General features: G+C 38.4%; 1 protein-coding gene and 1 pseudogene across 3 annotated transcripts; one reads left to right on the top strand and one right to left on the bottom strand.

The window, feature by feature from the left end:
* Positions 1-24,004: 24,004 nt before the first annotated feature.
* On the top strand, positions 24,005-69,031 carry LOC109082869 (cytosolic phospholipase A2 gamma-like). Of its 3 annotated transcripts, XM_042723300.1 has the most exons (15): positions 24,006-24,126; positions 24,235-24,260; positions 24,446-24,560; positions 24,667-24,809; positions 24,891-25,092; positions 52,731-52,833; positions 52,915-53,055; positions 54,259-54,324; positions 54,419-54,478; positions 54,791-54,916; positions 55,219-55,362; positions 55,625-55,702; positions 55,770-55,924; positions 67,861-68,026; positions 68,579-69,031. In XM_042723300.1, exons 2-15 carry the CDS (start codon positions 24,235-24,237, stop codon positions 68,743-68,745), a joined length of 1,692 nt encoding a protein of 563 aa, XP_042579234.1. In that variant the 5' UTR covers positions 24,006-24,126; the 3' UTR covers positions 68,746-69,031. The 3 variants fall into 3 exon arrangements, with proteins under 3 accessions (XP_042579236.1, XP_042579234.1, XP_042579235.1); XM_042723302.1 differs by lacking the exons at positions 67,861-68,026; positions 68,579-69,031 and adding an exon at positions 56,063-56,351 and having other exon boundaries at positions 24,005-24,126; XM_042723301.1 differs by lacking the exon at positions 54,419-54,478.
* A 23,223-nt stretch (positions 69,032-92,254) lies between these two features.
* On the bottom strand, positions 92,255-106,572 carry LOC109049286 (annotated as a pseudogene).
* Between the last annotated feature and the right edge of the window lie 34,645 nt (positions 106,573-141,217).

Raw genomic sequence — 141,217 nt, 5'->3', positions numbered from 1 at the left:
GGTTCAGTTGCATTGACCTTATAACTTCACTTTTTGAGTATAATTGCGGTGAAACTACAAACATGAGAGATTGAAACTAGTTGTGTGCCTCCAAAGTTTGCTACTGTTGTACTTTAAGTATACTTAAGGGAGTATACTTTATATGCTAGAGAAGTGGGCCTATTTTAGTCCCAAAGGAGTATTGAAACAGTACACTTACAAGTATACTACTAGAAGACTGATATTTGTATAATAATGTGTGTTTGGAGAATGGACAAAACCACCTGGGGGGGGGGGGCTTGAATAGATTCTATCAAAAAGGAAACTATGAAGCCAGGTCAAACATTCATCCACCAATAACCCCATCTTATCCCATTTAATTAGAAGTCCCTCTTTTTCAAATCATGTCATAGGCTTTCTCCACATCTGAAAAATACTCCTAATAAATCTTCCTTATTGACCAATATCAGATATATATCAGATATCAGACTCCAGACATAGAACCGCATCCATAGTGTTTCGACCTTTCCGAAACCCACTCGTGCTCTCCGCCATGCTTATCTCGTTGTAAATAATGCTCACATTCGGTTCTGTGGCTGCGGTTCTGTAACTGCTGCTCTCTCTTCTTCTACCACCTAACTGTATTTAAGCTTAGCATAAGAGAACCATATTGTCCCCTAATGATGGGTATAGAATAACACCCTAAGTAACATTTAACTGTTACATCAGGACCAATCTAAAAGCAACTCTGAGTGAGGAAAAGACAAAAACTTTCATCTTAGTGAAGAGGCATGCCTGAAACCCATTGCTAGGAATGACACAGTCTTTTGAAGTCTGTGATTGGTTGGTTATTCAATAAGGAAATTAAAGAGCACTTAGATTAGGGTCTATTTTAAGCCTTCACTTTGAAAGTGCAGGCGTATTTTTTTTTTTTTCTGTTTTTACCGTACTCTCTCTCTCTCTCTCTCTCTCTCTCTCTCTCTCTCTCTCTCTCTCTCTCTCACTCACTCACATTATATGTATATATATTCTTTATTTTTTACTTACTATGCTGTTAATTTCATACTTAATGTTTTTTATAGGCTTAAGAATAAGAAAAATGCTCCGCTCTTTCCAATTACACTGACTGCTTGCATGTCTATTTAAGTGGGGTTTGAATGTTGATTTGATCGTAGCAAACATGGAGTCAAATACAAGAAGGATGAGAAAGCCCAGCTGGATAGAGGAACAGTGTTTACTGTTACCTCAGTTAGTTGAAGAACACAAGGGCATCCTTAAAGGAAAATTTGGGCCGGGTGTCACAGTACGGGGCAAAAAGCAGACGAGGGAGCTTATAGCGCAAAATATTAAAGCTTCATTCCCCCTGGTTATGCGCACCAGTGAAGACTGTGAGAAACGCTGGTACCTGATGCAATCAAAAGCCAGATATTTTCGATATTTTCGTTGTGTTGTGGTATGTTTTATTTGTGTAGTAGTGTAGTAGAGTAGTAAGATACTGCAGCACATTTGTTTTTCTCTGAATTTGAAGTGCACACACATTAATTGTACCTTATCACTGTTACCTGTTATAATTTAGCTGTGGCCCCTGGTCAGGATGGAGGTAAGGTGTGAGGAGCCATGGTTTACAGGGATAACCACTGTCCCCTAACAAGTGGCAATTTGCTGGAACATGACGTTCTTCAAACAGATGTCTCATGCCACTCTCCGCCAGTATCCTGGCATCATGTGCTGCACCTGGCCATTTTGCAAACAATGTCCAAAATCCTATAATCAGCACTGAAAACAACTTGAACGTTTATGCTATGGTACCATCCTCGTCTTCTGATGGTGCAATAATTCGGACGTGGGTTCCATCAATTGCTCAGACAACACCAGGATAGCCTGCTATTTGCAAATGCCGTTTTTTGAGCCTGCAAGGTGGGAATGTCCAGTGGAAATGCAATGAACTGCGCAACAATAAGAGGATCTGAAAGTGCTGTAATTGTCTGTGCTTATAGAAGGTTCTGACAGACCTGAATCATCACTGCTGCATAGTTGCATTTTCCCAGTTGCCAAATATCTTAATGTCGTGATTACTTTCATTTCTGTGTTGGAGGTGTTAGTTTTACTCTAATAAGATCGGTCACAAACATAATTCCTGCACGATCTAATCTGTAGCGTCTAATTAATTCACTGTCATCCATTGTCTGCAACACATTTCTTCTCCCTCTTATTCTTTAGGCCATTTTCTCCTCTGTTAAAGTAAGTCTTAAGCCTCTTAAAAGTCCTTGTCCGTACTCCTAAGAATTTTGGACCTTAAGACCTCTTTTAAGGGTAAGATTTGCACCCGGGCGCCGCAGCATAAATGGCTTGCCCACTGCTCCGGGTGTGTGTTCACGGTGTGTGTGTGTGCCTTTTGGATGGGTTAAATGCAGAGCATGAATTCTTAGTATGGGGACACCATACTTGGCTGTATGTCACGTCACTTATTTTTAAGAATTTTCTTAGAATTTTGTTACTAGAAAGGAGCAACTCTTAGAAACTAAAATTTTCATGAATATAGGCCCAGATCTGTATATTTTCCTCAAAACAATTGGGTCTCCCCAATGTTCTAGACATGATTATGGCCTTGTTTGGTATAAATAAAAAACGTTAGTTAAAAAGAATCACCAGTGCAAAAACTGATACAGAGAAAGGGGCCAGTTTTTACTATTCAATAAAGGAAAACATTTATTTAGTTGTGAAAGGTGCATGATATTCTATGGTTCGCTAGACTTTTCCATGAACATGTATTTTTTTTTCAGTGTACAAATATCAACAACACTGCAATAAAGCTGCATAGTTTTTGTAGCAATATTTACAGTCTAAATATTTAGGCCTGGTTGTATGACATACCTAACTACATACATATTCAGCCAAAATTAGTTAAACTCTTGATTCCACGAATACACAATGTAGTCAAATCTTAAGGGGATCTAATAAATATTAGATTGTGCAATTTTTTTTCCAGGCAGTGTATTATCATCATTGCTGGGATCAGAGCAGGATTAATCAATTCAAGTCAATTATTTTATAGTCTTTACTAGTGTGTGCAGGTCATTAGTATTGGCCAAGTTTAAATATAATTAAAGCTCATTACTGAAAAATACTGGATTCATTATACTGTTGTCACTTATAATATAAATAAAAAGATATGAAGACTTTCAATTGTTGTTCTAAAAGCTTTAGAATATACTCTCTTGTAAAATCCTGAGATTCCCCAGAACAACAGAGAAGCATTTTTTCTTTTGGATCAGCAAGAAGATGCTCTTTTATAGCACTCTGGATCTCATTATGAGGCGTGGAGATGATTAACATGGACTTCAGAGAAAAGAAAAATTAAAGTTCTTTGTAAGGGAGGGTGGAGTTAGGTCAAATTGAAAGTTCAATCCAGAGAGAGAGGAACAGAGAAAAAGGAAGATAAAGTGAAAGTTGTGACATTTGTCAAGTATGGTAACCCATACTCGAAATTGGTGCTCTGCATTTAACCCATCCAAGTGCACACACACAGCAGTGAGAAGTGAACACACACCCAGAGCAGTGGGCAGCTATATATCCAGCGCCCGGGGAGCAACTGGGGGTTCAGTGCCTTGCACTTCAGCCATGGGTATTGAGGGTGGAAGAGAGCGCTGTTTATTCACTCCCCACCACCTACAACTCCTGCCAACACCGGGACTCGAACCTGCAACCTTTGGGTTACAAGTCCAAGTCTCTAACCATTAGGCCACAGTTGACCCCTGTGTTAAGTCAAATTCAAAGTTCATGTTCTGGGATTGGGGAATATATGAAATGGGGGATATGTATCTGTTTAGCCAAAGAATGCTGCTTATTTTACATGTCTGTTTTAATGTTGAATTATCCAAAGATTCTTAAGACACCAAGCACGACAACTATAAAGATAACAATAAAGATATAGTTCTAATAATCGTTCTCAATATTAGAGGCGTCATACTGTATTATGCAATTTATATTTTTTCCTTTTCTTTAGTGTGTTATGTAGCTATTCGTGCATGTATAAGATCCGCAGCGTTACAAAGCTCAAGTCTCGCACAAAAGGATTTATTTCTATCTAAAAGAGAAGGCTGATCCAGACCGGGCTGAAACACCTCGTTCAAACACGCCCCCACATCTCTACATCACGATGTGGAAATATTTGCATAATGCCGCCCAAAAGTTCATACAAAGAAAGAAATGTGGTTTTTCAGCAACCACGATAGTGTTGATGCAGCCATGTCAGGGAGATGCTGTGTGTTTCTATGCCAAGCAAAAGCACTTTATTTGGCCTTCCCAAAGTAGAGCAATGAGGAATCATTGTGAAGATTTATTTACAATAGAACAGCACAACCCAGTTGTTCAAATTTGTGCAACGCATTTTATGGACAACAGTTTTGTGAACCTAGGAAATAGCCTACAAGACTGGCTGTGCAAAGGCTATTTAAAAAATAAATGAAATAAAAGGGTAAATTCCGACTTTGCTATGACAATCTGGCGCTTATTTTTAATCAGCTACTGTAAGTATGTTTTCTTAATAGTTTAAGTATTTGCTATTGACAGTTCAAATGCAGAGTTTTGCCAGTGTAGAGTATTGCGTTGTGTGTGTGTGTGTGTGTGTGTGTGTGTGTGTGTGTGTGTTTGTGAGAAAGAGAGAGACAGGGTCACATCACAGTGGAGTCAGCTTTCTTAATCGTGGCTTGTGTACTGCAAATACATATGAGCATCATCACTGTGTCTGTCACGCGACTCTGTTTTCCCCTTTCAGGTTTGAACTGGAGGTAAAACTAAGGACATTATTTTACTGTCTTTACATTTACTTTGAAAGATGAAGCCTCACGATTATGGAAAGGGGCATTACATTTCCGATGTGTGCTTGCGGTGTTCGGGCCAATCACAATGCACTGGGTCAGTTGGCCAATCAGAGCAGACTGCGCTTTGGTCGGAAGGAGGGGCTTTGTAGAAAACGACGCGTTTGAGATAGGCGGGCATAGAGGACCTACAATAATGTACAGTATTTGAAAAATAATGTGTTTTTTGAACATTAAAGCATGTCAACATATTCTGTTACACCAAATACACAAAATAATGAATAAAATAGCATCATATGACCCTTTTTAAGAATAGCAGAGTTCACACCACATCTATAACGTTAAAGGCAAAGAGAAACGATATCGTTGGAATCACTGTTGGAATGATTTTTCAGCTGATGAACGATAAAAACATTGACAGCCAATCAGAATCAATCCTGCTGTGACGAACTCGAGAGGCAGACATGCGCGTGCTTAGAGCAAACAGACGATATCGTTGGCTAGTGTGGATGCTAATATCGTTATCTTTATAGTTATCTTTACACAGAGAAGGTGGATCACGTCAGGATTACACTTTAAAATCACTTTCAGTTTCAGCTGCCGTTTATGGTGGCTTTTCCATCAGTAACACACTCGTTTTCAATTGTTGTTTGCTGTGTAACATTGGAGACAGCTTGTCCAAAAAGGCTTCAGAGTAATCTATTACTGTTTGGCTTTCTCTAATATAATAAGCGGCTGTATGTGAGACGAGAGCTAAAGGTCCCGGACCTCCCATCGCTGAAACCCCAGAAATTCCCTCATCATAAGCAACAAAGTGCAGATGTACGTAAGATGTAAGTTAGAGATTAATTTATCATACCGTGTATGGACAGCTTCACTGATTATAAGAAGAGTTATGAGTGCTTAAACACTAGCTAGACTGAATGCTCATTTAGTGTGGTCTTTCACTGGATGATTCCGTATAATAAAATGAATTAGAATACTCCAAAAATTCAAGACATGGAGTCAAAAATTTATATGTATTTATAATTTCACATACTCACACGAAGAGTGCCATTTTTTCCCTGCAAAAACGTAAATTGTTATATTGATTACAACAGTTCAAGAAGTTGCAAAGAAGTTATATTAAAAACTTACGCTTTTAGAATATTGCCGATTTTTTGCATTTCGCGCAAAATTTTACGGATCTGACTGTTTCTTGATCTGGAAAAAAGTCAATGCTGTGCCAATGTCTGGCAAAGGATGTTTATTAAACTTCTGACTAACTCACAGTCTGTAAGTACATTTGCACTATTTAAAGGATTTGCTCCCACTGATGATTAAAACGTGAGTTTTTGAGCAGTAGTGTAGTTTTGCTATTTGTCCTTTCTCAGATCACAAATGCAGACATGGTTTTATGTTTACGCAGCGCAATACGCAACGCAATGCAATGCAACGTGTAAAAAGACAGTATAAGTCATTATAATCAATAATTATGTGCCCACTGGATGCCACAAATGCTTTGTTTATAATGGGCTTTATTGGTTTTGTCTTGTCGAACCGGGACACAAGGCATCACAGTATGTTAAGGGGCGTAAAATTTCTGTCACACGCTTGAGGTATTTGGCCAATCACAATGCACTGGATAGCTGGCCAATCAGAGCACACCTCGATGAGCTTCGTAAAAATCAGGGGATTTATGTTTCTGTAATAATGTTGATTTTTTTGGAAAATAATGTGTTTTTGAACCTTAAACCGCATAAACACATTGCATTACACCAAATACACAAAATAATGTTCTTTTTAGCAACGTCATTTGACCCCTTTAAATCATTACAAATAATAATAATGGTGAATTGTTTCATGTATTGTGTGATCTTTTTTAGTAAGACAGGCTTTACAAAGTCAAACACAAATCAATCTTCTACTCCATCAGAAATAACAGAGCCACAGACAAACGAAAGCATTGAGCGATGCAGGTGATGCAATCCAGAGTTCAGTTTGACCCTGAAGAACGCTAGTGAGATCAGTTCAAAACACTGTTACAAAAACCTCCTTTTGGGAAACAGGAATCCTTTTGCTAGTCAATGTCTGTTACAGTATACGACATAAATATAGGGGTGCAGATACAGTAAAATTCAGCATTGAAAACTGTAAAATATGAATAATCGAATAGAATAAATCTTATTGTCCACCGGGGTGGAAACTTTGGAGCAAGACATAGCAACATACAGAACAAATAAACATACAGACAATAATATAAATAGAAAAGTTTACTTTAATCTTTTATCTTAGAGTAGATGAAAAGCACTAGAAGAGAAAAGTTCAAAAACCAAACAGAATATACAGTAAACACATTGGAATATACCATCAGTTTCTGTAAATAAATAAATAAATAAATAAATTCATTCATTCATTCATTCATTCAATCATTCATTCAGTATCCTCTGCCAAATTGCATTACAGTATTGTTAGCATCCTTATTTGTTATAGCAGTTTCTTAGTCTTCTGACAAAATACTTTTCTGCTTCCCCTATACAGTCATATCTTAGTTCTGCAAAAATAGAATACATGTAAAGATGTACTCTATTGGCTACAAATAAATTCAACAGTAATGAGTTTGAGGGTGTACCATGTGCTACAGTATTTGAGTAACATGCTCAAATATAGTGCTTTGTATTTACAGTTTTTTACAATCGTTATGACAATTTTTTCAATCCTTTTAACAATTTTCCTAAACTCTTAACACAGTTAGCACAACATTCGTCTATGTAGACTATACAATTAACACATTTCTTGTTGCTTTGACACAAAATGCATACAGTTAACACAAATTTAAAATGCTTGAACTTCTTTTACACACAAGCTCAACCAAGACCAAAACGATGTAATTTTACTGCCAAATTTTCAAATGCTTTCACACTGTATGTCAGATCAGATAACATCATTTTCTAAAACTAACTTATAGACTAAAGTCAAAATGAATGGCTGTTCATATTGTGAATCGAAACACAAATATGTCTCCTGTATTTTATGCCATTGCTAATGAGCTGATTGAAATTATGCAAATACAAATTATGCAAATTAAATTTTATTCCCATCTAGAAAACACACTCAGGTGTTGACATTCTTTCAATTGCATGACCATATGATATACAGTAAAATAGGACTTCTTTGGGCTGATCTTTTGTGGAAAAGTATTATTCTTAAATTCTGGAATAGTACTTACTAATTACAGTTAAAAAAATTAAATAAAAAACTTGCTACGTGTACTGTGTTACAGTTTTTTATGATCGCTATGACAATTTTTTCAATACTTTTAACAATTTTCCTAAACTGTTTTTATTTTTAGCAGGACATAACTACAAAAATGATTTAAAATTATGGGATTTCTTGTTGCTCTGACACAAAATGCATAGAGTTGACACAAATTTAAAATGCTTGAACTTCTTTTAGACACAAGCTCAACCAAGACCAAAACAATGTAATTTTACTGGCAAATCTTCGAATGCTTTCATACTGTATGTCAGAACAGATAACATCATGTTCTAATTTATGTTTCACATATTGTGAATTGAAGGACAAATATGTCCCTGTATTTTATATTATTCCATAGCTAATGATAAACAGCTGATTGCAAATATATAAGCTGATTCCCATCTAGGAAACATACTCAGGTGTTGAGGTTCTTTCAATCGCATGATCATACGCTATACAGTAAAAGAGGACCTCTTTGGGTTGATCTTGTGTGGAAAAAAGCACTCCTGCATAAATGTGAGATTTTAGAAGATCTGTAAAAAAAAGACTGGTAATACAGAAAAGGGACAGGTGGGAGACCACTTGTCAATATGTGATCACTCCATTCCCAGTGCAGTCAGAGCCTGGTTTGACACCCATTCGAGAGTGATGTTTCTTTTCCTTGCCTTTACTCCTCTTTCCTCAACCCCATTGAGGAGGTTCACTGAGCCCTGAGATGGAAGGTTTTTCACCATCGTTTCTCCAGATGTCCCTCCAGGATGCAGTGGATGCTGAATGCCAAGACATCACAGCTAAACAATACAAGGAAGGAAAAGGCATACCAAAAGATTCTTCCCAAGATGCCTTGCCAGAGAAGATATCAGGTGTGATGTGTATGAGAACATGTGACCAAACGCAGAAGACCAGGCAGATTAGATCACATTTATTTATTTTTTATTCTTCCGTGGCTTTTTCTGTTCTGTATATTTTGTATTTTCACATAATAAATGACTGCTATATTGTACATTTTTTTTTTGCCATTGTTGTTGTTTTTTTTCTAATGTCCTGTTGCAAATAAAGCCTTTACTGCAGCAATTCTGTCTCTTTCTTTGTTCCCCCCATAAACGGTTCATTCTATAAAGCTACTCTGAGATGGGTCATTCAATTTTTGTATTGAATTTCTGCAGCAAAATCAGCAAAATACATGTATTTACTAATCCCAAAAAGAAAAAGAAACTGTAGTGTAAAACACAATCTATGATCAATGCAACATACTGTCTATTGTATAAGGTCAGACCTGACACTTAAAATAATGCAGTTTCTGTAATTCCATTTGATGTTAGTGTTTTTATGACATTGTGTTATGACTGACTAAATGTTCCAGTTGAAGGAGAATATGTGTTAGTGTTTTGGAATAATGATTTGATTTTGAGACATGTTTGCAGTGTTTTGGTAGATGTAGTGTATTGTGTTAGGGTATTATTGTAATTTGAAAATGTGTGTTGAAGTTTAGTTTACAATGTGTGATTTTGAGCATGAAATTAACTGTTTTGTCAGTTGTGTGTTGTAGGTGTGTTGGTGCATTAAGAGTTTAGAAAAATTGTTAGAAGTATTGAAAAACAATGTCATAACTATCGTAAAAAACTGTAAGCTAACTGAGACTTGTTATAGCACTTGCTCTTTTGTTGATTTTGATTGCTTCCATTGTCCTCATTTGTAAATCACTTTGGATAAAAGCATCTGCTAAATGTCTAAATGTAAATGTAATGAAAAGTGCACTCCTACATAAATGTGAGACTTTTGAAGATCTGCACCAAAGACTATATATGTGATCACATGGAACAATGTGGCATGCCACCATTCCCAGTGGAGTCAGAGAATGATGTCTCTTTTTTCCCTTGCTCTTACTCCCCTTTCCTCAACCCCATTGAGGAGTTTTACTGAGCCTGGAGATGGAAGGTTTTTGACCATCGTCCCTCCAGATGTCCTTCCAGGATGCAATGGATGCTGCGTGCCAAGACATCACAGCTAAACAATCCCAGGAAGGATAAGGCACACCAAAAGAATCTTCCCAAGATGCCTTGCCAGAGAAGATATCAGGTGTGATGTGGATGAGAACATGTGGCCAAATGCAGAAGACCAGGCAGATTAGATTACATTTATTTTTTTATTTTTCTTCTGTGGCTTTTTCTGTGTGTATTTTGTATTTTCACATAATAAATGACAGCTTGTACTTTTTTTTCTTGCATTCTTGTTTTCTTTTTTGATTTTTTCCTAATGTCCTGTTGCAAATAAAGCCTTTACTGCAACAATTCTGTCTCTGTCTTTTTTTTCCCCCATAAAACCATTTATTCTAAAATGTTATATATTGTATTGAATTTCTGCAGCAAAACAACAACAACAAAAACCCTGCATTTACTAAACCCCAAAAGAAAAATAAACTGTAGTGTAACACACAATCTATGATCAAAGGAATACACCGTACACCTAACATAATGCAGCTTCTGTAAATCCATTTGATGTTAGTATTTTTATGACATTGTGTTATGACTGACTATGTTCCTATTGGAAGAGAGCATGTGTTTTGGAATAATAATTTGATTTTGAGACATGTTTGCAGTGTTTTGGTAGATGTTAATGTATTATTGTAATTTGAAAATTAGTGTTGAAGTTTAGTTTGCAATGTGTGATTTGAGCATGATATTAATTGTTTTGTCAATTGTGTGTTGTAGGTGTGTTGGTGCGTTAAGAGTTTAGGAAAATTGTTAGAAGAATTGAAAAAAATGTCATAGCGATTGTAAAAGACTGTAAATAAAAATAGGAAAGTATGCTTTCAGTGTACTTTTTATGTACTTCTCAGAAATATGTTTTATGCACTTCTTAGAAATATAGTTAAAATTACATTTAAGTATATTTGATTTATACTTTGAAAAAGTCTAAATTTATTTGGGCTGTAGTCTACTTGTGCTCCGAGAATGTTTTCATTGTTATAGGGTAGGAGGCGCTATTACAAATCTTCTGTACAGTCCAAAACATGGAAACAGCAAAAAAGAAACCGAAACAACAGATGCTTTCACATGTAATCTAACATGATCATCAGACATAAAACAGCATCAAAACTGTGTAATGTTATGGAATTGACCCATGAAGAGGTAATGACTGTCAAGCTTTTGGACTCCATCTACATTTTGATTATCATTCTGAATCCAATTCATAGTCTTTTTCCAGCTTTTTGTTAAAAAAATTGTTTCTTCAATTTTTATTTATGAAACTTATCCACATTTAAGTGTTTATAAAAAAGAATGCAAGCTAGAATAAAATGTTTTTGTTTACAAGCAGATACCCTGTTCTTTCTTTGTATGTTTTGTAAGTACAGATATTCATATAACAAAATACTAAATAGGGACATAGTAGTATACTTAAAGTATGATGGAAAGTTCGCTTAAAGAACTTATGAGTATACTTGCGGTATAAAACTACTAAACTAGAAGTTTACTGAGACTATACTTAAAAGTGTACTAAAAATGCTGCAAATATCTAATTAGTAAACTATCAGTATACCTGTAAGTTCACTTTTAGTTTAGTTACAGTACAATCTAGAGGTAAACTAGTTGTGTACTCAAAGTTTACTACTGTTATACTGTAATTTTTATTATTAGTTTTTTTTTTTATAGTATAAATTGGGGTAATTTAGTCCCAAGAAGTATTAAAGTAGTACACTTACAAGTATACTACTAATACACTATACATTATTTCTTATTGGTTATTCACGGTTACGTGGGCACAGGTGATCATTTCTGTTTTATTTATTATTTCCTTTATCGGATTGTTTGTTAGGTTGGAAGGGGTGAGGAGCAGGAGCCAAGTTTCTGTTGACCGTATTGCATTAGTCAAATCATGTTTTCATATGCTTTAATAAAATTCGAAAGCAAGTTAAGATCGTCAGTCTTCCTTTGATGAGATAATGACAGAGTGAGAACGAGTCACGAGCCCACTACCTAGCCTCTATGTGGCGATTGGATGCCGCTAATAACAATGAATGGTTTAATTTTATTTTGTCATATTAATATGACAAATAATGATTTCATTAATATGTTTTTAACATACTGAAAAAAACCCCACAAATGTCAGAGCATGTCAAAACTTCTCCAGGGCCCCAAAACCTCATACCCCAGAGGGTTAATCATTAAATTAACTTTTTTTTATTATTATAATTATTTATTTTATTATTTATTTTTTCTTATTTATTCTTTTTTTTTTTTTTTTTTTTTTTTTTTTTTTTTTTTTTGCAAAACCTGATCCATGTGGCAGTATCAGAGGTTGGTCCTGTTTGCATTTACAGTTTTTTTCAATTGCTAACAAGCGTTTACCAATACTTAAAGTACTTTTTCTAAACTCTTAACACAGCAACACAACTACATCACACAATTAGCCAAATAGTTAATTTTCTGGCCAAAACCGCATTTTGTTAAATAAATACAAACTCTACATTTCAAAATGCTGAATACCTTTTTCTACATATACTAACTCTATCAAAACACAGTGAACACAATTCAAAATCGAGTCATTCAGACAAAACATTAGCACTACTTTTCTATCCAATAGGATCATATAGTCAATCATAGAACATTGACTGTCAAAATACTAACAGTTGATGTCTTTATAAAAACTGCATTACTTTCTTCTACATGTTTGACATACATGTTTCAGTTCTACCTGCATAGACAATATAAAAATTGTTCATTGTTCAAAAATTCCATTTTTTTTTGTAATTTAGTTACCTTCAACTGAAACCCATTTTACATTTTTAAGTGTTGAATGTGTTCATTCTTGGCAACATACTGTCTAAAACTGAATGAGTCATTACTTTATAGAATGTACAATAGAAAAAAATAGCGTCATCTATGTAGAAATTCAACTGGAACCTTGATTGAAGTTGCTCTGCAGTGGCTGGGGGTTGGATGTGGATGGTGCCCCATGGTAGCTGATGCCAGTTATCAACAAAAATTACAACATACATGGCCTTTGGTTACTATGCAAGCTTGTTTCCATCACAGGATAAAAAAGTAAAAACAGTAATTGTGAACTTTTTATCTCACAATTTGGACTTCTATTCTTGGAATTGTGAGTTTATATCTTGCAATTCAGACTTTATCAGAATTGTGAGATAAATTCACAACTGCAAGAAATAAAAGTCAGAACTGTGAGATGAAAAAAAAGTCACAATTACCCTTTACCCTTTATATTCCATGGCAGAAATAAGCTTTCATAGGTTCCACATGTGTAAGAGGGAAAAACAAACAAACAAACAAACAAACAAACAAACATAAAAATGCACAGTCCAGCACACATTCTTACCCCCTCCCTTACCTCTTCTTCTCCCTTACATATCTTCTTCTGATCTAACTATTCCTCTCCCTCTCCCAAGCATTTTTTTCTCTCTGATTCATTGTGTTGTTCTGCACCCACAAAACCAAATCAAAGAGGTCTTTTTTACTCTATGCTGATGTAATTGAAAGAGCATCAACAGCCGTCTATTCCTCCAACTGAGACTGGAATCAGCTATTTCTAAATATTTTAGTGATCTGTTACTTAAAAATGCTCATCAGTTATTACAATATTTTATATAGAGATATTTTTCAATACTTCTGAGTTGCTGTTGTTGCAGAAGTAGAGGCATTACGCTATATTTAAAGTTTGGAACATTATGTCTTCATTTCTGTCATGCTGTGTTTAAGCATTTGTAAAAAAGATAAGAAAGATCTATGATTTTTGTATGGGGTAAGCTTGTGTGAAAATAAAATTTAAGCATTTTAGAAACGTGTTAATTTACTGAATATTGTGTGAAAACAACATGAATTGTGTTAAACGTACGGTCACAACAGACCGATGTTGTGCTAATTGTGTATAGTGTTTTGAAAATGTGACTACAGATTGGACAAAAGGATGTTAGCAATTGAAAAAAACTGTAATTTATGATTAATATGTTCAAAACGCTTCAATATTTCTTACATTGCGATCTAATGAATCAATAAACTGTTCTCTAAAAGTAACAGTTCTGGCACAAATGCTGATTATAATAAAACTGATAGCTCTGGTCCTAGATCCTGATTTTTGAAATGCATGATCTTATTAATTTCACAAGAGTTAGGACTTGGCTTCTTTATAAGCAGTTAAATAATACGCTTAAAAATTGCTCCTGACAATACTCTCTTCATAAATTGTGCTGTCTACTGGGCAGAGCTAATAACGGTCCATACAGTGCGGTTCAGACAAACAGCCCTGTTCCACTTTTGGCGCGTTCTCACATGTAACAAAAATTGCAGTGCTTATCAGTTATGAAATTGTTGTCACTTACGTTTTACTGCTAAATCTGGTGTAAAATTTAGTCCTGTCACCTTGTGTTGACATTGTGAAATCAGGCACTATTGAGACTTCAGCTCGGATCCACTGTTTCTCATCTTTCTCTTGAAAATATCCCATAGATTCCATATAGGCTTCAGGTCAGGCATGTTGGCTGACCAGTCAAGCACAGGAATTGGTTTTGGCACTGTGGGCAGGTGCTAAAGTCCTGCTGGAAAAGGAAATCAGCATCACCAAAAAGCTTGTGAGCAGATCAAAGCATGGACCAACACCAGCAGATGTCACGGCACCCCGAATCATCACTGACTTCAGAAACTTCACACTGGACTTCAAGCAGCTTGGATTCTGTGCCTCTCCAGTCTTCCTTCAGACTCCAGACCTTTATTTTTAAATGAAATGCAAAATTTACTTTTATCTGAAAAGAGTACTTTTGAGCACTGAGCAACAGTCCAGTTCTTTTTCTCCTTATCCCAGGTAAGATGCTTCTGATGTTGTTTCTGTTACAGAAGTGGCTTGGTAGCCCTTTTCCTGAAGACGTCTGAGCGTGTGACTCTTGATGCACTGACTTCAGCTTCAATCCACTACTTGTGAAGCTCTCCCAAGTGTTTGAATCAGCTTTGCTTGACAGTATTCTCAAGCTTGCTGTCATCCCTGTTGCTTGTGCACCTTTTCCTACCCAATATCTTCCTTCCAGTCAACTTTTCAATTAATACGCTTTGATACAGAACTCTGTGAACAGCCACCCCTTTCAGTAATGATCTTCTGTGACTTACCCTCTTCGTGGAGGGTGTCAGTGATTGTTTTCTGGACCATTGCCAAGTCAGCAGTCTTCCCCATTATTGTGGATTCAAAAAACAAGAGATACCCAGAATTTATACTGTAGGGATGATCATTTAATGAAACTGGCAAGGTGCTTTGATCTCCTCGTGAAACCAAAACTCAGGAACTCTCGCAACACACTTGCCATGCCACAAAACAATAAACTTTCTAATCTGACAGGAAGATATGGGAGAAAGACCATTTGCTCATCTGTCCCTTCACCTATCCTTAGGCTCACTCCTTCCCCCCTGCATGACAAAGAAGTGTCATGTACTTAAGTGGCCAGACCTACAAACTGTATTTATTATATCTTAAGAATTCATGATCTTAACTCTTTCATGTTTGGTATCAATTTTAAAGTCTCAGTGTGATTGGAAATATGATCTCAGTCCCATATCAGTAGAACTGACCAAAAATAAAGATCTAGAATCTGAGGAATTTCTGTTCTACTGGTCTGGGGTGTGCCCCTGATAAGATCTTTGCCAGATGTTGTTTGTTCTACCCCAGGTTAGATATGGCTTTCAGGTCACCTCATGTCCAAGCAAAAGTCCTGTGAAGCTTCTATTAGGCTAAATTTATGTTTGTTTTATTCTGATTTGAGTATTTAAAGGTGCTGTATGTGGGATTGACACCGAGTGGTTGAACTAGGTATTGCAGTCCAAATTCAAAATATTGTAGAGGATTTTTTTCACCCGGGCCCTCCTCCTCAGACTTGACACACACGCAGGTTGCCAGATTGACGACACAAACGTGAATGAGCACACTTGATGGTGACTGAAATGAAATACGCTGTGTTTTCCTCCAACTGGCAACCCGGGGTGCCAAAATACAATACGAACTGGCAGTGGGCGGTTTTTCACAAACCAAAACAAAGATTGACATTCAGGCCCGGAATGCACATTTTCAAAAAAGAATAACTGACTGTAGCATTGTTTTTCAGATAAACAAGTATGTTAACTTGGCATGTTTCTTAAATATCTGCAAACATGTTATGGTATTTTTATGCTTTAGTAGAGTCAAAATCTTACATACAGCACCTTTAAAGAGGATTGGCGAAACATTCAAGGAAGCATCTGTAAACAGAACTACCTGGACGATTGCCATGTGTCTCTCTCTATTTGCCAGGTATGCTGACCCTTTGAAATTATTTTAGTATTACTTTCTTATTCTAGGCTTATTCTATCAGTTGTGTAACCAAATTTTAGTGCATTTTCTGTAATTGATGTATTCTCATTTTGGATTGATTCAATTTATTCTTTATTGTTCTTTATAATTGTTTGATTATGCCTGGCAAGAATTAATGTTAATTGTGATTTATTCTGGGTTTTCTAGAAATCTATTTTTAAGTAGATTAGAGTGCAGTATGTTGTTTCCGCAAATCTGCGTCCAGGATAGATCATACCAAAGTACCAATGAATGGACCATGGGGGACATCTTTAGGGACCTTCTGATTTCTGACTTTCGCTGGCTTAACAAGTTACAGCTGGTGATGAAGGTATCTAATCACCCTGTATCCTCTGAGTAAGTCCAGAACTGGCGAATTTGTGTTGTGAATTCACTAAACGGCCGAGTGAAATTCTGTGTGATGCCAGGTCCCTGATGAATGAATAGTTGAAAGTATGGGATATCCAGAATAATCAAATATCTAAATTAATACATAATAGATTTTTGTGATCAGTTTTTAATTAAAAACACAAACTAAAATTCAAGAATCACTAACAATTGGAGTCAGATTAAATTATTCATGGAGTCAGAACTTTGATTGGAAACCAAATTTGAATTATTTATGATCATCTTCTTGCAGAAGATGCACAAACAAATAAGACATACTGTATATGCAGACAACCTTCGAACAGGCCACTAGACTCTTACAAAACTCAAATGTAAATATTCTGATATTTTAAGATACTGGATTTTTTTCATGAGCTGCAAGCTCTATTCATCAAAATTAAAAACAAAAAAAAAACTTTTTAAATATTTTACTTTACAGCTAATGAATCTAGAATATATAAAAAGTTTCACTATTTGAAATAAGTAAAAAAAAAAAAAAGAGATTGTTTCACGATATTCAAATTGTTTGAGATGCACCTGTATTTTAATAGACAAGCCATGGGCCGTTTGAAATTTGGCTTTGGACACTCCTGAGCTAGACTGTTGACTCACACAAATCAAACAGTTGTAAGGCCAATTTTTTTATGACATCAGATGACATCACTGTGATCAACATGGATAAATCACTGATTCCACATCATGTTAATTTTGATCACAGCTTCATGATTGAAAATCATTCATTGGTTGGCCTGTATTAATTTGTGTATGACAATTATGTAACTTAAAACCTTTGTATGTATGTTGAAAACCAAAATAAATATTGAAAACAGTTAGCGTCTGTCTTAGTTTCTATCCTGTCATTTGTTTTCAGGATCTCATTCTTTTCAGGTCTCATTGTGACCTTTGTAGTTTATATAATGTCTCTGTTCATGAAGTGTCTTGATAGTTGGTTCTTTCCAAACAACCTTCTCAAGATTGAAAGTTAAAGTTTCTGTCTGTTGGTCTGAAGTGCCTGTTATTCTGCTGGTATTTGTAACCACAGAGTGTCCTCTGTACGACAAGGCATGAACCTCTCAGTTCCTGGATAATCTGACCTCTAAAGACCCTTTGGCTGTGAGTTAAATAGGCTACGTTCACACTGTCAGTTTTTGGGATTGATAACTTCATTTTCTTTACAGGTGTGAGTCTCGAAATGTCCCTTTCACACAGCAGCTTACAGTTGTGTTTAGAATGCTGTCTGTATAAACGAGCAATGGGAGTTAAGCCCGTATTGCTTACTAGTAACCATAGCGACAGTAACCAAAGTAAAATCAAAGATGGCGATGTGCATAAAACTGAAAGTCTTATCACTTTCTGATAAGACAAGAGTCCAATCGAGCAGCAAGTTCTTTTGTCAAATCTTCATTAACTGAGTGTCTCCAGTGAAAAACTGACGGGCTCTAAAACGTTCAGATGATACACAGCTCATTTCTCTGTCACTGTAACTGTTACGCTGCTGCTGGGACTGATGAAGTGGAGAAAGTAACAGCAGTTATCAAATGACTAAATTATGATATTTGCTCAGGTGGGTTCTGGGGTCTTATCTATCGGATTGCAGCATATATCTATTTTTATTAATTAAACATTACACATAGTGCACATCTAATTACAGTTAAACCAGTCGGCGTGGTAGCCCAGGCTCAAGTAGTCATAGGCCACTAGTGTTAAGCCGGTCGGCGTGGTAGCTCAGACACACGTAGTCACAGGCCACTAGTGTTAAGCCGGTCGGCGTGGTAGCCCAGGCACACGTAGTCACAGGCCACTAGTGTTAAGCCGGTCGGCGTGGTAGCCCAGGCTCAAGTAGTCATAGGCCACGTGACTACTCCCGTTCCCTTTCAGTCGGTCACTCTCCATGCCATGTCGGTGACCGACGAAAATGGGATCCCTACCAAAGCGGCATGGGTGCTGCCCCTTCCAGTGCCCTGTGCGAGCCGCCTGCGCCCCTATTAGGTGTAGGCCGGGGCTCGGAACAAGTAGTTCCACTCACCATTGTCAAAGCACTACCTCACTGGGTGAGATTGGATAACACTGGGAAAACGTACCCGTTCCACTTGGAACAGGGATGCTGCGGAAGCCCCATCCTTCCCGAAGGAGGTCTCGGGAGCAAATACACATATAGCATCCGTTTAGGTGTATATGGAGAAATCTGAGGTGATTCAAACCCTCTTGGAAAGGCAGAAGTCTGCTGGGGAAACACGGGCTCTAAAGCTATACCGTGGACTATACGCATACGAGTACCGCTTAGGTCTCAATATGGAACCCAGCCTTCCATGGTTCTCATGGATTCATCATGAAGGCCTGGCGCCAGATGTTCCACTCCGTCCAGCTGCCTAGGGTGATGGAGGATCTCAACAGGGTCTACAGTACGGACACTCTGGAGCAGTTTTAGCAAGCCAACACTAACCGGGTCCTCTCTGTGCCACTACCCATTTGAGGTGAGAACACAGGAGGATAGCGGTTCCACACGAAGGCTATAGAACCTAGCGAAAGTGTTGGGGGTCACCCGGCCCCCAGGTCTAAAAATATCTGTCAATGAGGCACCACGAGCCAGCAGCCAGGAGGATGCAACACTTCTAGTTGAGTGAGCTCGCAACCTGAACGGCAGGGCACACCCTGTGCCTGATAAGCCAGGGCTATGGCATCCACAATCCAGTGGGCCATCCTCTGCTTAGAGACGGCATTCCCCTTCTGCCGGCCTCCGTAACAGACAAAGAGCTGATCTGAGTTCCTGAAGCTTTGTGTCTGGTCTACATAGCATCTCAATGCTTGGACGGGACAGAGAAAGCCAGGGCTGGGTCTGCCTCCTCCAGGGGCAGCGCTTGCAGGTTCACCACTTGGTGTTTGAAGGGTGTAGTGGGAACCTTGGGCACATAGCCGGGTCGGGGCCTCAGGATTACCTGGGAGTCAGCAGGCCCAAACTCTAGACACGAATCGTTGACTGAAAATGCGTGCAGGTCCCCTACCCTCTTGATGGAGGACAGTGCAAGCAGGAGCAGAGTTTTCAAAGAAAGAAACTTTGGCTCAACTGAATGCAAAGGCTCGAATGGGCCCTGCTGTATTGATTTCAGCACCAGAGTCAGGTCCCAAGAGCGTATTGAGGGGGGCTGGGAAGGATTTAACCTCTTGGCCCCTCTAAGGAACCTGATGACGAGGTCATGCTTACCTAAAGACTTCCCATTCACGGGGTCATGGTACGCAGCAATAGCGGCAACCTGGACTTTAAGGGTGGAGGGAGACAACCTTCGCTCCAGCCCTTGCTGCAGAAAGGAAAGCACGACCGCAATCGGGCATCTTCGGGGGTCTTCTCGGCGAGAACAACACCACTCCACAAACAGGTTCCACTTCAAGGCGTAAGCGTGGGGTGCAGGGCTCACCTGGTTCCACGGGTTGGCAGAGGGTGCGTGAGTAGGGCCTTTGTTGACGCTCTTGAACTGCCCGCTGCTGCTGAAGGTTGGACTGCCTCAGTCTGCTCCCGTGCAGCCGAGAACTGCTGGTCCAGGTTCTCGACCACGTCACCGAAGAGGCCGGTCTTGGACACAGGCATTAAGGGACTGATCTTTTTTATCGGCGTCCCTCATTTCAACCAGATATAGCCAGAGATGGTGCTCCTGGACCACAGAATCTTCATCTGACAGCTCTCCCTCCGATGCTGAGATCGACATCTGTTCGGGGGGAGGCCCATTGGATACCACTGGTACACTCTTTGAAGAGGGCCCAGCATGTTCCGTGGGTTACTCCTCTGGATCGGAGATGCAAGAGGAGTGATGGTCCCCAGAGGGTTGGTTCCCTGCGGGGTTTGCCACCACTGTAATCCTCAAACCGCCCGTGCTACTGCTGAAAGTGTTTCTCGTCTGTCGGCCGCCAGAACGAGCCCCAGATCGCGGCAGTGGCAATGGGACTCAGCCCCCTTTTTTGAAGGAAGCGGAGCCTGGTTCGCAGCTCCGAGATGGCTGAGGCGCACAGGGGAATTGGCCGCTTGCAACACGACAGGGGGTAGTGCAGCCTGAAGTGTGCAATCCACTCGATGCTGGAACGACCACCGCTGAAGCGCCGTCTCACCAACACACGAAGCTTCCGAGAGCATGCTGAACTCGTAGTTCACAGCAGACACAGTTGAGCAGAACGATACTAACGCTCGGCTCCGAAGCGAAAAGCTGGTATGCATTGCACCTGCTGCCTTATTATACTCACGCTGTGATCAGCGGCAGCTGGATGCAATAATTGCATGCCAATGTGCATTGGCTCGTTTAGTTTTACACTCGAAGTAGATTGGTCTATCGAAGCGATATCCCATTTTCGTCGGTCACCGACGTGGCGTCGAGAGTGACCGACTGAAAGGGAACTAGTTTGGTGTAAGCTAATCATCTGTAGCCCCCATTCGCCATTTTTTCATCATGAAGATGGCCCTCAAGTCACTAAAAGACAAGGTTCTTTTCCATAACTGCATCCTATATTTACATTTATTCATTTGGCAGACACTTTTATCCAAAGTGACTTACAGTTGAGGAATACAACAAGCGATTTATCATAAGATGGCAATAAACATGAGAAGGACCCATTAATAAAGATTTCAGTCATCATTCAAAATAGTAAAAGCTAGGACAGGAAGGGATAAAGGATAAAACGAGCCATTCTGTAGGCAAGCACTAATGTCTTGAACTTGATGTAAGCCGTGACTGGAAGCCAGTGTAGAGAGATAAGCGGTGTGACATGGGCTCTCTTGGGACATGTGGTTTTGGAACATTTTCATTGTGTAAATGTGTGAAACCCAAGTGATCACATGTGAACACCATGAAAATATTCCAAAACCACATGTTTTATGTGCGTTTCATATGTGTTTCCATATTTCACATGTGATTTTAACATGTGAAGTTCATGTGGTTTTTCTGTAAGGGATGTATATTATTGGTTAGAACACTTGTGTCATATGTATCAGATTTAATTATTATTTTTTTTTGTAAAAAAGTTTCTTAGCATCAAAAGTCAGTACAAAGATGTATTTATCTGCATTGCTAGGTTTTTATTTGCATGGATCTTGTGCAAAAAAAAAAAAAGACTCATGAGCAGCAATCTTTTTATTTTGAGTATTTCATTTGTGTCTCCATGCTGAAAATGGGGGTGTGACTAGTAAGGGGTTAATTGTGACCTAATTATAATAGTTTGTTCTTTCCAAAGAACCATCTCAAGATTAAAGATTAAAGAGCCTGTTTCTCTGTCTGAAGTTCCTGTTATTCTGCCGGGTTTGTCACCACAGAGTGTCTTCTGTACAATAAGGCACAAACCTCTCAGTCAGTATCTGAAAGGATAAACAAAGACCATAGATACCCTTTGGCTTCATCATTAAGTTGTCTTCAAGTCACTACAAGACAAGGTTCTTTCCCATGAATCCATCCTACAGCAATATCACTGGTCTCAATTAAAATGTGGGAGCTAATTTACAATGACTAATATGTGTCAGTCTAGTCTCTCCTAATAATTTTACAACCCCTGTCAGCAATAACATGCCCATGTCAGTTTAAGTGCTGGTTATGCAGTGTAGCCAGGTATTGCAATGGTAAGAAACAAAACAAATGAAGTGAACTGAAATAAGTTCAAATGTCACTTACTCTAAACTGCAGCTTCCCAATTTGTCACATTAAGTAAAAAAAATAAATAAATAAATAAATTCCAAAGTCTAAAGGCATTTTAATATCTGGATCTGGAAACGTGTCACTCTGCCTGCAGCCTCACTTACAACTCTCTCTACAGCCCCTTTCACATGAATCGCTCACTCTTCATTATTTTCACACTATGGACACTGAGCAATCTAGGCAAACCTTAATTAAATTATACATGCAGCCACTGACAGGAGGCATTTTAAAGTGCTAATTAGTCATTCAGAAAACTTCAAATTTTATTTCTGAATATGAAAAATATATTGTGACCTCATAGCTGGATACGGCCATGTCTGGATGTGCACTGTCCCTCACTTATCATCTCCGACTTGCTTTGACCATTATACAATAAACATTTAAATCTTAGAGGTCCTGAACTCTTTGTTTAACATTCTTTGCCAATATTTCCTTGATGTTCATAACACTTCTTTTAACCTTCTGTTTAATCTGACATCTTTCTTTTGGTCAAATCCCAACATATGATGCATGAGCAGCATTAACTGAACTGACCTCCAGGAACCTCTTGTGCAGGGCGTCTTCAGTGATGTCCAGCACTTCGGGGCTGTAGACGCTGCCGTTATCATACACCTGCTGGATGATCAGCCCATAAGAGAAGGGCAAGGTGTTCAGCATGTGGAGCAGCATGGCCTTGCTGGCGCCCACCTTGTCTCAGGGTTTGATCAGCTGAAAGTCAAAAATTTTAAAAGGGCCTTCACATAACAAGCAGACATAAGTTGAAATCTATTAGTATTAATCAGTGTGAAACTCTGGGATATACAATTGGCTATACTATAAATGATAGTGTAAAGAATGTAAAAAACAAACAAACACACACAAATGAAATATGACTAAAACTGTGCATGTCTACTTTCCCTGTGCAACAGTTTGTTTTGCTTATTACCACGATACTTAAGCCACGATACAGTATTATTGTGATTTTGTGATAGGCTAAGTATTATGATAACATATTGTGATACATTGTGATTTATAAAAAATTTTCAAGTGCAGAATATCCCTGTAGGAAAATTCTGTTTGTTTATCTGACTTAATTTTTTATTCCTGAAAAATAGGATTGTCAGCAGACTGACTAACAAACATTGTCAGAAAAAAAAGAACACAAAAGAAGATATTTTAAAGATTGTGGGTAACCAAACGGATTACGGTAGCCATTGACCCACATCGTACAGAAAAAGTGCTACGGAAGTCAATGGCTACCAGCAACTGTTCTGTTACCAACATTCTCAAAATTATCTCATACCATTAACAATTAAGGTTTGGAATGACGAGAGGGTAAATAACAGAATTTTTCATTTTTGGGTGAATTATCCCTTTAAGGTGGTTCCATTTGCTTGACTATTAATACAGAACTGTATCTATTTATAAAATAAAGTATTCAATTATTTATATACTAAAATAGCAATACATTGTCAGCAAGCAAAAAAATGCTATAATGTATACCCCCCCACACACATCCCCACTGCAAACCATCTCTAACCACAACACGCACAACTCTAATCTTACTTTGATTATGAGAAATTTCCACTGAAGAACATTTCCCACCATCTCCACCCCTCATGATGTCATCTAGACTTTAGTTTCAGAACCTTATAAAAGAGCACATTCTTCCTGATCCTAAAGAAAACGACTGCTGAGTTGTTATTGGTTTACAAGACTACACAAGAACAGTGAGTACACATTTTAAAGCTTTTACAAAACATTCACAAGATGATTTTCAAAAGATGTTCTGCTAATACGTTCCCCTTCACTTTAATGTTAACTCCATTGTTTTATAGATGGGAGCATCCAAATCATTGGAAAGGTATGTAATATGATCAGATTGCTAGAATGATGGAGGAAGTAAAAAAAGGACTGTACTGCATTACTTACACTATTAAAGTTTACAACAAACTGGATCATTTTGAGAACAACTGATCGAAAGGAACTACAGACTATATTGTAGTTATATCTAAAATCAGACTGCTCTGTCTGTCTGTGCCTCTGCAGTAGTGGTGAGGTGAGAATCAAACACTCTCTGATTAAGAATGAGGAGGAGTTTGTAGTCAAAAGAAAAAAAGCTGTTCTACAATGCCTGAAGAATCTTAAAATAAGCTGCAGTCGGGTAAAACATATTGTACTTCATATATCTGCCTATATATTTCATCTTTCTACAAATTATGTTATTACTGATGATCATCAAACGTTTGCAAAATCAAACTACATTTCAGGATAAAGTGCCACACATAGCATTACTGGGTTCTGGAGGAGGACAAAGAGCCATGGTGGGTTTGCTGGGATCCCTGGTTCAGCTTGATAAAGCGGGTCTTCTGGACTGCATCCTTTATCTGAGTGGAGTCTCTGGATCCACCTGGTACGAACCCTGAAAACAACAAACACACTGAGACTGAATTGAGGTGAATGTCAAAAATGAGAGCAGTATGTTCTTCTTTGAGTGCATGGCCTCCTTATACCAAGAACCAGACTGGTCCACTAAACTAGACACTGTGAAGAACAAAATCATTGAGAGAATCAGCGGACCAGGAGTCAGCTGGGGAGACGCAATGGCCAAACTGAAGAATTATTACTACGGGAAAGACCTCTTCAGTTTGACTGACGTCTGGGCAGTGCTGGTCGTCACAGCATTTGTAAAAGAGGTCTGTAAATATTCATGACATTTTGACAGCTTTTTAGCAACTGATCATAAATAGTTAAAAAGTGACCATCAGTAAACAATAAGTTCACAGTAGATGGTCACAGACAGTAACAATTAGCTGTGGCATAGGGGCAAATAAACAGAGAAGACATTAAAAAAATAAAAACCTTCCATCTAATCCAACTCAATGAAATGGGGCTCGCCAGTGGTGAGACAGGCAAGATATTCATATTCAGAATAGGTATCGCTCCGATATTAGCATTTTCTGCTGGACCGGGGTATCAGTCAGAGCAGACTGATCCAAATCCGATATTGTGCATATACTGTGGCTGCATCCGAAAACTGAAAAATGCTGCCTTCGGAGGATGCATTCCAAGTTAGGAAGGCATCAAGGCATGTCTGAATTCAATGTTAGCTTCAGTTCCTGTCTCCTGAGATGCCTTCATCTGGCCGATTTTTGAAGGCAGCATAGATATATCCTTCGCTGCCTTTGATATCCCACAATCCTGTGCATTCCATTCTGTGACCATTAAGCCAAAAAATAAAGATGGTGTCTGAAAGTTGCGGTCAGTGGTCAGTTTGCGTGTAAATGTATGTTTCTGATCAACGTTTTCCATTTTTTATGTCATTTCTAGCGAGAAATTAATATTGCAGTAATGAAATATCCACTTCACCGAAGCTCTCTATATTTTGCTGTAGCTCATTAAACCGTTACTCTGCCTCAGAAGCCTGTCCAAAATCAGTTTCATGAGGTGCCTTTGTGCAAAAATGCTGCCTGCAAAGTCATTGCCTGATACGGCAGCGAGGCAGCAAGTCACCTGCCTAAGTTTTCGGATGCAGACATTGTTATATGGAGGAATTATTTGGTCAGATTATAAACTAAAAGTCTAAAACTAAAAGTCTTAAACCAAAACTAAAAATCTAAATTTGAAACTTAAAGTCCAAGTCAAAAATTAATTTGGTATTTAGGATTGGGCATTTGGTATTTAGGATAGGGCATTTTGTATTTAGGATTGGGCATTTTCTATTTAGGGTTGGGCATTTTCTATTTAGGGTTGGGCATTTGGTCGTTTAGCCATTTAGGATTTAGGATTGGGCATTTGGGGATTTAGGATTGTGAATTTGGTATTTAGGATTGGGCATTTAATCATTTAGTCATTTAGGATTGAGGATTGGGCATTTGAAGATTGAGGATTGGGCATTTGAGGATTGAGGATTGAGGAGTGTATGCAAATTAGGAGGCGTGGCCCAAATACTGGAGGCTGGGTTTGAAATGGCTGGTGCGCAGAGGCACCTTATGGACAGCAGAGGGAGCTCCCAGTGCTAAGTAGCACACTGTAATGAAGCCAAACGGAGCGAGTAAGTGGCTTGAGCGAGGACTGTGTGATAACTTCAACTTAATGACAGCTTTGTAACATTTGTGGCCTCAAACCGAGCGTACAACTGATGCTTGCGCGCGCGGTAAATCACCTCCGCGAGATGAAAACAATATCGCACACGAGGAAACGGCGAGCTCATTTCAAACTCTCGCGCGCGCGTGACATGTTCTTTGCGCGCAATACAAGCCCTCGCGCGCGCATGATCATTCCCCAGCTGCTCGCACTCGATCTTCTCACCTGCTCTCTCTAACACTTTTATTTTTGTCACGACTGAGGGGAATGATCATGCGCGCGCGAGGGCTTGTATTGCGCGCAAATGGGCATTTCGGTCTTTTTCGTGAGCCGGCTCGTTTGACTCACAAACGGCTCTTTAAAAAACAATAATGTTTTGACTATGATAGGTGTGAAAACAATTCTAGTAAATTATTAAATGAAATCAAACTAACAATGTCTCACAATTTCTTTACAAATGCATTGATTTGTTATGAAAAAAAGAATACTATTAAACATTTGCATTTAAATTACAACTTTTTAATGTATAGAAACAACAACATTACAAAACAAATACAATCTGAATCTGAACAACATAATAGAACCCATATTAAAGAAAAATAAATAACTGAAAGGACTAAACTGGTCCATCTTTTTTGGCATGTTATATAACCAGCATGAACTATCTCACTAGTTATGTTTTGTATAACTAGCATGAACACACACACACACACACACACACAATGCTGATCATATTTTTATTTTATGATAGATTTGCATTCAGAAATGCAAGCTGCCTTACTTTCGAGGGGCTGATGCGGTTTCTTCTCCGAGTTTGACACTGTGTGTGTGGTGTGTGTGTGATGGCCCGGCCCCTCCCTCATGCCTTTTTTTGTTCTTTGAATTAGTCAATTATTTTAAATAAAATAAAATGCATCCATTATTTCATTATTACATAATGATTTAATTTCTATAGGTTATATATATATATATATATATATCCAAACCTCTGGACGAAACAAATCTTTATTGTTTTCTATTCAGATATGCGAGCCAGCTCTCGTCGTTCACTAAGTTGTCTGATTCGGCTCATTTGGGAAAGACCCATCACTACAAAGAACATGTCACGCGCGCGCGAGAGTTTGAAATGAGCTCGCAGGCTCCCGTTTCCTCGCGTGCGATTTTGTTTTCATCTCGCGGAGGTGATTTACCGCGCGCGCAAGCATCAGTTGTACGCTCGGTTTGAGGCCACAAATTTTACAAAGCTGTCATTAAGTTGAAGTTATCACACAGTCCTCGCTCAAGCCGCTCACTCGCTCCGTTTGGCTTCATTACAGTGTGCTACTTAGCACTGGGAGCTCCCTCTGCTGTCCATAAGGTGCCTCTGCGCACCAGCCATTTCAAACCCAGCCTCCAGTATTTGGGCCACGCCTCCTAATTTGCATACACTTCTCAATCCTCAATCCTCAAATGCCCAATCCTCAATCTTCAAATGCCCAATCCTCAATCCTAAATGGCTAAATGATTAAATGCCCAATCCTAAATACCAAATTCACAATCCTAAATCCCCAAATGCCCAATCCTAAATCCTAAATGACTAAATGACCAAATGCCCAACCCTAAAAAGAAAATGCCCTATCCTAAATACCAAATGCCCAATCCTAAATACCAAATTAATTTTTGACTTGGACTTTAAGTTTCAAATTTAGATTTTTAGTTTTGGTTTAAGACATTTAGTTTTAGACTTTTAGTTTATAATCTGACCAAATAATTCCTCCATATTGTTAAGCCCCACGAAAGGCATAAAAAAACGTTATAAAGCACCAAAAAGTTTCTGTGCACTATATTTCAAGTGATCTGAGACCTTTCCATAGTTTAATGTGAGGTACAGATGAATATTTAAGTCATTAAATTCAAGTTCACATAAACTCTTCTTTCCGCTGCGGCTGTCAGTTATCTTGCATACAGCATTCAAACTGCGCGTTGAGATCGGTTATTACCTTTTAACTGTTTTAATACAGTAGGGTTGCCACCTGTCCTTTAAAATACGGAATCGTCCCGTATTTAATGGTAAAATGATGCGTCCCGTATCAAATCAATACAGGACGCGATTTGTCCCATATTTTACAAAGGCCAAAACATATTTTAATAAAAAATAAGTATTTTGCACTGTTTATAATACCAACATCAATTATAATGAAATCAGCTTTAATAAAAAGTATCAGTGAAGCACTGGCATAAAGTTGGCTTGACGTTGGACATTCGATATTCGCAAATCTAGGGACCGTCTCTAAAGTTACATGCGAAACTACTATACATTTTAACGTCAATAGCATGCAAGGAGAATGACTAACAGTCATGGAAACAACTGTTAACTGTTTAACAGTTTTATTTGAACAGAATGACTCACATTCATAAAACATACTGTAAAGTGTTCATCTAGGTGTCAGCTATAATGCACACATTTTATATTTTTCATAATAAGCTGTAAATCAAATGTAAAAAAATTGCTACTTTTCATTACCGAATGGGCTCAAGTGTAAAATCATAATTTGAAGCTCAATAGCATTTTAACAGAATGACTCACATTCATAAAACATACTGTAAAGTGATCATCTAGGTGTCAGCTATAATGCACACCTTTTATATTTTTCATAATTATTCAAATAAGCTGTAAACAAAAGTAAAAATTTGCTACTTTTCATTACCGAATGGGCTCAAATGTAAAATATGCCATAATTTGAAGCTCAATAGCATTTGAAGAGAATGACTCACATTCATAAAACATACTGTAAAGTGCTCATCTAGGTGTCAGCTATAATGTACACCTTTTATATTGTCATAATCATTCAAATAAACTGTAAAATATATGTAAAATATTGCAATTTTTCATAACTGAATGGACTTAAATACAAATTTAAAGCTCAATAGAACAAAATGACTCACATTCATAAAACATACTGTAAAGTGTTCATCAAAGTGTCAGCTATAATGCACACCTTTCATATTTTTTTTTATAATTTTTCAAATAAACTGTAAATCATATGTAAAATATTGCTATTTTTCATTACCCAATGGACTTAAATACAAATTTAAAGCTCAATAGCATTTGAACAGAATGATTCACATTCATAAAACATACTGTAAAGTGTTCATCTAGGTGTCAACTATAATGCACACCTTTTATATTTTTCATAATTATTCAAATAAATTGTAAATCATATGTAAAATGTTGCTACTTTTCATTACAGAATGGGCTCAAATGTAAAATATGCCATAATTTGAAGCTCAATAGCATTTGAACAGAATGACTCACATTCATAAAACATACTGTAAAGTGCTCATCTAGGTGTCAGCTATAATGTACACCTTTTATATTTTCATAATCATTCAAATAAACTGTAAATCATATGTAAAATATTGCAATTTTTCATAACTGAATGGACTTAAATACAAATTTAAAGCTCAATAGAACAGAATGACTCACATTCATAAAGCTCAATAGAAAAGCTCAATAGAACAAAATGACTCACATTCATAAAACATACTGTAAAGTGTTCATCGAGGTGTCAGCTATAATGCACACCTTTCATATTTTTCATAATTATTCAAATAAACTGTAAATCATATGTAAAATATTGCTACTTTTCATTACCGAATGGACTCAAATGTAAAATATGCCATAATTTGAAGCTCAATAGCATTTGAACAGAATGACTCACATTCATAAAACATACTGTAAAGTGTTCATCAAAGTGTCAGCTATAATGCACACCTTTCATTTTTTTTTATAATTATTCAAATAAACTGTAAATCATATGTAAAATATTGCTATTTTTCATTACCCAATGGACTTAAATACAAATTTGAAGCTAAATAGCATTTTTGAACAGAATTACTTACATTCATAAAACATACTGTAAAGTGTTCATCTAGGTGTCAATTATAATGCACAACTTTTATATTTTTCATAATTAATCAAATAAATTGTAAATCAAATGTAAAATATTGCTACTTTTCATTATCGAATGGGCTCAAATGTAAAATATGCCATAATTTGAAGCTCAATAGCATTTGAACAGAATGACTCACATTCATAAAACATTCTGTAAAGTGTTCATCTAGGTGTCAGCTATAATGCACACCTTTTATATTTTTCATAATTATTCAAATAAACTCTAAATCATATGTAAAATATTGCTATTTTTCATTACCAAATGGGCTCAAATGTAAAATATGCCAATATGCATTATAGCTGACACCTAGATGAACACTTTACAGTATGTTTTATGAATGTTAGTCAATCTGTTCAAATGGTATTGAGCTTTAAGTTTGTGTTTAAGTCCATTCGGTAATGAAAAGTAGCAATTGTTTTCCATATGATTTACAGTTTATTTTAATAATTATCAAAAAATATAAAAGGTGTGCATAATAGTTGACACCTGGATGAACAGTTAACAGTTGTTTTCATGACTGTTAGTCATTCTCCTTGCATGCTATTGACGTTAGAGAAGTGTATAGTAGTTTTGCATGTAACTTTAGAGACAGTCCCTAGATTTGCGAATATCGAATGTCCAACGTCAAGCCAACTTTATGCCAGTTACTCCTTTGAGCGTGTTTTTGACGTCTTTGTTTCCATAGCGACGGCGTCTCAAGAACGCGTGCTGTTAAACCTGCGCGGTTTAAAACATAGGAGCTCACATCTGCCCTTTGAACACAAGACTCTCCAGATGTAGGGCTGAATGGGAAAGTTATCAATGGGTCTGTCTTGTAACTAATGATAAACGCGCAGTTGCAGGGAAACATTTCAGTTGTTTACGGTGGACTGTCTGACTTAAAGGGACAGTTCACCCAAAAGTTAAAATTTTGTCATCGTTTACACACCCACAAGTTGTTCCAAACCTGTAATAATTTCTTTCTTCTGTTGGGCATAAAAGAAAATACTTTAAATAATGTGGGTAACCAAACAGTTTCTGGTCCCCAATGACTCTGATAGTTTTTTTGTTTAACCTTACTATGGAAGTTACAACCATCAGCTGTTTAGTTGAGACACATTCTTCAAAGTATCTTCTTTTGGTTCAAGCGCGTCTTTCTGTGCACGGGATGCACATAAGTGCTTGTGCCGCTCTGTATTGGAGCCTTTCATGTTATAATACTTTTGCGCAATGAAAAATTGTTAATAGCCTTTCTTGTTCTGTCTTCTATAACATATGTTGCTGCCTCATTACTATAAATGTAAAAGAAATGTATTCAATTTATTGCACAGTAGTAATATAATAAGAACAATAAACTAATTGGATATAAGTATTGATAAGTATAATATAATTATAATTCAGTAAAAGTAAAAGTACTCCTTTTTTTTTTCAATTTACTTGAGTGAAAGTACAAAAGTACTCGATTTTTTATGTACTTAAGTAAAAAAGTACTGATAGATAGATTTATTTTGCAATTTTATATAGGCTGGCTACTTAATTTTATATTAGCACGTATTTTTTTTTTTATAATCCTACTGCTCAAAATACCTGGAATTTTCTCAAAATAACCACTACATGGAGTCAAGATATATTTTTGTTGTTGATATGGACTACGCTGACAAGAGTGATGTAATGTTCACTGTGAAGCTTACACTGCGATGTACCTGAGAGAAAACAGATTTGTGACCCTGGACCACAAAACCAGTCATAAGGGTCAATTTTTTGAAATTGAGATTTAGGCATCATCCGAAAGCTGATTAAATAAGCTCTCCATTGATGCTTTGTTTATTAGGAAAGGATGATATCTATTGGAAAATCTGGAATCTGAGGGTGCAAAAAAATCAAAACACTGAGAAAATCACCTTTAAACTTGTCTAAATGAATTCTTATCAATGCATATTACTAATCAAAAAATAAGTTTTTATATATTTACAGTAGGAAATTTAGAAAATATCTTCATGGAACATGATCTTTACTTAATATCCTAATGATTTTTGCCATAAAAGAAAAATTAATCATTTTGACTCATACAATGTATTTTTGGCTATTGCTACAAATATACCCCAGAGACTTAAGACTGCTTTTGTGCTCCAGGGTCACATTTGATCATCAGATTTTCACCAGTAAGAAAAAAAGTGTTTTAAAATTTGTTGTTTTGCAGAACATCACAGTTATATTTGACATGAGAATAAGGCCTGAAGTTAGGAAGAACATTTTCACAAACCTTGTCTGTGGTGTAAAAACACTCCTGGCCAAATACTCCCAGAGGGCATCACTTCCCACTTTGATAATTACTGTAGTTACCATGTTCTGAACATCATAGCCTTTCTTTTCCCCCCAGATATAATATATCTAGGTGGTTGAATAAAAATATTTGGACTTTATTTTTAAAAATAACCTCAACTTAGCACCAGCAAGCTTGTTAGCTAGACAGTTAGCATCAGCTACCAATATTTACTTATTTTCAGTATGGTATGAAATAAACATTCATATCTGTCTACTTGGGTGGTTAATTCAAACAATATAAACGTTTATACTGTTGATAAACAATATAAAAACAGACGTCACATAGGGATAAATGCGTAACGGCAGCGGGAATTTGAACGTGCATTAGTTATTTTATTTAATCTGTGTTAATTTAATGTTTTGTTTTTTTGACCTAAGAGGCACTGATGCTGATGTGTTTGCATTCAAGCATTTCAGTGGGCTTAAATGGATCACCCTTTACAGAAGATTTAGTTCACAAACAACTTACAATTTTGACCTAAATATGATTTTCAGGTTCAATAATTAATCTTAAAATCGACATTAGTAACTTACTTTTAGCAGCATCAGTCGCGTGTGCTCACAAGATCTCCCGGTTGTGAATTGAGTTCACTAGAGACTCGCAAATGTCACAAAGTGTGTTAGTCTCAAATATAATTCACGCAAAAAAACACGATTCACACATGCGTAAACAATTTCACATGCATGAAACCTAATTCACGTACACACAAAAAAAAATTCACGTGCGTGAAAAAAAAATAAATATTCACAAAAAGCAATTCACATGCGCAAAATAAAATTATATATTCATATAAAATACATTTCACAAATGCAAAACACAATTAGTAGATATACAACTGTGCACAAAAACATTTGAATGTTTAAAATGTACGAGTGTCTGAATGTACAAATCGTCATTTACTACGAATCCACTCGGATTTGTGTGTGTGTGTTTTTGAGACTTTCCTGGCAGAGCTCTCTTCTCACGTGGGTCTGTCGTACTCTTTAGCCAATCAGATGCGAGCTTACCATTCAACCAATCATATCATAAGCCACCGAGAGTGCATTCAGAAGCTCGCAGGCAATCGGGGAGACGTCAAGAGAGAAGCCTATAGAAGCCCTGGCGTTACATTTTAAAATACTATACAAAATAATTAATCAGAATACTTACTCCTGCTCACTCACGCCAAAGAACTCCCTGCTCAAGCTCGCCGTCTCTGCAAGATTAACGATGGCAGTTTGCACGCACAGCTACTAGAAGATTTACATCTGTCAGACAGGTTGCTGACGTCATCAAGCTTAGTTTGAGTCTGCGCGTCAGAAACGGAAGTTCTAAAAAATCGCTAAAAAATGTGCTTCACTTGTCTCAATTGAGTTCCAATTGGGTCGCTGTGTCCATTTCTTTTACTGTCTATGGGATTACCGATGTAAAGTCTTAATTTCCATTCTAATTAATCCATATTGCGCAAAAGGTGCGCAGAATCGTGCTCCTTGAATGCACTCTCAGTGGGTTATGATATGATTGGTTGAATGGTAAGCTCGCATCTGATTGGCTAAAGAGTACGACAGACCCACGTGGGAAGAGAGCTCTGCCAGGAAAGTCTCAAAAACACACACACACAAATCCGAGTGGATTCGTAGTAAATGACGATTTGTACATTCAGACACTCGTACATTTTAAACATTCAAAGGTTTTTGTGCACAGTTGTATATCTACGAATTGTGTTTTGCATTTGTGAAATGTATTTTATGAATATATAATTTTATTTTGCGCATGTGAATTGCTTTTTGTGAATATATATTTTTTTCACGCACGTGAATTTTTTTTGTATGTACGTGAATTAGGTTTCATGCATGTGAAATTGTTTACGCATGTGTGAATCGTGTTTTTTGCGTGAATTATATTTGAGACTAATCTGTCTCCATACACTAAACGGTTCATTTGAATCAGTGAGTTGTAGACTCGAGAACAGCTGCAATCAGATCATTCTAATTCGTGAATGATTCGTTTGGTGCGATTTGCGAACCGATTTAAAAGGTTCATTGAAAAGAATCATTTAGTTCTTGAATCAGACACCGCTTCTGCGTGTCGGAGCACGTGATATATTATATGGAGTAACGATATGTTTTATGAAATGTAGTGAAGTAAAAAGCTACGATCTTATGCTTTGGAATGTAGTGAAGTAAAAGTAAAAGTTACTTAAAATAAAACTACTCCAGTAAAGTACAGATACTTGAAAAATGTACTTAAGTACAGTAACGAAGTAAAGCTACTCTGTTACTGTCCACCACTGTTATTGCATATATTTAAATATATTTACTTGTTTTTCATGAATGTATATTACAATACAAAGGGCAATTACACTTATTTACTTTTATTTTTCCCAGACTAAATGTTTTTTTTTTTTCTCTAAATGTTTAGATTTTATAAAATTATTATGAACTCATTATTTTTGTAGAGTAACTTATGCTACTAAATTATCCACTAACCTAATTTATAATAGTATTTTTCTCATAGATTGTGATTATATCTTTTTAATTTGTTATTTTTCTTTATTATAAAGTTGTCTATATTTAGTATATTGTGTGTAATACACAAAAGAGTGATGATCAGGTCAACACAAACTGAGGTATAGAAATGTAAAAAAAAAAACTGTGCTGGTATCAGATCGGTATCGGTATTGTTCGATACTCAGAACTTTTGGTATTTAATCGGTATCGGTGCTAATTTCCACAAGTGCAAAATCATAAAATAAAATCACTCACACATTAGTAAAATCCACTCAAAAAATATAAGGTGAAAACTGTACAATTTGTAAAAGAAACTACCACATCAAAAAATGGCTAGCCTGCCCTTTGAGGAAGACAGCAGTCACACACGCACACAGCAGTGTAAACAGTGGGGATTCAATGCGCTATCACCCCGGCAAGACAACACAGCCAGGGAGAGCACCAAATTGACACCAGCCTTCTAGGAAGATTACATAATTAAAATCTCATAAAGGAAGCACTCCAGTTTCCTAACATAACCTCGGTTCCCTGAGATAAGGGAACAAGCGTTGTGTGAAAACGCATATGGGGAAAACGTCTCAGGTTACGTATGTAACCATGGTTCCTCGAAGGAACGAGACGCTGCATCGGAAACGCTTCGGGGAATGCCCTCAGCGTGAACCACTCTGAATCACGTGTGTAATCAGTCCAATGGATGGGCGAGATGTCATTGGCGGGTGACGTCAGAGACCAGGAAGCTTAAAAGCACGTGCGGCGAAGCCGGCATTAGCCTCAAGTGGATGAAGCAAGTGCTGGCAGAGATGCCGGAAGTGTGGCACTGCGACGCAGCATCTCGTTCCTTCGAGGAACCATGGTTACATACGTAACCTGAGACGTTCCCCTTCAGGAACTCGAGCTGCGTCCGAAACGCTTCGGGGAACGAGAATGCCCACGCCGCCAGACTTACAAATCTCTGCCTAGTGTGGGAAACTGCACAGCTAAAGCAAGAGAAGGAGCCAGGAGCCTGACAGTAATTGGGGACAACCCGTCCAATGGCCAAACTTCAGAGGAGTGAGTCTTGACCCCCAAGAGAGGGAGATCAGAGGACTCGAGGCTTTAGGTTAGCATCCTGATCCACCGCTTAGCATAAGCTTCTTCTGGCCAAGGCCTTAGCCTCAGCACACCGCAGAGGTAATGTGTAACCAGAGGGTGTCTGGCCACTGACTGGCCACCGAGAGGGGCGCGGTAGGCTGCAATGGCCGCCACGTAGATCTTCAGGGTGGAGTGGGTCAACCCTGCAGAGAGAAGGGCCTGCAGGAACTCCAGAACTGTACCAACCGGGCAGTTAACTGGGTCGAGCTGGCGGTCTCCACACCAAGAAGTGAAATCTTCCACTTCAAGGCGTACAGTTTCCTCACTGAGGGAGCTCTGGAACCTCCCATGGAGTGCCGTCAAAGAGAGAAATCAGGCCCAAGACCCGGCCAAGCCAGAACGGGGCTACTAACAGCAGCCGGACTCCATCCCGGCGCACTCTCTCCAGAACTCCCGGGAGCAGAGCAATCGGGGGAAAAGCGTACAGAGGAAGCCTGTACATCTGTACCATGGCATCCAGCCCAGTAGAGCTGGATGAGTCAGAGAGAAAACCAGAGGGGACAGTGTGATGTCTCTCAAGTTGCAAACAGGTCCACCTGAGCCTGGCCAAAAACTCTCCAAATCTGCTTCAACACCTCAGTGTGAAGCCGCCATTCCCTGGGCCTTGGCAGGATGTCTGCTCCCATATTGAGATGCACAGGAATGTGGACTGCTCTCAGCAAGAGGAGTTCGCCCTGGGACCACACAAGGATCTGGTATGCTAGTTTGTACAAACGACGTGAGCGCAGACCCCCTTGGTGGTTGATGTAAGAGACCACCGCTGTGTTGTCGGTGCGCACCAACACATGGTGGTCTCTTAGGTCAGGGAGAATATATTATAGTGCTCGAAGCATGGCCAGCATCTCCAGGCAGTTTATATGCCATGTCAGATGGCGACCACTCCACAGACCACGGGCAGGGTGGCCACTCATGACTGCACTGCAGCTGGTGAGGAACGCGTCCGTCGCTAGCGTTACGCGGCGACAAGGAGCTCCGAGCACCGGGCCCTGAGACAAGAACCAAGGCTTCCTCCACATGTCCAAGGCACATAGGCAGTGACATACGTGCCTGCATCGTGGTTGAATCCCACACCACGCCCAGATAAGTGGTTCTCTGTACTGGAGAATGCACACTTTTGCCACACTTTTTTCACCTCGATGCCGAACTGCCATCCGCTCTGATTGAGCTAATATCAACCAATCGTTGATGTGGTTGAGTCGTGAAAGTGTGGGGTGAGAGTGCAGGGCCAGAGGAAGAACTTTTGGTAGGCTTTTGCCCCCAAAAGTTTAATGGTAGGCTTTTGCCCCCAAAAGCAAACCTCAGGAACTTCCGATGAGGAAGGATGGAGATAAGTGCATCTTTTAGATCCATCTTGACACACCAGTCCTCAGACTTGGTCTGTGCATGCGTGCTGAACTTCAGTCCCCTGAAGCGGTTTCTAAAAAACGCAGATCTAAAATAGGACGCAACACCTCATCCTTCCTCGGAACAGTGAAGTACCGGCTGTAGGACCCGGATTCTGCAACGTGAGGAGGGACCACCTCGATGGCCTCCATCCTCAGAGTTTCTACTTCTGTTCTATAACCAGAGCCTGCTTGGGGCCCACCAGGGTGGGAAAGTCCCCGCTGAATTGAGGCGGAGGAGAACCGAACTGGATTCTGTGGCCTCTCACTACAGTGTGCAGGTCCCACTGAGACACATTTGGCAGTAGTTTTCACGCTGCCAAATAGTCTACTAAGGGAATCAGTCCCTCGAGACTGATTTCCGGTGTCATCAGAGCAGTTAGCTCGGTGCCCTGAAGCGGCGGACCGGCAGGGAACGACCGTACTAGCTGCTCTAGAGACCTCCGTAGAGGTAGCGAGCCTCTTAGCACCGCTACGTTTCCATTCGGTAACTGAGAGAAGCGCTCGCCGGAGACCGCTGCACCCTGGAACACCGGCAGGGTTGGCAGATCGATCTTCTGAGGGCACTGAGGAGAAATGGGCACCGTGTAATGTGGTGTACACCGCTCTTCCCCAGAGGGGCCTGCCCTCTGAGGTCCTGAGCCACAGTATCAGGACTCTCATAAGCAGAACCGCTTTCCGCTACAAGCCTTCGGCCTGGGAGCGCCACTCTGACTCTAGACACTGCGGAGTACAAGAAGTGACAGCTGGAACACAGTTGTCGGATCTGGTGGTTAAGGAAGAAGATAGGGACTTGCCCATCTACATTCCTTCCACCGGATCTGAAAGCGAAACCCGCGAGCACAACCACCGCTCCGCCTCGGCATAAGCGGGGCTGGCACCGCGAGAAATGCCAGTGAAGGCTCCCTCCTCAGAGAGTCCCTTCTGGCTGACCGCCTCAACCTCCTCAGAGGAAGAGAGGTAAACATGTGTTCTCACTCGAGAAATTATATCCCAAGAGCCCCTGTACATCTAACTTCTCATAGTCAGAAAATATTTCATTTTATTCCTCAGAATTAAATGTAGTCAAACAACCAGACAAGTAACACGGTCTGATATAGGAAAATTCACATCAAAAACGAAATGATGTAATATACGCGTCGCCTTGGCAGTGCGCAGGTTTTTTTTTTCTTTAACTCAGTCACACAAACAACATCAATCTCCTCAGAGAAAAATGAATGCCGCAGCGAGCTCTCCCTCAGAGGGGGAAGAAACCACAGCGCGGGCTTCCAAGCCTCGAGAACGAGCTCTAGATCTAGGGAACACAGGTGGAGATAGGACAAGCCGTCTCCAACCCATCCGCCAGATCATGCGTGATCCCGCGATCTTGGTCACCGCCGTGCCTCAGCAGCACCGGACGGCAATCGTAAGATCGCACGCATGGACACACTCCTCGGAGCGTGCCCGGTGAGAGCGGAGTGCTTAACAGCGAGAAAAGCACATTTAGCCGACTGCGTGAGCTCCACTCCTCATTAATGCTGTTCATTTTAATATCAGGCATAATATGCTTGTGTAAATGATGCTTGTGCAACTGGCGAGCTTATCGACGCTCTCCACATCAATCTCCTCAGAGAAAGACAGGCAGAGCATCACACCCTCTCACCGGGGGAAAGTACTGCAATTTTTAGCGGGCTTCCGAAACCCCTAGAGCGGGCGCCAGATCTGGTGGTTAAGGAAGAAGATAGGGACTTGCCTGTCTACATTCCTTTCACCGGATCCGAAAGCGAAACCCGTGAGCACAACCAGCGCTCCGCCTCGGCGAAAGCGGGGCCGGCACCGCGAGAAACGCCAGTGAAGGCTTCCTCCTCAGAGAGACCCTTCTGAGAGTGAAGCAAAGCAGTAACAAACGCTCGTGTCGCAGCCGTCAACTCCCTCGAGAGCTGATTCTGCGTGCTTCACTCTCAAGCAGACAACACACAAACTGCGTGTGTCCCAACCCCCCCTTTTTTTTTTTGCAGGCAGGGAAAAAAAACACAGCCTGAACGCTGCCTTCTCTCGCCCAAAACTTCTCTTGACTGAAGCTTTGACACAATGGAGCTTATCAGTGGACAACATACCTTTCAACATTTGGATACCGAAATCCGGAAGACTCTAGGGGGCAGGGCAGTTGGGGGTGGTGGGGGGTTATGCGGGGGCGGGACTTGACAGATGGGGGTTGGGTTTGGGGCAGGTCAAAGGGAAGTTAAATACACATAATACATAATACATAATTATTAATAAGAATTATTGTGATAATGAGACTTATTCATGTTTCTTTTTTATTTATCTTTATTATAACAAATTTTATATTACATAATAGGAAACACTGTGGTGCATTCGGAACATGTAGCAAAAATTTTCATGTACTTGAAGTACATGGAAACACCTTCATGTTAAACGCTAGGAAACACCTTCATGTTAAATACATGAAGTACAGTACTTCATGTATTTAACATGAAGGTGTTTCCTAGTGTTTCTTACATCCAGAATTATAATTGTAAGTAGAAGACTTTGCTGCTATAAGTATCCCTCTGGAGGGAGTGATAAAGTTTGAAATCGCAGGTGTGCCCCTTTGTGCCTCCACAGCGCGATTGTGCTGTTGGGATTTATTGTGCTGCGTTACGTTGTTTTTTCCACCGTATCCGATACTGAAATCAGTGCGACATACTCATAGACTGTATAAAAACATGGACATAGTGTCCGTGACATCACCCATAGACTCCTGAAGAGCGTTTTTGAACCCCAAAGTGTGCAGAGCGGGCCGTCGCCATCTTGGCAGCGCGTCACCGCGCGACTCTCCCGGATAATCGAAAATGGGCAAAAAAGGCAGGATCTGGTTGCTGAAGCCACGCCCACCTAGCTCGACAGCATTATCAGCAGCGGCAATCCACTTGTCACTCAAGCGCCACGCCCTAAATTATGCAAAACTTTAAGGCTTAATATAATTTAAACAGATGAGTTTAAATCCTCACAGTTGTCATGAAGGGCAAAATTAGCTATATAGACCAAAATCATTTTTTGAACCAGGCTGTAAACATGTTTTTTTCCTGCTGTAAAGTTGGGCATTTTAACATGGGGAGTCTATGGGACTGACTCCCTTTTGCAGCAAGCCTCAAGCGGCCAGTCGATGAATTGCAGTTTTAGTCACTTCCTTGTTGGCTTCACGAGAGAGCGGGAGGTTGCCACTCGGACATACTTTGCAAAAAGCGTGGGAATTGTAGATGCTGCTTCGTGATAAGAAATTAAATTCCTCCGACCAGCTATATTAAGTTTTTTTTTTCGCCGTGCCACCACCTGAGCTTTCTAATGCCATTTTTAGTGACACTTGATTCAAATACCCCCGTCTACCTGCGCAGATATCAACTGCGCAACAGAGCTGTAGGTTGCCAGGTTGAGGTCACAAATGTGTTCAAAATTGTATGATGTAATCTATTGTGTGAGTAGGATGCGTTTCATACAAGATCTGGCAACTGGACAACCTTGGAATAATGTATTGATATGATTATCCATATTACGAGGTAGGGCCATACAATTTACGGGAGTTTCTTGGGAGAAATAACAAAACGGGAGGGGGGTGGGAGATGGATGTGAAATACGGGAGACTCCTGGGAAAACGGAAGTGTTGACATGTATGGTGGACAAACAACACTAAATAAGACTCACAAACAGATAGCAACTGACACACACACAGAGCACTTGCTGAAAGACACAAGGCTAATGCCGGCTTCGCCACATGTGCTTTTAAGCTTCCTGGTCTCTGACGTCACCCGCCTATGACGTCTCGCCCATCCATTGGACTGATTACACATGTGATTCAGAGCGGTTCACGCTGAGGGCATTCCCCGAAGCGTTTCCGACGCAGCTCGAGTTCCTGAAGAGGAACTCCTGTTTTACTCTGTACTGAATCACTGAACCACTGTAAGAATCCACCTGCCAGCCCAAAAAGCGGAATCCAGCGGCCTGGTCGAAGGTTTAATGTGTATTTGGTCTTTTACTTGTGCTTCCCAGATCCTTGTGGCACTCCATATTTAACTGGTGATAAATGAGATGACTCCCCATTTAAATAAACCATCTTAGAGCCTGTCCTTGAATACCTGTATAGTTTTATGATCGATCTATGAGTATGTCATGATCTATGGTGTCGAACGCAACACTAAGATCACTAGCAATGAGATGCAGCCTTGATCTGATGCAAGAAGCAAGTCATTTGTAATTTTAACAAGTGCAGTTTCTGTGCTATGGTGGGACCTGACTGAAATTCTTCATAAAGATCTTTTTTTTTTTTTGCAAAAAGGAGCACAATTGAGCAGACACAACTTTTTCAAAAATTTTAGACATAAATGGAAGATTTGAAATGGGCCTATAATTTGCCACAAATCTCACCAATAGAAATTCCACTGGACCAAGAGGAGGCCATACCCTTGTGGAATGGGCCCTCACACCTATATAGCATTGTAAGCATTCTAATCCATATGTTTGATAACCATAACACATGTAAAATGTGAGGGCAAACCTGCATTCTGCTCCTGTACCAGCCAGCAACAACACCTACATATTATTTGCCTCGAAATTATGGTAGTTTTTCTGGTCTTAAAAGCCTTCCTGCCAACCCTAAGGGGGCACCATGTCCTCGTCCACTGGGAAAACATGATGGCGATAGCCTTTATAAATAACCAGGGCGGTCTCAGGCCATGGTCCCTTTAAAAAATGGGAAGATGCCTCCTCTTATGGGGACAGTGCAACCTCCACTCACTGAGGGCAGTTCACGTGCCAGGCAGACTGAACCAGGGAACTTTTTTTTTTTTTAATGAGTACATGTATGAGTACATTTTAAGCAAATTAAAATTTTGGGGTGAACTATTCCTTTAACCCATCCTTCACTAGGGGTGTGAATCAGCACTGGTTTCCCGATTCAATTTGGCTCACAAGTTACCACTATTCCTTTGTCTTTTTATGAGCAATGTCTTTCGGAATACCCTATTAATTCCCTTTCTGATTTGCTGGAGGTTGAAGGTGCGAACAGTATTTCTGTGCCCTGTATTGGGTACATAGAACTGATTGTAACATTTCCTGCAGAGTTCATCGGTACAAGTACCCACCGTTGCTTTGGTGGTTCCAGATCCAAAGACTCACACCATGCCTTTATGACATCCTTTATGAGGAACACTTGAAAGTGAGTTCTGCAAATATCCAGTCTTCTTTGTTTGACTACAGAGCTGTTTTGAATACCCTCCGATTGTGGCACAAATATGGCACAACTGGTGTCCTCGGTCATGTAAGGTTAAGGGGCAAGGTGTGTGAAGCCATGGCTGCTGGCCAAACCATCATTTAGAGGGCATTTCCCAAGTGCTTGGGTTTCCAACTGATAAGTGGGTTGTAGTGGAACACCCCTCCATCATACCTGTCAACCCTCCCATTTTTCCCAGGATTCTCCCTTATTTTACCAATCTATCCCACTATCATCCACTTCCAATACTTTCCCGTATTTCTCCTGTATTTTTTTTTTCCTTTCTATAAAAAAATAAATAAATAAAAAATCCCACTGGGCATATTTTATATGTTTGCGACATTCGCTTCTGGTAAAACTCCCGTAATTTGTATGGGCCAAACCTCATTATATGAATAATCACGACAACAAATTCCAAGGTTGTCCAGTTGGCAGATCTTGTATAAAACACATCTTACTCACACGATCAACACATACAAATTTCAACCCATTTGTCCCTTCAGCTTGGAAACCTACAGCCCAGTGATGCTACTGATATCTCTGCAGGGAGTACAGAGGGAAAGGAAACAATGATCACTGGTAGAAATGGGAGGAGAAGACTAAATATACATGTAAATGTATATTTACATGTATAGTGAGACATAGCTTACACTTCAAAAGGCTATTGAACTGATTAAATATGAATGCTGCAAGTTTCAAAGTCAAGTGCTGCGCTGCTTTGTTTACTGTGGTTACTGGGGAAACGTCTATATTCCTGGCAAAAAGCTCCACCTGCTGGCAGAGAATAAATTCGCATTTTTCAATAAGTCCTTCTGCTCTTTGTTTAGACCAAAGTCAAAAACGACCCTTATTTTTACACACAGTTGTAAATAATAATAATAATAATAATAAATTTTATTTAAAGGCGCCTTTTAGGGCACTCAAGGACACCGTACAGTTGAGTGGTGATGATAAAATCAAGACAACAATACAACAAACAACAATTATTGACATTAAATAGTTTAAAATTGATCAGAGAAAGCTAATTTAAACAAGTGAGTTTTAAGACATGATTTTAAAAGTAGTCAGACAGTGAAAATGTGAACTGATGGATCGAATATAATGCTAAGAAGATAATGAAATATAAAACTTTAAAGATGTAGTCTAATTAATATAAAAATAATATAATATAAAAAAATTTACTTTTGACTCGCCCCTTAGTATTTTGGCACCCAAATGTTGAAGGGTGTGCCCTCCATATCTTCCTTACCGGGAGGAATTGTATTAAAGAATTGTTTACTTACCCTTCCATCTAGCAATCTTCCTGTGGATCTCACAAAAGAAACTGATCTGGACATCACTATTCCACAGAGGTGTGTCATTGGAGAAATTCATGCACTGGGTTCAGTGCTTTCTTCTGATGCCGTTGTCTCGAAATCAACTTCTCCAGGTAGTGAGCACACAGCGGTCAAAGAGGAAATGTTCACTTTGAATTTTCTCAGATATCACAGGATTGGAGAGATCCAATCACTAAGAAGCTTTGTGAGATGCCAGAGGTATTTGGTCTACACAATCTGGATTTTGGACACACAGAAAGTGAAACATTGTATCAAATTGCATGACAAGACCCCATTTAAGCATCGAGCCAGACCAATCCATCCACAAGATACTGGAGCAGTACGGAAACAACTTCAGGAGCTACTTTCAAGTGAAGTCATATGTGAGTCAGAATCCCCTTTGTCGTCACTAATGGTAGTCAGAAAGAAAAATGGTGATGTTCGATTCTTTATAGATTACCAGAAGCTAAATCTTCAAATATTCAAGGATGCATATGCCTTACCAAACCTTGAGGAAACATTTTCAGATTTAAATGGTTTGAAGTGGTTCAGTGTTCTAGACTTAAAACCTGGGTACAACCAGATTGAAGTTGCAGAAGAAGACAAGCCCAAAACTGCCTTTGTGTTCCCCTGGGGTTTTGTAAATTTAACCGTATGCACCAGGGGTTAACCAGTGCACCAAGAACTTTCCAAAGGCTTATGGAAATGTGTATGGGCAACATCAATCTAAAAGAGGTGCTTGTGTTTTTGGATGACTTGACTGTGTTCTCCAAGAGCCTAGAGGAACACGACGGGTGGTTGCTACAAGTCCTTGCTCAACCGAAGGAATATGGGCTAAAAATTTTGGAGAAATGCAGTTTAATTATTAAAAACTACTCACAGGTAGCAAAACCCTCGGATGACCTGACTTCTGGTTATCCACCACTGAAGAAGAGCTGTAAGAAGGCTGAGAAAGAACATCAATATCATTATCTGAAAGATCACTATCATTATCCTTTTGGTGGTCATTGAACGACTGATTGTCAAAAAGCATTCAAAACTTTTGTTGAAAAGCTTTCTACTGCTCCTGTCTTGGGTTTTGCGAACCCCAATCTTCCTTATATCGTTTATACAGATGCCAGCACGGCAGGATCGGGAGCTGCATTATATCAAGAACAGAACGGACCTCAACTTGTGATTGCATTTGCTAGCAGAGGCTCATCGCATAGTGAGTCCCATTATCCAGCCCATAATCTTGAGTTTCTTGGGGAAGTCATGGCCTAATGGTTAGAGAGTCGGATCCACAATCCAAAGGTTGCGAGTTCGAGTCTTGGGCTGGCAGGAATTGTAGGTGGGGGGAGTGAATGTGCAGCGCTCTCTCCACCCTCAATACCATGACTGAGGTGCCCTTGAGCAAGGCACTGAACCCCCAACTGCTCCCCGGGTGCCGCAGCAATAAATGGCTGCCCACTGCTCCGGGTGTGTGTTCATGGTGTGTGTGCATTTTGGATGGGTTAAATGCAGAGCACGAATTCAGAGTATGGGTCACCATACTTGGCTGTATGTCATGTCACTTTTTTTTTACACTTTAAATGGGCTGTAACTGAGAAAATTCACAGTTATCACAATGGCAGCACATTTATTGTTGTAACAGATAGCAATCCATTAGTCTCAGCCTCAGATGTCACGCCTGCAGGCTGCTGTCATGTTTACAACTGTGATGATGAGCGCTTTTCAGGATCAACTAATTGCTGGATTTTCCAAAGTATGTGAAATATTTAAAGTTCGCGGCATAGAATTTTTAAAATATGTCTAAGAGTTTAACACATCAGTCTGTTATTGTGGCAACATTTCCACACCCCTAAACATTACGCGGTATAAAATGAAACCTTATAGTTTTGTTAACATTTCGTCATCTTGTGCCTTTTTTTGTGTTTTTGCCATTTAATGCCTTGTGGTTCCAAGAACTTCTGCCGTCATTCTGAAGGTCTGGCTATGTGAGAATAGTAATCCATTGACTTAACTTCTGACAACTCCTAAGCTGGATGCTACTAGCTACCGGTGGCTCACTGCTCTTTCCAAATTCTAATGTGGAAAACACATTCTAAAGTGCAGTACCAGGTTGGTAAACAAAACACTGATACAGACAGCTTGTTAAGGTGTCCACGTAAATAAGAGCTGTATGAGTATGAGAGGATCCAGAAGTTTGAGCAGTACCATACAACTATACAACCATAATGATGCCAAACCAAAAAGCAAGAACCATCGCAAAGTGCCTATAGGATCAGTTCATTATGCATTATGGTTCCCTTTCAGTCAGTCACGTTGCGCGTGCAGTCAGACATTCAGCTTTTTGCTTCGGAGCTGAGCCTTCAGCTTCCTGAGCAGAGTGTCGAGTTTGACGAGTGTGATGAGTGTTGGTGTTACGGCGCGTCAGCGGGGGTTGCCAGTGCTGCTGCCTTTTTCTCAGCATGCTGCAGCTTCCCATTCTGCAGTCACGCTGCAACTCCTCCTGGGCGCTTCAACACTTTGGTGTTTTCTCAAACTAAAAGAGCAATTCCTAAGAGAGCTCCATGAGTGACGGGGCGTCTTTTTAAAGATGTCTTTCCACTCATCCGTTTCTGGATGTGGTCGCTGCCTGGCTCCATCTGATGGTCACAATCGCTGCATCTCGTGCCTGGGACTCGAGCATGCTGAGGCAGCGTTCGTGGATGAGTCATGTTCTCCTTGTGGGAACATGACCATCGCGATGTTGTGATCAAGGCTCCTCTTCGTCAAGTGGGGAGGAGTCCCCCTCCCCATGCCCCGTTCTAGTGCCTCCTTCAAAAGGAAGGCTACTTCGGTTCATGGCCAGGGCGATCTGAGGGTCACAGTGAGGGCTTCCCCGCCGAGCGAGTCTCCAAGGGCCCCTCACTCCTCCAGCACATTGTACCCTCTGGTGTACCGCGATGCAGATGCTGAGGCCTCGGTCAGGACGGGGCCCAGCACTTCATCCGGCCCACCAGCAGATGACCTGAAGTTGATCACTGCATCGGGGGACGAGCTAGGCTCTGGAGATGAAGTTTCGGCTGCGTTGCCCCCTTCTGGGAGAGCGGCATTGCCCGAGTCAGATCCAGAACTGACTGCTATGTTTGCCCGGGCCGCCGAGAGCGTCGGGCTTCCATGGAAGGCCCCTCCATCTCCCGAACGCTCAAGGCTGGACGATTGGTTCTTGGGGGTGCCGCAGGGACATGGTACTCAGCCACCTCAGCTGGTTGGGGCTTCGGGTCAACTGGGAAAAGAGCAAACTCTCCCCTGAGCCATGTATGTTTTTTGTGGGTTTGGGTTTTCTCGGTTGGCGCGTCGATGCTGAACTGCCTGGAGTCATTTTGGGGCAGGAAGGCGGTTCCACTGAAACAGTTTCAGAGGCTCCTGGGGCATATGGCATCCGCTGCCACTGTCACGCCGCTTGGATTGCTTCATATGAGACTGCTTCAGCGTTGGCTTCACGATTGAGTCCTGAGATGGACATGGCAACACGGCATGCACCGGGTCTTGGTTACCCCGTCCTGCCACCAAACCTTCAGCCCATGGTTGGAGCTTGCTTTTCTACGGGCAGGGGTTCCCCTAGTGCAAGTGTCCAGGAATGTTGTTGTTCAACAGATGCCTCTGTACTCGGCTGGGGTGCCATGTGCAACGGGCATGCAGCTTCAGGCACCTGGACAGGGCCTCGTCTACAGTCGCATATCAATTGCCTAGAGTTGCTGGCAGTATGGCTTGCTCTCCGCCGCTTCAAACCGAGGCTTCGCGACAGGCACGTACTGGTCCGGACGGACAATACTGTGACCGTTGCGTACATCAACCACCAGGGTGGTCTACGCTCCCGTTGCATGTCACAACTCGCCCGCCATCTCCTCCTTTGGAGTCAGAAGCATCTGAGGTCGCTTTGTGCTGTTCACGTCCCAGGCGAGCTCAATCGTGCAGCCGACGAGCTCTCACGTCAGCCCGCCCTTCCGGGAGAATGGCGAATCCACCCCGAGACAGTCCAGCTGATCTGGAGACGCTTCGGGGATGCTCAGGTAGACCTGTTTGTCTCTCCGGACACGTCCCACTGCTAACTGTTCTACTCCCTGTCCGAGGGGACCCTCGGCATGGATGCACTGGCACACAGCTGGCCTCGGGGTCTACGCAAGTATGCGTTTCCCCCAGTGAGCCTTCTCGCACATATGCTGTGCAAGGTCAGGGAGGACGAGGAGCAGGTCCTCTTAGTAGTGCCATACTGGCCCAGTCGGACTTGGTTCCCAGAACTGATGCCCCTCGTGACAGCCCCTTCTTGGCGTATTCCTCTGAGGAAGGATCTCCTTTCTCAGATAGGGGGCACCCTCTGGCACCCACGCCCACGTGTGGTCTCTGGACGGGATGTGGACCTCCAGCGGTGGCAAACACCATCACTTCAGCTAGAGCGCCCTCTACGAGGCACGCCTACAAGCTGAAGTGGAACCTGTTTGTCGATTGGTGTTCTTTCCGCCAGGAAGACCCCCGTAGATGCCCGATCGCGGTTGTGCTTTCCTTTCTGCAAGTTGGGTTGGAGTGAAGGCTGTCTCCCTCCACTCTCAAAGTGTATATTTGTCGCTATTGCCCCACATCACGATGCAGTAGACGGCAAGTCCGTTGGGAAGCACGACCTGGTCATCAGGTTCCTTAGTGGGGCAAGGAGGCTGAACCCTCCATGCCCTCACCTGGTACCTTCTTGGGATCTCCCCTTGGTCCTGATGGCCTTGAAGCAGGAGCCCTTCGAGCCTCTGCAGTCAGTAGAGCTAAAGTTTCTGTCACTGAAGACAGTGCTCCTAGGATAGTGGAGGCTATAGTCTTAGCATATCAGGCCCATCGCTTACCGTGCCCCCTTGGAGTGAGAGCACACTCTACAAGAGCTGTGGCTTCCTCCTGGTCTTTGGCACGGGGCGCCTCGATAGCAGACATCTGTAGAGCTGCCGGCTGGGCCACACCTAACACATTTCGTGTACTCGCCTCAGATGGCCTGTAATGTTGGACCCCCTCAGTGTCAATCACGCTTGCTGCGCCATTCCCCTCTACGGACCGGATACGTGCGCTTAAGTGCTTTTCAGTTCAGTTTCCCTCTTGGCAAACCCTGTTGAAGTTCCTCCCGCACCCTCTGCAGTCAGGCGTGGCAGAGGTCAAGCACTCGTGTGTATGCCCAAGGTCAGCCCTTGTGCTGGGCTAGGTGGCCGTGTGTATTGATTCCCCCTTCGGTTGAATCTCACATGTGTATTCTTCCACGGTACGGCTTCCCTCATGGTAAGCCCGTGTCTTTCCCTAGCAGAGATTTCTCTGCCATCTCTGCTGCTTAGTGATCTCACCCCAGGCGGGCTGAGTCTACCACAGGGATTTCCATATGTAGCACTGCCCTATGGCCAGTCCATATGTGTAATTTCCACATGTTACCTCCTATGCGCAGAATGTGGTTCCGTAGCATTCCCCTACTTGGGTACGCTTTCCCAGTGTTATCCAATCCCACTGTACGGAACAGCAGTGGCTGGTTCCTCTGCCTAAGCCCTGTCCTATCTTCCGCTCCAACTGGTGTGGGGGGTCTTGCCGGCTTTTGCAGGGCACTGGAGGGGGTCAGCAATAGTGGCGCTTTCCTTACGGATCCCCGATTCGTCAGTCACTGACGTAACATTGAACGTGACTGACTGAAAGGGAACGTCTCGGTTACGTATGTGACCCTCGTTCCCTGAAGGAGGGAATGGAGACGTTACTTTCCGTCGCCACAGTTGCTGTACCACCGCTGTATGGCCGAGGCACACCGTCTCGGCTCCTCAGCGAAAAACTGAATGTGCGAATGCACGCGCTCTCCTTATATACCCGCGCTGTGGGGCGGGGTGCGCGATGCAATTCTCACACGCCAACATTCATTGGCTTGTTTTGTTAACCCTCAAAGGCAATTCATCTCTCTAGCAAGATCCCCGATTCGTCAGTCACTGTTTTGGTCTCGCCCACCGTTCTGCTAAATCCCATTACTTTCCTGCAGAGACCGATACTTGAAATTATTAAGCAGTTATTTATTAAGGTGATTTTACCTTTTTACCTTTATATTTTATGTGGTGACCACTTGGAGGTGCTCTGGGCATATATATATATATATATATATATATATATATATATATATATATATATATATATATATATATATATATATGCCCAGAGCACCTCCAAGTGGTCACCACATAAAAAATATAAAGGTAAAAAGGTATATATATATATATATATATATATATATATATATATATATATATATATATTTCTTCCCTGAGGTGATGTGTGTTGCAAAGCGAGAGTAAAAGTTTCACGAAAGTTTGTTGCATTCTGACAAATAAGATTTCCATGACTTTATTTAAAATAAACGTTTATTTTATAAAGAACACTGCTTTCTCACACAATGCAAGGAAGCAGCCCCTGCATAAAGTAATCCATTCTCAGGCCATCGATATCAACCAATTCAGCACCACCACCATGGACAGCACCTGGTAACGCTGCACGAAAGAAGGTATACCTAAAGCAACCTCTTAAGCAGGCACGGCTCGTCTGTAAATATTTACCCAAAACATAGACCTCTATATAAACTGAATAAATAATAAACTCTAAATGTGTAAATGTGCTGGTGCCCCCCAGCTCCACTTATTTTCATGTTACCTTAACTCGCTACAGACCAAGATATCAGTCAGCTTCAGCTATATGTGTCTGCATCACGTGGCATGTCTTTGGTTTAAATGTGCTCACGTGAAAACCTTTATATAGTTCTGTTGTGTTTGTTTTATGTTTGTTTTGAGATGAGACATGGTATTTGTAACATTTTAAATCAGCATTCCGAATCGATATTAAGGCAATAATTCTATAGCATTCTATTTGTGTGTACTTCCAGCCTGTCAATCAACAATAACGTGCCACTCACAGGCTGAATAACGCAAGGGTCTTACATCTCTGCCAAATGTGTGTGTATGTATGTGTTCAGCGATTAAACTATGAAGACCATAAGCTTTCTGAAGTTAATTATAAACTAGCACTACGACCCAGAATCTGCCCCACCTTACTTTATGGTCAGAAGTCGCTACTGCTGCTAAGGTAGACTATAATTTTGGGAACACACCTAGAAAAGGTACACCTTTAGTTAAGGTATCACTATCTCTGACAAATGAAAAGTGTTAGACTGAAAGTCATTATTTCCACTGTAGAGTAGCAGTGACGTGCACAGACCTCTGGAAGGGGCAGGGGAGAAAAGATACTGATGAGGGCACAAACATGTATATATTGTGTATATATATATATATATATATATATATATACTGTATAATGCATGTATATATTTCAGATATATGTTATTTTTATATATGAATATAAATATAGACATAAATACATGTTAATATTTTCAGAATACATACTGTATGTGTATAGGCCTATATAATAAATATACACAGAACACACACATATATTTTGCAAACAAAAACTTTTATTTTGGATGCGATTAATCATGATTAATCATTTGACAGCACTGGTAAATAATATTTAATCATGTCATCTATAAAAAAGTAATCTGATTATGAACATTATATAATTATAAGTATTTCTTTTTTTAATCTGATTATGTAGGCTAATCCAGATTACATTTAATCAATTACTACCCAGCGCTGTATATATGGACTGTATACTGTATATACAATTTCAACAGACATAGAGGAAATACACAAAGGGAAACCTGAATGCTTTATCTGCAGACACTGTACAAACACAGTATATATCTATATCACCATATCACCAATTGGTTTTGATTTGTTGTTATGGTTTGTGAGTTTTAGTTTTTAAATGTACATTTGATATAAGCACAGTTTACGTAAAGTACATACGAAGGATAATTAATTATTTCCAATTAATTCCACTCATACCCTTGAGCAAAGCACTGAACCCCCAGTTGCTCCCCGGGCGCTGGATATAGCTGCCCACCGCTCCGGGTGTGTGTTCATGGTGTGTTCACTTCTCACTGCTGTGTGTGTGCACTTGGATGGGTTAAATGCAGAGCACCAATTCTGAGTATGGGTTACCATACTTGGCACATTTCACAACTTTCACTTTCTTTCACTTTCAAACCCTATAACTTGTTAATGCACTAAGGCATTACAGTGATCTCTTTTCTTTTCATTTTCATTCGGCAACCTGTAAAAAGATAGCTCCATTTTCTTGTTGAACATGTTTTTATAATCAGTCGCATAACAGCACTTCACCATTTTAGATGTGTTGCAATCTGAAATCTTGAGAATCCACTTTGTAAATTACTCAGAGATGTTCCCCTTCAGATAGTTCCACCAGTGGAAAATCTTTTAATTTTAGAGTGCTACAGACTAAAAAGAGACAAGTTAAATTGCTTCATTTGATTGTTTGTGATCACAGTGCTGCCAAAAAATATTTTCTCTTCAGATCGACGAACACAAAATCTCAGAGCAGCAGGATCAGCACAATAAAGACCCGTTTCCCATCTACACAATGATCGACAAACAATGCAAACAGCAAAGAGATGGAGGTCTGTATTTGTGTGTGTGAGAAAGAAGGTTAATGTGCTCATATCAGCTATTGTATGGTTGTGTTTTCTGTCTGTCTGCAGACCCCTGGTTTGAGATCAGTCCACATGAAGCAGGTTATTCCCTCACTGGAGCGTTTGTGGACACTTCCAGTTTTGGCAGCCAGTTTGACAATGGCTTAAAGAAAAAACAGCAGGATGAAATTGACATGCTGTACCTGCAAGGTAACAATTTTAACATTTGGTTATTATTTGTTTATGGTTATTGATTTGTTTATCACAGCTACTGACCAATCAGAATCAAGGACAGTAACTAACTGTTTTATAAAATGATACAGTCTATGTCGATTAGCATTGCATTATAAATATGAATTATCCTTATGAAATTACCCGAACAAACAGATTAAACACATATTGTGTGCATATTCACATTTCATCAGTCACCACATTTCTTTCTGCATTTTATCCAGCTACAGCAATAGCTGGATGAATTAGTCCACAAAAGTTTTATTTGTCCTTGCTTGTGGACTTTCTGTGCGAGGGCACCATCCAGCTTTGAGTATGAATAAAACATAAAATGCATGTGAAAGTTCTGCACTCCATAATGGTACTTGTGCTGAATCATTATGTGTCGTCTTATCATATGTGTACTTGTCTTTTTTTTTTTTTTTTTTTATATCGCTAATACCAATATATTTCAACACTCCTATTTAATACAATAACAATATTTCATTTTTTAAATAACTGGTGAGCCTATTTTGGGTTACCCTTAGTTCAAAAATATGAGAAGCTCTCACAGTACAGACGCATATTGTTTCCAAATACATTGGCTGCTCGTCAGGGGAGGCAGAGGAGGCACAGCCTCCCCAAAATTTTGAGGTGAAAATGGGAGGAGGACTATTTAATGTTAATAAAATTCACAATTAATTTGAGTTCATGTCTCAGAATGTGTATTTTTGTTTGTAATAACAGTTGTAATGCCATAAAATGTTAATGAAGTTGGAAAGGGTTGCATTTCTATCGTGAATGTCCCGAATCTGCCTATGTAATTACATCCGCTAGGTGATAAAGAAGGGGAGGAGGAGGCCGGCAGAGAGTTGAGCATCGAGTGTTCACTTTTAGCGCTGAGGAGTATTGAGAAAAGAAACCTTGTAGAGGAGGCTAGCCTAAAAGCAAAAAGCCATTTTAAAGCAGTTAAGCAAATAATAATAATAATCGGCAGGGATCCCAGACCAACATAATTAGTGTGCCTCCTCTATTTTAAAACCCATGAGCCGCCACTGTCCAAATATGGTATAAATGACAATTATACATGACATCACAGTGAATTGTTCTGTTGCACATTTCATTTTATTTATTCATTTATTTTATTTTATTTTGTTTCATTTCTTTGAAATTTCCTATTTATTAAAATCATGTCTTCTGCAGCTCTGTGTGGCAGTGCTTTAGCTGATGGCCAGGAGATCCGTAATATCCTTTGGAAACGAATAAAAGGTGCTGCTGCTTTTGAAGATTCAGTTCTGTCTAAAGTTGACAATCATTTCATTAACATTTGCACTCTGATTCCATTTGACCCCCCCACCCCCAGATTTCTTTGGTCATTCAATACTTAGAATAGAAACAGGGATGTTTGAGGAAATTGGGAAAGGTAAAGAATTTCTTTATTTTTATTGATTGACTGAAGTTAATCTATCTTTGTATTGATGTGTTGAATTTGATAAAGATTATCTTTGATCTGGTTTTAAATACTATTAATGACCCATAATTAACACTTGCTTGATATAAATACACTCACCGGCCACTTTATTAGGTACACCTTGCCTTTATTCATTGGGGCATAATACTCAGATTGGCTGTGGTGTTTAAATGACACCCAAGAGGCCGAAAATGTATAAAGTGGCCAGTGATTGTATATCATGAAAATGTAATCAAATTTTTGTTTAATGTGTTTTCTTCATAGACCCAAACTCCCCACCTGTTGACAAATGTTACCAAGTGCTCATGGAGCTTGCAGACATGAATCTCTCTGTTTTGAATGGCAAAGACCCTTCTGAAATTGATAAATCTATCAGGACAAAGCTGAAAGGTAAACCTTTCCTAAAGTGTGCTAGAATTCATATTGAGGAGTCTAGTATGTCATTAAATATGCCATCTACTATCTATAGTGTCCCATGATGGAGTTTAGTTGTCACATTTGGGAATCTGCTGTGTATTGACAATTATTTATTTTTTTTAAATGTAAACTACTTTGTAATCCAAAAAAGGCAATTTTTTCATTTTTGTATATCTAATGGCTTTTCTATACAATGTTTGCAGTTTTGAAAAACAAACTAACCCATGTGTCAGATAAGAAAATCGATATAATGTACATGCTCCTGTCTGTTGCAGACCTCGCTGGAGGAAAACGTCAGCTTGTTTTTCCAGTGCAAAAACTGAATCTCGCTGACAAAGAAGCTGCACAACTGTATATGAAACAGTACACCATGGATGTTTGCAACTATTTGAATAGTTGGTTCAGTTTCTGGCCATTTGGTAGGTTAAACTAATTGCCTCTAACACTGTAAGTATTTCACTTCTGATTTTCTAGCCATAAAGCTTCCAATCAGAATCAAAAATTGTTTCACAGTCTTATGCCACACACCTTATTTGATAATTACAAACAGGTATGATGGTCCAGGGTTGTAACTGACTGCATAAATGTAAATGCAAACATCAAGAGATTTGACCAAGAGCAACCTTTATGTCAAGAATCATAAAAACTACTGAAGTTAAAAAAAATGCATTTGTATTACAGATGTTTGTTTCAGCATTTGTAAATGCATGGCTCTGTGGCTCTGGGGCAGAAAATATGACTTTCTGCACAACATGGCAGGTAAGAACAGACACATTTGTTAACCAGACTTATTTCATATTGTAATCTCTCACACCAATACTGTCAGATAAGGCAGTGCCTGATGCTCTTCTGGAAAGTGAAACAAGAGACTATATAGACGCTGGACTGTTGCTGAACTCACCCTACTTGTCAGTTCTGAGAAAAGAAAGAAACATTGACCTCATCATTTCCCTGGATTTCAGTGAAGGCGATCCTTTCATGGTATTATATAATTTTCTCTAATAAAGCATGCATACTCTTAAAAAAGTTCATTTAAAGCATTGGTTCTCAATTACAGTCCTGGGAACCCCCTGCTCTGCACATTTTGCATGTCTCCTTTATTTATTACAACTGATTCAGATCATCAGCTGTTTAAGAGAGAGATCCATGAACTGAACTGAGTGTCGAAACCTCCTCAGAGCCAGAAGCACAGCCAACAAGAGAGACATACAAAATGTGCAGAGGAGTGGGTCCCCAGGACTGGAACTGATAACCAGTGATTTAAAGCACATGTCAAACTCTGGTCCAGGAGGGCCACTGTCCTGCAGAGTGTAGATCAAATCAGCTGCAAAACACCTGCCTGGAAGTTTCTAGTAGTCCAGAAAACATTGATTTTCTGATTCATGTGTGTTTAATTAGGGCTGGAGTAGGGGTGTGCGATATCATAGACCAGTGGTTCCCAACCTTTTTCAACTCGCGGCCCACACAACCAAACAACATATGTTTGCGCGGCCCACTGCAAAAAAATTAACTGACCCCGCTATTGTTGGGTTAATAACTTAGTACTCAGAAGCTAGATTGTTACCTGTATTTATTGAATGAACTAGGGCTGTGCGATATGGACTAAAAAAAAAAAAAAAAAAAAAAAACTATCGCGATTTCTTTGATCAATTTTGCGATTTCGATTTTGATCACAATTTTGACACACACAGACATGCTTTACAGTCATGAATGCATTCAGGATGAATTTGAAACATATTTCCTAAAGAAAAACCAATTAGAGCTTTATCAAAAAAGTTGTAACGTCTCTAGAACAGACATAAGTCAAAATAATCACTATAGTAAAGGTGTAACAAAATTTCTAGAATTATGGCAAAAAAAAATATAAATAAATAAATCCTGTGTAATCTTGGGGACCAGGGAACTTTTTTTCTTTTTTGCCATACATTGTTCATAGAGCTCATTAATTGTAGCGGTGCCTCAGGCGTTGAAATAGATTTGTTATACATTATACAGGTTCACACGTAGGCCTACTCCGTCTGCAGTGCGTATACAGTATGTGTATATGCGGTGCAGAAGCAGCAGCGAAAGCGCATTAATGTAACGCGAAAGCACATTAAATTAATGCGCAGATTTCTTTTGCTCTGTCACAAAACCAGACGCGCTTGCTCAGATACACGCTGCTCTCGTCCGGAGAAAGTGCGCGCACTTAAAACGTGTCTTCTCTCGCTCAAACTGCGTCCTGTGCACTCACAACTCTCTCTATGCTCATGCGGTAGATATTAATTATTTTCGCACGTTTTTATTTCTAGCCTTTTACCGCGTGCAGTGTGAACGCTCTGATCCGTTAACATGGGCTCGGAAAAAAAGGCGCATCACAGACAGTGTGTGAACCTGGAGTTATGTAGGCATATTCCCAGTCTGTTCTGTTCTCGCGCTAGGCGCGTTGCATTCTGATTAGATCGGGTGGCATACTGTGGGAGGTCAGGGCCGCGGAAAATCGTGCTATAAAGTGATTTAGAAATCGTGCACGCTCAAATCGTGATTTTATGACAATTTCTATCGCACAGCCCTAGAATGAACTGGCAATTTTTGAACTAGACATTTTTACATATATTAACAATATTATGTATTTTAATAGTAATTGGCGGCCCACCTGCAATACCATCGCGACCCACTAGGGGGCCGCGGCCCACAGGTTGAAAACCACTGTCATAGACGATTAAATATGTCTCCACAATCTGCTTTGTAGAAATATCATAGTATTGTGCTACAGCTATCAGTTACAGTTCCGGCAACTCTGTCTCAATGTACCGTACAAGGCGACATACATTCACATCAAATGTTAACTCAGCAGTAGAGTTACACTCACGGGATACTGCACTTATTCACAATCACACAAGTACATTATTTGCATGTACTTTAAAGCCTTGCCAGTTAAACATTTCATTCACCTGCATGCTGTTCTGACATGCGCTTTTTCTCAGCCTGTACACCTGAAGCGTGTGCACACTAAAAAGCCTTTCAAACAGCACCTGATTACTGAACCAAGTTATCTTTTGCATCTGATTGTGTTTATACTGTCAAAACACACAAGGTTTGCATATAAACACAGCTGGTTATGTCTAAAATGAAACAGTTGAGAGAAAAACGGATGCGTGCCTGTATATAAGGCTTTGATATTAGATATGTGCCGGTCTTAAAGGAACAGCAGACTAATTGTACTAAATGTGTTGCTACTTGTCATTAAAGGGATATTTCACCCCAAAATTAAAATTCTGTCATTATTTACTCACTCTTATGTTGTCCCAAACTTCTATCTTATATGTTCAGACAGAAGAAAGAAACTCATTCAGGTTTAAAACAACTTGAGATTGAGTAAATGATGACAGAATTTTTATTTTTGTGTGAACCATACCTTTAATGTTAATAAAACAACAAAATACAAAGGGAAAAATTACTTTTAACTTTAATATAGTTGCTTTAATGTCTTAAAGTGACAGCAGTATAATGTTAATTGTATATACTGTAGTGTTTTATTTTTATATTTGTTCATTCAATTTATTTGTATATTATGTGTATTTGTAATGTGTATCATTGTACCATTCTTAGTTATTTTATATTTTGAAATAGTTACAGTTTTTAAAATAGGAAAATTAGTTTGGCTGTACTGCTCACACAACTTGCAATGCAGTAAAACCAACATGACATAGAATTGTCACAAAATCGTGATATGAAATTTTAGCCACATCGCCAACCCCTAGGTTGGAGTTAGAGGTTGCGTTAGACCAGGGGTGTCAAATATTTATTATTCCTTTATTTAACCAGGGAATCACATTGAGATATTGCTATCTCTTTTTCCAGTGAGACCTGGTCAAGAGGTCACAGAGACAGTACCAGAAAAATTCCATAATCACAATTCATAAATAAAATTAGATCATAAAAAAACGATTCCAAGTATCCTTTAAAACATTATACAAAAGACATTTAAAAGTACTCAATGTTGGAAGTGTGTCAAGATTAATTAAATTTAGACAATACCCTTGGAACTATTAACAGAATACAGGAACCTGATCTAGTACAATGACTATTTATATGGAAAGTTAACAAATTGGAAATGTAAGATGGAAATTTACCTAATAGAGCCTTTACAATAAATAAGTACATATGTAACTTTCTCCTTTGATGTAAAGATAATCAATCTAAAGATACATACAAAAAACAATGATGGGTCCGTGACTCTGCACCAGTGACAAAACGTAATGCTGCATGATAAACAGAATCTAATTTTCTAAGAAGTAGCTGCATGCATATATCAATGATCAGCATAATCAATTATTGATAAAAATGTACTCTCTACTAATTTCTTGCTGATCTTATAAGGGAAACGATAAAAGAATCCTAGTTTTGGTCTAAGCTTTTTCAACAACTTATCAGTATGCATATCAAAAGCTAATCTATCATCCATCCAAATGCCTAGATATTTATAGGAACTAACTCTTTCTATAAGTGTACCATTCAAGGTTGTAATTGTCAGATCTGTTACTTTAGTGCGACTGTGACTAAAAATCACATACTTTGTCTTATTTGAGTTTAAAACCAATTTTAACTGCAACAATGAGCACTGCAAAATTAGAAAAGCATCCTGTAGTTGCTGTAAAGCTTGTTTTATAAGAAGATGCTGCCATATAAATAATTGTATCATCTGCATACAAATGTATTTTAGCTGAGTCTATTCCATGACCTAAACCATTAATATAAATAGAAAATAACAAAGGTGCTAAAACAGATCCTTGAGGAACTCCAGCATTTACATGAAGAAAAGGTGAGTTGTAATTTTCAACAGACATGCATTGAGTGCGTTCTGAAAGATAGTTTTCGAACCATTTTAAAGCAGCTTAACTGAGACCTACATACCTAAGTCTCTGTAACATTAATTTGTGATCTATTGAATCAAAAGCTTTAAACAGATCAAGGCAAGGCAAGGCAAGGCAAGGCAAGTTTATTTATATAGCACATTTCGTACACAATGGCAATTCAAAGTACTTTACATAAAAGAAAGTAAAATAATCATGAAGAAAATAACAAAAATAAAACAAGCAATTTTAAAACTTTGGAAATTATTTAAAAATTGACTTATTTAAAATGAATTTAAAACAGTTAAAAATAGAAAAATGATTTTAAATAAAATACAGTGAATACGTAAAATACAGTGCAATCAGTTTGGACATCGCACAGTGATCATTCAATAAATGCACAACTAAACAGATGAGTTTTGAGTCTAGATTTAAATGTGACTAATGTTTTTAGCACATCTGATCTCTTCTGGAAGCTGATTCCAACTGCGGGCGACATAGTAACTAAAGGCGGACTCCCCTTGTTTTGTGTGAACCCTTGGTATTTCTAACTGACTCGATCCTAATGATCTGAGTGGTCTGTTAGGGTTATATTCAGTGAACATATCTGCAATATATTTTTGTCCTAGGTCATTGAGTGATTTATAAACGAGTAAAAGTACTTTAAAATCAATCCTAAATGTAACTGGAAGCCAGTGTAAGGACCTGAGGACTGATGTGATATGTTCAGATTTTCTGGTTCTGGTCAGAATCCTGGCAGCAGCGTTCTGGATGAGCTGCAGTTGTCTAATGGTCTTTTTGGGAAGGCCGGTGAGGAGACCATTACAATAGTCCACTCTGCTGGTGATAAAGGCATGAACAAGTTTCTCCAAGTCTTGACTGGAAACAAAACATCTAATACTTGCAATGTTTTTTAGATGATAGTATGCTGATTTAGTTACGCAGTTTAAGCACACTTTTGAAAAAAGTTGTGGGCAGTGTGTCAAGATAGCAGGTTGACGATTTTAGGTGCTGCACTATTTCTTCCAAAATTTTGCTATCAGTTGCTTCAAAAATAGACATAGTATCTTTTTGATATTGCGGCCAAATCTGTCTGACCTCTGCATTGCTTGAGGATGTGCTAATCTCCTTCCTGATATTGATGATCTTCTCAGAAAAGAAGGAAGCAAACTCGTTGCATTTGCTATTTGAGAGCATTTCACTGGGAATCTGACTTGGGAGTTTGTCAGTCTCCCAACAGTGGCAAAAAGAGTATGAGTGTTGTTTAAGTTACTGTTTATAAGGTTTGAGAAGAAATTCTGTCTGGCTGTGGCTAGTTTCACATTAACCCTTATGCGTTGTTGGGGACGTTTTCGTCCACTAGGGGGTAAAGTTGAGTCTTATTTTGGCCACAACTTTCCTTGTGTTTCAGCAAATAGAATGATTTTTGGTGACAAATCTTATTTTTACATATATTTTGGGAAAATGCTTTGAAAATTTTCAAAAACTCAACAATACACTGTGGGCAAATTCACTACCCTTTCGTGATGTCCGTGGATGAAAACATCCACTAAATTAAACTGCTGTAAAAATGTATCAGATAAATATATTTTTCTAATTTTTTTGCATAAATCTATTAATCAACCTCATACCTGATCAAAACTACCAAATGTTAAAAAAAAAAAAATCCAAGATTTTAACTCTTTAATAACCAAGTTGACAAGTGATATCACTGATATGGGGGGAAAAACACACAAAATGACTTATTTTCAATATAAAAAGTGACTGTGGACTGAATATTTGGTACAAGTCAAAAAAAAAAAAAATGTACCTCTTCCCAACAGGGAAAACCACCAACAATCAAGAATCTCTCTCACACACACACATACACACACACACAATATAATATGCTGTTATGCTCCATATAGCTCCATATACAAGTCAGAAACTAAGCTTTTTTGCACAGGCCTATCTAAAGGGTTAATGGTCCCACCTAGTGATCAACTGTAAAAATAACAAATTTTACCTCTTCCCAACAGGGAAAACCAACAACCATCAAGAATGCATGATTTTATGGTGGCATGGCTTTGCAATCAAAAAATGTCGTTATAATGGAAGTCAATGGGGCAAAAACAGCCACAAACAATAAATGAGCGGGGGGAAATATTAAAATCTAATGCTGCACAAAAACTAAAAATGAATCAAAGCCAATGTTGTTACTAATCTTTGACATGCCCAAGACTGTGATAAAAGGTAACAAAAAAATATCCAGCCACAATTACTTTTATATTGAAAATAAGTCATTTTGTTCCCCCCCCCCCCCCCCCCAATCAGTGACATCATTTATGAACTTGGCAATTAAAGAGTTAAAATCTTGGATTTTTTTTTAAACATTTGGTAGTTTTGATCAGGACTGAGGTTGATTAATAGATTTATGCTAAAAAAAAAAAAAAAAAAAAAAAAAAAAAATATCTGATACATTTTTACAGCAGTTTAATTTAGTGGATGTTTTCATCCCGAACGTAACGAAAGGGTAGTGAATTTGAACAATGCACAAGTGTTAAAAGCATGAAGGCTGTCTTTATAAATGCTAAAGTGAATTTCAAGTTTCGTCCTCCGCCACATCCGCTCGGCTTTTCTGCATTGTCTTTTCATAGTCTGAACTGCTGTTGATCTTCTCCAAACTGATTTCTGTCTGTTTGACCAATAAAAAAGATCAATAAATAAAGCAGCACAGGGTTTTTTACTATCTAGAGAGGTTATAATATCATTTGAGACTAATGTAGCTGCAGTAATAGTGCTATGTCCCATTCTGAACCCTGACTGATAATTCTGAAGAATATTACTGGCTGAAAAAAATTGTTTTAATTGATCGTTTATCAGTGATTCAAAGACTTTTGCTATGACCGGAATTTAGAAATAGGGTGATAATTATTTGGGTCTGCAGGATCTCCCCCCTTTAATAATGGAATAAGCATTGCTGATTTCCACATTTTTGGTATTTCGCTGGAGGTGAGACTTAAATTAAATATAGTAGCTATAGGTTCTGCTACAAGATCAGCTGCCAATTGTAGGAAGTATGGCTCAATTTGATCAATTCCTGGTGATTTTTTAGTATCTTCATTCTCTAGTGCTTTATGAACTTATGCAGTAGTAATAGGCATAAAATTAGATGAATATGGAGTGCAGTTTTGAGCAAACTCAACAGTTTTCGTTGATGTATGGATACCTGAGTTTGTAGACTCGGAGGTTGAGCCGATTGATGTAAAATAATTATTAAAAATATCTGCAATAACTTCTCTGCCCTTAACTTCAGTGTGATTAATGTTTAAATGATTTGGGAAATTAGATACCAGATTAGGTACTGAAGCAGACTTGACTAGTTTCCAAAAGTTTACAGGGTTATTTAGATTTTCATTTATCATAGACAAATAATAATCACACTTTTAATTTGCACTTTTAATTAAGTTTGTACACTTATTTCGTAATGCTCTTACGATATTGCTTACAAATGCTCTAAGAAATCCAATCAGTAGAATTATTTGATTTCTTTGCCTTGGCCCATGCAACATTTCTCTGTTTTATAAAAGTAGAAACAATGTCATTGAACCAAGGATTATCTTTACCACTTATTCTAAATCATTTGACTGGAAAGCTAATTTTTGAAGCAGGCTGTAAAAAGCTTGTTCATTAAAATGCTTAAAAAATCTTTTATAATTAAACCGCGTTGATATATTTTTATTGATATTTTGTTGATATGTTGATATATATGGACCACAAAGGTGTCCAATCTGGCCTGTGGGATGATCTGAACAGCTTAAGATGATAAAAGTAAATGAGCATGGGGTGTGTGATATTTATCATCTATAATAAATATCTATAATATTACTATAATATCGGAAGTGTAATGAGGAGGAGTCATGAAAATGAAGTGGGGATCCACGTGCAAGCTTTATTTCAGACAGCATAGTCGAAACAGGCAGGGTAAACACATCAGCAAACAACAACAGCAGAGACAAGGCAATAGAGTAATCCAGATAAACAGGCAAAGGTCAGGGTAGGCAGCAAACAATCAAAAACAATGAAATAGTCCAGGATCAAAACATGATAACACAGAAACCAGGAAACATTCAGTCACTAGCAAAGTGTTCAAGTGTGTGTGCATCTTGTAAAGTCATTCTAATGAGAGACAGCTGTGAACTGATGTGGAGATCTGATGAGAGACATGTGATGCAATTGATGAGTCTGTCCAAAGGATTATAGGAAATGGAGTCCTGGGTAAAGTGGCAAGAGTCTGGAGTGGAGTGCCCTCCAGTGAGGCTCACGGAAACTCCAACTAGAGATCTAACAGCTAGAGTTAGGGGTCAAATAAAGATGGAAGAGGGGTGTTTTTAGCTTATTCTTGAAGATGCTGCCTGGATTGAGTTGGGCGGGTCATTCCACCAGGAGGGAACATTTCATGTAAAAGTCTGTGAAAGTGATTTTCTGCCTCTTTGGAATGAACAATAAAAATAAAGCAATGTTCACTTGCAAAACACAAGCTTCTAGAGGCACTTAAGTCTGAAGTAGTGTATTTAGGTAAAGGGGTGCAGAGCCAGTAGTGGTTTTGTAGGCAAACATGTAGGCCTTGAAGCTCATTCAAAATTAATCTTGCTGCTGAGTTCTGGATTAATTGTAAAGGTTTGATAGAACTGTCTGGAAGACCTGGCAAGAGAGCATTGCAAAAGTCCAGCCTGGACAGAACAAGAGCTTGAACAAGGAGTTGTGCAGCATGTTCTGAAAGAAAGGGCCTGATCTTCTTGATGTTGAATAAAGCAAATCTGCAGGACCGGGCAGTTTTAAGAAAATGTGGTCTGAGAAAGTTGGTTGATTATCAGTCATAACTCCAAGGTTTCTGGCTGTTTTTTTTAAAGAGTTATGGTTTTATGTGCCTATCTGGATGGTGAAATTGTGATGACATGATGGGTTTGATGGAACCACAAGCAGTATATATATATATATATATATATATATATATATATATATATATATATACACTAGCTTGCTCTATTCTTTTTCTATTCTATCTGTTTTCTTTTTATTTATTATATTGTTTAAAAGCCCTTGCTACGTATACTGTGATTATGCTAACTGAGACTTGTTATAGCACTTATATATCATTGCTTTTTTGTTGTTTTTGATTGCTTCCATTGTCCTCATTTGTAAGTCGCTTTGAATAAAAGCGTCTGCTAAATGACTAAATGTAAATGTAAATGTAAATATATATATATAACCCGGAGATGCAGGTTCAGCTGCGTGGCCTCAGCCTGCCCTCTGATGCTGCAATTGACAGCTCATCCTCTTCTCGATCCCTGAACGTCAAATTAGACTCACGCTGAGATGAGCTCTCAAACTCAACGCACAATGCAATACACAATCCAACTGTGGAGCTCTTTTAGAGAATTTGCCCTTTTTTAAGAAGAAAATTGGCTCTCAAAGACTACTGTTGAGGCACCCAGGGGCACTCTCACTCCACTTATCTGTGTTTTGGTAAGGGAGAGACCACTGCCGGTACCTTCGATCCAACAACAAGGTGTTTAGAGAAGTGAATGAATCGTTGCTTCTCAATAAAAGATGCTGCATTGGCTCCCAAAAAACAAAACAAGTGAGCAAATGCCATGCTGGCCTAAATATACTCTGATATCTGGGGTGTGGAAGAGAGCAAATTTTGCTCATCGGTTTCATTGGCCTTTTCTCAGTGATGTAAGAGGTGTTTGGGATCCCAAGTGTGACCCCTAGTGTTGGAACTTGGATACAATGTCAAATGACCGACTGAAAGGGAGCTATTGTTACCTGTTATTTTAGTTTATGTATTTTAATGATAATAAGATTTTAATAGCTTTTGCTTTTATTCACCTTTTCATTTTTAATCACGAACTTACAGGACAAGCATATGCTAGATTACTTATATATATATATATATATATATATATATATATATATATATATATATATATATATATATATATATATATATATTGTGATCAACTTTTTATTGTCTTTAGAGATTATGTATATATTTTTTCATGATGAGACCAGATGAACAGAGTCTGTGTGATGCATTTTTGTGTTCAAATCAACACCACACAAAGTAGATAAATTGTAGATAAAAGTAGATAGTAAGTAGATGAATCTTTTTGTCTATATGCAGTTGCAATAAGCTCTGCCACAATAATGTGATTTGTTACTTTTGATATAAAACAAAGCCTTAGATTTCAAATTCATTTTATTAGGTGATTTGTTCATTTTATTAGGAAATTCAAACTATATATAAATTAATGAGGGCAAGGGTAGTGATGTCCTGGGTCACTAAAAACCAGGGGTATGCTTTTCAAGACTAAATAGGGTTAAAGAGTGCCAAAATGATATCGGTTTTTAGTGACACAGGACATCACTACCCTTGCCCTCATTAATTTTTTAAAGTTAGACATTGACCTTAGTATTCCTCAGTTTATTTATTATAAACAATATAACAAGAAAACAAATTCAGTTAAAAAAGAATGTCTGTTTTCTAGTTAATTATTTGTACAAAAGTGTATAGGGTTGCTAGCGACCCGATTTATATCATAGTGTGAATATATTTTTTCCTGCACAACAATAATTAAATATATGATGGCTCAATAAGTGCAATTCAAATTTATTTCTCAAGGTGGCCCTGTTTGATATAAAGTGATGATGATGATGTGATGTTTCATGCATAATTACCATAAGCATAAAACAAAAGAATATCATTGTCAAAACTTAAAATGGCTTTGAATAAAGTGTCACTGTCATTTGATTGTAGATATGGTGAATAGGCTGACCACTGATTGTTGCTAAACTCAGTGCTAAACTCCATTAAATAGATAAGACACCCCTGATTTAAAGGAATGGATCCCCTAGAAACGTAAAATCAATCATCATTTATTCACCCTCAAGTCATTTCAAACCTTTATAACCTTTAGCGTTAAACTTCCTGCTTTTTTCCTCATGACATTCATAGTGAGGTTGCACTACACTAAGGGCACTGTATATCATTTTAACAGATAAAAATAAAAAATAAGAAATATTTGCACAAACACCTACAAGCATATGCTGAAATAGGATCTATAATACCTTGAAAAAGCTTATCTGTTTATCTGCTTATCCTTTCAACTAAGTGGGGATATCTCAGCTAGTGCATGGACACTAGAGATGTGCGGATCAGCTCAAACGTCACCTGATTCCGCTGCTTCAAATATGTTATCCACCCCACCTATATTTTTCTCTAATTTAGATATCTGCCCTGACCCGCACCCAATCGTCACTTTACAATGATTCTAATTATTAGTTTTGCATGAAATGATGGTTAATTTTTAACTGCAGATTCAGTGATGTTATTCGCGTCTCACTGCACATGTCTGCAGTGCATTATGGCTCCCGGAGCAGATCACGGACACTAGTCAATGTTTGTGTTTATACCAGCCACGCTGCGGCATTTTTCAGAAGCGGCTGTCCATGCTGGTTCGCTAAAAATAGCCTAATCTTTTTTTGTTTTTGTTTTTTTTGACGGATGCTGTGTCAAAGCAGCACATGATTAGATAATTGAGGATGTATTTTAAATGACTAAAAACAGATATTTATCTTTAATCCTTGTCATTCATAACTAGATTTTTAAGTGTTTTAACTTTGTCTGTAGGCTATAGCACAACAAAGTAGGACATAGCAATAAACGCAATTACTAAACCAGACAAAACATAACCATTTAGCCAACTAACCCATGGTAGAACCCCAAAAATCAAGAAAAACACATAAAATAAAGTCTATCTGCCTAATGAAAAATGCATTTAAAACACATTCATATTTTAGAGAATCCAGTTAATATTTGCATCATTAATGATTTATCTAATCCACCTGCAGTTAATCAGAATGTATATGTTTATTACCCGATCCACAGATTATCTGCAGAGCCCACGGATATAACCGCGATCCACACTTCACTAACGGACACAATTAGGACTCAATTTCAGTGGATAACATCTTAAATTTCAACTGAAATGTCTAACCTTTTCAATGAAGTAATACTGTGATGGTTTTCCACTGCAGACGGTGAGGGAAGCTGCTGAAACATGCAATAAACTAAAGATCCCTTTCCCTGAAGTCAACATTCCCAATGAAGATGCAAAGAAACCAAAGGACTTCTATGTGTTCAAAGGCAAAAATGCTCCAACCGTGATGCACATCCCTCTGTTTAATTTGGGCAACTGTGGAGGCAAGTTTAGATCTTATCATTTTCCTGAATTTTTTTTTTAAATAAATCTGAATTCTGTATGACAGCTCTTGGAGGGATTGACATGGTAATGTACATGACAATGTTAATGTATTTGGTCTTAATGGAATAGATCTGCTACACTGCTGATGCTGCTGATGTACCAAGACTTGCTACTGCCAATACATCCACAACATGCTGCTGTGAGCATGTAAGAAATACTGCTGCTGCAAATATAACATACATGAATTAACCCCCATATAGCATACATGAATCACCTCATAGCAGATCTATACAGGTGGAGCTGGGGAAGGTGGAGGGTTTCTGAAGCAGGCTGCAAACTGCTACAGCAAGCTCTAGTCATATATTTGAATGTTGTGCAGTGAGCTCATTGGCTACCGATACAGGAGAGAACCAATCAGCTGTGCCATGTGATAATGATGTCATGAGGTCAGATTGAGTTAGACCTACTGGACTGCGCCATCTAGAGTTTCATGCTAGAACTCTGTATATATCACTGAAAAAAAAAATTCTGATGTGTTACTGTTTCTTCAGATGAAATTGAGACCTGGTGGAAAAAATATTCCACCTTTCAAGGTGCTTACAGCCCTGGGATGATCGCTGATCTCATGGAGGTTGCTGGAAAAAACATCTCAAACAACAGAGAGAAACTGCTGGAGCAGATTGGTGCGGCCGTTGGGCTGAAAAAATCCAGACACTAATACATGTCTAAATACTAAAAACAGTCTAAATACTGACTACACTGATCTACTAGACTTAATTAAAACTTACTTAACTAAACTTACTAAATCAGCATTACTTCAAATACTTAATCAGCAGTAGAAGAGCATCAAATGCTAAGGATGTTATTTACACACAATTCAACAATAACTGACATGATTACAACTACATGTATAATTGCTGATTAAAATATGTATTACCTTGCTTCTATTCAAAAGTATTATTAAACAGTTCTTATGATGCAAATAAAAACTGTGGTCCACGATGCTGATTTGTCAATTCAAAGTTTGTTCCAGTATTATGTATAAACATTAATTTTAGTACTTTGGACATAGAATATTTCAAATAGGTTATTATTACAGTTTTTTTTTATGATTGTTCTGATGATTTTTTCAATACATTTAACAATTTTCCTAACCTCTTAACACAGTTAGCACAACATCCAAGGCAAGGCAAGGCAAGTTTATTTATATAGCACATTTCGTACACAGTGGTAATTCAAAGTGCTTTACATAAAAGAAGGTAAAATAATCATGAAGAAAAATAATAACAAAAATAAAAACAAGCAATTTTAAAAACATAAAACCAGCAATTTTTAAAACTTTGGAAATTATTTAAAAATTGACTTATTTAAAATGAATTTAAAAACAGTTAAAAATAGAAAATGATTTTACATAGAATACAGTGAATATGTAAAATACAGTGCAATCAATTCGGAGATCGCACAGTGCTCATTCAACAAATGCACAGCCAAACAGATGAGTTTTGAGTCTAGATTTAAATGTGACTAATGTTATAGCACATCTGATCTCTTCTGGAAGCTGATTCCAACTGCGGGCAGCATAGCAACTAAAGGCGGACTCCCCTTGTTTTGTGTGAACCCTCGGTATTTCTAACTGACTCGATCCTAATGATCTGAGTGGTCTGTTAGGTTTATATTCAGTGATCATATCTGCAATATATTTTGGTCCTAGGTCATTGAGTGATTTATAAATGAGTAAAAGTACTTTAAAATCAATCCTAAATGTAACTGTAACTAAATGTATCCGTCTGTGTAGGCTATACAATTAACACATTTCTTGTAGCTTTGACACAAAATGCATAGAGTTAACACAAATTTAAAATGCTTGAACTTTGTTTACACACAAGCTCAACCAAGACCAAAACAATGTTATTTTACTGCCAAATTTTCGAATGCTTTCACACTGTATGTCAGATCAGATAACATTATGTTCTAAAACTAACTTATAGGTTAAAGTCAAAGTGAACAGCTGTTCATATTGTGAACTGAAGCACAAATATGTCCCCTGTATTTTATTTCATTCCATAGCTTATGATAAACAGCTGATTGAAGTTTTGCAAATATATAACCTGATTCCCATCTAGGAAACATACTCAGGTGTTGAGGTTCTTTCAATCACATGATCATACAGTATACAGTAAAAGAGGACCTCTTTGGGCTGATCTTGTGTGGAAAAGTGCACTTCTGCATAAATGTGAGTTTTTAGAAGATCTGTACCAAAGACTGGTAATAGAGAAAGGGGACAGGTTGGAGACCACTTGTCTATATGTGATCACACCATTCCCAGTGCAGTCAGAGCCTGGTTTGACACCCATTCGAGAGTGATGTTTCTTTTCCTTGCCTTTACTCCTCTTTCCTCAACCCCATTGAGGAGGTTCACTGAGCCCTGAGATGGAAGGTTTTTCACCATCGTCCCTCCAGATGTCCCTCCAGGATGCAATGGATGCTGAATGCCAAGACATCACAGCTGAAAAATACAAGGAAGGAAAAGGCATACCAAAAGATTCTTCCCAAGATGCCTTGCCAGAAAAGATATCAGGTGTGATGTGGATGAGAGCATGTGTCCAAACGCAGAAGACCAGGCAGATTAGATTACATTTATTTATTTATTTATTTTTATTCTTCTGTGGCTTTTTCTGTTCTGTATATTTTGTAATTTCACATAATACAGTTTTTTTCTGTCGCTAAGAAGCATTTATCCAACCAGTTGTCACATTTTCAAAACTCTACACACAATTAGCACAGCATCAGTCTTTTGTGGCCATACCATTCACACATTTCATGTTGTTTTCACACAATATGCAGTCAGTGAACACATTTCCACAATGCTTACATTTTCTTAACAGACAAGCTATACCTCACAACAAAATTATGGATTGTTTTTGTAGTATTTACGAATGTTAACACACAACATCCCACAATAGCAAAAACAATATTCCAAACCTTAGATACAGTATAAAAACCTCTGCTTCTGCAATGATATCAGTTCAAAAACAATATATCTCAGCTGATAATAAACAAACAATTGAATAATTAGCACATAGCTGATTTATGTTGGGTAAATTGGGCCAACCACAGCTGATTCCAGTCTGGCTTAGACTCAGTGGCAGGGGTTATTTTTTTTCTATTACATTGACACTTATTCAGTAAAAGGAGGACATTGAGAAGTGATGTTTTTGGAAACAGAAACAGAAAAAGACAAACACTGTAATGTCTGGACGAGGAAGAGTAAGAGCAAGGGGCACAGGGAGAAGAGCAGGCCCAGTGAGAGATGCAGTGAGAGGTGCAGGAGCAGTGAGAGAAGCAGTGAGAGGTGCAGGAGCAGTGGGAGATGCAGTGAGAGGTGCAGGAGCAGTGAGAGAAGTAGTGAGAGGTGCAGGAGCAGTGAGAGATGCAGGAGCAGTGAGAGAATCAGTGAGAGGTGCAGGAGCAGTGAGAGATGCAGTGAGAGGTGCAGGAGCAGTGAGAGGTGCAGGAGCAGTGAGAGAAGTAGTGAGAGGTGCAGGAGCAGTGAGAGAAGCAGTGAGAGGTGCAGGAGCAGTGAGAGAAGTAGTGAGAGGTGCAGGAGCAGTGAGAGATGCAGGAGCAGTGAGAGAAGCAGTGAGAGGTGCAGGAGCAGTGAGAGAAGTAGTGAGAGGTGCAGGAGCAGTGAGAGGTGCAGGAGCAGTGAGAGAAGTAGTGAGAGGTGCAGGAGCAGTGAGAGAAGTAGTGAGAGGTGCAGGAGCAGTGAGAGGTGCAGGAGCAGTGAGAGAAGTAGTGAGAGGTGCAGGAGCAGTGAGAGGTGCAGGAGCAGTGAGAGAAGTAGTGAGAGGTGCAGGAGCAGTGAGAGGTGCAGTGAGAGGTGCAGGAGCAGTGAGAGGTACAGGAGCAGTGAGAGAAGTAGTGAGAGGTGCAGGAGCAGTGAGAGGTGCAGTGAGAGATGCAGTAGCAGTGAGAGATGCAGTGAGAGGTGCAGGAGCAGTGAGAGAAGTAGTGAGAGGTGCAGGAGCAGTGAGAGAAGTAGTGAGAGGTGCAGGAGCAGTGAGAGAAGTAGTGAGAGGTGCAGGAGCAGTGAGAGATGCAGTGAGAGGTGCAGGAGCAGTGAGAGGTGCAGGAGCAGTGAGAGATGCAGTGAGAGGTGCAGGAGCAGTGAGAGAAGTAGTGAGAGGTGCAGGAGCAGTGAGAGGTGCAGGAGCAGTGGGAGATGCAGTGAGAGGTGCAGGAGCAGTGAGAGGTGCAGGAGCAGTGAGAGAAGTAGTGAGAGGTGCAGGAGCAGTGAGAGGTGCAGGAGCAGTGAGAGAAGTAGTGAGAGGTGCAGGAGCAGTGAGAGATGCAGGAGCAGTGAGAGATGCAGTGAGAGGTGCAGGAGCAGTGAGAGAAGCAGTGAGAGGTGCAGGATGAGTGTGAGATGCGGTGTGAGATGTGGGGTGAGTTGGAGGTGCAGTGAGAGATGGATTGAGGAGTGGTGTGAGGTGCAGTGAGATGTGTGGTGAGTTGGAGGTGCAGTGAGAGGTGCAGTGGGATTGAGAGATGCAGTGAGAGGTGCAGGAGCAGTGAGAGATGCAGTGAGAGATGCAGGAGCAGTGAGATGTGGTGAGAGGTGCAGGAGCAGTGAGAGATGCAGTGAGAGATGCAGGAGCAGTGAGAGGAGCAGGGCCAGGGAGAAGAGCACGCACAAGGAGAGGGCAAGGTAGAGGTGTAAGAATTTGTGGTGGTGGCATTCCAAGAGCTGCAAGAACTGTAGTCAGTGATGAAATTCGTGCCACTATCATTGACCATGTAATCAACCACGGTCTTTCACTAAGAGAGGCTGGTGAAAGAGTGCAGCCCAATTTGAGGCGGTCAATGGTTGCCTCCATTATACACATCTTTCAACAAACCAACAGGTAAGTATTGCATTTTACATGGATTGTTTCTATTCTCACTTGACATGTCAATAAGGTCATACAGTAATGCAAATGTAAAAAAAAATTGTCCCTCTAAAGAATGCAACGTCTTACACCCTCTGGGGGAAGAGGAAAGCTCCTCAATAATGATCAAGAGCTTGCCATTGTAGAAATGGTTGTTGCAAATAATGCAATAAAACTGCATGAAATTATAACTAGAATTGTAGAGGACCATGAGTTATTTCAAAATATCGATAGCATCAGCCTCACAACGATTACGCGGACATTGTCCAAACACAGAGTGCGGATGAAGCAGCTCTACACTGTTCCCTTTGAGAGGAATATCGAGAGAGTCAAGGAGTTACGACGACAATATGTCCAGGTATAGTGTATATTCAATTCAATGTCCAGTTCTATAAGCTTTCCACTTTGCAAGTAGGTATCCACACAGTACAAGGTTACAGTACAGTATGTTATACAGTAATGACATGATTTACATAAACTTTGTTTCAGAGAGTTATGGAATTGGAGGCCAACCAGGCCCCTCATGAATTCATGTACATAGATGAGGCAGGATTAAATCTGGCCAAAAGGCGTCAATGTGGACGAACTGTAATTGGAAAAAGGGCCACAGTTGATGTTCCAGGAGAGAGGGGGGCAAACATTACCATGTGTGCAGCATTTGCAAATGCAGGATTACTCCTTCACAGATGTCAGGTTCGACCCTATAATACCAAGCGCCTCCTTGCCTTTCTCAATGATCTCCACCAGCGCCTGGTTCCAGAGCAGGATCAGGACGGTGAAAACATGAGGACCTTTGTAATTACCTGGGACAATGTGGCTTTCCATCATTCGGAAGCAATAACAACATGGTTCACCCAAGACTGGTAAGTGTCTTCCTTCCACCCTATTCACCTTTCCTCAATCCCATAGAGGAGGCGGAAGGTTTATGATCATCAGCCACATGACCAGATGTCCCTCCTTGAAGCCAGGGATGCTGGCTGCAGGGACATCACAGTTCATGATTACCAAGGGTGGATCTGACATACCAAGCGGTTTTATCCCAGGTGCATCGCCTTGGATAATATCAGATGTGATGTTGATGAAAACATGTGGCCTAACCCTGAAGATCGCAGAGATTAGATACAGTAATTTTGTGTTTTTTTTTAAGTCCCCACCCCACCCCCCACCCCCCACCTTGTGAAGTGAAAACAAGTATTATTCTTTGACAGAATAATTTCATTTTGAGTCAGATTTACAGTGTTTTGGTGAAGTTAGTGTGTGCAGAGAAAGATGTGTTCTGTTTTGAAATGAAGAGTTAGTATATATTTAACAAAATGTGTTTTGGAGAAGAAAATTATCCATTTGGCCAATTGTGTTTTGTAGGTGTGAGTCTGTGTTAACAGTTTAGAAAAGTATCTGAAGTATGGGTAAGCACTTGTTAGGGACTGAGAAAAACTGTAAATGACAGCTATATTGTAAATTTTTTGTTGTTGTTGCGGTTTTCTTACATTCTTTTTTTTTTCTAATGTCCTGTTGCAAATAATGCCGTTACTGCAGCAATTCTGTCTCTTTCTTTGTTCCCCCCATAAACGGTTCATTCTATAAAGCTACTCTGAGATGGGTCATTCATTTTTTATATTGAATTACAGTTTTTCTCGATTGCTTAAACACATTTGCCCACTCTGACATCACATTTTCAAATCAGTTAACACACAGGATAAAACTGAAGCTCAATAGCTCATTTTGTTTGCAAAATGCTCCACTCACAAAACATTAAAAACATGCAACATAAGCAAATATTTCCATCAAACACCACAACTTGTGGTCAAATTAATTTATTCTTTCAATCAATCATTACACAATGGACAACAAAATACAAAATGCAGCCATCAATATGAAATATGATACTTTACAAACTCAAATGGATACTGGAAAAAAAAGCTACCAAAGGAAACTTATGGGTGGAAATACCTTTTAAAAAAAAAAAAAAAAAAAAAAAAAAAAATATATACATTTTATCTTTCACATTTAGTCCATTCGTTCTTGACGATTATGCCACAGGTTCTCATCAACATTGCATTGAATGTTTTCCCTTGCAATGCACCGAGGGAAATACCTCCTTGCATGGCGTATCCATCCCTGGCAGTCCTCTGCACCTATTGCCAGGCAACCAGCATTCATTGCCTCCAGGAGGGGCATCTGCTCATATGGCCGGTGATCATACACCTTCCACCTCCAAGCAGAGAAGAACTCCTCGATTGGGTTCAGAGAAGGCGAGTATGCAGGGAGGAATTGTATCATAATACGAGGCTGTGCTGCAAACCATTCATTCACAAGGCGAGAGTGGTGGAAAGCCACATTGTCCCAAATTATGACATACAGAGTCATGCCAGGCCTCAATAGCCCTCTCTCTTCGGGTGGAATCAGTAATTCTTTCAATGCATCAAGAAATGTGATGAGGCGTTCTGTATTGTATGGGCCAATAGTTGGTATGTGGCAAAGGACTCCATCATTGGAGATGGCAGCACACATGGTGATATTGCCACTCCTCTGACCTGGCACTGTGACAGTGGCCCTCTGCCCAATGATGTTCCTCCCGCGTCACCTCACTTTACAGAGGTTGAAGCCGGCTTCATCCACAAAAATGAATTTGTGATGTGCCCCTTCAGCTTCAAGCTCCATTATTCTCTAAGAGAAAGAGCAAATTCATAAAGCAAATTATTACAGTCGCATGTAACTATGGTAAACAAGATATTACTAAAAAAATCTGTACCTGCACATACTGGAATCGTGCCTCCTTTACGATGTCAGAGTTTCTTTGAAATGGAACTCTGTACAGCTGCTTCATTCTGACATGGTTTCGTTTAAGGACTCGATCTATTGTTGCCAAACTCACACTGTTTATATTTCTAAATGCTCCCTGATCTGCAGTTACTGCTGCCTGGATTTCATGCAGTCTGATTGCATTGTTTGCCACTACCATATCTACAATGGCAGACTCCTGTTCAATACTAAAATATCTTTCCTCTGCCGCCAGTGTGTGGCAATGTGTGGATTCTATAAAGTAAAAGCAAAAAGCATGTCAAAATTGACATTACTGTATGACAGTCACATAAATGGGATTGATAAAACATCTGCATTACTGTAGACAGTTTGTTCTGCTAACAGGGCAATACAGTAAAGCTGAAATACACAGTGGTATACATTATAGTAACACTGTGAATTACCTGTTCTCATTCCGAAAAAGCCTGACAATAGATGCCACAGTGCTCCGACTCAGAATGGGCTGGACCCTTTGTCCAGCCTTTCTAAAGGACAAGCCATGATTGATGACATGGTCAATAATTGTTGCCCGAATTTCATTTGAAACTTGAGCTCGATTTTGTCCTCTTGCTGCTGCAGCTCCTCCACCACGCATACAAACTCCTCTTCCTCGGGCCCCTCTGCCATGGCCTCTTACTCTCCTTCTGTGCCTATGGCCTCTTTGATCCATGCTTGCAAATAGCAACACAGAGGTGGCATCTTTTATAGATGGATGAGGACTGATTGCTGATTGAAAAGTTGTGCAAATGAGTTTCACACAGGTGCATAGAGATTTATAATTATGCAAGTAGTTTCTATCAGCTGTGAATAGATTTTTTTCTTTTGTTCAACACAGTGAATCCAATAGAGTTTGGGGCCTTTCAATGAGATCTGTGGTAACTGTTTTGAAAAAGGGTGTGAAAAATGTGTGAAACAAATGAAAAAGTGTTAAAACATTTGCAAGAGAAGACTTCTGCTGTGCTAATAATGTGATGATGAAGATCAAGCGGATCCCAGTTTCATTTAGTGTGTCTTAGCAAATGAGAAAAACTGTACAGCAGCAAAATCAGCAAAATACATGTATTTACTAAACCCCAAAAGAAAAATAAACTGTAGTGTAAAACACAATCTATGACCAATGCAACATACTGTCTATTGTATAAGGTCAGACCTAACACCTAAAATAACGCAGTTTCTGTAAATCCATTTGATGTTAGTGTTTTTATGACATTGTGTTATGACTGACTAAATGTTCCAGTTGAAGGAGAATATGTGTTAGTGTTTTGGAATAATAATTTGATTTTGAGACATGTTTGCAGTGTTTTGGTAGATGTAGTGTATTGTGTTAGGGTATTATTGTAATTTGAAAATTAGTGTTGAAGTTTAGTTTGCCATGTGTGATTTTGAGCATGAAATTAACTGTTTTGTCAATTGTGTGTTGTAGGTGTGTTGGTGCATTAAGAGTTTAGGAAATTTGTTAGAAGTATTGAAAAAAATGTCAAAGCGATTGTAAAAAACTGTAAATTAAAAAATAGGAAAGTATGCTTTCAGTGTACTTTTTATGTACTATTTAGAAATGTGCTTTATGCACTTCTTATGGTGCATTCACACCAGACACAAATGAAGCGTTAAGCACGAGTGATTTACATGTTAAGTCTATGCAAAGACGCGAATAGACATCCTGTGGCGCGATTCATGCGAATGACGTGGTGTGAATTGAGCATTTCGGGCATTTTGACGCGCGTAACATGCGAGTTGAAAAATCTGAACTTTGGTGAAAATTCGCCGCTGCGTTAACCAATCAGGAGCTTGCTCTAGTAGTGATGTGATTATGACATAGCGAGCAGAGGCAGAAATCTGAAACAACAATGGAGGACAAAATCATTGTCGCTGTATGTGGATAGCTGGAGCTGTACAATACATCTTCGTACTTTTATAGAAACAGTGGCTCCATTTATCATTTGAAAACTATAACAATCTAAACTTGAACAAAAACACCACTGCCTCCTTTAGTTTTCATTTAAACATATTAAATAGCCGCAGAAATGTAGTTCAGGGAAGTGTGTAGGCCTATATAGCCTGCATTACAATGAAATGAAATATTATATCAAACAGTACTGCCTCTATTTTTATTTTCATTTTAACATTTTAATAGATTAATTGAATAAAGACCAAAGATTACCTGTTAGATTTACCCCAAATGAATTATATTTTATGTTTAACCACTAAAGAGACATCAGAGCCAGCGGCAAATGTCAGAAGGACTAGCCGAGTCGAGACTGCTCTCGTCGGTATCGCTTATCGCGTGGAGCTGATTGTCTCTGAAATCGGCGAAATGCATTTTTAAATTATAGTACAGTAATATTTTGAAAATTATCAGAATAAATGGTGGTTGAAATCACAATGCTGTGTGAACTCAACAGACAGAACCCCCTCCCATGACGCGAATTCGCGTCTGTTGTGAAGTGAATTTCACACGCGAATGAAGCGAATAAACTCAAAATTTTCAAGCGTTCAACTACGCGCAAATGAAAAAAGTCGTGTCTGGTGTGAACACACAGTCAGAAATATACTTAAAATTACATTTAAGTATACTTGATTTATACTTTGAAAAAGTCTAAATTTATTTGGGCTGTAGTCTACTTGTGCTCCGAGAATGTTTTCATTGTTATAGGGTAGGGGGCGCTATTACAAATCTTCTGTACAGAATTTGGAGGAATGTAATCTAACATGATCATCAGACATAAAACAGCATCAAAACTGTGTAACGTTATGGAATCAAATGTTGACCCATGAAGAGGTAATGACTGTCAAGCTTTTGGACTCCATCTACAGTACATTTTGATTATCATTCTGAATCCAATTCATAGTCTTTTTCCAGCTTTTTGTTAAAAAAATTTTCTTCAATTTTTATTTATGAAACTTATCCACATTTAAGTGTTTATAAAAATAATGCAAGCCAGAATAAATTGTTTTTGTTTACAAGAAGATACCCTGTTCTTTCTTTTGATGTTTTGTATGTTCAGATATTCATTTAAGAAAATGTCTACACAAATAGGGACATAGTAGTATACTTAAAGTATGATGCAAAGTTCGCTTAAAGAACTTATGAGTATACTTGCAGTATAAAACTATTAAACTAGTAGTTTACTGAGACTATACTTAAAAGTGTACTAATGCTACAAGTATCTAATTAGTAAACTATCAGTATACCTGTAAGTTCACTTTTAGTTTAGTTACAGTACAATCTAGAGGTAAACTAGTTGTGTACTCAAAGTTTACTATTGTTATACTGAAAGTATACTTAAAACTATACTTTTATATACTAGAAAGTGGGCCAATTTAGTCCCAATAAGTATTAAAATAGTACACTTACAAGTATACTACTAATACATTATACACTATACATTATTTCTTATTGGTTATTCACGGTCACGTGGGCACAGGTGATGATTTCTGTTTTATTTATTATTTCCTTTATCAGATTGTTTGTTAGGTTGGAAGGGGTGAGGAGCAAGAGCCAAGTTGCTGTTGACCATATTGCATTAGTCTAATCATGTTTCCATATGCTTTAATAAAATTCGAAAGCAAGTTAAGCTTGTCAGTCTTCCTTTGATGAGATAATGACAGAGTGAGAACGAGTCACGAGCCCACTACCTAGCCTTTATGTGGCGATTGGATGCCGCTAATAACAATGAATGGTTTAATTTTATTTTGTCATATTAAAGGGTTAGTTCACCCAAAAATGAAAATTATGTAATTAATGACTCACCCTCACGTTGTTCCAAACCCGCAAGACCTCCATTCATCTCATGCAGCGTCACTGCAGTGCCGTGAATGCGGATTCACAACAGACCCGGAAGAGAAGACAATGCTGAATAAAGTTGTAATTTTTGGACCAAAATATATTTTCGATGCTTCAACAAATTCTAAATGACCCGCTGATGTCACATGGACTACTTTGAAGATGTTTTTATTACCTTTCTAGACATGGACAGTATACTGTACATACATTTTCAATGGAGGGTCAGTAATTTATGTGACTGAATTTAAAATATCTTAAACTGTGTTCCGAAGATAAACGGAGGTCTTACGGGTTTGGAACGACATGAGGGTGAGTCATTAATGACATAATTTTAATTTTTGGGAGAATTAACCCTTTAATGTGACAAATAATGATTTCATTAATATGTTTTTAACATACTGAAAACACCCCCACAAATGTCAGAGGATGTCAAAAGTTCTCCAGTGCCCCAAAACCTCATACCCTAGAGGGTTAATCATTAAATTAACTTTTTATTTATTTTTTTATTATTTATTTATTTCTTTTATTATTATTATTTTAATTTATATATTCTTATTTATTTATTTATTTTGCAAAACCTGATCTGTGATGCTTGATGCTTGGCGGGCCACAAATACAGGTGCATCTCAAAAATTTGAATATTGTGAAAAAGTTAATTTTTTGTTGTTGTAACATTTCAAAAAGTGAAACTTTCATATATTCTATATTTTTTTGCTTGAATTTTGATGATTAGAGCTTACAGCTCATGAAAGTGAAAAATCAAGTATCTCAAAATATTAGAATATTTCCTAAGATCAATTTAAAAAAAAGGGATTTGCAAAACAGAAACGTTCAGGTTTGTTAAAGTATGTTCATTTCTGCACTAATTACTTGGTCAGGGATCCTTTAGCTCTAACTCAAGCATCAGTTAGGTGTGGTATGAAGCGATCCGCAATCAGGCACTATTGAGACTTCAGCTCGGATCCACTGTTTCTCATCTTTCTCTTGAAAATATCCCATAGATTCCATATGGGCTTCAGGTCAGGCATGTTGGCTGACCAGTCAAGCACAGTAATATCACTGGAAGTGGTTTTGGTCTTGTGGGCAGGTGCTAAATTCCTGCTGGAAAAGGAAATCAGCATCACCAAAAAGCTTGTGAGCAGATCAAAGCTTAAAGTGCTCCAAAATCTCCTGGTAGATGGCTGCATTGACTTTGGACTTGATAAAACACAATGGACCCACACCAGCAGATGTCACGGCACCCCGAATCATCACTGACTTCAGAAACTTCACACTGGACTTCAAGCAGCTTGAATTCTGTACCTCTCCAGTCTTCCTCCAGATTCCAGACCTTGATTTTTAAATGAAATGCAAAATTTACTTTTATCTGAAAAGAGGACTTCTGAGCACTGAGCAACAGTCCAGTTCTTTTTCTCCTTATCTCAGGTAAGATGCTTCTGATGTTGTTTCTGTTACAGAAATGTGACTCTTGATGCACTGACTCCAGCTTCAATCCACTCCTTGTGAAGCTCTCCCAAGTATTTGAATCAGCTTTGTTTGACAGTATTCTCAAACTTGCTGTCATCCCTGTTGCTTGTGTACCTTTTTCTACCCAATTTCTTCCTTCCGGTCAACTCTGAATTTAATATGCTTAGATACAGCACTCTGTGAACAGCCACCTCTTTCAGTAATGACCTTCTGTGACTTACCCTCTTTGTGGAGGGTGTCATTGATTGTTTTCTGGACCATTGCCAAGTCAGCAGTCTTTCCTATTATTGTGGATTCAAAGAACAAGAGATACCCAGAATTTATACTGTTGGAATGACTGTAAGGGTGCTTTGATCTCCTTGTGGAACAAAAACCCTGGAACTCTCGCAACACACTTGCCATGCCACAAAACAATAAACTTTCTAATTTGACAGGAAGATATGGGAGAAAGACCATTTGCTCATCTGTCCCTTCACCTATCCTTAGGCTCACTCCTTCCCCCCTGCATGGCATAGAAGTCATGTACTCAAGTGGCCAGACCTACAAACTGTATTTGTTATATCTTAAGAATTCATGATCTTAACTCTTTCATGTTTGGTATCAATTTTAAAGTCTCAGTGTGACTGGAAATATGATCTCAGTCCCATATCAGTAGAACGGACCAAAAATAAAGATCTAGAATCTGAGGAATTTCTGTTCTACTGGTGTGGGGTGTGCCCCTGATAAGATCTTTGTCAGACGTTGTATTTCCTACCCCAGGTTAGATATGGCTTTCAGGTCACCTCATGTCCAAGCAAAAGTCCTGTGAAGCTTCTATTATGCTAAATTTATGTTTGTTTTATTCTGATTTGGGTATTTAAAGGTGCTGTATGTGGGATTGACACCGAGTGGTTGAATTAGGTATTGCAGTCCAAATTCAAAATATTGTAGAGGCAGTTTTTAATTAAAAACAAACTAAAATTCAAGAATCACTATCAATTGGAGTCAGATTAAATTATTCATGGAGTCAGAACTTTGATTGGAAACCAAATTTCAATAATTTAGGATCATCTTCTTGCAGAAGCGCCGTATAAGACATATATGCAGACAACCTTCGAACAGGCTGCTAGACTCTTACAAAACTCAAATGTAAATATTCTGATATTTTGAGATACTGGATATTTTTCATGCGCTGCAAGCTCTATTCATTAAAATTAAAACAAACAACAAAAAAAACTTTTGAAATGTTTTACTTTACAGCTAATGAATCTAGAATATATGAAAAGTTTCACTTTTTGAAATAAGTAAAATATATATATATATATATTTTTTTTTTTTCATGATATTGAAAATGTGGACCTCTCTGCTGGTCCTGTCACGGCCAAGGAGGCCGTCCACGAACTCTCTGCCTGTCCTGTCATGGCCACGGAGGCTGTTCATATACTCAGTGTATGTGGTTTCTGCTGCAGAACCTCCCTTGGTGGTATCACTGACTTTTTTGCTATAGACAAGTGGTCTGTCCATGTCTCTGCTCCACCTTGGCTTCCTGCTCTGCCAGTGCCACTCTGCCATCCTGCTAGGCCTGCTCCGCCATGGTTCCCCGCTCGGCCTGCTCCGCCATGGCTCCATACTGCTCTGGATCTCCCCCTCTACTCCATTGTCTGTCATTGCCTCATGATCCGGATCCACCACTGCTCCTAGCTTCAGGCCCGCCATTGCTCCAACCTCCAGGTCCTGTTCCTTTTCACGGGCCTGGCCCTCCATCCCTCCCCTTGTTCCGCCTCCGCTCCACCACCCTCCTGAATTTCTTGGGTTTTGTTTGTTTGGGCTTCAGGAGCTGCCCAAATGTAAGGTCTGTTTTGGGTTTTGTTTCTTGTTCATTGTTTTCATGCCTTTTATTTTGTTGTTTGATTTATGCTGTTTGTGTCATGCTTCCTTTGCAGTCATGTATCTCTGCCTTGTGTATGTGTCATGTTCTCAATGGTTATTGTCTTATCATGTGATTATCAGTTCTGTTTGCTCTTTGGTTGCTTTAGTCATGTGTCTCCCATTGGTTTGTTCTTGTCATGTGATCTGTATTGTTTGTTATAAGTAGTCATGTTTTGCCATTGTGCCTTGTCATGTATTAATGTTGTAACCTGCTGTTGGTGAGTCTAGTCTGTTTCTGTCAAGTCTGTTTCATGCCTCGTCAAGTCAAGTCAAGTCAAGTCAAGTCAAGTCTCCGTTTCTTGTTTGGATTATGTTTGGATGTTTTGGATTACACTTTGTAAATAAACTGCACTCACTACGCTTGCCTTCAGTGGACTCTACAGTCTCAGAATGTCCCTTTCGCACAGGAGCTTATAGTTGTGTTTAGAATGCTGTCTGTATGAATGAGCAATGGGAGTTAAGCCCGTATTCCTTACTAGTAACCATAGGGACAGTAACCAAAGTAAAATCAAAGATGGCGACGTGCATAAAACTGAAAGTCTTATCACTTTCTGATACGGCAAGAGTCCAATCGAGCCGTTCTTTTGTCAAATCTTCATTAACTGACAGCAGCTTTTTTATTTGGGTGGTGAGCGGAGCATTTGAATCGGCGTGCAGAGCACAAAACTGATGGGAGTGTCTCCAGTGAAAAACTGATGGGCTCTTAAACATTCAGATGACACGCAGCTCATTTCTCTGTCACTGTAAATTACAGAAAACACACATGAAAACACGTAGCACACACAACACACACATTTGTGTACCAGGGCGGCATGCGGTTGTGAGTCCTGAAAATTTACAGGTGTGAGTTCGGTTACAGAATGCGGTTGTCACGCCCGTAAATAACCGAACTGTGTGTGAACGTAACCGTATTAAGAACTCAAAAGCAGGACTGACAACCGTATTCTGCTGCTGTGTGAACATGGCCATACAGAGTTCTGGCATGAAACTCTAGACAGCGTAGTTTGATAGGTCTAACTCAATCTGACCTAATGACATCTCTCTTGTATCAGTAACCAATGAGCTCGCTGTTCAACATTCAAATATATGACTAGAGCTTGCTGTAACAGTTGCAGCTTGCTTCAGAACAGTGAAACGAACATCTAAAATAAGTGAATGCTCTTCTAATCCATATCGCTGTGTGTATTGCATGGTCTGCCAAATTGAATTATAAAATGAGCAACCATAATTAAGTTTAAACTAAGTGTCATGTTAGCAGTTTGCATTGTATGCAGGAGTGAATATTAAGCATATTAGCAGCAGCATTTAGCATCCGTGTTTATACAGTTGGAGCAAAACGCAGTTTAGAGCATATGTAATTGCTCTGATGACACGCCGATAGTAACTGACATGAAACAGGTTAAATTAAAAAAGCATTCTTGTGTATGCATTTCAACGGGGGTTTGCCATATACATCGGCGATTGTTATTTCTAAGGTCGATGTTTTCATTGTGAAGAGTGTGTGGTTAATTTCAGCTGCATGCAGCATCAGAAGCACACACTTATCGCAGTCATATCAATGACAGTGTTGCGGATCTAGGGCTGTAACAGTTCTGAGTGAAATGCATTATGGGTAATGTAGTTCGGAGAAATGTGCTCGTGTGACGTGTGTTCCCGCTGTGCTGTGTAATTCAGAAAATGGAGAAAGAACATTAACATTCTACTTTTATTTCAGTTGATTCAGGTCAGTCCACACAGGGGTTTTTGAGCACTGTAACTTTGACAACTTTTATCTGCACAAGAGAGCAAAATGGCATGCATTGGCTAACTTTGTCTGTCTCATCATTGCATCAACGTGAATTTCGGTTAATTTGTTTAAGTGATGGGGGTGATGAAGTGGAGAAAGTAACAGCAGTTATCAAATGACTAAATTATGATATTTGCTCAGGTGGGTGCTGGGGTCTTATCTATCGGATTGCAACGTTTATCTATTTTTATTAATTAAACATTACACATAGTGCGCGTCTAATTAGAGTTAAACCAGTTGGCGTGGTAGCCCAGGCTCACATAGCCATAGGCCACTAGTGTTAAGCCAGTCAGCGTGGTAGCCCAGTCTCACGTAGTCACAGGCCACTAGTGTTAAGCCGGTCGGCGTGGTAGCCCAGTCTCACGTGGCCATAGGCCACTAGTGTTAAGCCAGTCAGCGTGGTAGCTCAGTCTCACGTAGTCACAGGCCACTAGTGTTAAACCAGTCAGCGTGGTAGCCCCAGGCTCACGTAGTCACAGGCCACTAGTGTTAAGCCAGTCAGCGTGGTAGCTCAGTCTCACGTAGTCACAGGCCACTAGTGTTAAACCAGTCAGCGTGGTAGCCCAGGCTCACGTAGTCACAGGCCACTAGTGTTAAGCCAGTCAGCGTGGTAGCCCAGTCTCACGTAGTCACAGGCCACTAGTGTTAAGCCAGTCAGCGTGGTAGCCCAGGCTCACGTAGTCACAGGCCACTAGTGTTAAGCCAGTCAGCGTGGTAGCCCAGGCTCACGTAGTCACAGGCCACTAGTGTTAAGCCGGTCAGCGTGGTAGCCCAGGCTCACGTAGTCATAGGCCACTAGTGTTAAGGCGGCTTGTATTGTCCCTTCTATGTCTCCTGCTTTGTGGGGGGTTATTTCATATATGTTATATTTGCAGCAGCAGCAATATTTCTTACATGCTCATAGCAGCATGTTGTGGATGTATTGGCAGTAGCAAGTCTCGGTACTTGCTCTGCCGCAGCAGCGTTGCAGATCTCTTCCGCCAAAACCAAATACATTAACATTGTCCTTTACATGAACCATGCCAATCCCTCCGAGAGCTGTCATGACAGAACTAGTTTGGTGTAAGCTAATCATCTGTAGCTCCCATTCGCTATTTTTTCATCATGAAGATGGCCCTCATCTCACTAAAAGACAAGGTTCTTTCCCATTACTTCATCCTACATTGAAATTTATTCATTTGGCATACACTTTTATCCAAAGCAACTTACAGTTGAGGAATACAACAAGCAATTAATCATAAGATGGCAATAAACGTGAGAAGTAACTATTAAAAAGTTAGGTTTCAGTCATCATTCAAAATAGTAAAAGCTAGGACAGGAAGGGATAAAGGATAAAAAGAGAATAGAAAAAGTGAAGGCATAGATTTTTTTTTAAGTCCCTGGCCATTCTGTAGGCAAGCACAAATGTCTTGAACTTGATGTAAGCCATGACTGGAAGCCAGTGTAGAGAGATAAGCGGTTTGACATGGGCTCTCTTGGGACATGTGGTTTTGGAACATTTTCATGGTGTAAATGTGTGAAACCCAAGTGATCACATGTGAACCATGAAAATATTCCAAAACCACATGTTTTACGTGCGTTTCATATGTGTTTCACATGAGTTTCATGTGTGTTTCCATATTTCACATGTGATTTTCACATGTGAAGTTCATGTGGTTTTTCTATAAGGGATGTATATTATTGGTTAGAACACTTGATCATAATGTGTCATTTGTATCAGATTTAATTATTATTATTATTTTTAAGTTTCTTAACACCATCAAAAGTCAGTGCAAAGATGTATTTTTCTGCATTGCTAGGTTTTTATTTGCATGGATCTTGTGCAAATAATAATAATAAAAAAAGACTCATGAGCAGCAATCTTTTTATTTTGAGTATTACATTTGTGTCTCCATGCTGAAAATGGGGGTGTGACTAGTAAGGGGTTAATTGTGACCTAATTATAATAGTTTGTTCTTTCCAAAGAACCATCTCAAGACTGAAGATTAAAGAGCCTGTTTCTCTGTCTGAGAAATCGCCTCTCCATTGTTAAACGGCAGTAAGTGAACTTAAAGTTAACATCTAAGATCATACAATAAGGTAGAAATTGAGTGTGTTCCTCATTTTTGTAATGCCTTGTTTATAGCTAAATTGATTTCACTGCGTGTTCCAGTGCCTCTCAAAAGCTATACTCCCGGCAGGGAATCTCAGTCACTGTTAACTGAACGGAGCTAAACTGTAGTAACATTAAATTCAAAGTGAAATAAATCGGTGAATAAAGAATAGTGTTGAGCGTGTTCCTCAGTCTATTTATCAAAGCCTCGTTATTCATAGTTTGATTGCCAGTGCGTGTTCCACTGCTGAATCAAAAGCTATTCGACTCCCTGGGTTAAACATTAGAGAATAATGTTTCCCTGTTCACAAAGTGAATGTAATCTCGCTTAACACTGCATGTGTCCGAGTGTGATGGGAGTGTTTTAAAAGCTTGATCAAGTAAATTTTAAGTTTGTACCAACAGCGAAGAAAACCTGTTGTGTTTACGTGTCCAGAGAAACTGGCACGGAGATTCAGATCCGCCGAGATCGCCCTCACATTTCCCTTAACTACAGCAAGAAGCTGTTATTTGAATTAAGTTAAAGTTAACTCTATACGAACTGAGAGTTTAAGCGCCACATCGCAAAACCAACTAAAAGTGGTGTTGTTATTTGTACAGTGTTGAAATGCGCCGACATTTCATGTAACATGCTTAACTGTACTTGCAATGCAAAGATTCATGTGGTAGTCCACTAGAGTTTGTTTTGGTTGCCACAGTTACGACCGTGACACGGAAGTCTTAACCTACTTCTGGAGCAACTTTGAACTGCGCACACGCAGGTTAGCCGTTAGCATTAACATCCAGTGGTTGAATAGTGTCTGTTTGGGCAACGCTAAAGTGATTTAACCCTTTAAACATCTCAACTAATACACAACTAATTGTTGGTCTCTTTTTCTCTCTTATTTCTCCCTTTTCTCTCAATACCACTTATTTGCATTTTACTAAAAAGGGAAATACTGACTCACAATTATTCATTGTGTAAAATTCAAATTTAATTGAAACATTAAATTTATTTGGAATCATTCAAATTTTCCCCTCAGATCATTTCATATGATCATTACTTCTAGTATTCTCTTTGGGCCTAATTATTTTAGGTACGAATAAGACTTGAACTTTGAAAGTTTGGTAACACTTTATTTTGATAGTCCATCTGTTGACACTCTACTAGTTATCAGTACTCATATAGTAGCATGTCAACAGTGCATCAGTTGACATTCAACGACATTGTTTCAACAGACAAGTAACATACATTCAACTAACTGCCTGTAGATTTGAAGGCGCATTTTAATTTCTAATCTATAGATTTTACAAAAAGTGCATGCTGACTGTCAGTATTTATTTCGCAACAGGTTGTTAACTAGTAGTCAGCTGACTTTCTGTAGATTGTGTTACCATCCTCTAAGTTGTCTACCAACTACTCAAAATCAATCTGTCAGTTGAAAGTCTACAGTCATGTCAACGTATGATCAAGAGCATATTATATCATCCTTACTTATGGGTCTCAAATGCATCAAATTAATAATTATTTAACCATTTCATTTTTATCAAGATCACTAGTTTATTATCTGTTGATAGTCAACTAAACATTGGTTGTGCATCTGTTGCTTATCAACTAGTCTAAAGTTTACATTCAGAAGATCATTAGTAGACATTCTTAACTAAGCATTTGTAGATATATTTTAGGACTATCCAATTAAAGTGAAAAACAGTTGATAACAGTTGAAATTCTATAAGCTATCAACAGAAAACATACAGCCATCCATTAATTCTATGCAAGATATTTACCGTTTAAAATAAGAAATTAATACCAGACTATGAACTACAATAGAACCAACACTACAGACAGGATATTAGAGAAAGTTGTTTTATTAACAATATATTTATACAAACCCATTGTTCACTAGGGCATCAGATCTCAACAGTCTAATTATGTTGTATCAAACTTTACTTGAATTAACATTACATAAAACAAAAACAAAACAACAAAATAAAATAAACATGCTGCACTGGCAGCACTACAAATAATCAAACAAGTCTCTACCATGTCATCGTAGGGGCAAAGCAACTTGAACTTTAAATTATGAAAAATAAAAAGTATCTACTTAACAATCTACTCAAACTTAGCTAACATCCTGTTTCCTACGTTCAGTCTTTCTTTGCAGAAAAGGGGATGAGTTGTTTGTTATTTTTTTATATTTTTCAGTCATCAGTGCTAGTATCAGTGCTGGAGTTTGGATTAGTGGCCTGTGGCTCCTCTTCTCCAGTGGCCATTATCTCCATGTTCCCATCTGTCATATGATAAAACAAACACAAATAATTTTTAGAGCCTAACTTCACCCTCAGCTCTGCACTTTTATCCACTGCATAACTTTATAGAATGTTTGTTTTTGTTAATTATTAATTATTAATGTGGTGAAGATTACATTGTGTCTAAAGAGACATTGCAGAATTACAAATAATGTGTACAAAGTCTCTTAGGTTTGATTTCACATACAAAAAGAAGGAAAGGCTTATCATAAGGCTATCAGATCTGAACTGTGATTATGTGAGGCAAAAATTAAAAATGAAAAAACAAACTAACATGCTGCCCTGCACTTCCACCACTACAATTAATGAAAGTCTTTACTATGCAGTGTTACTGGATGAACTGTAGGAAAAAAAAAAAAAAAAAAAAAAAAATTAAATTAAAATTTATTGTCCTAGGCCAACAACACCAAAGCAAAATATAAAAAAAAAAAAAAAATAATAATAAAATAAAATATCAAAAAATATGAAAATAAAAATTAATTAATTCTGCCTTTCATGATAGTAGGGGGGGGGGTCTTAAAACTGATCTGTGGTTACTTACATTCCTTATGTCCTTGAGAAGTCCTCCAAGTACACCATGTTTATGTCTTCTGGCTAACCAGTAAGTCCACTCAATGAAGTAGAGCTGTTTTTTAAGGCCTTCTCAGACCGATTCCCCCGCATACGCCAAATTTCCCTCTTATATGTCTGCCACGCTCTCTCAATGTTTTGAGTGTGTAGTCCTGTTTGAGGATCTACATAATTCTGGCTGTGGTTGACTCTCACATGCTTGTAGCCCTCCTGAGAAAGGCTGGTGTATGCTCTCCACTCATCACTCACTACAAGACTTTCTCTTTTGACGTGTTTTTTGATGACTGGAACAAGGGTTTCCTTGTTTCTTTTTTTCACAAGGCGAAGAATTGGACGTCTGCTTGCAGCTTTGATTTCAAGTATACCAAAAACCCATGTTCGCTTTCTCTTCCAGGTGTTACCAAAGCGTCCTCTTGCATACTACAAAAAAAAATAAATCAAAATAATCTATTGACCATGTAAAAGTATATTACCAGTTAGGAGTAATTACATGATAATACTTTTTCCATCCAAAACTTTTAAAAATTCCATATAATACAATAAATATGCTTACAATATAAGAAAATAAGAAAAAGTAAACCAAATTTGTATTAACTGATTGACAGCTTTGGGGAAAGTGATGTCCACCCTCACTACTTATATGCTATCCTAAACTACGATGCACATATTGATGTCAGCTCTTTCTGGTTCTACAATATGTAACACATTTCATCAAGTTCATTGCATTTAGATTACATTACCTTGCATTTATGGCAGAACTTACGGAAGTTCTAAGCGGCCATACATTATAATTTTTTCCTTCTTGTTTTCTCTCGTTATAACGACTTAATTTTCTCGTTATCTCGACATAACGAAGTTCGTTTTCTCGTTATAACGACTTAAATGTTTGGATGTTTTATTTATTTATAATTTCATTCACATTGTGTAGATTACTATAAAGTTTACTCTGTTTTTCTCCCAGCTCACTGGCCACTTTCGAGTATTTTGGGAGAAGAATTTGGTGAATTTGCGTGATGTTAATCTGGTAGTTTGGTGGTTAATCTTCGAGTTATTTTGTTGTGCGGGAAACGCACGCTATGGAAATAATAAAATGATTTGTATAGATTATTAAATTATTTAATATTGCGCGTTTGTATAATTACCACAGTCCATTGACATAATATATCATGAATTAAAATAAAATAAAATTAAATAAAATAAAAAAAACTGTCATTTCATGTAGGCTACTTTCGGTGGCCCTCTGGTGGCCATGAGGGCCCTAATAGGCTATTTTATTAGGGTCATATTAATAAATCAAGTTGGTAATGAACTATGCAATGCATTCTTTCTTCTTCTTTTTCTTTTTTTGTATTAAACTCTCTTAAGTGCATATAAAAATTTCTCGGAAGTTATTACATTACTTACAGTGAAACCAAGCCAGTGTTGTGGGTAACACTGTTGTCGCTGTTGTCATGACAGCAATATAGAGGCTGTCCACAATGTAATAAAAAAGCAATAAGCCCTGTGAAGCCGTGGTTTACAGTGAATTTATAACAGCTAAGGGGCGTTGTTAGGTAATGAGCTGTTATAAATTCACTGTAAACCATGGCTTCACGGGGCTTGTTGCTTTTATAAAATGGTTATTCCATATACATAGTAAGGTTTCACAGAATAAAACAGAGCAAATAAAGTGTAATGACAATAAAAACATTATTCGTCTGCCATACAATGTAGTTCCTCAGAAACGGTTGTTGTTGCAACAAATTGGTTGCCGAGCAACACACAAACATAAACAAAGGTGTATGTTTGTAGAGTAATTTACAACAGCTTCGAACGCGGCTCAACCAATCAGAATCAAGATCCGGAACTGTTTTATAAAAATAATTTAAACTTTGTGTCAGTACGTCATAAACAGAAGGAAGCATCAGTTTACTGTCGGGGATTTTTAGTGTCGCACCACATCCAGTGTAGAAAACATCATGGGTTTTATTGTCTTTTATTTTCAATCAGAAATCATAGTTGTAATTCAGCCTGTGTTTAAAAAAAAACATTGCAGGAATCCAATGGATTTTTGAAGTGTGCATAGGTATGATTCTTACTTTTGCTTACTCCTCTCGAGAATGACAGGGTATAATGGGAACAAATGTAACTTACACAGGCAAAACAAAGTATGTAAAAAATATAGAAAATACAGTAAAGTAAGTAAAAATATAAATATATAAATAATAATAGCTTAAAAAAGAAAGTGATGAAAGAAAAGGGGGAAAAGTGTTATGGTTGATTTGATTTTTAATCAGCTCTTTAATACTTAATGAAAGTCAAGCATTTTGGAACATTTTGAACATATTAAATAAAATGCAAACATGATACTCTTGTACTGTCACACAGATCACATTTAGCAGAAATAATGCTGATTTAATTAATGATTATGACAAAAAAATATAAAAAATGAAACAATTTTCTGTGAAATGACTGTTACTCAGATCAGTTTTTATTCTATATTCAGTTTATATTCAGTCTAAATGGGTCTTTATTCAGAAAATTTTTAAAGCGTCCAAATCTTTTTTCTTCAGTGACCGCTCGAATCTGCTCCTTGAGTTTTCTCTCTGTTGTTTGAGATGTTGTTTTTTCCAGCGACGTCCATAAGATCAGCGATCATCTCAGCACTGTAAGCACCTTGAAAGGTGCGATATTTTTTTTCCTCCAGTCCTCAACTTTATCTGAAGAAACAGTAACACACTTAAATCAGAACAGTTTATTTCAGTGATATTTCAGGTTTATTCAGGACAGCTGTAAGATCTGAACTTGCCTCCACAGTTGACCGCATTAAACAGAGGGATGTGGATCACGGTTGGAGTGTTTTGGCCTTTGAATACATAGAAGTCCTTTGGTTTCGTCTCGACTTCACTGGTAACGTTGACTTCAGGGAAAGGGATCTTTAGTTTCTTGCAAGTCTCAGCAGCGTCATTTACTGTCTGCAATAGAAATGAATGAGAGAAAGGCTTCATTAAAAGCTTTTGAACAGAATGATCAGTGTAAATTGCAATTTTTTTTTTTAACAATATAAAGTACCACCCTTCCAAAAGCTAGATGAGATATTTACTTTTCCCAGAAGACAAAATAAGATAAGTTTACACTGATTATTCTGTTCAAAAGTTTTATACCCCAATTAAAATTCTTTTTTTGAGCATCATGTTTGTAATAGTTGCATATGAGTTCCTCAGTCATCCTCATTGTGAACAGATGGATCTCAAAAAAAAAAACTCTCAATGTTAAAAAGGGTTCAAAATGTGTAGACGATGCTGGAAAAGAAAATAAATTTGTTGTTATTTTCTGAAGAACAGTGTTCAGTTTTACTCTTCAGGATGACAGCATTAAAAAAACAAGCATTTATAAACTTTTGAACTGGTTTATTTTTGTTTGTTTAGTTTTAGTTATTGTTTTTTTTTTTTGTTATTTGATATGGACTATACAGGTGCATCTCAAATTAGAATGTTGTGGAAAAGTTCATTTATTTCAGTAATTCTCAAATTGTGAAACTCGTGTATTAAATAAATGCAATGCACACAGACTGAAGTAGTTTAAGTCTTTGGTTCTTTTAATTGTGATGATTTTGGCTCACATTTAACAAAAAACCCACCTATTCACAACATCTCAACAAATTAGAATATGGTGACATGCCAATCAGCTAATCAACTCAAAACACCTTCAAAGGTTTCCTGAGCCTTCAAAATGATTTCCCAGTTTGGTTCACTAGGCTACACAATCATGGGGAAGACTAGACTGCTGATCTGACAGTTGTCCAGAAGACAATCATTGACACCCTTTCACAAGGCGGGTAAGCCACAAACATTAATTGCCAAAGAAGCTGGCTGTTCTCAGAGTGCTGTATCCAAGCATGTTAACAGAAAGTTGAGTGGAAGGAAAAGATGCACAACCAACTGAGAGAACCGCAGCCTTATGAGGATTGTCAAGCAAAATCCATTCAAGAATTTGAGTGAACTTCACAAGGAATGGACTGAGGCTGGGGTCAAGGCATCAAGAGCCACCACACACAGACGTGTCAAGGAATTTGGCTACAGTTATCGTATTCCTCTTGTGAAGCCACTCCAAACCACAGACAACGTCAGAGGCGTCTTACCTGGACTAAGGAGAAGAACTGGACTGTTGCCCAGTGGCCCAAAGTCCTCTTTTTAGATGAGAGCAAGTAATATATTTTATTTGGAAACCAAGGTCCAAGAGTCTGGAGGAAGGGTGGAGAAGCTCATAGCCCAAGTTGCTTGAAGTCCAGTGTTAAGTTTCCACAGTCTGTGATGATTTGAGGTGCAATGTCATCTGCTGGCCCATTGTGTTTTTTAAAAACCAAAATCACTGCACCTGTTTACCAGAAAATGTCATCTGCTGCTGTTGGTCCATTGTGTGACCAGCTTTTTGAAGATGCTGATTTCATTTTTCCAGCAGGAATTGGCACCTGCCCACACTGCCAAAAGCTCAAAAGTTGGTTTAATGACCATGGTGTTGGTGTGCTTGACTGGCCAGCAAACTCACCAGGCATGAACCCCAGAGAGAATCTATGGGGTATTGTCAAGAGGACAATGAGAAACAAGAGACCAAACAATGCAGATGAGCTGAAGGCCACTGTCAAAGAAACCTGTGCTTCCACACCACCTCAGCAGTGCCACAATCTGATCACCTCCATGCCACGCCGAACTGAGGCAGTAATTAAAGCAAAAGGAGCCCATACCAAGTATTGAGTACATGTACAGTAAATGAACACTTTCCAGAAGGCCAACAGTTCAATAAAAAATGTAGTTTTTTTTTTTTTTTTTTTTTTATTGGTCTTATAAAGTATTCTAATTTGTTGAGTTTTTTTTTTGATGGGTTTTTTGTTAAATGTGAGCCAAAATCATCACAATTAAAAAAAACCAAAGACTTAAACTACTTCAGTCTGTGTGCATTGAATTTAATTAATACACACGTTTCACAATTTGAGTTGAATTACTGAAATAAATGAACTTTTCCATGATATTCTAATTTATTGAGATCCACCTGTACGGTATGCAAACATCTGTTATGTGAAATAGCTTATTGAGAGCTGTACTAAATAAAAATAACATACAAGTTTTCTGGTCCCTAGGTGCTCTAGCGGGTCAAAAATAATGCATGCGTCTTGCGGAAGAACACAAATGAATGTGTTTTGCAGCATCTGCACAAATGTGAGTGCCATCTTTGCTGTTGTTTTGACTAATAATTGTTTTTAAATTAATAATGTTACATAAGATTGTAACATCGCTAGTCTGATCAGGTAAAACATTATAATTTGCGTGCTATGCTAATATACCATTGAGTAACAAAAAGCCATCATTGGGTTGCTTTTAAAACATTTTAAATGTCTGAGTTCTTGCTATTTGAAAAGTTAAGTCAATGTTGATGACAGTTTCATCACAGACCCTGTAGCTTTTTGTTTTGTTTGTAGACTTTGGGCATTTCTATTTGGTTTGCTATTTTGCATGGTCTATGATTAATATTTCTCACTTGTTGTGACGACCCTTACAAAAAAAGTAACCATGGTTTTATTATAGTAAAAATGTAGTAACCATGTTTTTTTTTGGCTGAGTGATTACCATTTGTATAGCCACAGTTTTTGCTACAAACACCACAGTTAAACGATTGTTAGTGTAGCCAAATCATGGTTAATTTGTGGTCACCATGGTTTAACTAGTAACCATAGTTTTTTGGTTTTATTTGTAGTGAATTTTCATAAGGGAATTAACCTACAGCTACGCTAACCCTACACCATACATGTGCCAAAGTAGCCAGGGCTAACTTTTTTTATTAGTATTATTTAGTAAATTATGATTTCTAGGTGCTCTGTTTCTTTAACTTTTATTATAGTGTGTGTTATATGTGTGTGTATTACCATGAAAGGATCTCCTTCACTGAAATCCAGGGAAATGATGAGGTCAATGTCTCGGTCTTCTCTCAGCACTGAGAAGTAGGGTGAGTTCAGCAACAGTCCGCCGTCTATATAGTCTCTCGTCTCACTTTGCAGAAGAGTGGAGTTCACTCCTTCATCTAATCGATCACAGCAAGAAATTATTCTGTTTCTTATTCTCATTGAATTGCAAGTTTTTAGCAGGTCTGTTCTCACCTGTCATGTTGTGGAGGAAGTTATATTTCCTCCCCCAGATCCACTGAGCCATGCATTTACAAATACTTATCCAAACATCTGTAAAACAGTTTATACTTTTTTATAAAGTTCTTCATTTCTTAAAACGATTCTCAGGTTTGCAAGAACCATTTTGGTTGTAGACTTTTTGACTAGATTGTTTCATTACTGCTTATTGTGCGTATGGAAAGCAAACAATTAAATGCTGCTAAATATATAAACCTGGCTACTGTTCATTGGTATTAATTTTAAAAAATTGACCCGTTTCATTTATGTATGACTGACAAATATGCATCACTTAAGTTTATTGTGTAATCTAAATGGATGTGAATTTTATATGCAATTCAAATAGCCTACATAAATCTTAAATTTAGACCTATTTAACTAGCTAGGACCACGCCACAAACAAGCTATGTTTAATTGAACAGAGAGTTGGGGAAGAGTAGAAAGAGGATGAGGGGGTCGAGGGAATGGGATGATCGTCAGGTTGATCAGGGCATCTAGAATTGATGGCTCAGAGAGGAGAGACAACCCCCCCCCCGATATATATGGAGGTTTTTTAGAAGTCAGGTGATTGTTTGGGGCGTTGCCCCTGCTCCCGAACATCTGTTAACCAATTAACTCTATTTGTTTGGAAATTATAGACAGTTCAACTTACCAATTAGCCAATTTTACTGGTCCGACTACTCAAATCTTCGCACACTTCCATGGTGAAATGCTTTATATCCTGTTTTTCTGCTCTTTTATCAGCTTTTTTCAGTGTTTCCATTGTAGAAATCGGCTGACGTTTGCCTCCAGAGAGGTCAGTAAGAAAACAGGACATGATTATATTATTATTACATATCATTGTTAATGTTAACCTTATCCATATAATTTTATTATATATTTTATAGTTATATATTTTATATGGATATAAAATAGTTATATAAACTATTTATAGTGACCCTGGAGCACAAAAGCAGTCTTAAGTCGCTGGGGTATATTTGTAGCAATAGCCAACAATACACTGAATAGGTCAAAATTATTGATTTTTCTTTTATGCCAAAAATCATTAGGATATTAAGTAAAGATCATGTTCCATGAAGATATTTTGTAAATTTCCTACCATAAATATATCAAAAAATTATTTTTGATTAGTAATAGCCTATGCATTGCTAAGAACTTAATTTGGACAACTTCAAAGACAATTTTCTCAATATTGAGAATTTTTTTGCACTCTCAGATTCCAGATTTTCAAATAGTTGTATCTCAGACAAATGATTGTCCTCCTAACAATGACTGGTTCTGGGGTCCAGGGTCACATATTTAGCAGATGCTTTTTTTTTTTTCAAAGCACAAATGACAATTTTTAAATGCAGATATGATGTGAAATATGGCTTTCATTCTAAATACCAAGTATTCTTCACAAATCTGTTGTCATTAAACAGTAGGTTCTCACTGTGATGTATAATGCTTTACCATTTAAATTTGTTCTGATGGATTTTTCAAAACCAGAAGGATCTTTGACATTCAAAACAGAGAGATTCATGTTCACAAGATCCATGAGCGCCCGGGTGACATTCATCTACAGACGGGGGGGAGACTGGTTTGTCTGAAGGAAACCTGTATTCGTCGGAGTCTGGTGGACAGGGCTTGGACAAAAAATTCCAGTACTGCTTCATTTCCTTCTGTTTCCTTCTCTTTTCTCATCACTTCATCTGTTCTCTCACGCTCTTCTGTCAATACATATATTGAGTAAAGATGAACACATTGCAAAAAACAATATGCTTTTTCCACATTCAAATTTATGATGTTACAATATCAGTTTTCCCACAACTAGAAGCAATTATATTTAAATTAAAATGTTGTACTTAAATTACTTAAGTTCTTAATTAAAAATAGCTACTTATAAAAAGCAGTAAGAAATGCTTTACCCTTCCTCATTGCCTCAAGTGTTGTTTCGTTTTGAAAGAAAGCTGAAAAACATTAAAAGGATTGTAATTAAATAACTGTTGACTTTAAATTAAAAAAAAGAAGAAAAATTCAGTCCTCAGAAAAAATGTTCACCTTTTATCTTTTGCCACATGATTTCCATAATATCCATATCATCTGCTAAAGCGCTGCCGCAAAGAGCTGCAGAAAAACACAACATCAACACTTGCAAAATAAACTGCTGAGAATTTGTATGATTGACCATTTTAAGCAGCATGATGTGTCTCATGGCAATTTGTAATTTATTTAATACATTTGTAATTTAAAATAACTGTTATTGTTTTATAGACAATTTTTGTCCCCTTAGAACACCTTTATTTGGGGAATAGATATCTCCCAATGTGTTTTGAGAATTCTTCTGGTAATAAAGAATTCTTTAGTTATTTGCAAACTGTTTAAGGGTCAAATCAAAAACGTACAGCTATTGAGCAACTCTGCTACTCTGATAAACCATTATATAAAACAATTTCTAGAATATATGATGCTCTGATGTCAAGCCAGCCTTTAGCTGACCCAGATAAATCCAAAACTACAGAGATGGGAGCATGATTTGGAGATAACATTAGAAGAGGACCTATAGGATCAGTTATGTAAAGACGGGGTCACTTCAGCTTTGAATTCCAGGTACAGGTGAAAAATTTCTTACACCAGCTTTATTACACTCCATCCAAATTACATTAATTTACCAATAGCATTTCACCCCTCTGCTTTAGATGTGGTACAGAAGAAGGTTGTGTCCTAAAGTGAAAGTGTTTTGGGTGACATTATATCACAGATCCATTAAATTGATTTTCCATTGGATCCAGAGGTATGTTTATTATTAGATAATTTTATTAACTCCAATCTTCAATGTAATCAAGCTATTAAGAAATGTTGCTGATTATAGCTAAAAAATGTATCGCTTTGAAATGGAAATCAGACATTGATGTGCTAATTGGTCTGTGGTTGTCGGAAGTTTGCAGCTGTGTACCATTACAGAAAATGGAAACCATTTCTGAATTATATACGAAAAAAAGTACCACATGATTTGATTTGATAATGTTGACTTCTTAATCGTTTTATATTATATCTCTCCCCTTATTTGTGTGTGTGTGTGTGTGTGTGTACAGTATGTGTTTTATTTTGTGTTCTGTCTGATGTATGTTTTTACTGTTATATTTGAAAAAGCAAAATAAAATTTTCAAACTTTTTTTATTAGTTGGTATGAATAAGCCTACATAAAATGTACACGAAAACGTACATTTTTAGAAAAAAAGAGAGAAAAAAGGAATGAAGGTCCACCCCAATTTAATGCATATGAAATCACTTTGTTAAATGGATAAATGCACTGCAGAGCACAAATTCTGAGTATGGGTCACCATACTTGGCTGTATGTCAATTCACTTTCACTAAAGTGAAAAGTGATGTGACGTGTGGCCAAGTAGGTGTCTCATGCTTGGAATTTGTGTCTTGGGATTGGAGCGCTTAAAATATTCAGCAGGAAAAATCGCTCCTTGAAGTCACCAATAGAAATGTTTTGTTGAAATATCACAACTCAATGTGCTTTTTAAATGAAAGCAATAAGCCCCATGAAGCCATGGTTTACAGTGAATTTATAACAGCTAAGGGGCGTTGTTAGGCAATAGAAATGTTTTGTTGAAATATCGCAGCCTAGAAAATATCCCTAAAATTCAAGATATGGGGCAAAATGCCTGTTTAAAATTTTTTTCTCATATTTACATCACATAGTTAAGAAATATCACACGAGCTGTAGGCTAAGTGCAATATCACACATTTTATACAACAGTTCATTAAGAAATTGTGTTATTTTAGACACAATGTTGTCTGTTTTGCTCAATTTTGCCAACCAAAATATAAAGACAAATCATAACTGTTCATCCCCGAGCAACCCACAGTGGCATTTCATTTCTTAATCCACGTTTTGAACGATTTTGGTGAACCGTTTGGCGGGTTTTGGTGGAGTTTGGTGGACCGTTCGGTGTATGACATCAAAGTACCGCAAGAGCAATTCAAAAGCACAAGGAGTCGTCTGCTCTCTAAGCTCTTGCGGACCATTTACTTCACTCCTGAATGAATCAGCCATTTGAACGAATCAAATTAATGAATAAAGGTGCGTTCGACTTGAAGCACGGCTACAGATGGCGATCGGCGAGCAGCCACTTGCAGTCGGGGGCGGAGTTGAAAACAGACACGTCAAGCCGGACACTTTCTGCTCCCGTGTTATCACAGATGAAGTGAATTAAATGCAATATTTGTCAAATACACAGATGTTTTAGAAATGTTTTCATGAGCAACAGAAACAGTTTTTATATACTGCTTAATACAGCGCCATATTTTCAAGAATAAAGTTCAAACATAAACATATAGGATACTATTTAAATTCTAATAAAGTGGGGTATGTGTGCTTTTATCAGTGTTGTATGATAAACGTGACTCAATACAACAGTGCGACTACAGTAAAAAAGCTTTTACCGTTCTAAAAACACAGATTTGTGGCTATTATTGGAACTGAAAAGGTTAGAATAAACCTGAAACACACGTGATCGTTGTCATGCGGTGAATCTGGCCAATCGTGAAACAGCTGTGTCGTCATCAGCGCTCCTGCAGTCGCTCTGGAGAAACTGCGGCCGCATTAGTCAGTCGGTTGCTCTCGACACGCTCTTGCGGTACTTTGATGCCACACGTGACAGTCATGTGGCGTCGGCGCCGTCTCAAGTCGGACAAAATTTCTAACAGGAGTCCTGACATTTTATCCTACCCGTCAGATTTTCCTACCAGTGTTTACTGCGCATGCGCACTGCAATATAGCATCCTTTTTCTCATGCTAAACAACATTTAATGTATCTGCATCACTGTAAGGGTAGGTTTGGGGTTGGGGTAGGTATAGACTTTAATAAAACACAATCTAATAGGTAGAAAAAATATATTTATTGTTGGTTTCATGTAAATGTATCGCTTCTAGATTCAACCGCAAATATAACACATAAGTTCTGTATTTGCATTACCCTAAGGGTAGGTTTAGGGTTATGGTATGTGTAGATGTTAATAAACCATAATTTTATCGACAGCATTTTTCGTTGTTGAATTGTACTACCCACTGTTTTTATGGGAGTTAGGAAAATCTGACAGCGTAGGACAAATCGACAGAACACCGGCATGCACTGCTTCAAGTCAGATTCCGATCGGTTTGCGCAGTGCTTCATGAAGTCGAACGCACCTGTTGACTCGATGACTTAATCATTAAGACATTTACCACCACCTACTGGCAGTTTTAGTTTATTACGAAGAGTATCATTTCATTAAAGAAATAATTTTATATTTTCATAGTAATAACAATAAAATTAAGAAAATAAATTATTAAAGTTATAGTTCACCCAACCAAAAATGACAATTCTGTCATCATTTACTCACATGGCCCAAAAGAGGATATGTAAATTTTATCAAACAAAATATTTCTTGCTGAACCTACTTTTTGTAATCTGTGTTTGATGCTTTGCACAACAATGACTTTAAATTATATTTTGAGAGTAATTTCTCCAAATTTGATGTGCGATTATTTAGATTAATTAATTACCACATCATGTAATTAATTAGATTAAAAAATTTAATCGCTTACTAGCCCTAATTATATTATATTATATGTTACCACAACTGATTCTAAGGAACTACATTGTTTGGTGGAAGAATAATGTTTTTATTAATCAACGTCCCTTAGCTGTTATAAATTCACTGTAAACCAGGCTTCTTTGGGCTTTTTGCTTTAATAAAAAATAGAACGAGCATCAAATGCAAAATAACACCCATAAATAGCCATGCTAATTATTTTTCTGAAATAGCAAATAATACAGACCTAGAACCATTTGATAACTCATCTGCAGAGATCAGTGTACAGTATGCAATCAATGTATTTGATATTACAAAGAAAGTGTTACCCCAAACATTGAACTCCTCTGTGACAAAGTTTTTTACCTTGCAGGTACAGCATGTCAAATTCATCCTGATTTTTTATTTTTGAGCCTTCGTGAAACTGGCTGCCAAAGTCGCCGGTGTCCACAAACACTCCAGAGAGGGAATAACCTGCTTCATATGGATTGATCTCAAACCATTGGTCTGCAGACAGAACACATGTCCATGTAATACTGTCAAGAACACATTAACATTTCATCACTTTTCATGCATCACAAGCAGACCTCCGTCATTGCTCTGTTTGCTTTGCTTGTCGATCACTGCGTAGATGGGAAACGGGTCTTTATTGTGCTGCTTCCGCTGCTCTGTGAGTGTGTGCTCATCGATCTACAGAAAACACACATCATGTTATTGTATTATAGGGAGACAGTTGTAGGACATTTAGTTTTTTATCTTAAGGACCTGAGGCTCAAATGGATTCATTACCATTTTATTATCAGGTGTAGCCTACTAAAAAGAAATATGACTGCTGGCTTAGAGAGAAATGTTCCATTTAAAACTTGAAGTACGTCCTTTTTGGAGATGTCCATCAGTTTTATCGCTAGGTTGGTTTGTTCTTTCTCAATTTAAAATTTAATCCGGTAACACTTTCTATGAAGCCCTTATCCCGTATTTATAAAACACTCTTAAGGCATTATAATGAATGCATAATGCATTATACATAAAAAAAACAAAAACAAAAAAAAAGTATAATATGTTGTATAAACTATAATCATAACAACAATTATAATACATCATAATACTTATGTATTTGTGGTTATAAGTTTAAGAGTATATTTATTTATAACATACAATGAACACCATATTAAATCTACTTACTTATTAAATCTACAGTATAATGGACTATATCATATCTTGACATTGTTTATTTAAGATCTGCACAGTATCTTACTACAGCTTGTGAGTGGTTAGATGTTGAGTGTTATTTGAGTTTTTCTTGTGGAGCTAATGTTAATTAATTGATGTGAGCTTAATACTCCAACTAGAAAAACTGAAAAAAAATGCACAATGTTTTATATGGTTGCATTTTATTTTGATGGTCCCCTTAATCCATCGACTATAAGCAACTTTGCAACTACATGCCAACTAACTCTCACTGGAGTATTTGTATGCTCAAGAATGGTAGAATCTAGTATGGTAGAATAAGTTGACGTACTTGCAAAGACACTTATAGTCAGTTTATCTGTTGGTTGACCATCAAAATAAAGTGTTAGCATATATTTACAGTAGCAGACAAACTAATAATCTAATGACCGCTAGTTGATCAACAGCTGTCTAAAGGGCACCATGAAAATAATCAAACTGATATTACAATAAAAATAGTTCAAAGCAAAACAGCTGTCTAAAGGGCACCATGAAAATAATCACTGATCTAATGGCTGTTTCAGAGAAAATTATTATTATTATTATTATTATTATTATTACTACTACTACCACTTATAAGTGGTCTTTGACTGCTTTAAGTAGCATCAGAAAAATTGCAAGATATGGGACTTAAAGAGTTGGAGTTGTTATAGAAGCATAATCCATTGTAAAAGTGGATGCAACGTGTTCATTGTGTTATAAATCATCATACTCTTAAAAGCTATAACCAAAAAGTAAAATTATATTATTTTACAACTGTTCTTATTAATATTTATGAGATGATACAACATATTATAAGTTTTTTTTCTAATGCATTATGCATTCATTATGATGCCTTAAGAATACCCTTATAATGTGTTATAAATACGGGCTTCATAGAAAGTGTTACCTTTAATACTTCTGTAGGCCTATGTAACCTATAAGTCTACTATAGGAGATGCTGGACCCTTTTTTACAAACAGAAATGTAGCATTGCCATAATAAATAACATTGTAAATCTATCAAAGTTCTTTCATATATTTTTTTTTCAGTGTCATTATAACAATTTATAACACTTGTTTACCATGGCATTAAATGTGACCCTGGACCACAAAACCAGTCATAAGGGTAATTTTTTTCTAAATTGAGGTTTATACATCAGAAAGCTGAATAAAATATTCAGTTCAATTCAGATATATGGTTTGTTAGGAGGACAATATTTGGATGAGATACAACGATTTTAAAATCTGGAATATGAGGGTGAAAAAAAAAAAATAAATAAAATAAAATAAATTGAAATATTGAGAAACTCACCTTTAAAGTTGTCCAAATTAAGTTCTTAGCAATGCATATTACTAATCAAATAATTAAGTTTTGATGTATTTATGGTAGGAAATTTACAAAAAATCTTAATGCAACATGATCTTTACTTAATATCCTATAATTTTTGGCATAAAAGAAAAATCTATAATTTTGACCCACACAATGTATTTTTGGCTATTGCTATAAATATACCTCAGAGACTTAAGACTGTTTTTGTGCTGCAGGGTCACAAATGACAAAATATGCAACCACAAAGCCCAACGTGTGTAGCCCGATTCACGACCAAATGACTGCTATAACGAACCAGTTCTTTTTAGTGAGTCAGAAAAGAAAAGTCCAATTCAGGAACACTGAATCAACATCATTTGACCACTGAACTGCAAGATATAAATAAAAATGATAAACTAACCTTTTCTATACATCAAACTCAAACTATATGTTGTTGAGTCAGCAGTATTTGGAAAGACAGGCTGTAAATCAGTCCACCTTATAATTTTCTAAATTATGAATAAAAATTAAACCTGTAAAATCCATCCCTGGTCATGAATATTTACAGACCTCTTTCACATATGACGTGACGACCAGCACTGCCCAGACGTCAGTCAAACTGAAGAGGTCTTTCCCGTAGTAATATTTCTTCAGTTTGGCCATTTTGTCTGTCAAGCTGACTTCTGGACCTCTGATTCTCTCAATGATTTTGTTCTTCACAGTCTCTAGTTTAGTGGACCAGTCTGGTTCTTTGTATAAGGAGGCCATGCACCTTCAGAGAAGAACATACAGTACTGCTCTCATTTTTGACATTCACCTCAATTCAGTCTCAGTGTGTTTGTTGTTTTCAGGGTTCGTACCAGGTGGATCCAGAGACCTCCGCTCAGATAAAGGATGCAGGTCCAGAAGACCCGCTTTAATCAAGCTGAAACCAGGGATCCCAGCAAACCCACCATGGCTCTTTGTCCCTCCTCCAGAACCCAGTAATGCAATGTTTGGCACCTCTTTCTGAAATGCACACACCATTCAAAGTATCAGATATCAGAAGTATCAAAAAATTCCAATTTGGAACTCTCACCACTTGCTTTGTAGTTTTATGGAAAATGAACTGAGATATCCAATAGTTTACAAACGCCTGTTCCCATCCCACAGTTTAATCCTGTGATTTACGTAAGAATTAAAAAACTCAGGCATGTCCAGTCTTGCTCCTGGAAGCACACTCTTCCTTTACAAATGTTCATTTTAGAAAGTGTAAAAGTTATGCAATAACAGATTTGAGATAAAAAAAGAATGTAATGCTACAAAAGTTAGAATTTTGATTGTGCTGAGCTTTTTGAAATAGCAAAGCATTGGAAGATCACATCAATGCTTGCTACCTATGAATGCCATTGTTTTTCACAATGAAGAGAGTGAAACTGATGCTTGACAGCTGATGTTCATCACCCAAGACATCATTTGTAGTTCATTTCAAAATAAGCAGAAATATAACATAGGATGTTTTACCCGACTGCATTGAATCTTAAGCTTGTTCAGGGTTTGTAGAACAGTGTTTCTCCTGCCAGCTACAAACTCCTGCTCGCTGTTATTCAGTAAGTTTTTGTTTCTCCTCTTAACACTGAGAAAGCCACAGAGACAGACAGACAGATCAGTGCTGACATGAACATGACTTACTTGATATATTTAGATGTCAGATATTCTAGATTTCAATGCAATTAAATCTGAAGTTTATTTTGCAAATGTTATTCTCAGAATATAGCAGTTTGTTGTAGAAATCTGGGCAGGATTACGTACCTTTCATTGGGTTTAGATGCACTCATCTGTAAAACAAGTCAAGTAAATTTCTATGATTTAAAATTAATATTTTTGAGGACATAGCAAGTCAGTAAACTCTGATAGGCTGTTTTTAGAGAATTACGATAAACCAAAGAAACAACAGAGTAAATGTGAAAAACATTTTCACAAGTTAATACAAACCTATTGTAAATAAAGTAGAAACTATGAGTGAAATATATTTTCATCTTAAAATGAAAACACTTTTGAATAATTTATCTTTTACACCATGTGAACAAAAACATGATCTGAAATATTTTTTTATTTATTTATTTTATTCAATAAAATATTAGATGGCCAAATTACCGCTGATTACTTCAGACATCATGCAATCTTACATCTTTATAGTTTTTAGAGTCAGATTGTTAAACGTTCTATTACTGGATCAAAACATCAGTCTACTGTATGTTTCAAACATACAATCATTATAGTATATTTCAATAATTGTGTAAAGATTGTGATGTATATAAAAATGCAAAAACTTTGTCACACTGAAATATGAAGTCCACAATTAAATCACTTTTCATCATCATTGCACTTTTGGTAGTGTGCGGGTCACTAATAAGGTTGTCGCATGCAATTTATAATGACATGAAACATTTAAATAGCCCTGACGTTATTTATATAAAGTTTTAAATCATATACTTACTATTTCTGTAAATCGTGAGTCTTCGATACCACAACCAAAAACCAGCCTGCAGTCCTTATCTGACATTCGGCCAGAAGATGCTCTTATAAAGGGCTCTGAAACTACACTGCAAGTCTAGACATTATCCTGAGGGTGGGGTTGTGAATGATGAATAACTCAATCATTCACTGAAACCAGAGAAAGGGTGACGTTTCCTTGTATATTAATTATGTAGCTTCTCCTCATGCACCTCACCTAACTTGTGTGGCAGAAAACAGGTTGTGCCGTTGTCCTTTTCAGTGAGAACAGGGGAAATCCTTCATGCTCATTACCAGCAGAACATGCTGCAACATGGTATTGCATAACTTGCATAAGTAAAATTAAAGATGGCATATATCGTCATTTAAGGTGTGCCAGCGTTTGGTTTTAATTTCAACTGACAGATTTCAGCTTTGTTTTCAGGTAATGCCTTATGAGCTCAAATATGAATCTTGACGGCAACCTTGAATATCACTTGTGAACAACGTTTTTTTATTGTTTCATTTTCATCAAGCTATAAATTTGTGAAATGGATGAAAAAAACATACAATATTAGTTTTGCATTTTTACTACTACATACTTTTTAATCCATAAATGTTTAGAATATTGTCAAATATCATAAATGTTTCAAATACCAGACATTGTGTTTTTGAAGTTCATAAGAGTCATGTGTGCATGAATAGTCTACACAGGTAGCACTTTGTGGTATTGACTCACTAAAAAGAACCATACATTCTTCCTGATTGGACTAGACTAGTTTGATGTTATTATTGTTATTTTTAGCAAAGTTTATATATAGGTGAATTTTAATAAATTAGATTGTTGTGGGGGTTTCACAACAAACCAAAATGCAGCAAAATAAATAAAATTGAAAAACTAAATTCTTAATAAATTATTTCTAGACTGAAGTAGTTTAAGTCTTTGGTTCTTTTAATTGTGATGATTTTGGCTCACATTTAACAAAAACCTACCAATTCAACAAATTAGAATATGGTGACATGCTAATCAGCTAATCAACTCAAAACACCTGCAAAGGTTTCCTGAGCCTTCAAAATGGTCTCTCAGTTTGGTTCACTAGGCTACTGAGAATCTTCTGTCAAACTGCACCCGTTTACCAAGAAATTTTGGAGCACTTCATGCTTCCTTCTGCTGACCAGCCTTTTGAAGATGCTGATTTCATTTTCCAGCAGGATTTGGCACCTGCCCACACTGCCCAAAAGCACCAAAAGTTTAAATGACCATGGTGTTGGTGTGCTTGACTGGGCTGCAAACTCACCAGACCTGAACCCCACAGAGAATCTATGAGATATTGTCAAGAGGAAAATGAGAAACAAGAGACCAAAAAATGCAGATGAGCTGAAGTCCACTGTCAAAGAAACCTGGGCTTCCATACCACCTCAGCAGTGCCACAAACTGATCACCTCCATGCCAAGCTGAATTGAGGCAGTAATTAAAGCAAAAGGAGCCCCTACCAGGTATTGAGTACCTGTACAGTAAATGAACATACTTTCCAGAAGGCCAAAAATTCACAAAAAATGTTTATTTTTTTTATTTTTTTGGTCTTATAAAGTATTCTAATTTGTTGAGATAGTGAATTGGTGGGTTTTTGTTAAATGTGAGCTAAAATCATCACAATTAAAAGAACCAAAGACAGTCTGTGTGCACTGAATTTATTTAATAAACGAGTCACAATTTGAGTTGAATTACTGAAATAATTGAACTTTCATGGAAATTTTTGCATTTATACACACATTTGCATTTTATGCACAGGGGTGGCAAAGGTTTTTCTTATGGACATATTAAACACTTCAACTGAAAAATGTGACATTAATGAAGCCTACCAAAACAGCAGAGGTTGAGGTAATGAATTACAACTACTCACGTTACTGTAATAAGTAGTTTTTTTCGGCACTTGTACTTTCATGAGTATATTTTTAAGTCTGTAACTTGTACTTAAGTACAAATTAATCAAAGTATTCTACTTCACTACTGTTAGAATCACAATTCGTTACTGAGTATGCCTTCTGGGGTCCACCTCATTATAAATCATACTTTTTTATAATAAATAATAAACACAGCAGAGAGCATCTGTACATATAAAACAACAAATCTTAATCAATATATATCTAATTGAGGCTTAATGATATTGAAATATAGCCTAATAGCAAAGACCCAAAATGTAGGCTAAGGTAAATAATGTTAAGCTGTTATCAGTTTATGAAACAGAAGCTTATTTTTATTACAGAAATATATACCCAGGAAAGTTATTTTTACACAGAAGAAAAAACTTTAATCTAAAACTAAGTAAAATTTTATTTTTTAATATTTTTTGATGTCTATTTGATGTTGTTTTGATGTTCAAACATGAACAAAAACAAAAAATATACCCTACCTAGGCTATGCTATTTAACTAAACTTTTATGTTGTTTTTCTGATGTTGAAATGAGAGAGAGAGAGAGAGAGAGAGAGAGAGAGAGAGAGAGAGAAATTTCTGTCATTTACAAATTATTGTTAATTACAAACTTGGGGTGGTCTAATCTGATCAGGAGTGTGTTTCCCAAAAGCAACTATGGTCGCAAGTTCTGTCGTTTTTACAATTATACAGAAATACTTTGAATACAGACTTTGCTTAGGAACGACCTACGGCTTGATTTCAGAACGACCATCACAACATATAGATGCCATGAATGAGATCGGTCCGCTGCTGGTCAAGTTATCCCGTCTCATAGCGCATAGAGGAATTTATTCGGTAAATGTGTTTCCATCGTAGTTTATGTGCATTTTTTTCTTATCAGATAAAAAGTTTATCCTACTCGAATGTGCGCATACGTTTTTTAGAATTTATGCGCATCTTGGCGTTTCCATCCAGCATTTTTTTAATGCGATATTCCAAAATGCGCATAAAAATAGGTGGATGGAAACACAACTTATGAATAAACAACTTGAATTTTTTGATCTCTGCATGTGGGCTGGAATAAAATGCTCCTTTCCGCTGACTGGTCAACCAAACATTAAAGCGTGCCGTGATCAGTTCTTCCGCAGTTCTGCGCAGCAGAAAACAGTCCTGCTGCTACAGTTGTATGCGTTCTTAACACGTTTATTACAACTATATTTCATTCACTTTCATAATTTGTTGCATCCAGTGGGGACATAATTACTGATTATAATGACTTATACTGTGTAATACCATGTCTGCATTTGTGATTGGAGAAACAACAAACACCAAGCGCTACTCTACACTGCTCAAAACTCACGTTTGAATCAGACTGAGTCAGAAGCGCCAGACTGTCCTTGCAAAGTTGTAACTGCCCCACTTTATAGTAACAGACACTGGCATTATAGGCTACTCTCCTCGTCCTCGTCCTCGTTATTGTTCCTCGTCCTCGTCCTCCATAAAATGTGTTTCTTAATTCTTTGTATTTGGCTTTTATTGTTCTGTGTTGTTGTTGCAACTTAACCACTGATTTCTAGTCATGTCCTCTTTTGGAAGACCAAACAAAGTAGTTTCACTTCAACGAAACACACAGCGACTCCACAACATGGTGCCAGCAGCAACAGATAAAAGTCACGCCTTCTTTCTTTGCTTGAACATTTGGGCGGCATTATGTAAATCTTCCCACATCGTGACATAGAGATGTGGGGGCGTTTTTAAACCAGGCATTTTAGGGGGGCGTGGACAAGTCTTAACTTTTATAAAGAATATCTCTTTGGGTTTGAGTCTTTAGTCTTTGCAACTTTACAGATATTCTTCATGCACCAAGAGCTTGTAACACTCCAAAGGGAAAGGAAAAAATTTAAATCGCATTATATGACTGCTTTAATTTGTATGTTCATTATTTATTTGTGCAATTGACACAATTAAAGATTTTTTTTTCGAGTTTGTAGGTGTCCAGGTACAGAAACCGTATAATCAAATGTAAAATAGCACTGCATAGTTTTCACTGTAAAAATTAAATATAGAGTCAAACCAAAGTTTTGTCAGATAACTTTGATAGAAAGGTATGTAATGGATTACAATCAACCAAAAATTCAGACAACTGTTAGTATGACTATATTTACACAGCTATCAATACTTTGTTGACCAATTACCAAGCAATGCTTAATTTTGTTCAGTCTGTGGTGTAAAAAGTTCACATTAGCAATTCAAGAAAAAACACTTAAGCAAAAATTCAGTTTTTTTTATCAATTTTACTGGTGGTCCACCACTATATGTAGAATTTTGGGGTGTATGTCACAGTTTACTTTATTTTGTTATCCTCACTTACATAAATGAATTAAAGTGTCCTGCGCCCACTAGTAAAAAAGTATATAGGCTATAGGTAGCTGTGGGTGCAGATGTGAATAAATTAATATTTAGGCTATGAGAAATATAATAACTTATATTTCTCGCGCAGGTTGCCAAATTTATGCCTACAAAGAAGTAAGGCCTGTCTATAGGCTCTGCCCCAGTATGGACTATTCGTTAGCCATTTGTTAGTCTGGTTGTTTGATGAGAAAGTGATGAAATATAGTTGTAATAAACCTGTTAAGAACGCATTCGACTGTAGCAGCAGGACTGTTTTCTGCTGCGCAGAACTGTGGAAGAACTAATGACGGCATGGATTAATGTTTGGTTGACCAATAAGCGGAAAGGGGCGTTTTATTCTAGCCCACATGCAGAGATCAAAAATTCAAGCTGTTTGTTCATTTTCTAGCCCTGAACGTAAAAAAACGGGAAATAAAGCATAATTCTTGCTAACCCTAATTCTTTTTTTTTTTGATGGGTAAAAAGGACACAAGGACCTGAAGTGGGACAATCATATTGACTCTACTGTGTATTTCTTTTGCCAGCTGAGAAAGTTCAACCTGCCACAGGAGTTGCTGAAACAGTTCTACATGGCCGTTATTGAGCCTGTGTTAATCTGTAACTCTGTTTAGTTTGACTCAGCTTCCAAATCAGACATCAGGAGACTACAACAGTCATGACTGCTAAGAAGATTATTGGTGCCTCCCTGCCTAAACTCCAAGAACTTTACACCTCCAGAGTGAGGAAAAGGGCTGGTAAAATCACTCTGGACCCCACATACCCAGCCCACTTCCTCTTTGAGCTGTTGCCCTCTGGCTGGCACTACAGAGCAGTGAGCACCAAAACAGCCAGACACAAGGAGAGTCCCTTGCTTTTATCAAAAAAGGTGTGCTATTATGCCCTTTTACAAAGTCTTGATTTGGTTTTTGGGGTGTACTTGAGTAGGTTTTCATGCTTTATTGTTCAAAAATGCATAATTTTTTAAAACATTTTTAACACATATTTTTATTGCAGTGCCTCTTTTCCCAGTCTGTCTCAAACACCTGTTCAGTTCCTGTTTTGATTAAACACCTCCTTCTGAAACACGAGATGTGCTCTGATTGGTTAGCTGGCCCAGTGTAATGTGATTATTGAACCGCTTAGAGCATGTTCCAGACATGGAACGTTTGAGTATGGTATGTTTTTTCCCCTTTTTTTCCGTATTCCCATGCATTTAAATGAGTGACACTGTGACTTCACTGTAACCGGAGAAAGCACACTATAGTCCAAATGAGCCGTTTGTTATATTTCTTGAAAATAGTTTTCTGTTAAAGAATTGTAATCTTAAAGATCTTTATGCTCATACAATAACATTACACACCGAACTAAAGATGATAAGGCATTATAGGAGCCTCTTGAAGGTTATGTCTGCTTTAGATCTGTCATTGACATTTCTATAGTACTTTTTAGTGTCACAAATTTTTAAATGGCAATTTAACTACTTATAAAGAAAACACCTTGGTCCTTGTGAAATTAATAATAACCTATTTGAAATATTCTATGTCCAAAGTACTAAAGTTAATGCTCATACATAATACTGAAACAAACTTTGAATTGACAAATCAGCATCGTGGACCACAGTTTTTATTTTTTTTATTTGCATCATAAGAACAGTTTAATAATACTTTTGAATAGAAGCAAGGTAATACATATTTTCATCAGCAATTATGCATGTAGTTGTAATCATGTCTGTTATTGTTGATTTGTGTGTAAATAACATCCTTAGCATTTGATGCTCTTCTATTGCTGATTAAGTATTAGAAGTAATGCTGATTTAGTAAGTTTAGTTTAGTAAGTTTTAATTTAGTTTAGTACATCAGTGTAGTCAGAATTTAGACTGTTTATAGTATTTAGACATGTATTAGTGTCTGGATTTTTTCAGCCCAACGGCCGCACCAATCTGCTCCAGCAGTTTCTCTCTGTTGTTTGAGATGTTTTTTCCAGCAACCTCCATGAGATCAGCGATCATCCCAGGGCTGTAAGCACCTTGAAAGGTGGAATATTTTTTCCTCCAGGTCTCAATTTCATCTGAAGAAACAGTAACACACATCAGAATTTTTTTTCAGAGATTTATTTGTTTATTTAAAAGGATCCCCATTAGCTGACGCCGAAACGACAGCTAGTCTTCCTGGGGTCCAAACAATAAATACAAAACCCAATAATTACAATCACAGTTACTCCCAAATATATCATATGTAAATACACATGAGAGAGAAAAAAAAAAAAAAAAAAAACAATACAAAACAAAAAATACTAATTAAAATAATAATAAAATAATGAAAAACAACATAGCACATAATACAACCTCACTCAACCAATCCAGACAATGTTATGATGTTGACAAACAAATACAGTCTTAGTCTTTTTTGAAAACCAGTTTTTCCCTTGATTTCACGAACCCCAACTGGAAGATTGTTCCAAAACACAATTGACCTATAAAACACGGTCCTCTTCATAGAGTCAGATTTAGGTAGGGGTAAAGAGATCTGTCGACTATTCGCCCCTCTTGTATAATGAAAAAGCATATCTGAATAGTAAATTATATTATCATAAAAAAATCCTTTAGCGAATATTAATAATTCTATGAAGGTATACTAACATATTAACAGATAGTCTATGCTTGACCATCAGCCAAGCAAGACGTTCATGCATCTCTGCAACACTAGTTCTCGAAGAACAACCAAGAACCAGTCTTGCAGCCTTGTTTTGAGCCACTTGTAAATTTTTTAAATGACTACTTGATGCAGCAGACCATACAACAGAACAGTAATCCAAATGACACAAAACCAATGTACAAACAACACGACTAAACAGCTGTGAATACGCACAACTGCAACAGCTCTACCCATTTTAGCAACAACTGTGTTAATGTGATCAGGCCATGACAGTGTGGAATCAAGCCAAAGTCCAAGAAGCTTCACCTTTTTTACTTGCTGTATATTTTGACCATTTACTTGTATATTAATTTTAGGATTATCAGATAATCTATACTTAGAACCAAATATTATACTCATAGTTTTTGAAATATTTAGAACAAGTTTATTTGTTTTGATCCAGTTATACAATTTGCTTATCTCACAAGACAGAACCAGATTAAGCTCTGTACATGTAGGGGCTGCATAATAAAGAGTAGTATCATCAGCAAACATAGTCAATGTAGCCTTGCTGAGTATATACGGCATATCATTTGTAAAAATTGAAAATAACAAAGGTCCGAGGCAACTTCCTTGAGGAACACCACAATCCCAAAGACTTGCTACAAGATAATGCACCATTAAAATAGACTCTTTGGCGACCTCTCCGACAAATAGCTCTTAAACCACTTGATTGCTGAGGAAGTGAAACCATAACTAATAAGTTTGGAAATCAAAATTTCATGGTCGATCACATCGAAGGCAGCACTAAAGTCCAGTAGTAGTGTACCCACTAGCATTGAATTATCAATTGATGTTAGCCAGCTATCCGACATTTGTGTCATTGCAGTGCAGGTGGAATGACCATACCTATAAGCATGCTGAAAACATCGTAGTCAAATCATTGTTAGAAAAATAATCTTGCACTTGCTTAAATACAATCTTTTCCAATAATTTACTTAGAATAGGCAAAATGCTTATAGGCCTACTATTTTGACCACAGAAAGTTGATTTTGTGTCTTTGGGTAAAGGAATTATCTTACCCTACTTCCAAAGTTTTGGACACTCACCATCAATCAGACATCTGTTAAAAATGTGACAGATTGGTTTAGAAATATGTCCAGCTGATAACTTCAACAGCCGACTATCCAAGTTGTCTGTACCAACAGACCCACCAACAGTCAAAGATCTCAGCAACATTTCCACCTGCACAACATTAACCTGATGAAATTCAAAACTACACAGTTTATCTTTCATAATACACCTTTCAATTAGCTCATTTGAGTTGGAATCAACAGTGTATTTCATTGTCTCTCTAAAGTTAGAAACCTTATTAACAAAATAATCATTAAAATAATTTGCAATCTGTATTGGCTTAGTCAAATAAACTCCATTCAATTCAACAAAAGAAGTACAAGTAGATTTTTTTCCCATGATTTCATTGAGTACATTCCACATTCTCTTACAATCTGTACCACTATCGTCAATTCTCTTCTGAAAATTTTTTCTTTTTCACTCTGTTCACCTTGGTTACCTGATTCCTTAAAATACAATAACATTTTCTGTCCTCAAAAGAGTCAGAAAGAACCGCAACCTTTTTAGCCTCTTCCCTTTGAGCCATTAAGCTCCTTAACTCAGTATCAACTCAAGGAGCACTTTTGGCTTTAACTGTAAATTTCTTTAATGGGGCATGATTGTTAACAACTCTCATGAAACAATCCATAAATAAATTAAGAGATGCATCCACATCATCAATGTCACTTATCAAATTCCATTTAATATTATGCAATTCATTTAGAAAACTCTCCTTATTAAATGCCCTATAAGATCTTTTCATAATGATTTTAGGACAGGCTTTAGGTAGCTTAGTTCTCCTAGAGACAGCAATACAGTTGTGATCACTAAAGCCAACTGTTACACAAACGGGTGTTGAGCACATATCAGGATTATTAGTGTAAATATGATCAATACATTTTGATGTTAAAGATCTTGTATTGTTACTAGAAATTCTTGTTGGCTGATCCATTAATTGAGATATACCACAGGTGTCTGTCATAGTTTTAAGCTTATTCTTCAGAGGACAAATATCCGACAGCCAATCAATATTTAGATCGCCCAGCCAGTATAGCTCTCTGTTTTCATCAGTCCCCATGTCTTGCATGTTACATAAACCATTTACATACTCTATCCTGGCACTAGGTGGCCTATAAATATCCGACAGCCAATCAATATTTTCAATCTTTTGTTAGTTCCATCCATGATCAACTGAATAAAACATTTGAAGTTATCTTGCTGCTGCAATGACATATCTTTATAGATCCCTTTCTGCTGCTCCATTAACTGGGAGAGTACACTCATTGTGACAACAGCATCCTCCTCACAAGGAGATGTTTTAACATTTTTAGGAGGCATAATGTGTCTTACCAGGATGTACCGGAAGTTGATGAAAATTGCAAATGTTGATGGTAACAGATCTGTTTGTCAAGGTCCTAGTAGGCCCAAACGCCCATCAACTTGGGCTACAGCACAAGCTCAGCGGATAGTGGAAATATTGTCCTCAATATTGAAACACAATTTAAATAAAATGCAACTTGAGTCAATTAACCACTAAATTTGAGAATACGAGAAAGGATTCAGTAGATTTTTGTTAGATTCTAAGAGGCCAGGTTCTCAAAGAAAACTACTGGCAGCCATCTTATTCATATGAAGAAGTATGACGCATGAGTGTTATCACTATGTCGGTGACATGCTAGCTTTCCCAAATCCGGGTTTAAATCACGCTCAAATTGATTTGATTATGACGCAATATTTCCACTGAAGCTTGCAGCAGGCAGCTATAAGGAGCATGACATTTTCCTAACTCAGGCGCCAATATATACACAGTTCTAGCATGAAACTAGAGATGGCGCAGTCCAATAGGTCTATCTCAATCTGACCTAATGACATCATTATCACATGGCACAGCTGATTGGTTCTCTCCTGTATCGGTAACCAATGAGCTGACTGCTCAACATTCAAATATATGACTAGTGCTTGCTGTCGCAGGTTTGCAACATGCTTCCGAAACCCTCCACCTTCCCCAGCTCCACCTGAATAAATCTGCTATTGATTCATGTATGCTATATGGGGGTTAATTCATGTATGTTATATTTGCAGCAGCAGTATTTCTTACATGCTTACTGCAGCATGAAGTGGATATATTGGCAGTAGCAAGTCTCGGTACTTGCTCTGCCACAGCAGCAGCAGCAGCAGCAGCGTAGCAGATCTATTCCGTCAAGACCAAATACATTAACATTGTCATGTACATTACCATGCCAATCCCTCCAAGAGTTGTCATACAGAATTCAGATTTTTTTTTTTTTTTTTCAGGGAAAATGATAAGATCTAAACTTGCCTCCACAGTTGCCCAAATTATCAGAGGGATGTGAATCATGGTTGGAGCATTTTTGCCTTTGAACACATAGAAGTCCTTTGGTTTCTTTGCGTCTTCATTGGGAATGTTGACTTCAGGGAAAGGGATCTTTAGTTTATTGCATGTTTCAGCAGCTTCCCTGACTGTCTGCAGTGGAAAACCATCATAGTATTACTTCATTGAAAAGGTTAGACATTTCAGTTGAAATTTAAGATGTTATCCACTGAAATTGAGTCCTAATTGTGTCCGTTAGTGAAGTGTGGATCGCGGTTATATCCGTGGGCTCTGCAGATAATCTGCAGATCGGGTAATAAACATATACATTCTGATTAACTGCAGGTGGATTAGATAAATGATTAATGATGCAAATATTAACTGGATTCTCTAAAATATGAATGTGTTTTAAATGCATTTTTCATTAGGCAGATAGACTTTATTTCATGTGTTTTTCTTGATTTTTGGGGTTCTACAATGGGTTAGTTGGCTAAATGGTTGTTTTGTCTGGTTTAGTAATTGTGTTTATTGCTATGTCCTACTTTGTTGTGCTATAGCCTACCGACAAAGTTAAAACACTTAAAAATCTAGTTATAAATGACAAGGATTAAAGATAAACATCTGTTTTTAGTCATTTAAAATACATCCTCAATTATCTAATCATGTGCTTTGACACAGCATCCGTCAAAAAAAAAAAAAAAAAAAAAAAAAAAGATTAGCCTATCTTTAGTGAAGCAGCGCGGAGAGCCGCTTCTGAAACATGCCGCGGTGTGGTCTGGTATAAACACAAACATTGACTAGTGTCCGTGATCTGCTCCGGGAGCCATAATGCACTGCAGACATGTGCAGTGAGACGCGAATAACATCACTGAATCTGCAGTTAAAAATTAACCATCATTTCATGCAAAACTAATAATTAGAATCATTGTAAAGTGACAATTGGGTGTGGGTCAGGGCAGATATCTAAATTAAAGAAAAATATAGGTGCGGTGGATAACATATTTGAAGCAGCGGAATCAGGTGACGTTTGATCTGATCCGCACATCTCTAGTGTCCATGCACTAGTTGGGATTTTCCTTAGTTGTCAGTTATAATCATCAAAATTAAAAGAAATAAACATTTGAAATATATCAGTCTTTGTGTAATGAATGAATACAGTATAATACACAAGTTTCACTTTTTGAATGGAATTAGTGAAATAAATAAACTTTTTGATGATATTCTAATTATATGACCAGCACCTGTATATATATATATATATATATAAATATATATATATGTGTGTGTGTGTGTGTGTGTGTGTGTGTGTGTGTATTATATATATGATCAACTTTTTATTGCCTTTAGAGATTATGTATATATATATTTTTTTATGATGAGAACAGATGAACAGAGTCTGTGTGATGCATTGTTGTGTTCACCACACCACACAAAGTAGATAAATTGGAGATAAAGTTAATAGTAAGTAGATCTTTTGGTCTATATGCAGTTGCAATAAGCTCTCTCACAATAATGTGCTTTGTTACTTTTGATATTAAACAAAGCCTTAGATTTCAAATTCATTTTATTAGGAAATTTGTTTCATTTTATTAGAAATTTCAAACTATATATATATATATAGATATATATATATATATATATATATATATATATATATATATATATATATATAATTTTGGCACTCTTTAACTCTATTTAGTCTTTAAATGCATACCTCTGGTTTTTAGTGACCCAGGACATCATTCACTTTTTAAAGTTAGACCTTGACCTTCTTAGTATTCCTCAGTTTATTTATTATAAACAATATAACAAGAAAAAAAAATCAATTAAAAAACTAATGTCTGTTTACTAATTAATTCTTTGTAAAAAAAAAAAAAAGTGGGTTGCTAGTGTGAACCCCTGAAATGATGGTTAATTTTTAACTGAAGATTCAGTGACGTTATTCACGTCTCACAGCACATGTCTGCAGTCGATTATGGCTCCCGGAGCAGATCGCGGACACCAGTCAATGTTTGTGTTTACCAGCCACACAGCGGCACGTTTCAGAAGCGGCTCTCCGCGCTGCTTCGCTAAAGATAGGCTAGTCTTTTTTATTTTTTTGACAGATGCTGTTTCAAAGCCGTACATGATTAGATAATTGAGGATGTATTTTAAATGACTAAAAACAGCTATTCATCTTAAATCCTTGTCGTTCATAATTAGTTTTTTAAGTGTTTTAACAGGCAGCTCTCTTTTAACACAGACTTTTAAGAAGGGATGGATGTTTGCTTCAAGTGATAGGCCAGGTAAGTGAAATTATATTATATTGTTGTATGTGTGTCATTTTCTTTACATTTTCTGACTAAAAGCAACCAAAAAGCCATTTTAAAGCGGTTAAGCAAATAATAATAATAATCGGCAGGGATCCCAGACCAACATAATTAGTGTGCCTCCTCTATTTTAAAACCCACGAGCCGCCACTGCGCGGTTATATCTGTAGGCTCTGCAGATAATCTGCGGATCGGGTAATAAAAATATATATTCTGATTAATTGCAGGTGGATTAGATAAATCATTAATGATGCAAATATTAACTGGATTCTTTAAAATATGAACATGTTTTAAATGCATTTTTCATCAGGCAGATAGACTTTTCTTTATTTTACGTGTTTTTCTTCATTTTTGATGTTAGTTGGCTAAATGGTTATGTTTTGTCCGATTTAATAATTGTGTTTATTGCTATGTCCTACTTTGTTGTGCTATAACCTACAGACAAAGTTAAGCCGACTGCTGTAGCCTATGTCCAGCTTAGACATGTTTCCCTTTTTTAATTTGTATATATACTGTTTGAATGACAGCTTGGTAAATCTGTTGGCGATCAAATATTCAATATCGCTACTCATCATAAGTAATTAGTGCCTTATCTGTGCAGCGCGAGATGTTGTAATTTACGTCTCTATGATGATTGGTTGATACCAGAAGGGAGGCTTGCCTCCTCTACGAGGTTTCTTTTCTCAACACTCATCAGCGCTGAAAGTGAACACTCGATGCTGATTAGCTAATTTTTTTTTTACCAACTGAGACACAAGAGCTCAACTCTCTGCAGGCCTCCCCTTCTCTATCAGCTAGCAGTTGTAATTATATCAGCAGATTCAGCACATTCGCGATAGAAAAGAAGCGCTTTCCAACTTCATAAACATTTTATGGTTTTACAACTGTGAAATTACAAACAAAAAAATACACATTCTGAGATATGAACTGAAATTAATTGTGAATTTTATTAACATTAAATAGTCCTCCTCCCATTTTCACCTCAAATTTTTAGGAGGCTGTGCCTGCCTCCCCTGATGAGCCGCCACTGTAACCGCGATCCATGCTTCACTAACGGACACAACTAGGACACAATTTCAGTGGATAACATCTTAAATTTCAACTGCAATGTCTAACCTTTTCAATGAAGTAATAATGTGGTGATTTTCCACTGCAGACATTGAGGGAAGCTGCTGAAACATGCAATAAACTAAAGATTCCTTTCCCTTAAGTCAACATTCCCAATGAAGACGCAAAGAAACCAAAGGACTTCTATGTGTTCAAAGGCAAAAACGCTCCAACCGTGATTCACATCCCTCTGTTTAATTTGGGCAACTGTGGAGGCAAGTTTAGATCTTACCATTTTCCTGAAAAAAAAAAAAAATGTGTATGAATTCTTAGATCAATCTAGATTAAAATGGCTCATTTGAATTCTGCCGAAGGCATTCAAATTATGTTCAATAAGATGTACTTGTTAGTACTGATAGAGCTGTGCTGCACTACATTGCTTGGCCCGGCATCTTCCGCATTAGCTGAGGGATGCTTTGTGTTTAGGTGGTGCTTGAGACTGGAAGAACTATTACAGTAAACTAATTCCGCATTGCACAAGTTGCAAACAACCTTACGCCTGTTTCACACATACTCCGTCTGCAGTGCGTATGCGTTGCATGTTTTTTTTTTTTTACGCACCCATGTCAACGGATTCCAGCATTCACGCAGTTGCGTTCCAGGCGCGGTGCGTCTGCAGCAGTGCAGCGATTGTTTACGTACCGAGCTGTGCTGCATGCATTGAATTACAATGACAGCTTATTGTTCGCGGTAAAAATAAACATGGATTGACACAAAAATGCAGTAATTTCACAATAAATGTATACTAATTAAAGCCTACTGTTCACACGCAACACATTGGTTTTTGGCTACGTTTAAAACAAGAAAAAGAACACCTTTAGATAAACGAGGCAACATGATATAGGCCTATGCACTTTTATGGAAGCAGAAAAAAAAAAAGTTCATTAAGAACCGTGCGATTGCTTGTAATAAAGATTTAAATGCAAAAGGCACGAGAGTCGACTGTTTCTGTCAGTGGTGGTTTTAATTTTAAATATTTGCGATATCCCAACAAGAAAAGTAGGCTAATTGTTTTGTTTAAATGTTTTTGCCGCTTGCTTGAGCAGCTTATTATAAAACCTATAAGTCAAATGCATGAATAATATGTTGTTTATATTTATTAAGTTTAAACTAATGTCTATGATTATGAAAGATTGTTACTATTCTGTGATAAGAGTTACAATTTTTTTTTTTTTTTTTTTTTTAAATGCTTTGTTTTTTAGAATAATGGACAAATGTTGTGTTTGTGGACTAAACAGCCGCGGATCAGTAGCGGACTGCAAACGCGTCCTGTGTGAAAGCACAATGAGTCCGTGCTGCTTCTGCACCACATACGTTACGCACACGGACTGCATACGCACTGCAGACGGAGTATGTGTGAAACAGGCCTGAGTCTTGTCTAGGTTTTTTTTGGGGAAGCTTGGTAATTTCACAGTAGGCATACACACAGGATCTATTTCGACCTCACTCAGACCGTCACCACGGTCTTACCGTGAATGACGCCATTCCTCCGCCTATCCTCGAGACCTAATATCAACAATGTCAGGTGACTGACCTTAGGGGTTGGCTATATAACATCCAGGTGAACCAACCACTTCCTCTTGCCTTTCTCGCCTCATCTGAGACCGACGTGGTAGAGCGCATTGTTTTGATTACAGGAGAGATTAGTTTCAATCTGTCACGTTTTTGTGCAGGTGCTTCAAGTCCCTGAGGATTGCAGTGGTTTTTCTCCTCATTTAAATATTTCGACGTGTCGTTGGAACGCATGTCGGTGTGTATTTCTTTATTTTTCTCTGTTTGTTTTCAGGCATTTATTGATGGTTCTCAGGTCAGCTGTTCACAGCAGACGAGAGTTTTCTTTTCCATTTACTGCGTGTGCACACGTAGAATGATGGATATATAATTTTCTAATATGATTTTCAAGGAGTTCTGTTCGCAGACTTATTCTGAATGATGAGTATGAAGAGTGATTCGTCACAATCTTTATATTAAATTGTACCTGGTTAATTGTGTTTAACTAATACCAGGCAGATATTTTTTGTGGATTAAGGAAGTGTTCAATTTGATTAATGATCTAGTGATTCGTCACAATCTATTTGTTAATGGCATTTTTGCTTGTTTTTTTTTCAACTAAATGTTGAGTTATTTTGGAATCTTGCAGTTCAACTTCCAGAATTAGTTAAATACTGTGATTCATTACAGTTCATTTTCCCTTTCATATACTATCAATTATATGAGTGACCTGACCTCGGACTTGTTGTCATGAGTCACTCAAAATGCTGTTTTTGCCAAACTAGCATACACCCAAGAGATGGGCATCGCGAATGTCCCTCCTGTTTGGGTATGCAACATGTACTAGTCGATATTGAAAATCCCTGTGCAGCTGCAATTGAGCTATCTTTGCGGGAAAGAGTGCAAAGAGCTAAACTTTTAACTGGTGGTAATAAAGAAATTATTCCCAGTAGTTCCTCTCATAAACGCAAGAGGCCAGATGATTTCATCAGGTCTTCAGGTTCTGACATGCCTCCAGATAAATGGAAGAAAGCCACAGTAGTCCAAGAGCCCAAGGATGACATTCAGTTGCAAATCTTGGCAGCATTGCGTGACTTAGCTGGTAAGCTTGAAACACGTAATTCTTCAGTAAGCACACAGCCATCTGCACTCCGGGCTGGGGATGAGTTAATATTACGTCAGGAAGAGAGGGATGATTATACGGATGCCGTGTCACTGCATGCAAATAACTCCCTTTATGGTAGTGAGGAGAATGCAGACGAAAACGAGGGAGATGAATCCAGGTCTGAGGTTTCTGAAGGAAGCCTGCATTCTGATGTTCTTTCACGCATTTTAAGTGCAGCAAGGATCCTGGGCCTTAATGCACAGGAAGAAGCTACAGCTCCAGCCCCCACACAAGGTGTATGGGCGAGTATTTCGCCTGCACAGCCTATTGTGTCAATCCCTGTAGCTGAGGATTATTCCCAGATGTTGAGGAAAGCCTGAATTAATCCAAAAGCGGCACCCCAGTTTAATGCAGGATGTACAGTAGACGGTTTGTTAAATTAGATTACCCCACTGAGAGTGGTATGGGGAACATGCCATCAGTGGAGCGAGAGATCGCAGCTTTAACTGCTTTGGGACCTGTTAAGGTTACTGACAATCCTCGTTGTCCCGGTAAGGAGTGTCAAAAGACAGACCGGTTAATGAGCCAAGCATATAACGCAGCTATTCGGGCAGCCCGTTCAGGAAATGCTCTAGCAATAGTTTCGGCTGCGTTAAGAAAAGTTGTTAATAAGGAAGAGTGTGATGTGATGAGCTTGATTGACACAGCACTCATCACACACTCACAGCTTACCAGGGACATAGGGGCATCTATGTCGTCTGCAATTTTAGCCAGAAGACAAATCTGGTTGGCTCAAACATCTTTACCTGATGCAATCAGGAAGGATCTGACTAATATGCCAGTGGTTCCAGGTTGGATATTTCACACTGATGCACAGGATTTACTGGATACTGCTGATCAGGCAAGACGCAGAAGGGAGTCAGTTCAGCAAACATTTGCTGGCCCTACCAAATGTGGCCATAGGGCTGCTCATTCTTTTCAGCCCCCACACTTTCCTCGTTCAGAAACTTGGGGGTATGACAGAAGACGATCTAGGGGTTACCAGTACCATGATCATGGAGCCAGACCTTTTTACCAGGCTCCCCAGACCGACCACGCTCATAATCCAGTCAGGGGAGGACCACTTAAGAGGCGTCCTTCCAGGGGTTTCAAACCCCGGGGAGGCCAGGCATAGCAGTCTCGGAGTCGTCAGAGAATGCTCCCAACTGTGCCTGGACAGTTGGGAGAAGGTAACATCAGATCCTTGGGTTCTAGATACCATCAAGACAGGATACAGTATACAGTTCCGGCGGCGCCCTCCTACTTTTTCAGGGGTTCATATGACCATAGTCAGAGACCCAGTCCAGGCACAAATTTTGGCCAAAGAGATCACAGTCTTACTTCAGAAAAAAGCGATTGTACAGATAAACACCATCAAACAGCTCACTGGGTTCTATTCAAAGTATTTCCTAGTGCCAAAGAAAGACGGGGGACTTCGACCCATTCTAGACTTACGAAAGGTGAACGAATTCATAAAGGTGTTGCCCTTCAAAATGCTGACTACAGCACAAATTCTGGAATCCATAGAACTGGGAGAATGGTTCACTTCCATAGACTTAAAGGATGCCTAATTCCACATACCCATCTGTCAGGATCACTGCCCGTTTTTCTTCGCTTTGCCTTTCAAGATCGGGTTTATCAGTTCAGGGTCCTTCCATTTGGCCTGTCTCTGTCTCCAAGGGTCTTCACCAGGGTGGTTTCAGCAGCCCTTCGTCCCCTTCAGTGTGCAGGTTTGAAAATTCTGTCATACCTGGACGACTGGCTAATTTGTGCTCCTTCTCGCAGTCAAGTCATGAAGGACACAGAAATGGTGCTCCAACATGTCCAGTCTCTCGGGTTCAAAGTGAACTATCTAAGTCCCAGACAACAGACCGTGTTTGTAGGAATTTCGCTAGATTCCCAACTGATGACGGCAACTTTATCACCCCAGAGAGTGGTACAGTTGGTCAGTCTAACTCAATCATTCCATCTGAACAATAGAGTTTCAGCGATTCCATCTGAACAAGAGAGTTTCAGCGATTGTTGGGCATGATTGCAGCAGCTGTGGTCCCACTCGGCCTTCTCAAAGCCCGTCCACTACAACGTTGTTTGAACAACTTTCACTTGCATCCCAAATTACACAGACATGTAAGGATAAAGGTTACACGAAGGTGTGTCCAAATGTTACACCCTTGGAAGTCGTTACCATCACAAGGGGTTCCTCTAGGCAACATCCCAGCGAGGCGGTCTGTGATAACGACAGATGCCTCTCTAACAGGGTGGGGAGCAGTTTGGGAAGGCAGGTCCATTAGGGGACACTGGAGATTCCCCTGGACCACAGAGCACATCAACGTGCTGGAACTCAGGGCAGTCCATCTCTCCCTGAGGGTTTTTCTCCCGTTGTTACAGAACAAACATGTTTTGGTGAGAACAGACAACATGTCGGCAGTGTACCACATCAATCATCAGGGCGGCACCAGATCAGCGCGGTGTCTCCAGGTGACAAAGGAACTACTTTCTTGGGCATTTCCAAAGCTCTCATCACTCAGAGCAGTATACATACCGGGAGTGGCGAACAGAGCAGCAGACCTGCTGTCGCGAACTGGACCTCTCCCGGGAGAGTGGCGTCTCCATCCCGAAGTGGTGAGATTAATATGGAGGCGTTTCGGTATGGCAAAGGTCGATTTGTTTGCGACCACAGAGACAACTCATTGCGATCTATGGTATTCCCTGAACAGCCAGGGAGGCCCTTTAGGGATCGATGCACTATCTCAAGAATGGCCGGAAGAATTGTTGTACGCTTTTTCCTCCCCTTCCGTTGATCCACCTTGTGCTCAAACAGGGTAGCTTTGGGCCGTCACAAGGTTTTACTTGTGGCCCCAAGTTGGCCAAAGAAACTTTGGTTTCCGACCCTTGTACGTTTGGTCCAAGGTTACCCTTGGCAGTTACCACAGAGAGCAGATCTCCTCTCTCAAGTGGAGGGCCAAATCTGGCACCCCGGTCCAGAGACACTTCAACTATAGGTATGGCCCTTGCTCAGTCCCTCTCTGAAGGCTTAGATGAAGCTGTATTAAGGACAATAAATAGTTCTAAGGCACCGTCTACGTGGAGTAACTATTTTAGCAAGTGGCGAATATTCTCAACATGGTGTCATGACCGACAACTAGATCCGGCCAAGTGTGACACCAGTTTGGTTCTTCATTTTCTTCAAACATTGATTGATTCTGGGAAATCAGTTAATACCATAAAAGTCTACATTGCAGCCATCTCACACTTCCATGTGTCAGTGGATGGTGCAAATATTGGCAAACACCCTTTGGTGTCTCAATTTCTTAAGGGTGCAAAACGCTTGCGACCAGGGAGAATTATGAGATCACCTGCTTGGGACCTTTCTATTGTCTTACAGTCACTGGCCAAAGCACCTTTTGAACCTTTGGGAGCAAGCAGATCTCAAGTTCTTGACATGGAAAACAGTTTTTCTACTGGCGATATGTTCAGCCAAGAGAGTTGGTGAATTGCACGCTTTATCAGTCAGTGAAGACTGCTTGAGATGGAAGGCAGAAAAAACAGGGGGTTTTCTCTGGCCAAACCCATCATTCTTGCCCAAGGTCCTTAAGCTTAGCACAAAAAATCAGGTAATTGAGCTTGATGCTTTCCGTCCAGATCCCATTTGTTCAGGTGAAGAGCTGGATCATTGTTCTCTATGTCCTGTTAGAGCATTGCACACATATATTGAGCAAACTCATCAACTACGACAGTCACACACACAACTATTTGTATGTTTTGACAAGAAGTGTGCAGGCAAACCTGTGTCTAAGCAACTGTTATCTCATTGGATAGTGGATACCATTTCACAAGGTTATGTCAACCAAAATCTACCTATCCCCGGTGATCTGGTTGCTCACTCTACCAGGAGCATGGCCACTTCCTGGGCGGCACTGAAGGGGGTAGCACTATCAGACATCTGTGCCGCAGCCTCTTGGAGCAGCTCATGCACGTTTACGAGATTTTATAGGATTAATGTGGCAAAGCCAAATCCTTTTGAGTCTGCTGTTTTATCTGCGGCTAAATAAACAGGGGAAGGAAAATATGCTAGTCCCTCGTGACCCTGGTGGTATAAGTCATCCAAGGTAAGACTGTGGTGACGGTCTGAGTGAGGTCGAAATAGATCGTAAGTTATGACTATAACTATATGGATCTATGAGACCGAAAAACACTACAGTAATAAAACACTACAGTAATAAAACACAGAGGAAAAGAAAATGTCAATAGACAGAATTGTGAATGTGCATATGTACTATTTACAGAAGAAAAGTTTTTAATTACGTTACATTACAGTCCTGAGGTGTGTTATGTATTGTTCGGGGTGGGGGGGGTCTCTTCTTGTGTCTGGCTGTTTTGGGCTGTGTGTGTGGGTTCCAGAGTGATTTTACCAGCCTTTTTCCTCACTCTGGAGATGTAAAGTTCTTGGAGTTTAGGCAGGGAGGCACCAATAATCTTCTTAGCAGTCATGGCTGTTGTAGTCTCCTGATGTCTGATTTGGTAGCTGAGTCAAACCAAACTGAGTTACAGATTAACACAGGACAGACTCAATAACGGCCATGTAGAACTGTTTCAGCAACTCCTGTGGCAGGTTGAACTTTCTCAGCTGGCAAAAGAAATACACCGTAGAGTCAATATGATTGGCCCACTTCAGGTCCTTGTTACCCATCAAGTGAAGTGACTGGGGCCAAGTATGGTGACCCATACTCGGGATTAGTGCTCTGCATTTTTCCCATCCAAAGTGCACACACACAGCAGTGAACACACACACACCCAGAGCAGCGGGCAGCCATTTTTTTGCTGCGGCGCCCGAGGAGCAGTTGGGGGTTCGGTGCCTTGCTCAAGGGCACCTCAGTTGTGGTACTGAAGGTGGAGGGAGCGCTGTACATACACTCCCCCCACCAATCCCTGCCAGTACGAGACTCGAACCCGCAACCTTTTGGTTACGAGTCTGACTCACTAACCATTAGGCCACGGCTTCCCCCACATCAATCTGCTCCAGAAGTTTGTCTTTGTTGTGTGAGATGTTTTTTTCCAGCAACATCCACTGTAAAAACAGAAAAATAAGAAAATAGTTCCTTTTACGTTTTTCAATTTTTCAAAAAAATGAAAAATCAAGAATTATGCTTGATTTCCCGTTTTTATGTTCGGGGCTAGAAAATGAACAAACAGCTTGAATTTTTGATCTCTGCATGTGGGCTAGAATAAAACGCCCCTTTCCGCTGATTGGTCAACCAAACATTAAACCATGCCGTCATTAGTTCTTCCGCAGTTCTGCGCAGCAGAAAACAGTCCTGCTGCTACAGGTGAATGCGTTCTTAATGGGTTTATTACAACTACAGTACAGGCCAAAAGTTTGGAAACATTACTATTTTTAATATTTCTGAAAGAAGTTTCTTCTTTAATAATAGTTTTCTATTTGAATATACTTTAAAAAATAATTTATTCCTGTGATGCAAAGCTGAATTTTCAGCATCATTACTCCAGCCTTCAGTGTCACATGTAACATCCAGTCTATCACATGATCATTTAGAAATCATTCTAATATTCTGATTTATTATGAGTGTTGGAAACAGTTCTGCTGTCTAATATATTTGATGAATAAAAGGTTAAAAAGAACTGCATTTATTCAAAATAAAAAAAAATTATAATAATAATATATTTTCTTTACTATCACTTTTTTATCAATTTAACACATCCTTGCTGAATAAAAGTATTGATTTTATTTAAAAAAAAGAAAGAAAAAAAATGACTGACCCCAAATTACTGACCAGTCGTGTATATTGTTATTTTTTTTTACTTTTTATTCATCAAAGTATCCTAAAAAAAAGTATCACATGTTCTGAAAAAATATTAAGCAGCAGAACTGTTTCCAACTTTGATAATGAATCATCATATTAGAATGATTTCTAAAGGATCATGTGATGATCCTAAAAATTCAGCTTTGCATCACAGAAATAAATGATAATTTAAATAATAATAAATTTAAAAACAATTATTTTAAATTGTAATAATATATCACAATATTAAATTTTTTTCTGTATTTTGGATCAAATAAATCCAGGCTTGATGAGCAGAAGAAACTTCTTTCAAAAACATTAAAAATAGTAATGTTTCCAAACTTTTGGTCTGTACTGTATATTTCATCACTTTCTCATCAAACAACCAGACTAACAAATGGCTAACGAATAGCCCATACTGGGGCAGAGCCTATAGACAGGGTTTACTTCTGTGTAGGCATAAATTTGGCAACAATAGCACAACTCAGTTACAAGAATCAAACCCCTAAAATAACACTCTGAACAATAAAGACTATTATATATATATATATATATATATATATATACTATATATATATATATATAATATATATATATATATATATATATATATATATTAACTTTTTTTGCAATATGATTATTAGTTTTATTAATAATTACTAGCAAATTATTAGTAGTAGTATCTTATTAAACATGTATGTCATCTTTAATGCTAAATTATTTAATTCAGTTTTTTTTTTTAGAATAATTTGACACTATAGGCTGTTACCAAATAAATCAGTATCAACCAAATCCATCTTTGCACAGGTGTATTTATTGGTTAATGTTGCCCAGAAGGCAGTAAATGCATTTACACACCACAATTGCATAATGTAATGTGATTAATGTTTTAAACAACATTTTGAATACAGAAATATATGGCAAAATGAAATGATACTTGGATTATAAAAGGATTATCGCCAGTAGGTGGCGACAAGTCATCGTGATTAAGAACGAGTTATCCATTCAACTGATTCTTTCAAAACGCTGATTCATTCTGTAATAAAAATCAAGTGGCTTTCTATACTATTGGGTCATTATAAATCACTCACATGACCGATGCACAGGGCCATCACTAGTGGGGTGAAAGGTGGTAACGATTATAGGGGCCAACGGCGGTCTCAACCGACCTGCTCAGGACAGTTGATGGGCCGGTTATTACTTGTGCGTGCATTAAAGACGTTCCTGGGTGCAGATGGAGGATTGTTGTTGTTCTTCATTTCAATTTCATCTAAGATCAGAGTTGATTACGTTCGCTGCGTGTTCTCATGGACAGCAAGACCGAACCGAGCTCTCTTTCGCGTCCTTCTGCACCTGAACGAACAAATACAGATCGCAGTTTGAACATGCAAACAGAAAAGGATGTGAAAGAGCACAGCACCCGTGCACGCAGAGAGATGCGTCTCAAAGCACTTGAACACCGAAATTGTCCTCTTCTTGCTCTTGTACTGACAAATACATACAAAATTATGTCACAATACCGGTATCGGAGAGTATCCTAAAAAAAAAGCTGTCAGTTATGTCTTAAGTGAAAGTAAACAGTGGAGAAAGAAATCTGATGTGTATCATTATAATGGATGCATTTTCTCTTAAAGTGACCACACCTAATTTACGAGTTGCTGTAATGTTATTCCAAGAAAATCACTCACTGCTCTTGACTGAATTACTTTGTGGATTAATTCTTGTTAAAACTACAGTCAAACCAAAAATTATATAGACACCAGATATAATTTTTGAGATTTTTTTAACTAGTGGGTGCAGGACACTTTAGTTCATTTATATAATTGAGGATAACAAAATAAAGTAAACTGTGATATATACCCCAAAATTCTACATATAGTGGTGGACTACCAGTAAAATTGATTAAAAAATTTGGGACCAAAATTATTCAGACTCTGAATTTTTGCTTAAGTGTTTTTTCTTTAATTGCTAATGTGAACTTTTTACACCACAGACTGAACAAAATTAAGCATTGCTTGGTAATTGGTCAAACAAAGTATTGATAGCTGTGTAAATATAGTCATACTAACAGTTGTCTGAATTTTTGGTTGATTGTAATCCATTACATACCTTTCTATCAAAGTTATCTGACAAAACTTTGGTTTGACTCTATATTTAATTTTTACAGGGAATACTATGCAGTGCTATTTTACATTTGATTATTTGGTTTCTGTACCTGGACACCTACAAACTTAAAAAAAAAACACTTTAATTGTGTAAATTGCACAAATAAATAATGAACATACAAATCAAAGCGGTCATATGATGCGATTTCAATTTTTCGTTTCTCTTTGGAGTGTTACAAGCTCTTGGTGCATGAAGAATATCTGTAAAGTTACAAACATTAAAGTCTCAAACCCAAATTACTGTGGACAAAAATGAGGGGACACAAACAAGTATAGGCCAATCAAAGAAAAAGGTACTTTATTGTAAACCAAAACTATTAACTTTAACCGAAGAAAAAAGGAATGAGGTGTGAGAATGTCATAATGTAAGGTGTGTGTAAAGTGCATGGATGAAGGAATCTGTGTGTGTGTGAACATGACTGAGTGGAAACCAAGTAAAACTATAAAGGAACAAACGAAACAGGATCATACCTGGAGGAGCAGAGAGAGAGAAAAGAGTGATTAGAAACAACTTAAATACCCTGAGCCCAAGTGGCTCCAATCACTAACGACCCACCTCTGCCTGCAGGAGGAACCGCCCCTGCAATGCAGAGGAGGGGCCGTGACACCCCCCTCCTTGAAATGAGGGTCCCACCCTCAGCCCAAAATTTGGCCCAACCTATTTAAAACAATCCAAAGTTCCCCCCCAAAAAAACAGTCCCGGCTCCTAGCAGTCGCCCCGTGTCCTCGGCCTGACTGTCCGCCCCTCAAACTCAGCAGCCTGGTACCTGGGGAGCAATTTAAGAGAAAAGAGGCACAGACAGCCCGCAGGGGTCATCAGAGAGAAAATACAAACTAGATTAAAGGAGCACGGGACAGAGCATCAGCAATGATATTATCTTTACCACTAATGTGTCTAATATCAAGGTTGAATGGTTGCAGGAACAAAGCCCAACGCATTAGGCGCTGGTTGGGATTTTGCAAGGATTTCAGAAAAATGAGTGGGTTGTGATCAGTAAACACAGTTAAAGGGGTCAAACCGGAACCAACATAGACCTCGAAGTGCTGGGTAGAGCCCAAATGAGACCTAAAGCCTCCTTTTCAATTACAGAATAATTTTGCTGATACTTATTACATTTCCGGGAAAAGAAACTGACTGGACACTCCACATTGTCATCATTTTCCTGGAGAAGCACAGCCCCGGCACTGATTTGACTGGCATCTACCTGCAATTTGAAAGATTTCCCAAAATTTGGTGCTGCCAACACGGGTGCCAAACACAAAAGAGCCTTAGCTGCATCAAATGCCTCTTGACACTGGGTGGACCAGATAAATTCAGCCTTGGCCTTCAACAGGTTGGTCAGTGGGGACACTACTACCGAAAAGTTTTTACAGAAAGCACGGCAGTACCCCGTCATTCCCAGGAAGCGCATCAGTTCTTTCTTTGTGGAGGGCCGTGGAAATTGCTTTACAGCCTGGACCTTGGCTTCCACGGGACAGACAAAACCCTGACCAACCACCTTCCCTAGGTATGTGACCGTAGCCTTGGCAAACTCACACTTTGCCAAATTAATAGTCAACCTGGCCCACACCAGTCTTTCGAACAAGGCTTGCACTCTCCCGATATGCTCCTCCCAGGAGTCTGAATAGATGACCACATCGTCCAAATACACGGCACACCCTTTCAGACCTGAGACCACCCGATTCATCAGCCTTTGGAAGGTGGCTGAAGCATTCCGCAAACCAAAAGGCATCACTGTATAAGAGAACAAACCAGATGGAATTATAAAGGCAGCAATTTCACAAGCTCTTTTGGTACGGGGTACTTGTCAATAACCTTTTAAAAGATCAAATTTACTAACATACTTTGACCCAACTTGATCAATACAGTCCTCCATCCTAGGAAGAGGATAAAGGTCTGCTTTAGTAACATTGTTAACTTTTCTATAATCAGTGCAGGGTCTGAAAGTGGAATCAGACTTTTTGACCAGAAGACAGGGTGAAGCCTTGTTCGAACATATTTGATAAGATATAAAGTTGTCCAACATATACTGTACCTCTGTTTCCTGTTGCAGTCTCTTCTCCTCAGATACACGATAAAATCTCTGTTTGATAGGCTTAGCATCTCCGATGTCAATGTCGTGCTCAATTAAATGGGTTTGCGTTGGAGTATCAGAAAACAAAACAGGGTAGTTTCTGATAAGCGCTACCAATTCATCACGTTTCTCAGAGTCTAAATGATCTACCAAAACCCCAAGGTTTTGCAAAGTCTGGGAATTTTTCAACCAACCTTGCAAGACCTCATCAGAAACCCTAACGATCTCCTCTTCTCCCCCCTCCACAAATCTAAAGCCACAAGATGCAGTGACGGGAGCAGCAATCAACGCTGACCTCACCACTGGAGTGCCTTCAAACTTTGCTTTGATCATGGGAGTGATAACATTTTAACAGGTTCACATGGCATAATTTAGAGGACTTCCTATGACCAGGGGTTTCAATAAGATAGTTCAAATCTGACACTTTGCGCAACACAGTGAAACGACCACAGTATTTTGCCTGAATAGGTGAACTTACAAGAGGCAAAAGAGCGAGTACACGATCACCGGGACTAAACTTGCGCAGCTCAGCCTGTCCGTCATATCTCAGTTTCATTTTCTTTTGAGAACATTTTAGTTTCTCTTTCGCTAGTTCACCAGCCCTATACAACTTCAGCCTAAAACCATTTACATAGTCAATAAGGTTCCGAGGAGGTTCCTCAGGCAAACAACCATCCTGTAGCACTGCTAAGGGCCCACGCACCTTATGACCAAACACTAAGTCATTTGGGCTGAACCCTGTGCTTTCCTGCACTACTTTGCGAGCAGCTAGTAGCAGCCAAGGTAACACCTCCTCCCAATCTGCAAACAGTTCTGTACAGTATGAGCGAAGCACGGACTTTAACGTTTGGTGAAAACGTTCCAAAGCTCCCTGGCTCCGAGCATGGAACGCAGTAGACTTGTTTTGTTTAACTTTAAGCTGTTTGAGAAACCTGCGCAAATAAATGGGAGGTAAAGTTAGACCCCTGATCTGACTGGATGATTTTTGGAATTCCAAATGTTGAAATAAATTGAGTTAACGCTTTAACTACTGGCTTTTGAAGTTTTGGTACGCAAGGCAAAAGCTGCCGGATATCTAGTTGCTTGACACATAACAGTTTAATAAGTAGTTATGACCTGACTTGGACCGTGGTAAAGGCCCAACACAATCAATAATAAGATGCTCAAAAGGTTGCCCTATGGCTGGTATTGGATACAAAGGAGCTGGCTTTACAACCTGGTTTGGCTTGCTTGTGCGCTGACATGTATGACAAGTTTTAATAAACTGAGCTACATCCCGCTTTAAACTTGGCCAAAAAAAATAATGGAGTATGCGATCATAAGTTTTACAAACACCCATATGACCTGCCACATCACCATGTGAAGTTTGCAACACTTTACTTCGCAAAGTAGTAGGTACAACTACCTGAAAAACACTGGTTCACCTAGACCCTGATCACAGTGTGGAACCCATTTCCTGACCAACAGCCCATCAAGAAGAAAATAACACTGAGCACTATTCCTCACCACTGAATCAGGAACCACTTTATCAAACAAATCAGCCAAGGTAGTATCTACCTTTTGCTCAGCTATCAGTGAATCTCGAGAACTAGTCAACTGTTCGATTTGTAGTTTAACTGGCAACTCAAGGCTTTCTGGCTTACTCTCAACCTCCTTACATGAGACAGAGCGAGTAACAGCACAAACTGGAAATACCTTCGGAGACACAAAGCTGCAATCTGGAGATACCTTTGCAGGGGTCACTGAAGCTTGCTTTTTAAAGATGTTCATTTTGCCATCTGCCCACACCTTACTCCCTGCCAAGTCATTCCCCAAAATCATATGGACTCCCTCTACTGGCAACTGGGGTTTAACCCCAACAGCTACATCACCCTCTACCAGACCACATTTAAGGGTAACATCATGTAAAGGAGAAAAGAATGGAACTAAAACCATGCCACATACCATTATACAACTGACAGAATCAGACTCCTTAGAGAACGGCAAAACAGATTCCAAAAATAAAAGAATCTAAAGCTCCAGTGTCTCTTAAGATCTTAATTGGAACCTCTTGGTTGCCATCTACCAGGGACACTACACCATCTGAAATAAAAGCTGAAAAGTCACATTGGGAAGACTCAGAACCAAACTCAACTATTGGCTGAAAAAGCTCACCATGGTGATCAGAGGCTGTAACAGGCACTGCCAACACAGCAGGTTTAAATTGACCTAACTTTTTTGATTTAAGTAGAGGACAATTTTTCTTCCAATGTCCTTCAACTAAACAGTAGCGACAGGTATTAACATTAACTGGTGCTTTAGGTCCCACAGAACCAAACTTCTGAGGTCTTTGGAACGAAGCTCCAGAAAAAGATGACCTACTATTCCTAAGAGTAAAAGTTATGTTATTGCATTAGCCTGTACTCATCTGCAAGGACTGCTGCATCACTTGGAGACTTAACTATACGTTCATTAATGTATGTGGCAACCTGGTCAGACACAGAATTTTTGAACTGTTCTAACAAACACATCAAGTTAGACAGACCCTCAAAATTACTAACTTCAGAAGCTGTGCACCAACGATTAAATGCAGAAGTCAAATTGCGAACAAACTCAGAATAGGTTTGTGAATCTAGCTTTTTCCTGGAACGAAAACGTTGACGATATGCCTCCAGCACCAGCTCGTAGACCTTCAGAACCGCTGATTTAACTTTAGCATAAATTTTACTGTCAGCTACACTCAGTGCTGAAAAAGCCTCACGTGCTTTTCCTGTAAGTACACATTGCAACAACATAGTCATGTCCAAATCTGACCAAGCTCTAGCTTCTGCAATACGCTCAAAGTAAAATGTATCTGGATCTGACTCATCAAATTTAGGCAACAAACGAAGATTCTGTTAAACATCAAACTGTGGTACTTCTGGTCTATTGACATTTCGCAATCGCGCTATTTCTAACTGCATTTGCAACAGCTCCCTCTGCTGTTCAAAAGTTAATAAAGGGCTGGATTGAAACTTGCACCCTCACTACTAGTAGACTGACCCCCAAGAACACCTACTTCCCTCAGACCCTGCTTTAATCTAGCTTTAACAGTCTCTTTAAGTTTTTTATCAGCAATCTCAATCTGATAATGGTCAGCAATTTCAATTAACTGCTCCTTAGTACACACCTCTAAAACTACCTCTGAAGGAACTTGCACAAAACTACTCAGCATAGAAGACATTTTCCTCAACCAATACAACTACAAATGCTGAAAGAGAAAAAGAAATATACACAACTCACCTGCTGCCAGTCTGGGTTCAGGACAGGAGCCACACCCCACTATCCTCCAAAAACAACTAACTAACTGGCCCCTGGTCTTCATGTAGTCACATGTGGTGGGTTTTATCCACAAAACCAGTGGAGTGGAAAAGACAACCAGAAACTGGCGGCCCCCCCACATCCATGGAGGTGCTCCCGAGCCGATGTAGGGGAAAAAGGGAAAAGGAAGCTCTACCCACGTTCACTGCCACCTAAAAAAAAAATAAAAGGGTTCTCTGCCAACTAAAAAAAAAAAAAAAAATAAGCCTCAACAGGAGAGGACTCCCACCTGAACAAAAACCCAGACAAAGCCCAAAGTGAATTGCTAACCAAATTTAACTATAAAGCTAACTAAACAAAAGGAACACATGGCTCTCAATGCTCTCTCCCATAATATTGGCCATACCAAAGCATCCCCTCAAACAAAAGTTTGGTAATCTGAACTAAACAACAAAACTAACCCAAATTAACTACAAAACAATAATCAAATAAGCCAAACTACAAGTAAACTAACGTACTAATGATAAGACAAAGACAGTCTAGACAAAACTTTAACCAACTATGTTAAAGTAAGCTAAAATACTAAAGTAACACTGAAATATAATTAACTCTACCTTAAAAACGAGGACGAGCCCCCACTTGTCACAGGCTGGCTCATAGCCTGTGGCAAAAATGAGGGAACACAAACAAGTATAGGCCAATCAAAGAAAAAGGTGCTTTATTGTAAACCAAAAACTATTAACTTTAAACAAAGAAAAAGGCATGAGGTGTGAGAATGTCATAATGTAAAGGTGTGTGTAAAGTGCATGGATGAAGGAATCTGTGTGTGTGTGTGTGAACATGACTGAGTGGAAACCAAGTAAAACTACAAAGGAACAAACAAAAACAGGATCATACCTGGAGGAGCAGAGAGAGAGAAAAGAGTGATTAGAAACAACTTAAATACCCTGAGCCCAGGTGGCTCCAATCACTAACGACCCACCTCTGCCTGCAGGAGGAACCGCCCCTGCAATGCAGAGGAGGGGCCGTGACACAAAGAAATATTCATTATAAAAGTTAAGACTTGTCCACGCCCCCCTAAAACACCTGGTTTAAACACGCCCCCACATCTCTACGTCACAATGTGTGAAAATTTACATAATGCCACCCAAATGTTCACGCAAAGAAAGAAGGCGTGACTTTTATTCTATCTGTTGCTGCTGGCACCATGTTGTGGAGTCGCTGTGTGTTTCGTTGAAGTGAAACTACTTTGTTTGGTCTTCCAAAAGAGGACATGACTAGAAATCAGTGGTTAAGTTGTATATACAACACTGTTCCCGAACAGTTCAAGCCAAATATTCAAATGTGTGCAGCACATATTATGGAGGACGAGGACTGTTTCCTGTGAAAGTAGCCTACAATGCCAGTGTCTGTTACTATAAAGTGGGGCAGTTCCAACTTTGCAAGGACAGTCTGGCGCTGCTGACTCAGTCTGATTCAAACGTGAGTTTTGAGCAGTGTAGTAGAGTAGCGCTTCCTGTTTGTTGTTTCTCCAATCACAAATGCAGACAGGTATTATACAGTATAAGTCATTATAATCAGTAATTATGTCCCCACTGGATGCAAACAAATTATGAAAGTGAATGAAATATAGTTGTAATAAACGTGTTAAGAACGCATACAACTGTAGCAGCAGGACTGTTTTTTGCTGTGCAGAACTGCGGAAGAACTGATGACGGCACGCTTTAATGTTTGGTTGACCAGTCAGCGGAAAGGAGCATTTTATTCCAGCCCACATGCAGAGATCAAAAATTCAAGTTGTTTATTCATAAGCTGTGTTTCCATTCACCTATTTTTATGCACATTTTGGAAAATCTCATTTAAAAAATGCTGTATGGAAACGCCAAGATGCGCATTAATTCTAAAAATGTGCATAAAAAACTTATGCGCACATTTGAGTAGGATAAGCTTTTTATCCGATAAGAAAAAAGGCGCATAAACTACGATGGAAACACATTTACCGAATAAATTCCTCTATGTGCAAAAAGTCATGTGACTTTGCGCTATGAGACGGGATAACTTGACTAGCAGCGGGCCGATCTCATTCACGGCATCTATATGTTGTTATGGTCATTCTGAAATGCCTAAGCAAAGTCTGTCATCAAAGTATTTCTATATAATTGTCTTAAACAGAGCCGACCCAAGGCATAAGTGAACTAAGCGATTGCTTAGGGCCGCCATGGCAACCAGAGGGCCCCGAAGAGTAGCCTACATAAAATGACAGTTTATTTTATTTTATTTTAATTTGTGATATATTATGTCAGTGGACAGTGGTAATTATACGAAAGTGCAACATTAAATAATTTAATAATCTATACATATCATTTTATTATTTCCATAAGGAGTCTTTAACGAGTCATTTGCTCAGTCAGTCATCCCTACATGCTTTAAAAAATCTATCATCGTTCCTGTACCAAAAAGCAACAGTCCATCTTGCCTAAATGATTATCGACCAGTGGCACTCACATCACTAATTATGAAGGTTTTTTAAAATCTTATCAAGAACACCATCTGCTCCTCTATCCCTAACAACAATTGACCTACATTGACCTACAACATTGACCTACTCCAGTTTGCCTATCGCCCTAATAGGTCTACTGAGGATGCTGTCTCCCATCTCCTGCACACCACTCTCACCCACACTGACAGCAATAAAGGGAATTATGTGAGGCTGCTGTTCATAGATTACAGCTTAGCCTTTAACACTATAGTCCCCCACAATCTGGTCTCCAAGCTCAGAAACCTCAGACTGAATACCCCACTCTGTGACTGGGTTCTTGATTTTCTATCATGCAGACCTCAGGTAGTGAGGGTGGGTCAGACCACCTCCAACATCATCACCCTGAGTGAGCGTCAGCTGAGCGCATCTCCAGAACATCTCTCCCCTCTCTGCAAGACATCCACACCAGGAGATGTAAATCTAGGGCTGTTAAGATCCTCAAAGACTCCACCCACCCTGGAAACCCACTGTTTAATCTGCTTCAGTCAGGCAGACGCTTCTGCAGTTTGATGGCAAAAACCGAGAGGCTCAGAAGGAGTTTCTTCCCTCACGCTATCAGACTACTAAATATGGACATTAAACACACTGCACTTTAGAGACTCTGGTAGTGTAGGGTTACCCAATAACTCTTTGCACACTGCACTTTTTTGAGATAACCTAGTGATAAAACTCATCCTCACTGTACATTGTTTACATCTCTGCACATCATCTGAGTAGCAGTTTCTGTGTAACATCTCTGCACATCATCTGTGTAGTAGTCTAATATATTGTGTATATTTCATTATTTGTATTTAATCTTCTTCTTATTTTTTTTTCTTCTTATTTTTTGTATATTTCATCATTTGTATTTAATTTTCTCTTATTTTTTTGCACAGTCTTAAAAGAGTATGCCAGACTTACATTTCACTGCTTGTTGTATGCCATATAACTTGTACGTGACAAATTAAATCTTGAATATTGAATATTGAATCTTGAATCTTGAATCTTGAATGTGACCATGTTGATTATATGCGCTGGATACAAATTCACCTCTTTCTCCCGAAATGCTCGAAAGTAAGTGGTTAGTGAGCTGGGAGAAAAACAGAGTAAATTTATAGTAATCTACACCATGTGTAGGCTATTTGATATGAATAAAACATGTTGTCCATTAATTGAAAGTGTGTGGCCTAATTAACAAATTAAATGTCTTTTTTATTCAATTGAAGTGTATTTAAATGTCTGAAACCTAAAATAAACTTTATTTGGTTGAAAACACTAAACAGTTATGAAATATGAAAAGTACTTTTTTCTTTTCTTTTTTTATCTGAGCTGGTCTTTCTCTGGCTCAGCACCAGCCAACAGTTTTCTCTCTCTCTCTCTCTCTCTCTCTCTCTCTCTCTCTATATATATATATATATATATATGTATGGCATCTAAATTAACATTTGTAAATAAAAATAAATTGTTCTATACTGAAAGTGCTTTGTACAACTATTTACAAAATAACTTCATTTCAACATCAGAAAAACAACATAAAAGTTCAGTTAATAAGCATAGCCTACATGTAGGTAGGGTATATTTTTGTTTTTGTTCATGTTTGAACATCAAAACAACAGCAAATAGACATCTTAAAATATTATAATATAAAATTTTACTTCGTTTTAGATTAAAGTTTTTTCTTCTGTGTAAAAATAACTTTCCTGGGTATATATTTTTGTAATAAAAATAAGCTTCTGTTTCATAAACTGATAACAGCTTAACATTATTTACCTTAGCCTTTGTGATGCTGCTTAGATTGGTTTGAGTCTTATCTATCAAATAGGAGCATATCTGTAGAAATTAGAGAATTTTCATCATCCCCTATGCCAATCACCTGTGGGGTGTCACAGGGTTCGATTCTGGGTCCAGTTTTATTTTCTCTTTATATGCTTCCATTGCACTCAATTTGTGAGCATCATAACATCTCCTATCACATCTATGTAGATCATACCCAGCTCTACTTACCATTAGATTCTGGTAGTGAATCTGTCCTTTCTCTGCTAGCATGTTTAAAGGATATTAAAGAATGGATGGATGAGAATTTCCTTCAGTTGAACGAAAATAAGACGGAGATTATCCTATTTGGCTCCAAACCACAGATTGACAAATACAGTGGTCTCTTGGGGCATTTTCAATCAAAAAATTACTCCTAGCGACAAATCTGGGGGTCATTTTTTGATGCTGACCTGAAGTTCGGACAAACAAATAATTCAGTGGCCAGGGCCAGCGTTGTTCCAGCTAAAAGCAACTACAAAGTTAAAGCCCCTCCTCACCTTTCAGGATTTGGAGACTGTAATTCATGCTTTTATTACCTTAAGGCTTGATTATTGCAATGCCTTGTATGCTGGAATTGTCAGTCATCACTCTCACGATACAATAGTCCAAAATGCTGTAGCTCGTTTCTTGAACTGGGACAAAAAAGAGAGAACATATTTGCCTTCTCCATTGCCTTGCCGTGAAACAAGAATTGATTTCAAGGTTTTTAAATACGTGTTTAAAGCTCTACTGGCTTGCCCCGAACTATATATCAGAACTTT

The sequence above is a fragment of the Cyprinus carpio genome, chromosome B5, assembly GCF_018340385.1.
Source record: "Cyprinus carpio isolate SPL01 chromosome B5, ASM1834038v1, whole genome shotgun sequence".
Classification (NCBI taxonomy): domain Eukaryota; kingdom Metazoa; phylum Chordata; class Actinopteri; order Cypriniformes; family Cyprinidae; genus Cyprinus; species Cyprinus carpio.
Note: the sequence above shows the minus strand (reverse complement) of the source record. Positions and strands in the feature narration are given on the sequence as shown.

What these genes read in the sequence shown, in the direction of transcription:
- LOC109082869 (XM_042723300.1), top strand. Translation starts at nt 24,235, where the DNA reads ATGGGAGCATCCAAATCATTGGAAAG. An exon ending in TCACAGCATTTGTAAAAGAG is followed by an intron (nt 25,093 to 52,730) that starts GTCTGTAAATAT and finishes TTTTCTCTTCAG; the next exon opens with ATCGACGAACACAAAATCTC. An exon ending in GTGAAGGCGATCCTTTCATG is followed by an intron (nt 55,925 to 67,860) that starts GTATTATATAAT and finishes TTTCCACTGCAG; the next exon opens with ACGGTGAGGGAAGCTGCTGA.